This window comes from Mauremys mutica, chromosome 1 (assembly GCF_020497125.1).
Source record: "Mauremys mutica isolate MM-2020 ecotype Southern chromosome 1, ASM2049712v1, whole genome shotgun sequence".
Taxonomy (NCBI): Eukaryota; Metazoa; Chordata; order Testudines; family Geoemydidae; genus Mauremys; species Mauremys mutica.
In genome coordinates this window covers 91,351,045-91,491,072 of record NC_059072.1, presented here as the reverse complement: position 1 = coordinate 91,491,072, position 140,028 = coordinate 91,351,045, and the positions used below count along the sequence as shown (strand labels likewise).

General features: G+C 47.8%; 6 protein-coding genes across 15 annotated transcripts; 4 read left to right on the top strand and 2 right to left on the bottom strand.

Moving 5' to 3' along the window:
- Positions 1 to 9,531: 9,531 nt before the first annotated feature.
- Positions 9,532 to 24,468, top strand: WBP2NL (WBP2 N-terminal like). 3 transcript variants are annotated; one of them, XR_006572980.1, is made up of 9 exons: positions 9,532 to 9,643; positions 14,521 to 14,629; positions 16,321 to 16,456; positions 18,459 to 18,551; positions 19,469 to 19,675; positions 20,255 to 20,392; positions 21,198 to 21,274; positions 22,325 to 23,619; positions 24,071 to 24,468. XR_006572980.1 is itself a non-coding variant. In XM_044983734.1 (8 exons), the coding sequence occupies exons 1-8, from the start codon at positions 9,585 to 9,587 to the stop codon at positions 22,370 to 22,372; spliced, it is 867 nt and encodes a 288-aa protein (XP_044839669.1). In that variant the 5' UTR covers positions 9,532 to 9,584; the 3' UTR covers positions 22,373 to 24,468. The 3 variants fall into 3 exon arrangements, 2 of the variants coding, with proteins under 2 accessions (XP_044839669.1, XP_044839681.1); XM_044983734.1 differs by having other exon boundaries at positions 22,325 to 24,468; XM_044983746.1 differs by lacking the exon at positions 9,532 to 9,643 and adding an exon at positions 9,958 to 10,125 and having other exon boundaries at positions 22,325 to 24,468.
- Positions 24,469 to 28,566: 4,098 nt separating this feature from the next.
- Positions 28,567 to 48,675, bottom strand: NAGA (alpha-N-acetylgalactosaminidase). Its single transcript, XM_044991668.1, has 9 exons — positions 48,520 to 48,675; positions 40,728 to 40,899; positions 36,040 to 36,214; positions 35,589 to 35,766; positions 34,552 to 34,646; positions 33,419 to 33,580; positions 32,753 to 32,950; positions 32,006 to 32,149; positions 28,567 to 31,143 (listed from the first exon to the last, which is right to left on the bottom strand). Exons 2-9 carry the CDS (start codon positions 40,874 to 40,876, stop codon positions 30,961 to 30,963), a joined length of 1,284 nt encoding a protein of 427 aa, XP_044847603.1. The 5' UTR covers positions 40,877 to 40,899; positions 48,520 to 48,675; the 3' UTR covers positions 28,567 to 30,960.
- Positions 48,676 to 55,212: 6,537 nt separating this feature from the next.
- PHETA2 (PH domain containing endocytic trafficking adaptor 2) lies at positions 55,213 to 71,249 on the top strand. Of its 6 annotated transcripts, none has more exons than XM_044983684.1 (4): positions 58,539 to 58,594; positions 62,502 to 62,621; positions 64,074 to 64,226; positions 64,981 to 71,249. In XM_044983684.1, the coding sequence occupies exon 4, from the start codon at positions 64,985 to 64,987 to the stop codon at positions 65,795 to 65,797; it is 813 nt and encodes a 270-aa protein (XP_044839619.1). In that variant the 5' UTR covers positions 58,539 to 58,594; positions 62,502 to 62,621; positions 64,074 to 64,226; positions 64,981 to 64,984; the 3' UTR covers positions 65,798 to 71,249. The 6 variants fall into 6 exon arrangements, with proteins under 6 accessions (XP_044839642.1, XP_044839633.1, XP_044839619.1 ...); XM_044983671.1 differs by having other exon boundaries at positions 58,567 to 58,680; XM_044983675.1 differs by having other exon boundaries at positions 58,567 to 58,680; positions 64,074 to 64,231.
- A 2,428-nt stretch (positions 71,250 to 73,677) lies between these two features.
- On the top strand, positions 73,678 to 78,705 carry SMDT1 (single-pass membrane protein with aspartate rich tail 1). Its single transcript, XM_044983721.1, has 3 exons — positions 73,678 to 73,905; positions 76,974 to 77,113; positions 78,407 to 78,705. Exons 1-2 carry the CDS (start codon positions 73,750 to 73,752, stop codon positions 77,109 to 77,111), a joined length of 294 nt encoding a protein of 97 aa, XP_044839656.1. The 5' UTR covers positions 73,678 to 73,749; the 3' UTR covers positions 77,112 to 77,113; positions 78,407 to 78,705.
- Positions 78,706 to 81,874: 3,169 nt separating this feature from the next.
- Positions 81,875 to 88,780, bottom strand: NDUFA6 (NADH:ubiquinone oxidoreductase subunit A6). The gene is made up of 3 exons (XM_044987402.1): positions 88,592 to 88,780; positions 85,656 to 85,771; positions 81,875 to 82,073 (listed from the first exon to the last, which is right to left on the bottom strand). Exons 1-3 carry the CDS (start codon positions 88,731 to 88,733, stop codon positions 81,942 to 81,944), a joined length of 390 nt encoding a protein of 129 aa, XP_044843337.1. The 5' UTR covers positions 88,734 to 88,780; the 3' UTR covers positions 81,875 to 81,941.
- A 579-nt stretch (positions 88,781 to 89,359) lies between these two features.
- LOC123349368 (cytochrome P450 2D15-like) lies at positions 89,360 to 118,332 on the top strand. 3 transcript variants are annotated; one of them, XM_044987378.1, is made up of 11 exons: positions 89,360 to 89,952; positions 90,334 to 90,461; positions 99,025 to 99,735; positions 101,040 to 101,211; positions 102,536 to 102,688; positions 103,004 to 103,164; positions 105,002 to 105,175; positions 109,787 to 109,928; positions 113,399 to 113,586; positions 114,058 to 114,199; positions 116,547 to 118,332. In XM_044987378.1, the coding sequence occupies exons 3-11, from the start codon at positions 99,523 to 99,525 to the stop codon at positions 116,723 to 116,725; spliced, it is 1,524 nt and encodes a 507-aa protein (XP_044843313.1). In that variant the 5' UTR covers positions 89,360 to 89,952; positions 90,334 to 90,461; positions 99,025 to 99,522; the 3' UTR covers positions 116,726 to 118,332. The 3 variants fall into 3 exon arrangements, with proteins under 3 accessions (XP_044843313.1, XP_044843321.1, XP_044843329.1); XM_044987386.1 differs by having other exon boundaries at positions 89,360 to 90,034; XM_044987394.1 differs by having other exon boundaries at positions 89,360 to 90,034; positions 90,297 to 90,461.
- The last annotated feature ends 21,696 nt before the right edge of the window (positions 118,333 to 140,028 follow it).

Sequence of the window (140,028 nt, the reverse complement as noted above, 5' to 3'; positions counted from 1 at the left end):
TTGCCCCCCTGGCCAGGGCCACCCATTTTTGACATAGTGTTTGATACCAGTCCTTGAGCAAGTGAGAACTGTGGATACCTTGTGAGGTTCCTTGCAGATTTTCTACACTGGGAACCTTTCCACTGGCTTACCCTGGGGCCCAGAGCCTCTACTGTGCTTTTAGATCCTTTGGGATGAAATGTGGGCATTATAGAGATGTAAAGTTCATATCTTATTTAATTGCTTTATGAAGAAATGCTTTTTAATCCCCTGGATTTCTTGCACTAGGGATCCCTTTCCCCTTCCCAGTCACAGCTATATCATTCTCCAGCTGTCAAACAAATGTGGTCAGTCTCTGCACAACTTCCAGATGTGAATCGTGACTGCTTTATCAGTTTCCTCCTCTGATCTTCCAGGAGATGGCCTGGTATTTGATTAAGGGACTTGTCTCTCTCTCAGCACTGAGTCTGAGCCCTAGATTAGGAGTAGATGTAGTCACTGAATGGTTATATCAGTTTTCTTAACACTAAGGCCTCTACTTCGTATTTTATCTGTGGAGAACAGCATTACATAAGAACGGCCCTACGTCAGACGAACGGTCCATCTAGCCCAGTATCCTGTCTTCCGACAGCGGCCACTGCCAGGTGCCCCAGAGGGAATGAACAGTGACCCATCCCCTGTTGCTCATTCCCAGCTTCTGGCAAACAGGCTAGGGACACCATTCCTGCCCATCCTGGCTAATAGCCATTGATGGACCTATCCTCCAATAATTTATCTAGTTCTTTTTTGAATCCTGTTATGGTCTTGGACATAACAACATCCTCTGGCAAGGAGTTCCACTGGCTGACTGTGCGTTATGTGAAGAAATACTTCCTTTTATTTGTTTTAAACCTGCTGCCTATTAATTTCATTTGGTGACCCCTAGTTCTTGTGTTATGAGAAGTAGTAAACAACACTTCCTTATCTACTTTCTCTACACCAGTCATGATTTTATAGACCTCAATCATATCTCCCCTTAGCCATCTCTTTTCCAAGCTGAAAAGTCCCAGTCTTATTAATCTCTCCTCGTACGGAAGCCGTTCCATACCCCTAATCATTTTTGTTGCCCTTTTCTGAACCTTTTCCAATTTCAATATATCTTTTTTGAGATGAGGTGACCACATCTGCACACAGTATTCAAGATGTGGGCATATCATGGATTTATATAGAGGCAACATGATATTTTCTGTCCTATTATCTATCCCTTTCTTAATTATTCCCAGCATTCTGTTCGCTTTTTTGACTGCTGCTGCACATTGAGTGGATGTTTTCAGAGAACTATTCACAATAACTCCAAGATCTCTTTCCTGAGCGGTAACAGCTAATTTAGACCCCATCATTTTATATCAATTCTTGGGATTATGCTTTCCAATGTGCATTACTTTGCATTTATCAACATTAAATTTCATCTGCCATTTTGTTGCCCAGTCACCCAGTTTTGAGAGAGCCTTTTGTAGCTCTTTGCAGTCTGCCTGGGTCTTAACTATCTTTAGTAATTTTGTATCATCTGCAAATTTTGCCACCTCACTGTTTACCCCTTTTTCCAGATCATTTATGAATATGTTGAATAGGACTGATCCCTGCACAGACCCCTGGGGGACACCACTATTTACCTCTCTCCATTCTGAAAATTGACCAATTTACTCCTACCCTTTGTTTCCTATCTTTTAACCAGTTACCAATCCATGAGAGAACCTTCCCTCTTATCCTGTGGCAGTTTATTCTGCGTGAGAGCCATTGATGAAGGACCTTGTCAAAGGCTTTCTGAAAATCTAATTACACTATATCCACTAGATCCCCTTGGTCCACATGTTTGTTGACCTCCTCAAAGAATTCTAGTAGCTTCATGAGGCACGATTTCCCTTTTCTAAAACCATGTTGACTCTTCCTCAACAAATTATGTTCATCTATATGTCTGACAATATTGTTCTTTATTATAGTTTCAACCAGTTTGCCTGGTACTGAAGTCAGGCTTACAGGCATGTAATTGCCAGGATCACCTCTGGAGCCCTTTTTTAAAATTGGTGTCATATTAGCTATCCTCCAATCATCTGGTACAGAAGCTGATTTAAATGATAGGTTACAGACTACAATTAGTAGTTCTGCAATTTCACACTGGAATTCCTTCAGAACTCTTGGGTGAATGCCATCTGGTCCTGGTGACTGATTGCTGTTTAATTTATCAATTTGTTCTAAAACCTCCTCTAATGATACCTCAATCTGGGACAGTTCCTCAGATCTGTCACCTAAAAAGAATGGCTCAGGTTTGGGAATCTCCCTCACATCCTCAGCCGTGAAGACCAATGCAAAGAATTCATTTTGTTTCTCTGCAATGGCCTTATCGTCCTTAAGTGCTTCTTTAGCACCTCGATCGTCCAGTGGCCCCACTGGTTGTTTAGCAGGCTTCCTACTTCTGATGTACTTTAAAAAAATTGCTATTACTTTTTGATTCTTTGGCTAACTCTTCCTGCTTTGGAGCGGAGTCTCTAACACTGAAGCCCAAGCATTCCTCTTTCTAGCTCAGCTGTTTAGAATGCAGCGAGACTGACAAAGATGGCAGAGAGCTGCTGGAATCACTCCAACCTGATGACAAGTGCAATGAGTTTGGTGATTTTTGATCCTAAGAGGATGCAGGTCCCATGATTAGTGGTCATCCCTTAGTAGCAGAAGAGCAGTAGGTCACATCTGAGATCCGTTTGCAGTGCTGAGTCATCCAGCATGGCAACCAGCAGAAAGAGCTGCAGGTCAGGACGGAGGTGTTCTGGAAGAGCTGCAGCAGCAGGGTGTGTTGCCGTTGAGGTATGCTGGCAGAACAGCGTGAAGCCCAGGACTGGAAGAGCAGGGAGTGCTCTAGAAGTGACATGCATTAGCAGAGCTGCGCCAGAAAAGCCTGCGCTGGGTCTGTGGTGTTAGCTAGTGCTGTCACTGCAGGCCAAAGGGCTCTTCAGCATCGCTCTTGTCTGTCCATACAGATCAGCCATTCTCAACATAAAGGCCCCATCAGCCCTGCTCTGTCCATCCATCCATATCAACTCCTCCCAGCTCCATTGCATGGAGAGGGCCTTCATTGCCACTCCCATCCTTCCACCTGGGCCAGGCATTCTCAGCCCTAGTGTAGGGCAAAGGCCTCTTCAGTGCTGCCTCCATCCATATCAGCTGTTCCCAGCCCTAATGGAGGGTGAAAACATCTTCTGCAGTGCTTCTCTCCATCCAGCCATTCACAGACTAATCCAGGGCAAAAGCCTCCGCAGAACTATTCCCGTCTGTCCATCAAACTCAGCTGTTTTAAACCCCACTGAAAGGCAAACGCATCTTCAATGTCACTTCTGTCCATCAATCCCTCTCAGCTGTCCTCAACCCGCCAAACATATCAGCTGTCCCCAGCCTTGCTGCAGAGTGAAGGTCTCTTCAGTGTTGCAGCTGCCCATAAGTCTTCATCTCAGCTGCTCTCAGCCAGCTGCTGGGGGAAGGCTGCCCCAGCCCATACAGCAGGACAAAGATTCCATCAGTGCTTCCCCTCGCCATCAGGCTGAAGGATGGAGCCTAAGCCCTGCCATGCTGGGGAAACTACGGCTATGTCTACACTGAGATAAAATGCCTGCCGCACGGCTGTGGCTGGTCTGGGTCAGCTGCCTTGAGCTCAGGCTGCAGGGCTATAAAATTGCAGTGTAGGTGCTTGGGCTGGAGCCTGGGCTCTGAGACCTCATGGGGGGGGGGTGTCTCAGAGGCCAAGCTCCAGCCTGAGCCCAAATGAGCAATTCAACAACCCTGTAGCCCAAGCCCCGTCAGCCTGAGTTTGCTGCCCAGAACTCTGAGACTTGCTGACGCAGGTTTTTTTTATCGCAGTGTAGATGTACCTAAAACACTCAAGCTGGCTTCCCCACTAACCACACCTGTTCATGCTGAACATACCAGGGTATTATCAACTCCAGTGACATCAGAGTGTCTTTGTGCAGTGGTAAGGTCATTTCTGTGACTTTGGGGCCTGAAGAATGGTCACTGCAGAGTGTGGATACCTCCCTGGCTAACTGAGGAATGGCCAGTTCCAGGCCACAAGCACAAAAGTGACCGATTTCCCTTTGTCTGTCACTTGGATTATAAGTATTAGGGCCGTGCTCTGTGATCTGTGTCAACGGGGCTCGTGTATGTGGAAGGATGGTAGTAGATATGGTCTTCTGAGGAGGAACTTGGGCCTGGTCATCCAAGCAGGGATTTCAGTTCTCTTGTGCCACTCATGGACCCCCTGTGTAAGATGATCTTCCTTAATAGACATTATTTTACTGGCACCCACACAATATGCTAAGCATTTTCCTAACATATAGGGATTGATTGTCCAACCTTTTCTCAAGCAAGTGAACACTTGCTCATGCAAGCAGCCCTAGTGACTTCAAAGTCTCTCTGGCTCTTCCAGTTAAGAGGTGTTCATCAAGACGAATATTGGTTGCACAACCTAGCTCATATGGGAAAGGATGGTCCAGTGATTAGGACACTGGCTTAGGATGTGGAAGATCTGCTTTCAATCCCCTGCTCTGCCCAGACATCCTGTGTGACCTTGGGCAAGTCATTCATCTCTCCGTGCCTCGGTTTCCTATCTGCATAATGGGGATAATAATGCATCCCTACCTCACAAGAGGATAACTGCATTACAGATTGTGAAGTACTTTGAGATCTACTAATGAAAAGTGCTATATAAGAAATAGGTATTCTTATTATTACTGTAATGGGAAAAAAGTGTCATGTTAGCAAGTTAACTAACATGATGTTAAACATGGTTTTACCCTTGGTGTGGACAAGGACAGCTGCATTAAAAAATGTGTTAACTCATCATGGTTAATCCTATGGGGAACTAACCCTGACCAGCTCCTGTTTTTAAACATACCTGTCCTTGTTCACACTAAGGACAAAGCGGTATGTAACACAGTGAGGTCCTATTCCATGCCTATGACACCTACGTGCTATGGTTGGTTGGTAAATAAGTAAGTAAATAAATAAGTTAATTAATTAATAGCAGCAACATTGTGTTAGTCAACACATTCTCTAACGGGATGCTTTCATTCCCAGTACAGACAAGGCCTAAGAAGACATCTGGAAAGAGGTAAATATATAAGTGAAGTGCTCAAGGACTGAACTGGCCGTGTCTTGGTAAGAGAGAGTGTTAATGACACAGTGTGTTGGGTTTTTTTGTAAAATGTAAAGATTTTCCCCCAAGGACACTTAACGTTGTCCACCAGTAAATACAACTGGGAAAATTTTGAACCTCACTGGAAACATCAGATGCTGATGCAGATCAGATGCTGCAGTAAGCTCTTCCCTGGAGAAAACACATTATTTAATAAAATACTAGTAATTAAATACAATAACTATACTTTGTAAGTATGTAGTGCTTTTTATCCTGAGATCTCAACGCACTTTACAAAAGTGGGTAACAATTACTCCCATTTTACAGATATAAACTGAGGCAAAGAGATTACACAACTTGCCTAAAAAAAGCCAGCAAATCAGAGACACAGCTGTGAATAGAATCCACACCTCCTGAGTACCACAGCTATGGTGCCTCCCCCATCACCATGTGCTTTTAAAAACCAAGGGTGGGGAACATCCTGTACCTTGAATGAACCACTTGTTGTGGTTTGAACAAACAATAAGGAACCTAGGGTCACTTCTTAACAGCTTATTTCTTCCTCAAAAGCATGGGCCAAACTCTGAGCATGCTCCTCTGATGTTGGCTGTCATGCCCACCCTCTCTCTCCTTTCCAGCCCACATATCATTTATGCAGCACCTTCCCATTCAGCTTCCCATGTACCCCTGAGCTTAAGAAAGATATAGAGCTGCTGATTTCAGAACAAATGCCAGTGCAGTGCAGCGGATCGGTTGGTGATGCCCAACAACAAAACAGGTGACTCCACTATTAAAGCTGGATGTTCCCATCCAATATATTTCAACTAATAGTGGGTGACAAAGCACCCTGGGTTTTCCTTTCTCCCCACTGCCAACCTGAAAATCATTTGGTGCATCCCAAAATCTGATGTACCTTAGTACAGAACTCTACAAAGAAGAACGAAAAAAAAGCCCCTTAGCAATCAGGGGACATCTACTCCCCTTCGATGTTACTTATGAATCTGTATGGCAGCTCCAGGGCACCAAGACTTACAGGGCAGAGAGAGAAAAGAAATAAATTGTGACTCCTGCCTTGGTTCTGGAAATACTGTGCCACCATCAGCCATTCAAGACTCACCCACCGGTTTTCAGAAATCTAGACCCCACTTCTTTCTTTTGGAAGCAAGTGCCGTGGAAGACAGTTCATTTTACTTGAGAGACGGTAGAGCAAGAAATGGAAGCATGAACAAGCAAATGAAACCGGGTTCCTGGCACTCCCGTACACTGACAGTATCATGATGGAGTCTTCTTGTATCAGTCCGGTGCTGGCCGAGAAAGAACGAAATCACACAAACTTGTGGTGTAAATGTCGCTAGACTTAACTTTCTATCTGTGTTGTATGATTAAACAAAATGTCACCATTTGAACAAGTGCCTGTCTTGTTTCTTCTTTGTTTTGTTTTTTTACACTTCATTTTTTTACCCTCCCCTGTACAGTCATAGTTGCCCCAATCCCATGCAATATCCATCTGGCACTATCCTTGTGTAGCACAATCCTGCAACTACAGGTAGGGGCCTGTCCAGGTAACAGGAATAATAAAAATAAGATCTGAAAAAGAGCTGTTAGGTCACATCTTGCTTGCTGCCTCCTAATCCCCCATCCAGTGCTGACTGATTCCTTACATTTCGTATATTATCCTGGACTTTGTCCAATCTGATTTTAATCACTCCAGTGATGAGACTTCCCCCTCTTCTCTTGGGAGAACACTTCACTGCCTAATAGACCAGGCAAAGTTCCTTGATATTTGGCTGGGATATTCCTTTGCTTCCTTTAAATTACAGCACTCAGAGACAGAGAAGACCTATTAGATAATCTTCTCATGCAGGAGAGTTTCCAACTAGGGGATGTGTCATATATTAAAGTGGTAACCCCTATTATTCCTACATATACTCCCCTAAAACATCCTGAACTATTCTTGCTGCTTGGTGTTTACACCCTTCAGAGTCTCCCAGTTGTCATTTAGCAACACTAAATATTTCTCTTTCTCTTTCTTCACAAGTCAACATGCCAGCCTCTTTAATGATCTGGGTTACTCTTCTCTCAACTCCCATCAGTGTTTGGATGCTTTTCTGAAATCTGGTGATGTCATGAAGACCAGAGCTTGACGTAGGAAGGCTAGATGGAATCAGCCCTTCCAGAAGATCCCCTCCAAGCTTCTTCTCAATTCAAGGTCTGGCCTAAACCTGCACAAGCCAGGGTCCTCACAGGCAGGGAACTGGTGGAGATGAATTGGATCTGCTCACAGAACTGGAATTCTGGGTGGCAGAGGGGGATTGAGTTTAACTTCTACCTACATACGGCTGGAAATCTGGAACTGTCTTGAAAGCAAGGCTCACAGGTGTGTGGGGCAGAGCCAATAGATTGAGGACTGCCTTCTGAATTTTAGGACAGTCGGAGAATTCTTTTCCCACGCCATTATAAGCAGCCCTTGTGTCACTGGCCTGGAAGGAGTGACGTGAGGTCTATGCAGAGCCCGACTGAGCAGGAGGACTGTACTGAATAGCTGTACCGAATGGAGGGGATGATATGATGTGATTGGCTACAATGGCATGTAGCCAATCTGTGACTGGCAAATATCCTCTACAGCCAGAGATGGGCCACTAGACGGGGAGGCCTCTGAGTTACTACATAGAATTCTTTTCCATGTGTCTGGCTGGATGGCAGGTCTCACCCACATTCTCAGTGTCTGATCACTAGATCTAACATCCTTTGGCTGATTTGGTTCTCCCTGTACCACATGGGACCATGCCAGCTGTTCAGGCAGTGTTTGAGAGTGGGGAACCCAATAGCCACTGTGTCTGAGACCTGCCGGCTTTTATGGTTTGTGTCCCTACCTCTCTGTTAGTCTGAAGTCAGATTCTCTCTGAGGTGATTATCCCCACTGAATAGTATTCAAGACCCACTTACGGTACTTGAAACTAAAAATAGATTTTATTGGCAAATTATTGGAACCAAGAGAAGAAACCATAAAAGGATAAGTAAAATCTGCACTCACCTGCATAGACACTACAAGAAAGCTGGCCCAAACCTTAGGTTACAGAATATTGGGTTAGATACATGAAAAACTGTACATGGTAGAAGAGCCTTTGGTCAAACAGCAAAGCTGTCTCTTTCAGTCTGTCAAATGTCCCCAGGAAGGTCTATGGGGACTGGAACTCCTTTACCCCTTTGTAAGGAATACATCACTTTGATTCTCCCAAAAGGCACCTGCTGCCCTTCTGAATCAAGCTGGTGGTCTGCACATTACATTGCCTTACAAAACCATATTAGCAAGGTGAAACCATTTGGAATCTGGTTCAGTGGCTTCATCCTTCTACCCTCAACCTGCATTATGCTATTTTTCTTCTCAGGGTACGTCTTCACTACCCCCCGTATCGGCGGGTAGCAATCGATTTCTCGGGGATCGATATATCGCGTCTCATCTAGATGTGATATATCGATCCCCGAACGCACTCCTGTCGACTCCGTAACTCCACCAACCCGAACGGCGGTAGCGGAGTCGACATGGGGAGCCGCGGACATCGATCCCGCGCCGTGAGGACAGTAGGTAAATCGATATAAGATACTTCGACTTCAGCTACGTTATTCACGTAGCTGAAGTTGCGTATCTTATATCGATTTCCCCCCGTAGTGTAGACCTGCCCTCAGCTGTCCTTTCCCATCAGGTTAATATTCTCCTACCTCTTTGAGTTGGCCTTTTATTAACAGGTTATCAAACCGGCCCTTCTAGACCAATGAGAAACAAGCAAACAAAAATGTGGATTTCACCAACCTCAAGAGCAGACAGCTCTTTGATTAAGAAGTTTACAAGAGACAGAAATTAGCCATTCAGATACAGCTTTGCCACAGTGCTATAAAACTGGAAAAGACTCATCCTTCCACACCTGTCTGTCCATCACCCATCCCTCCCCTCCTTCTGTCTGTCCATCCATCCCTCCACACCTGTCTGTCCATCCATCCCTCCGCCCCTCTGTCTGCCCATCCTTTCACTCCTCTGTCCCTCCACTCCTCTCTGTGCACTCCACCCACCCGTCCCTCTGCCCCTACCTGTCTGTCCATCCACTCTTCCCTCTGTCCTTCTGTCTGTCCATCCACCCGCTGATCTCTCCGTCCTTCTGTCTGCCAACCCAACCACCCATCCCTGCGCCCCTCTCTCCATCCGCTCATCCCCCCAACCCTCTGCCTGCCCAGCCAGCATGGGACCGCCCCATCCGCCCAGCCCCCTTCCGGCTGGCGCGCGAGCTGCCCAGCCACGTGACTACCTCCGCCCCGGCTCTACCCCGAGTCCCCGGGGGCGGGGCCGTGCGCGATGAGGTCACGGGGGCGGGGCTGTGCGCGATGAGGTCACTGGGGCGGGGCCGCGGCATAAGGCGGGGGGAGGGGACGCTCGCTGCCATTGGCCGGGAAGATGGCGCTGAACAGGAACCACTCGCAGGGCGGCGGGGTCATCGCCCCCCCCGGGGAGAGGTACCGGGGCGCGTGCCCGGGCAGGGTGGGACCCGCGCGTGCCGCGGCCCCTCCCCCACGAGACTGAGGCGGCTCCGGCCCGGCCCGAGCCGAACCAGAGCCCCAGCCCGGCCGCCCCCTCCGAGCCCCGGCCCGGTCACTGGCCCCAGCCCTGCCCCGTGCCGGGAGGGTCCGCTGGCCCCGGCTCGGCCGCCCCGGGCTGGGCTTTTCCCGGCCCGCCCCCGGCGCGGGAGTGGAGGCGCTTCGGCGGCTCCGGCCCCGGGGTCCCGGAGCGGAGGGACGGGGAAGGAACGAGGGCTGCCCTGCCGCACGGGTCTCGCCCTTGGGCCGGCTGCGGCAGCCCTGCCCGGGACACCTGCTGCTGCGGATTAATCCGTATCCAATTTCACTTCTTAAAACCCGCTCCCGGGAGCTTCAGGTTTGACCCAGGCTGCCGGAGGTCACTGGCTTCCCGGTCAGTGCAAAGTTGGTGGGAAAAGCAGGTGTGTCCGGCAGTGAGCGGAGGGGAGACTGAGGCGGGTGTGTAGCACTGTCAGGCTCTTTGCGGGAGCTGCCCAGAGGCCGCTGGGAGATGAGCCGTGGTTAGATCATTGCCCGGATAAACCCAGCTTCCCTTAGCCCGCTCTCTTTAAGGAGCGTTTCTTCTCCACATACTGTTTCCTTGACTTCTGCATCAGTTTTTTCCTGTGCTCTCTGACCAGCTCCCAAGTTGGCAGCCGGGCAGTTTGTTCTGAAAGCTGTTAATGGGCGTGACAACCCCAGAGGAAATGTATAGGCGTGAATCTAGTCACATGAGCTGCAGCTTGTCAGCAGATTAGTGACTGAGCTCCATCACAAGGCATTACGTGCACTTTCATTAGCAGTGTTTGTCATACTCGGTCATTAGCAACAGCTGCATGGGTTTGAGTGTGTGCTGAGGTCTGAATTAAATATGCTCAGGTTGCATATAGGGGAGTAGTCACTTTCTGAATAGACCTGCAGTAAATTACTTCAATAAACATACCCTTAAATATTAAACATACCTCTAGTTTGAGACCCAATTCTCCCTGTCCCCAAAGCTGCACTGCCTTTAAAAAACTGAGGTATGTAGAGAAGGCACTGACTTTCTAGCTCCTATTTTGCTTTTTCCAAATGAAATGTAATTCTGAGTCTCTGACTGCTTGTGACCATTAAAGATTCCATAGTCTTTTTATGGGACTACACCCTAAACAACGCACCACCAAAATCAGATCAAACTCTGGCCCTCCTCTCTTCATTAGTGCACCTCTTAAGGAGACTACCGGAATACTGCTATTCTGGTATCCCTAAAGATACATCTAGACCACTTCTCATCTCCTGGTAAATAGTGAGCTGGAGAGGAGTGATGGGGACAAGCCCTGTGTTTTCCTGGTCTGATTCTGTATTATGGTTTGGCACAATTATTCACAACTGGTGAACCATCAAAATAAAGCAGCACCTTTACAGACATTAATCTTTTGCATTAAGCTGCACCCATGGATGTCTTATTAGATTGTTTATTCAACCTGTTGTTCATGCTTGGTTTTTCCCAAGCTACTGAACATTTTTTCCTCTTTCCTTCTTTCTGTTTATCTAGTATAGATGTCATTGTCAGTAAGTCCTTTCAGACCTAGAACAACCATTGCAACTGCCCCATTTCCCTCCTGAATAATCTGCAATCTGAAAAGATTGAAGGACTTCAGCCTATGGGCTCATTCCCAAACTCTGGAGTGGCCATGGTGGTGCTTCCTGTGCTATCCAAAATGGTCTTGGAGCTTGAGGCTGTGGCTTGATACTAATAGCACCCTGACGGATGGTCAATGTCCGGTCTGCTGGCATAATCTAAAGGCACAGAGTCATGCTAATTCAAGCCCTTTATTGATTTTTTTTTTAATTAAAGAGGGGGTTTTACCAAACTTGAAACAAATAGAATGATTTTGTGCCATTTAAAAACAATGGATTCATGGGGTTTATTTGGTTCCCTGGCTGCTCTGAAACAGCTGCACTGGGTTAGTGCATGAAAAAGGAAGTAAACATGGCTAAAAATCACAAAACTGGTCAGCCTAGTTTCACTGTTCGAGCTTGGTGTGTATTTCTTGCATGTCAAACAGCATCACTGGTGAAAAGTCAACAGCCTCTGGGCAAAATTGTTGTATGTGAGCAGTCGGCTTTCAAATATGATTGTGTGTTGGCCTATCCCTGTTGGGGAGATGTGATTGACTTTGGTGGTGGTACTGATTAGGGTACAAGTTCAGTCCTTGCAGTATGGGTGACAAAACAGTCACTAGAGCAGAGACAGAACTAACAAAATGTTCTCTCTGAAGAGGGGGTGGGTCTGAGCAGAGCAAACTCCTCACCTCCTTGTAGCAGGAAGTAACTTCACTTATGAAATCCAAACCAGGTGTCTTGGGATGGTACTGCTGCTAGTGCTTGCCTCATGACTTGCAGATCAGGTCCATCTGCTTAAATTGTGTGAAGGTAGCTCTGAGATCCTGGAGACACACAGGACATTGAACGGAGAAGTGTGGGAAAGAAAACTGCCTTCTAGATTACTAAATTGTCCTTTAAGCTGGGTGAATAACAGAAATAAATTAATAAGTAATATTATGAAGCTCAAAACTTTAAATCTTGTCAAGTAATATTTGGCAAATGGTATATGACCAGCTGTAGTTTTCCTTGTAAGCTGCTAGGCCATCTTGCTGGACAATTCCCAACAGCAGCGGAATTTCAGCCTAAAAACCAAAAAACTCCAACATGAATTAAATCAGATCCTGGCCCCTTTCCAGATCCTTCCCCATACCTGCTACTTCTTGGCCTCTTAACTAAGAGCCAGGTGACCTGCCAGAATCACTTGAGCTCTGACCTCAAACCCATTACCAGGGATAAAGCTTTGTCACAAGTGAGATGAAGCCAGTTTGACTTAAGAGCCGAGCCCTCCCTGTGACAGTCCTGTACTTATAAGTAAAATTGTTCAGTAGGTTTAATGTAATTACCACTGCACTGGTATACTAAACGTATTAAGTACTGTTTTACCTACATATGTATAAAGTATGATTAAAACAAGCTCTTTAAAAAGGCACATTTTAAATTGGGTACATGACAGTTATTTTTACACAATGTAAAAGTGACCTATGAAATGTACTGCCATAGAATATTGCTGAGGCAAAGAGTTTGGTGGGATTCAGAACTGGATTAGACATGAGCAATTGCTCTAGTTAAGAAGAAATGTCTTCCCATAGCATCTGAGAATTGGAGAGAACCTATTAGGCCTGTGGCTCTGGAGTCACATGCGGCTCTTCAGAGGTTAATATGTGGCTCCTTACTTGGGCACTGATTCCGGGGCTGGAGCTATAGATGCTAACTTTCCAATGTACTGGAGGGTGCTCACTGCTCAACCCCCTCTCCGCCCCTGCCCCTCCCATGAGCCTTGCATGCCCTCACTCCCCTCCCCCCATAGCATCCTGCACATGTGAAACAGCTGATTGCAGTGGGAGTAGGTGCTGATTGGTGGGGGCTGCTGGCAGGCAGGAGGCACTGGGGAGCTGATGTATTACTGTGGCTCTTTGGCGATGTACATTGGAAAATTCTGGCTCCTTTGCAGGCTCAGGTTGGCCACCCCTGTATTAAGTCATTCAGTCTGTCCCTCCCAGCCTTGCAGGAGTGTCACTAGAGTATTGCATTTTCAGTAATACTCTAAATTTCCCTCCATCCTTGACAGCTACACCTTTCAGATCCTTGTGGATTGTTATCCTGTGTCTCCCTTAAATAGTTCCACTAAATGTTATCTAGCTTTCAGTTGTTTACTTCAGAAGCAAGTCCCTTTAATTCTTCTTTCAGTAATTTTGCTGTTTTCTAATTTGCCCATATTTCTGTAGCAGGGTCCCTAAAACTGAATGGAGCCTTTGAAATATGGTCTCATCAAGGCCCTATGTAGCCACCTCATCTATGATGCCTCTGTATGCTGCTCAGAATTGCAGTGCACTTGTTTTTTTTGTTTTGTCTTTTTATTCCTGGCATAATACACTGCAAACTCGTCACTCCCTAAGTCTGTCAGTATTTCCGCTTCTCTTTGTCTGTTTTGGAGCACTTCCCCACATTTTCTCAAATTGACTTTATCTTCTACTCATATTTGTTATCCCTAAGTCCCTATATTATTTCCTGTCATTGCTAGTGTTCACGGGGTAGTGTCTGTAGCAAACTTCACTAACATGTTGGCTCCCTCTCCTAGATCATTGAATAAGTTTAAACCCTACCACCAGGAACAGTGCTTCCCCAATTCTCCTATCCCTGGAAGCATTGCTCTTTATCGCTAATCTTTGCTGATAGTCCTCGGTCATTTCCAGAAAATGTGACCGCATCTGTAGTTAGCCTAGCTATGAAGAAGCGTCGTCGTTAGTACAGTTGACACAACTGTGGTTGCATTACTGGGGTTATGCTTTCCTGCGTAGCATCAACATACAGATACTGGACTAGTCAGACAGGGACTTGCTCTGAGGCAATGCGCTTATTCCCGAAAGAAATACTGCAGTTAGTTGTGCTTATTCTGTGCTGTGACCTTTTGTATCGACTGGCTTTCAATGAGAAACGAACGGTTTCCCCAACAACTGTCTCAAATGGCTTTGGAAATGCAGGGAGAAACAAACCCTCCTGAGGCTAGAGGCTTCCCTGGGCAGAATAGGATTGGGTGTTGTACTTATTGAGAGAGTAGCATAAACGGTGCATGCATACGCAGAGAGAGACGGTGGGATCCATATCTGAACTGAGCCTCTTAGGGAAATGACCTGGCCCTTGGCATGCCAACTAACGTATGTTGATGGCACAAGCTTTAGGACTGTTTGATACTATGTATCCCTGATGTCTGTCTCTTCCTCCTCCTGCAGTATTCTTAAGCATTGTAAAGATGTGGAGCTTTCCTTCAGCGATGTGTCTGACAAGGCTGAAATCTTCAAAGGCACCAAGAAGGGAATGGTATACCTCACCCCCTACAGGGTAAGTCTTGAGCCAGCAGCATTTTCCCACAGGCTTCTAGACCTGGAGGCTTGTAAATGATTGGGTAAATCTCCTAGTTATGAGGAGGCTAGAAATTCAAGATGGGAGAGAGTGGTGGAAATAGATCATGCTTGCCCTTTTCTCCACAGCCCCCTTTCCCAGCCAGGGCCAGATTGTTCTGTTCTCTACAGCATGTTTTCATGTGTCTTTTACATTGTTCTGTTTTCAATGTCAGTCAGTGGAGCTTCCACTATTTCCTTTGAAAGTCTTCAAAATTGTGTGTGTGTGTGTGTGTGTGTGAGAGAGAGAGAGAGAGAGAGAACACACCCCTCCATACGCACATCCAAAGTCTGTCTGTCCTGAACACCAGCCACTGTTTAACTTGGCTTCTCAATTCTCATGCCTGCTGCTGTATGTAGCCTTTTAAACTGGAACAGGAGTTGACTTATACTGTACTCTAGGTCCATGTAAATGGGCTTAGGCTTTGACCTGTTAAGGCTTATCATACAGGCACAGTGGCCTAACCTGATTGAAACAACCCCCTTCTTAGTAAACATTTGAAAGCTAAAAGCTGGGGGTAAAAAACCCTCTCCTGCTGTTCCAGAGATTATTGAAGGGGGCTATGATGCTTCTGCAAGTGTTTTGATGAGCGAACGTACAAAGGACTTGGGGAAACTGTTCAGTGTAGTCCCAAAAACTGGACTAGGAAAGCCCTGGAGAACCTCCTAAAGGGGTCAGTTCTGTACTGGCTTGAGGGATGGACAGTAAATCTTTCCTGTCTTCAGTCCTGTGGCTTATGATGTGGCTCATGCAAAATTTTGTATGCCTACAAGTATTCCTCATCCCTTTGGACTGTATCCAGTCTTCAGGTGCCAGCAGCACTCTAGAATTCTTCACTTAGCCAGTGCTTCTCTAGAGACAGTCACCAAACGAACTAAGCTGGTCTGAATTCACAGCTTTTGGTTTGTAAGTCTGTAGATGGCTGCTCATTCAGTTTGAGTGTCTTGTTTTGACTTAGCTTTAACTAGATATGCTGCACTGAATCTGCCAAAGCACTGGACGCACCAATGAGTTAGATCCAGGAAGGGTGTAATAGCTGTGAAAGATGCAATGCGGCAGCTTTTCTGTACGCTGCAGTGAGTTACAAGTAGCCTGTGACATTATCTCTTTTTAATGAGAGGGGGAATGTTAGGCCAGGGCACTGCTCTTCTATCCCCTGCCTCTGGTTTTCCTTATTTAAGAATGATGATAGTAACTGCTAAGTTACTATTCAAACAGGCTGCTAGATTTGGGCAGAAAGACCACACATCTTCTGGTCCACTTCGGTGCAGTAGAGCTTCAAGCTGCAGTGCCGCAGACTGTGTCACAAAAATAGTGCAGTAGTTTGAGGTTTTAAAGGGAGAAAATACTTCTTAATTTACATGGTTTCAACTGCACGCTACTGTGGAAGTTGCACATTTCAGGTGTGGGAGCCCTAAATATGTGGTTGTCGAAGTTCTTTTGGATCTCTCAGGATGAAAACTGCTATGTAGCTGTAGAAAAGGAACTTGCACGTTCCAGAGCTGTAGTTTCTCTTTACCAGCTTTTTAAAGCAGTCTCTGCTTTGAACACTCTTGAAATTGCCTGTTTCGCTCTAGGTATAAAGACTGATTGTAAATTAACAACTTTAAAATGTCCTCTCTATCTTGCAGATGATCTTTGTGTCTAAAGGCAAGGACCCCCTGATGTCCTTCATGATGCCATTCTACTTGGTGAAAGGGTGCTCCGTCGAGCAGCCTGTCTTCGCTGCCAATTACATCAAAGGCGTGATCCAGGCTGAGGCAGGAGGTGTGTGTTAATGTGTTTCCGCTCCAAGCAGACTTAACTGAGCTTCCCAAGTACTTTTTCCCTTCTGCTGAATTTCTAGCCCAGGACTTGTCCACATGAGAAATTGTGTGGCATAGCAATGGTGAAATATGCCAGTCAATTTCCCCACATGCCAGCATGTCCTAAGTTTAGTGGAAAGCCCCCCAAAAGACTCATAATGAGTATTTTTGTCCAATATAAACTTGTAACCATGATCCAAATGTTATAAGAAAATTACTTAATCTTTGAATTTCTACATGTGTTAGTTGCTTCCTAGGCTCAGCTTGAGAAAGAGTTAGAGAGGGTAGGCGAGTGATGGGTTCACCAGCTTCAACTGCTGATCTTGTACGTCGTGAATAGAAACCAACAAAGTGAGAGCGCTTCTCTGGAGATCAGCAGACCTTTCTTCACTGAAATGCATGTGCATCTCTGTATATCACTGGTTCAGACCTGACCCCAAGCTAGTAGTGGCTGAAAATTGTGACCATCTGACACTTGTGTTGCCCTGTTTGAAATGACTTGCTGGTCTTGTTCTAGTTCCTAGTAGTCCATCTCAGAAACAACAGTCACAGTTGGCACTAATTGTTGGCACTTACAGAACACAAAATCAGGACAAAAAAGGGCCCCTGAGACAACTCCCCTCAGTCATAGTACTAGTTCCTCTGGGGCCGAGGCACCTGGGTAGGAGAAATGTGCATCAGGAAATCTTGCATCTCTGCTGGCTGCTTCTGTATTTGTTCTAGTGAGGACTAGCTCTCCAAGGCTGTGAATCCAGCACCTTTCCCCGGCAATAAAATCACTCTTCGTGGAGATTCTGCTATAGTAATGGTGTCTCATGTCTGGGTCACTCAGGCTCTTGAATAGCTAGAGCTTTCTGCATAATCTACTCTGCACATACACTGCAGTGGTCTCAGATACCTTTTTTACTATATCAGTTTGTTTTTATACTTCTTGAAATCTTTTCCTTCTACCCCAGCCTTTCTTGCTGGCTTGGGGTGTTGCTTCATGGTGGGAAGTATAGCGGTAGGTTGCTGATTCATTGGGTAACTTGCCCAAGCTAAACTACTACTGATAAGACAATAGGAAAGAATAAAATTTGAGTAATGCAGTGTTTAAGTGTGTTGTTGAACTGCCACACCCCTTTCAATTTATATGTCTGATAGTTATTTTTTTTTTTTTATTCCTCCTCTAACAATGTGCAGAAAAACCCCAAACTTCTCATACAGTCTCTCTGGACAACTTTTCTTGGAATAAATTAATCAGACAACAGATTTTGGAACCTGGGCTTTTTGTTTTAAAACTCAAACTTTAATCTCCCATCTGGCAACTTGCTTTAAAAATTCCCAATTTGCTTTATCCACTTGTCCTCCAATAAGGAAACCCACCCATTTGTACAGTTTGGGTGACTTATCTTGGGGATTTTAGCATGTGCTAATGAATTTCTAAAAACTCCTGTTAGGCCTAAAACTTGGTAATCTTTATCTAAGCTGCTGTGCTTCAAAGAGGGTGAAGAGTCTGCTGATGGAATATTTGATTCCAATCCTGGCTTGAGTTTCAGACCCTGATTCAAAGTCCATGTAGTTTGGTGGAAAGGGTGTCCTTTCTACATCGTATTTGCAATTGGATTCTCTCTGAGCCTGCCAGCAGAAAATATAGATCTACAGCAACTTCTGCACGTCCATATTTTAGACTCTCCTTTTAAAAAAATAAGGAAATTCCCGGACAAACACCCTCTCCTGGTCTCACTGAGATTTATCTTGTATACAAGTCAGCTGAGTGACCAGTGTGAAGGAAGCTGGTGGTGCCTTCCTGCTGGCAGGTCTGCAATAATTGTCCAAACCCTGTTTGGTCTCTTGTTTAAGTTGGGAGCTTGTAGGAAATAAATCAACTAATAATCCGTATCCAATTTCAGACCCGTTTCTTGGTGTTAATCTTTCAGAGTATATTTAATGGTTTCATTTGTAATTCCCACTTTCTCCTTCAGGGGGCTGGGAAGGGCAGGCTTCCTTTAAAATGACCTTCAACAGTGGAGGAGCCATTGAGTTTGGACAATTGATGTTCAGGGTTGCCACTAATGGTAAGTGACCTTCAGAGGCTTGAATATTCTTTAGCTAGAAGAGTTGGCTGGAAAATTAACTTTTGCTGCAGTAAACAACTTGGGGTGAGCAGGGGGAATAACCCTTCTAAACTTCTCAATCAAAAAAAATTGACTTTTCCATGAGAACTTTTGTCTTCATTCTACACCCTATTGTTGGTCTTAATGCTCTGGTTTTGGAAAACTGAAAAAATGTAATATTCCCAATTCTTGGAATGAGCCCCCTAGTCCCTTTTAAAAAAAATCTTTTCCCCTCTGTCTTCCAACTGGAAAAAGTAGGAAAACATGAGATTAGAGTGGTGTGTGGGGGAACTACTCTCACACTTAGCTTACCCAACTCTGTTTTCCCAAAGGGGAGAAAGCGTATTAAAAATGGAGTGGAGGGAGGAAAACTTCCCATTTTTGGCTTCCAAAAATAGATAAATGATTTTTTTTGTTTAGATTTTGGTTGGAAACTTCTTGTATAGATTTTCCTGATCAGAAAAACCTCTTAAATGTGTGTGGGATTTTCCATTATTATTATTTTTTATGAAACCACATTCTTCGGTGGAGACTTTTTTTGGCAAGCTTTAGTGGCTAGTATCTATGTAAATATTGCAGAGCAGGGTTAATCTGAGTCATCTCCATAAGCTCTTCCCAGCTCAGGGTCCAACCCTGCTCCCCAGCGTCCAGACTGGCACAGTTAACTACCCCAGCAGTGTGTGAACCTGGGAGAAGAAGAGATTATTGCTAGATGGGTTTTGGGCAGAGCCATTGCTCCAGGACCCAGTGGCTCATAGCTCTGTTGCAATGGCAGATCAGACTAAATTAATGTGACCATTCTTTCCTTTTCTTTGCTGCTCCATTTTAATTGCATGGCAGTGTGCTGAGTCAGACCTGCTGAACTTAATTCTTTTTAGCTTCCAGAGGGGCTCCTGCCCAGAATACTGGCTATGGCTATATGCCTGCCTTTGTGGGGTACACCCCTGCTCCAGGAGGTTATTCACCGGCACCAGGGGGCTATGCCCCTCAGCCAGCTAATGGACCTTCCCCTTACGTGCCCCCCCCAATGAATGGATATGGACCAGCTCCACAACCCATGGGATACCCTTACGCACCACCTCCAGGTAAAGCCTTCTGACGGCCTTCAACCTCTTGTAACATACCAGTGTTGTGTGAGAGGCAGAGCGCACGTGCTGTGTGTGCTGGGAGCTGTAAAGGACTGTGTTGGAGTAAAGAACACAAGACTCCAACATAGCTGGGGGATGGCTTGTATAGCAGCAGCCCATTCTCTCTGAGCAGCATTGTTAGCCTTATAAGGGCCCTGACTCCTCCGGGTCACGGAAGCATTTCCTTGCAAGGACTGGGGTGTCCTGCTAAAATCCAGCTTGAGTATTGTTGCGTCTCCCTAGAGATCCAGTGGGACAGGAAATAAAGGATACGACATCCTAAGCTGGGTAGCACCTTCTGGCAGAGAATGGCCGGCAAATATGGGGAGTGATTGTTGTCAGCAAAGCCCTCTGTGGTCAAAGGCGCTACAGCCATATAAAATCCTGCTGTGGAGCGGCTGCTGTTTATGTTCGGGTGACTTGCCTTGACCTGTGTATATCCGCTCTGGACAGAAGCAACAGGCCTGTAAACTAAGCCTGCCATATGTCCCACGGGAATGGCTTAAAGCACCTTTTTAATGTGTCTCCTTTCTACAGGCATGTACCCACCTCCTCCTGACATGAACCCCCTGTATATGGCTCCTCCTCCCCCCTACCCCGGCCCTCCTACCGCAGGACCTTCAGCCCCTACAGCTCCCACAGCCCCTACAGCCTGCATGGAGCCTGGAATGCCAGGTAAGGGAGCAGGAGGGACTCTCGAGGTGCAGGTCCAAGGGATTGTAGATGTGAATGATGGAATTTCTCTTGTTCCAGGCTCTTTGAGCCACCCATTTCTAGGCAGTTTGTGGTGGGTGGGGGAAGTTCTGTCCAGCATGAGCAAGTCCCTTGCTCTCATGAGCAGGCCCAAAGTACAATTGAGAGCTGACTCTGATGTTGCAAACTGGTCCTCTTGGCACCTTTTGTCTCTAGAGTCTGCTTAAGAAAGCTGTGTTAAAAGGTATGGCACACAGAAGCCACCTGCTATAGCAGGAAGGAGACCCTACTGAAAGTATTACCTGGGGATCCTTTTGGAACAGAAGGTCTGCGTTGATGACCACAGGTACAGGCCAAACTGCTGCCGGATACTATCAGTTGGAATTGGCGATGTAAAGTTCCAGATCATTTTATAGTCTAGCATTATGCCTGGCTAATAGCCACAGTTCCACTGTCCACAACTATGCCATGGTTATCTTTAGGCTAAAATCAAGTGTGACCTAGCTCATGTGAGGGGCGACTTGTCTTGCTCCCAGAGAGCTGTAAAGCCCAGGATATCTATTAACAAGGAAGCATTGTCCGGTGGTTTAAGCAGAGCTGGGGGATGTGGGTTCTGTTCCCTGCTCTGCTACAGACTTATTTTGTGACCTTAGGAAAGCCAGTTAACTTGTCTGGGAATCTGTTTTCCCCATCTTAAAAATAGATATTCTCTGTTAGGTGGGGGCTGGGAAGCTGAATTCATTACTTGTAAAGTTAAGAAGGTTGTGTTTTTTTCCGTACCCTGTAGGTGGCAGTAAAGCAGCAGAAGCAGCTTCGAGTGCCTATTACAACCCAGCCAATCCCCACAATGTCTATATGCCTATGGTAAGCAAGGTTGAGTTGTCTGTTGGGCTGGAGGGCAAAGGGGTAAGCGGAGCTAATGCGCTTGCTGTTCAGCTGCTACAGCTGAATCCTGGGCAGCTTGTCATCTTACTGCAGCAGCTGCTCAGGTCAGAGCGCATAGCCCATGCCGTGCCACATCGCACCAAGTCTAGTATCTTGCTTCTGGGTGTACCTGAGCAGGCTCTTTGCCCATCTAGTCTAGCTTCGGGCAGTGCTTGATCCTCAAGAGGAGAGTGGACCCACCCACATGCACCAGATCAGTTGAACTTAGATGGGTCTAGGTGTCTCATTTCTTCCTGACCCCCACAGGCAATTGGCTCCCCAAAGCAGGAGATTTACGATCACTGCTTTGCTATTTAGAAATGATCTATCCACTCTCTCCTACAAAGAAGGCTCATCAGAATACTCATACTTAATCACTGTTCCTGGAATCAGTCTTAGTATTTTTCTGATCAAGAAGGCAGGGAACTCTCAGACCTGCACGAAAGTTGTTCCTGTACAGAAACAATACATTTATCAGCTTCTGCAAGAATGGGGGTAGCCAGATTTAGGAACTAAAAAGGAAGGGGTTAATGCAGGTTTAGACTGTTCTGGGCCGGGGGAGACTGACAAGATCTGTCCTAACAAACTGCCACAGGAACCACAGAGTCACTGGGAGGTTGAGAGGAAGATGAGGATTAAAACAATGTCCAATCACAGTGCTCCTCTTAATGAAGTACACACATCCTGATGGGCTTTTAAAGGGACTCTTTTGGTGTTCATCTTTTTTGTGTGGTGCCTCATTTGAAGCATTATGGGAACTGGCAAAGGTTCTGGGATGGAACTGAAACTGGGAAGAAACTCCCCAGGGTAGCTATAGCCTAACATATAGGCCCCACCCCTGTCACGTTAGTATCTCTCAAGCTGTAGCCGATGGCAAAGGTTGGGTGCGTAAGCTAAGCCTGGGAATGCCCGGAGAGGTGAACAGCTACACACAACACTGCTGACTGTAGATAGAATCAGTCACCAAGTCTGTTTTTTCTCACTTTGCAGGACCAGCCGCCTCCTTATGCACCTCCTGCTGAGAAAAAGAACAACTAACAGAAGGAACCCACCCACCAACTGCTCCCCAAAGACACTTCTGTCCTCACCACCACCCCCTCAGTTCAGTGTATCTCTAGGCTTCATGTGTGTCTATAATATACATAGCGTTGGGTGGCGTAACACCCGCCCTCTTTAAACATTGAGTGTGACAATACAAGTGGAACAGCAGAAACGGCAGCAGCGTTTTCCCGCCTGATTGCTTTCCATCCCAGGGCCAGAGCGCTGTTCCTCCGAGGCTTTTGCCTTGAGTTTGAGGGGAGGGCTGAAATCTTAGACCAGCAGAGAAAGCGCATCGCTAACGTAGGAATAAAACATTACGGCTTCTTGATTTGAGTGAGGGAAAATGGTTTGAGACAGTGGTTTTAAATTTCCTCTGGGGCAACCATAAGTAAGAAGGAAAGAGGCAATGGGCTGCTGGGTTTCCCCATGTTGGTATAAAGGAGGAGCATGTTACATTTTTCATGGGTGCTGTTCCCTTTGTAAGGGAATCGAGTGAAGTGCTGGAGGCTTGTGTCACCTCAGCTTCATTGGAACTGGGCCACATTGTAACCTGGGAAACGGCTCCTGAGACACACTCAACCTAGTTAAGCATTTTGCAGTGTGGGCTTCAGTGTGGAGAGGCCAAGTACAATGCTGACTAAGCAGTAGCAGCAAGGGAGTATGAACTGGCTTTGGCTAAATCACTGGCCCTGCAGGAAAGAGGAGCAAACACAGGTGCAGTTTTACACACCTGCCTTGGACACAGCAAAGCCCCCCGTATGCACCTGTCTCCTTTCCCAGGAAACCTGCCTCTCTCAAAACAGGAGATGGCTGGAAGAGGCGAGATGCCCTACTTGCTGGGGTGTGCAGACACCCAGGGTTCTTCCTCCTCTCCCCTCTATTGTGAGAAGCTTCTCTTTTGTATTGTAAATGTAGTTTTGAGGAGAGGGGGATGTGTTACCAGATCTCTTCAATGCAGTGAAAGCCAGACTCTGTGTCCACCTGATGCAGGTGGCCAATGAAAGACTTGGGAGGAACCCGTGCGTCTAACCTGGAAATGGGCAGTGGCTTTCTGAAAGCAGCATGCCTGTGTAGATGGGCAGTAGAAAAGCAAATTGGGATTGGGTGGAGGGGAGTGGAATCTGGCTACAGAGCTCTGAGCAAATGGGAGTGGGAATTAATCCAAATCTTCCTTTAATTCTCCTAGAAACTGGCCCCTCTGTGCAGCAGTGCTGTGTGCAGCAGCAGCCACGCTGCGGGTGCGGGTGAGTGAGAAGTATTAGGGTTTTCTACTGACAGCACGTTTCACCAAGGAGAGAATAACCCTTGGCAACAGCCTTACCATAGGGATGGGATCAGAAGCTATTGCTCTGAGCAACCTCATACCCTGTGCTAGCTTCCCTAGAAAGCACTAGGTGGGGGCAGAGAGGAGTCCGTCTCCCCTCCATGGGCAACTAAAGCCGTGCTGGTGTGAATGTGCTGGCATCTGAACAGTAGTGGGGGTGAGGAAGAGAATCTCAGGGGGTGGGTTGGTTTGTTCAATGGAGGTGGGGTAACTGGATGGCTCTTTACAGCTTGCATGGTATCCCCCTGGGGTGTGGCGGTGCCCACTTACCAGTACTAACCAATATGTTTTTGTAATGTAGCTGTTACTGCTAACCCTAGGCTGTTACTGAGAGTAGAGCAACTCAGCCGGGACCTTCTCTTCTCCCTTAGGAGCTGATGCCCCGCAAACTTGTTTCCCAAAGAGAATCACACGTGTCTAGTGGAGCATCTCTGATTCCCAGTGTAGGGCCTGCTCAGCCCCTCCCCACCCCCTGTTCTCACTCAGGGGTAGGGACTGTTTCTCTTTCTCTCTCCCCCCCTCCCCCTTTGCTCCCTATGTGCTAGGCTATTGTACAAGCAAGGCTCACACAAGGTGTGTGTATTCCTGTAGCTGCCTGACATTCTTCCGCATAGCAGCCATCTGCAAGGGAGGAACTTCCTTTTCTAAGAAACCTTTTTAATCTGAGTCAAAGATTCTCTAATAACTTTCTGGAATTAAAAATGTTCTGCCATCAATGTTTGTAATATCTTTTGTGTTGCACTTTAATACAGAAGCATTGGAATCTTCAGGCCTGTGTGTCAGTTCAGTGGTGTGCGTGTAGCCACCAGCGTGCCATGCAATGGGCAAGAAAAATGGAATGGATAGGGTACGAATTGCAAAAAAACATAATTGGTTGTGGGATTGTTTTTGTGGCTTTGTGATCAGTGCATGGTCCCTCCCCTGGAGCACTGCTTAGCTGGGCTGTAGAACTAGGGTGGGGAAAATGACCTTTAGTTAAAAATCCCACTCCACTTGCACCTCTGGCTGTGGTTATAGCCTATCCCTTAGGTTGGGAGGGGAGGGGGGCTGCCTTTTGCCATTGCTGCCTTAGCTGCTGCAACTAATGTCCTAGCTAACTCAGAGTGGCACACTAACCCTTTCCTGTGGCATGCCCAGTACCACCAACAGGCTGTGGGAGTTCTCTGCTAATGCAGTATTCCTGCAGCTCTTCTATAAACAGCTGTTTTCAAGGGCTCGTTTGCCCTGGTCCCACAACTAGCACTGATCCTTTTGGAAGGTCCTCAGTTCTTCCCCTGCTGCCCAGTTGTGATGGTGGTCAGCTGTTCCAGCTTCTGGGTGTAGGTTAAATCCCTGGGACCAAAATACCTTTCTTCCACATTCACCTATAATAATAATTGGAGATATACCTATCTCCTAGAACTGGAAAGGACCTTGAAAGGTCATTGAGTCCAGCCCCCTGCCTTCACTAGCAGGACCAAGTACTGATTTTACCCCAGATCCCTCAGTGGCCCCCTCAAGGATTGAACTCACAACCCTGGGTTTAGCAGGCCAATGCTCAAACCACTGAGCTATCCCTCCCTCCTTGTACAGTTTGTCTCGTGCATCTGACACTTGCTACGCTGAAAGAGCGGCACCAAATGTGGGATAGCTTCAAGGGGGGTAGGTAGCTGGAGAAAAAGCTAAAAGCCGAGTGCTGCTGTTGGTTTAAAAAAAAAAAACAACTGAGTGTTGCCAGCGGAGCGAAATATCGGTCGGGACACGGGCCAAACACCTAAATACCAGGACGGTCCCAATTTTATCGGGACATCTGGTCACCCTCCATGTTTGCAGTGGAGGGCTTGACACTAGTAGCTTGGTTTGCACTGCTACAAAGACCATGCGAGGAGAGGAGGAAAAGTAAGAAGCTCTTGGCAAAAGTGTGACTGCAGCCAGCTGTTGCCTGCACCCAGGCTGGCTGGCTCAGTAGCATAGACTGAGCCTTCTGTCTAATGGGAAGGAGAAAAGCTTACGCCCTTCTTTGAGCTTGCAGCAGGAGCTGTTAGCATGGACAGGGCCACTCACTGCTGTCCTCCAGCCAGCTGGTCCAACTCCCAGTTTCTATCTAGTGAAGAGTGAAAGGAAGCTGGTGCCAACTTTTGACTCCTTAAAACTCCAGTGAGTGATGTGTGGTGGGGAAGACCATTGCTCTAGGAATGTTTTCTGGCCAGTAACAAAGTCAACAAAAGAATTGCACTGTTTATATGGGTCCTACACAGAGCCTGTGTTCTTTCCCCTCTAGCCAGCCCTCCCCCCAGACAGTGTGAGGACAGAAAGTGGGTCCGTACCTCATAACAACTTGACTTGCTAGATTTTCTTTATGGCACAAGGATAAAAGGAAGATCTAACAATGACTCTTATGCAGGAGGAGAAAATCTTAAATTTCTTGTTTTTACTGTAGACAAAGTTACAGATTTGAGAGAGGACTTTGCATTACAAAAAAAAAAAAAAAAAAAAAGATTGTGGCAGTGAAGCCTGAATTCTAAAACTAGGCCCCGCTCTGCATCAGCTCACCCTCTATAATGTACACAATTCCATTTCCTAGCATGGGTTTTATAGCACTGGCCCTCCAGCCTGAGATGGTACATTACAGGTATGACTGATGACTAGGGTGACCAGATAGCAACTGTGGAAAAAAAAATAGGTGCCTAGATATGAAAAAGTCCCCCAAAATTGGCCTGTCCCTTTAAAAATGGGACATTTGGTCACCCTAGTGATAACCCCTGTGCTAGCTGGTAACATATTTTATGCTGCTTAGTGGGCCAGCAGTTCCAGTAAAACTTAGAGCTGTGACTCACTTTTCTAGTTAAAATAAAATCGAGCTAGAAACTACTGTCCTGCCTACAGTGCTCAAGTGCAGTTCCTCTTTTATTTATTTTCAGTGGAAAGCAATGTTTAGAGTTCTCTTCACCAGCACCTGGCTGGTTCTGCAAAGCCTGTGCCACTCCCTACTGTCATTGCTGGTTGGGGGCAACTATGCAGGGAACATAGAATGTCTGTCCTACAGCAGGTGTCTAGCCCTTTTCCTTGCAGAGGCAGGCTTGAAAACACAAACAGCTGGAAATCAATGTTATCAGCTTGCTGGAGTGGAAAGGAACAAGCAGCTGGCTTCTATTTCTGCCCTAGGAGGGTTGGGAGGACCTAGTAGAGATTCTTCCAAACTCCTCAGGCCAGTCGTGCAGCTTGTAGTGTACTAATAAACCAGTATTGATTACATTGTGGGGGAAGGATCACCTAACAAAAGACTTGCAGTTCTGTCCAAAATGGTCAAGGCCAGCTCTGCTAGCAGCCAGTCAGTACCCAGCTTTTTTTAAAGCATAGGCCTCTCCCATTGTATAAACAGTACATTCTACTGCAGTGAGACATTGTCAGAGCCCTAGTTAGGCTGCTGTATGGGAAGGGGGAGAGCAGTGGGCAGCCATTTGCTGGTGTCATTTGGTGCATGCAGAAGCATTCCACACATTCCTCCAATCCATATCCTGCAGCCTGTCCCATTCATCCAGCCTAGTGGGCCCCTAGTGTTCTGAAATATTCTTCCCACTGAGTAAGGAGCTAAGCCCATGCTACTGGAGGAAGTCTGCATCACTTCACATGTGCAGAATTCTTGTCCCCCACAGCTTTCTTTGCTTCCCTGCAGAAAAATGACTTCTGATGGGGAAGCCACAAGAGTGGTCACACATCCCTCCCTGGCAACGCAGGCAGGTTGGCTCAGGAGCCCAGAGCAGCTGGTAGAGACATAAATCTCTGCCAGGAGGGGAGGGGAGCTGGGCAATCATATGTATGTGAGAGAGAGACACTCTGTTCCTCTCACTCGCTATTGCGGCACACTTGGTGTGGAGGGCCAGGGCTTCAGGATGTTTCTGAGGAGGTAGGCAGGGGGCAGGCTCTGTCCCTTCAGGCAGAGCAGAATGTAGCAGCCTGCATGCTTAGTGAATTTTCCCAGGAGTATAAAACAGCTGTAAAAGTTTTAAGGCTCCTTTACATTGCCAGAGTGGTGTAAAGGACAGTATGGCCTTAAAAATGCTTATAGTGCTTTACTGATTAGAATTGGTCCAAATTTTTGGACTGAAAAAATGTGCTCCATGCAGTAACCAATACAAATTGAGTTTGATTCCCCAGCCCTCACTTGCTGTTCAGTTGCCTATGATGTAACACTGAGCATATGGCTGCATACAGTGGTGAGCTCCAGCCAGTTCGCACCGGTTCACAAGAACCGGTTGTTAAATTTAGAAGCCTTTTTAGAACTGGTTGTTCCAGGACAACCGGTTCTAAAAAGCTTTTAAATTTAACAAAGGCTCGGGCAGCTGTCCACCCGGCCCCAGCTCACCTCCCCCTCTCCCATGAATGCTCTGCCCTCCTTCTCCTCACCTTCCCGCGAATCAAATATTCACGGGAAGCCTGAAAAAAGCAACAGGCAGGTAAGCCGGGCATGGGGGGGTGAGGGGGGGGTGGCTCCCCCTGGCCCCAGCTCGGTCCCAGCCAAGCCCCCCCGGCTCGGGCTGGTCCCGGTTGCGCGGCTCGGACCCGGCCCAGCTCGGGACCCGCGGCTCCAGCCCTGGTGCCGGCCCAGCCCAGCGGAGCGGCCCCAGTCCCGGCCCCAGGCAGTGTGGTAAGGGGGCAGGGAGCAGGTGTTCGGTGGGTTGTGGAGGGGTGGATAGGGGTCAGGGCGGTCAGAGGGCAGGGAACAGGGGGATTGAATGGGGGCAAGGATCCCGGGGGGCAATCAGGAAGGAGCAGGGGTTGGATGAGGTGGTGGGGGCACTCAGGGATAGAGAGAAGGGGTGGTTGGATGGGGCAGGGGGCCATCAAGAATGAGAGGAGTTGGATGGGGCTGCAAAGGGCAGTCAGGGGTCCCGGGGGGAGGTGTCAAAAAACATGGGAGGTTGGATGGGGCACAACCCCCTGGGGGGGGCATGACCCCCTCGTGAGGTGAGGAGGGAAACCGGTTGTTAATATTTTGGCAACTCATCACTGGCTGCATATATTGGTTGACTAATAACTAGAAATAAAGGATCAAACCTAGCTACATTACTATTAGGCAAGGGGGTCTGGGGATTTCCCCAATGCTATTCACTCGCCTTCTCCACCCATTGTATTGTTTAAATAAATTACCTAAATAATTGAAACCAGCTTGATTACATTATTTTGACAAAATAAAATATGCTGAATTTTGCAAAATTTTGATATTAGGCACAGAATTTTTAATTTTTTGGTGCAGAATTCTCCCAGAATAGCCCATACCCTCCTTTCCCCAGCCCTTGAGCTGTCAGTTTGGGCCCAGCTGGGATGAAGAAGATAGGCTGTTTTCCTTCCAGTTACAACCTTCCTCTTCTGTCCATACAAATACATTATTCAAACATTAATTGTCTAGCACAACTTACACTGTAACACATAGCAACAGGGTTCCCTTTCAGACAATGGAGTGCAACCAGCTGTGGCTCTGGGGCCCACAACGCAAGTGACAGGCTCCTACTGCAGTCCCCTGGCAGTGTATTAATGGCTAAAAGGCTGGTCATGGAAACGTACAAATTCATACACAGCTGCCTTTCCCTGAGAAATCCTGGAATGTTGGCCAGCTAGAGAAGGAAGGGAGCCTGTCCCCATCCAGCAGGAACAACCAGCTCAGTTGCTGGGTAGGCTAGTGCTAATACGAGGCAATTCTCAGCTGGACAAGACTGTGGGTGCACAAGTGTTTCCGAGCCCCAGTCAGGCAATGAAACAGACACTGTACACTGCTGCTTTCTCTGCTGCGTACATTTAGCAGTGATGTTTTTTTAAAGATGATAACAAGGCATAAATCAGTGGAGAATACTGTAAATCTCCACCCTGTTCTGTGAACTAACTGAAGAGGCAGGCTGGATGGAGCAGAAGCCAGGGAGCCCTGTTTAATTTCTGCTCTGCCACTGATTTATTATACAGCCTCCCTGTGCCTCAGTATCCAGCACCAGGGCAATACTAAGGCTCACCCAAACTGGGATTTTGTGATGATCAAGCTCCTATTTGTAGGGCACTTGGAAGATGTTAAGTGTTAAATATAACTAATAATCTTCAGGTATGGGAGGAGTATTGTCCCCAGTTTACAGACGGGGAAACTAAAGCTTGATCTACACCAATGGTACTCAACTGATTTACCCTTGTGGGCCACATATGCAGCTCTCTCTGTGTTACATGGGCTGCATCCACACAACATACATACCACCTGTATGGCTGTGAGGATGTCACATGGGCCACAGCTGAGTGCTGATTGGGCCTTGGGTTGAGAACCATTGGTCTACACTTAAAAATTAGATCAACCTAGCTCCATCGCTCAGGGCTATGACAAATTATATACCCTGAGCACTGCAGTTAGGTTAGTCTAGCCCCTGCTTTTGGCATGGCAGAAGAATTCATCCATCGACCTAGCCACCCGCCTCTTGGAGAGGTGAGATTAACACCACCAATGGAAAAGCCCCATCCATCAGTGCAGGAAGGGTCTACATGAGGGTGCTGCAGCCCCACTGGTGTGCCACTGTAGCAGAGGTAGTGCAGACATCGCCTTTAGCAACTGCTGGGGTATGTGCAGAGACAGCATTGAAATTCATGAGTTTCTAAAGTCCCAGAGCCCTGCTCTGGCTACCGCACAATGCTGCCTCCTACAGGTGCTAATGGTTTTACAACTGGAAGGGGGTGAGTTCTACTGCCTGAAGTTGTCATTCTAAGCGAAGGAAATGGTAGGAAAGTTCCCCCCCAATGGAACATGTGATTGCCAGTATAGCACCTCCAGGGAGACTCGCTTCTCGTGACAGGTACGTCAGGGGTCAGCTTTAAGGCCCTACTGCAAATCTAGGGGAAATGACCTCTTCACCGAGCTGCGATACTGCCTTCAGCCCCTGCTACTCTAGCGCGGGATCAAAGCCAAGTGTTCAAGTAGCGAGAGTTATCAAATGCTCACAGTGACCGTGTTCTGCACTTGCCTGGCACCATCCAGGGAAGGGTCTCAAAGCACTTTACAATCAGTAATGAATTAACCCTCCTCTCATGCCTGGGAGGGAGGTGGTAATTCTCTCTGGTTGACAGAGAGGAAAACCAAGGCACAAAGAGGTTGTGTGTAGATCATTAGTTTGCGACTGAACAAGCAAAACGTCTGTTCCATGTAGTGATGGAAACACTCAGGGGAGTCGCTCCTGGCCAGAGAGCAACATGTACCCATCGGGGCTGGATAAAATCACAGCTGGCCCCCCATCCTCTTCCTTTTTGATTGGCTTCACAGTGCAAATGGGTGGAAGCCCTTCCCCTGGGGGCGCTGTCTGACAAAGTCCAAGGGTTGATCCAGGTACATTGTGGGATAGAGGTACCACATGACTACGCCCGAGGGGTTAACGATGACAGTGAAGTTCTCTCCAGCCTTCAGGCCGCTGATGATCCCGCCGCTGTACACATCCTGTGCCTGGAAGAGACGTGGTTGTTACTAGCATTTGCATGGTGCCTCTCATCTCAAAGTATGTAAAAAAACACTTTACTTCCAAGGCAGATGAGAGATCCCAGGAAGTGTAGCCTGCTCTGGCAGGCTGAGTAAGCAGCTGTGCAGCGGGGCACAGTAACACTACACAGCAAGGGCAGACTACTGTATCCAGCCCCAAGGGATTTTGATCCGAGGCTGCAGGAGTGGGAACGACTCCATTGAAAATACTCAGAGTCAGAATGATCCCAGGAAACCCAAGGCCCATGATAACGCTCCCCCTATCACCTCCTAGAAATCTCATCCACACACTGACCAGGCCTAACCCACTTTGGTCCGAGAGAGCCACGGGGACTGCAGCCTAACTGCAAGCCCACCATCAAAGTCCCAGAGCCAGGCTAGTCAGTGATTTGGTACGGTCGCTTGCCACCCCATCTCCCCCCCAGCACCATCCTGGAGTAAGAATAGGGGCAGGAGCTTTGTAGCCGTTTCCCCACCCCCACAACGTGTAGGGCCCAGTTGCCCGCATTCAGGACTGCAGCATTGAAAGTCCAGCCTAATCCCTGGCGTGACTATACCAGGGGAGGGATGAGTCCCAGCACCAGTGGGTGGATGTAACTGGGTCTGTGGGCTTGGCTTGTGGTCTCCAACAGTATTAGGTGTTGTGTGAGGCTGAGAGTGGGGAGACAGGACAAACAAACACTACATTCTGAGGAAGAGAGCAGGAGGGGGACTGCAAACCGCAAAGCATCGTGCGTGAACATGGGGGCTGGGCTCCCCACTCTGCGGAGATAAGGGGCCTGCGTGGCAGGGGCGTTGGGCTGGGACCTGCTGTGCCTTCCCTGCTCACCTCGTACACGGCACTGGCGGAGAAGTTGAGCTTGCTGAGGGAGGTGGTGTAGCGGTACGGCATGTCCGTCCGGCGGCTGAGGAAGACCAGGGCACTGGCTGAGTGGGAAAGCGGGCGCAGGAACACCTCAATACGAGACTTCTCCTAGGGAAGCACAGGGGCAGCAGAAAGAGGGAGTTTAGGTGCATCTCCAGCTTCTCTGCACCTCTCCCTGCAGCTGCCACCCACTCCCCCAAACGCTCATCAGCTCTTGGGATGGCTCATGAACCTGCCCTGGCAGGGGCCTGGAAGCAGCACGGATCACGTCTCTCTGTTGGGCCTGAGGTGCCCAGCCACACGCTGACACATCAGGCATCAGCAGGAGGGAGTGAACTGGGGTTGTTTGATGGCTGCCCTCCTACCCACCAGTGGCCCCAGAGTCCCAAGATGAACCCTTTCCAAAGCAAGAGACAAGAAAGGGCATGGGAGGACAAACCAAGCAGCCGAGTCTGGTGGGGAGGGAATGGAGGAGGGGAATACTAGAGCTGTTTAACAAGCGTGTCTTAGTTCAACCCTTCCCCTGGCGAGGCCTCCCCAATATTATGCTAACCCCATAAATCCCCAGCTAACCACAGCCATTCCCTGGCTTGGCTCACCTTCTCCCCTGACGCCCAGCCAGTCCCTCTCAATGGCTTTCCCCCCGCACCCCATCTACTCCCCTCTCCCTGGCCCTTATGCAGTTGGGTTCCCACACGTGCCCTTCTGTACCCTAAGGACTCTGCGTCCCTGGATTCCCAAGGGGTCCTGGTTGATTTTGATCATCAGCCGGTTCTGCAGGATCTCCCTGGAGCTGCGGGAGAGGGTGCGGAGGTCTGTGGACATGAAGAGTGGGGCGGCCAGCACCGTCCATAAGGCCATCTGGGATCGGGACTGGTCATCGCTGAGGCCAAAGTTTCCAATGATCAGCTGTGGCACAGGAGGGGGAGTAGGCAGACAGTAGGGTGGGGCGGAGGGGGAGAGAGTGGAAGAGCAGAAGGCGGGGGGTACACATTAGCAAGACAACTGCTGCTCTCAGTGGCAGGACCCAGCTCATGGAGAGCACTGGCATCCTGGCAAGCCCTTTCCCTCCCCCGCTGGTGGAGCATGCCCAGCTAACACCATGTCCAGCCCCATCTGTGCTCAGTGATGTTAAATATGTATTAATTAAAATACTAACACGTTTAAACCCCCACCTTGCCCCTAGTCTAGACAGGGCTTTTCAGGGTGGATGAGGGATGTGGCGTGAGGGTTAGGCAGCTCTGGCAGCCTACAGACCTGTATGGTGTGCCACGGGCTAATGAATTCCTGCCAGCCATGATCTCCAATTCTCCACCCTGCTTCTAGACAGGAAATCCCTGGAGACCCTCCTCTCCACCATCCACAGCCCAAAGTTACCATGTCCGGGTCATTCCAGTGGCCAGGGCCATTCACCGGCTGCAGCACATCCTGATTTGCTGAAAACCAGTCCACGATGGAGAGGATGCTGTTCCAGGAGTCCTGAATGTCACCATAGTTACGCCAGAGGTTACAGATGTTCGCCAGGAGGGTGTAGTTCACCTGGAAGAGAACAAGGTGTACAGGGGGAGGAGCTCAGGTGAATGGGAGAGAGGGGATGTGCCCACAGAGCTGTGGGATGCACCTTTGTCATGGGCAGGGGAAAAATACCCCCCCACACACGCTCATACTGTACTTATCATCGCTAGTTCAGAGGCCACTGGTGAGACTCACTGGGAACGCTGGGCTCAGTTCAGAGAGCCTTAGTGGCCAAAAGGTGTTGATGGATTTGAGGGAATTCAGAGAAGTGCAACACCAAGCAACTAAGGGGCAAGGTGCCTCATTTGTGGGGAAAGCTGAACAGCCTGGCTAACCAGCTAGAGGCAACCGGGATGGGGGAGGACACAATGAACACCCACGAGTGCACTTGAAGGGTGTAAGCAATGGGGGGGGGAGAGAGGAGGGGGATTATTCAGGGTGATCCAAAGGCCTAGAGTGCAGGTGGGGGTGGAATGAGAGTGCGCCAAGGGAAAACTCATGCTCCACTGCGGAGGAGCCTCCCAGGGGAATTGGTGGAAGGCCAATCATTGGAGACATTTAAAACTGGACAATGCTCTGAAGAATACATGGGTGGGGAATGATCCTGGGTTGGCTGGGATAGGGATGGACAAGAAGTGTCCTACAGGCCTCTTTTCCACATTTAACTTCAGTGATTCTCCTGCAGACATTGCCACTTTTCAGGAGTGTCCTTTTACATTAACAACCCGGTCCAAAGATTGGTACCACTGCCCTTCTTCCTGCACCCCAGCCTGGCATCCTTCCACATGGATCCACAGCCTGTCTGACAGCTCACAGTCCCTTTGGGAGATCAGTGCCCACAAGCCAATCATAGCAACTGGGGTGGAGGAGGGGTAGGAAAAGAAGGCATTAGGAATTCATACAACGCTGAATAAAAGCTCCCTTCCAGGACAGTCAGTGCAGGACGATTAGAGGAAAATCAAAGGAACCCCAGGATCTGCCAGGGCGAGCCTTACCTTGGGTGGAAGCCCTCCTCGATAGGCTGGCCAGCTACAGGAATAGGCAATAGGGCGGCCTGTTGCATTCAAGGCCATTGCCATTTTAGGGTAGCCTTTGAGAGACAAGAAATCCAATTGGTCAAGGAAATGGCTGGCATTGACCAGGGGGAAAACAGCAGCACTTTCTGGAACGATCACTCAGATGAACCTAGTTACATGGATTTTTAATGGGCTATTTTAAGAGACACACAAGGAGAAAGAAAGGGGCTCAGGGATGGTGGGGGGGAGAGGAGAGGTGAATAACAGAAGCTGCCTTCCTTAAGAAATCAAATATTTGAGGGCTTCTCCACCCGTACTCAGATCGTGAGGCTGAAACCTATCCCCCCACACCATCAAAACTGCCAAACCACCAGGTCCCCCACCAAAACACAGACCCATCAGACAAGCCCCTCTCCGGCCACCAATGGGATTTCTGTAGAAAAACAGCTCTGCCTTATGGCCAGTAAGGACAATCTCCCCCGCGCTCCCCACGACAACATCCTATGCACGCGTAAGGGTCTTCTCTGAAGGTTCTGTAGCCCCACTGTAAAGCAGGTATTTTGGACACCTTCTAAAATCTCAGCTAAGGATCTAGCTTGGAGGTGAAGATCCAGAACGGGAGGCACAAGGAAATGAACCTAACAGGACGTGGGTTTGTGCCCGTTAGCAGAGAGGTTCTCAACCTTTTACCAAGCCACAGTCCCACATTCAGCCATTTCTGCGCACCCCTCTTGAAACGTGCCACCAACGTCCTCAGAGACTGCCCCAGTTCCCCGGTGGGTCATGGGAAGCACCATGAGCATCAATGCAATGAGTTATGGAGATGGGGAGTAGGAATCAAGATGGCAGCCCTGTTCCCCTGATACGTGCAACAGCCCCCATCTGGGGTGGCCCACATGCTGCGAGAGCCTCTGCTTTAGCATAAAGAAAAAATGTCTTCTCAGTTTCTCTGACACCGAGGACAGTAACAGTGGCGTGGCTGCAAGTCCACACAGCCTAGGAGACACAGTCTTTACCCTGGGCCTGCTCATCTTCTGATGAGTAGCAGCCATCCAGCTTCAGCATGTCCACGCCCCACTCCGCGAAGGTCAGGGCATCCTGTTCGACCCGGTCCAGCGTGGTGCCTGGGTAGCCACCGCATGTGTAATTGCCCATGTCTCCATAGATGCCCAACTTCAGTCCCCGGAAGTGCGCCTGTGCAAAGGAGAGGGGTGTGAGAGAGCCTGAAAGCCCCTGGCTGCCACTCGGGGCAGGTGTGCATTTGTGCGGGGAGCATGTCAGAGTGGACAGTGCTTTAGCTTCTCTCACTGTGCTAGAGCGTCACCTTCCACATCTCTCAGGTCACGGACCCCATGCCTCAAGGCCACAAGATGTGATGTGACTGAAATAACGAGAACCCACCCTGCTGCCCATCCCCTGCCCCTTCCCTCTCTGGATCCTGCCTTTACACCAAAAGAATCAGCTCACGTAATCCGCCAAGGCTTTGATCCCACTGGGAAAACGCTCGGGATCTGGGATCAGTTTCCCCGTTGCGTCCCGCTTCTTCGCCAGCCAGCAATCGTCTATATTCACATACACGTAGCCCAGCTCCTTCCAGCCATCGTCCGCTAGACGATCTATCATGTCAACGAAAAGCTTCTCGCTACCTCGGGGATGGGGAGAGAGAGAACAGGCTCAGAGCAGGCAGAGGTAACAAAACAAACCCACTATTAACAACAACACTTAGCACCTGCTCCTCTTTATCCCCAAAGGCTGCTACAAAAACCATGGAGTCATTCAACCTTTAACCAAGATGGAAAAGACATTTTAGGTTCCATCTTCCCCTGTCACTGCCAATGCAGGGGTCTGGTCTCCACAGCAGAGTCTTGAAGGCTTTGTCCAGTCCAGTTTTAAAGGACTCCAGCAATGTCCACTTCTCCTGGGAGTCTATTCCCTTGTCCACCAGATCTCATCTATAGGAAACGTTCCCCATTATTCCTCCTTTTAGCTCGCAGAGTCTGAACAATTCTAAGGCACTTATCTGCCTCCCGTGACTAGTATCTGAGCCCCTCACAATGTGCAATGCATTTATTCCCACCACACCCCTATGAGCTAGGAAAGTGCTGTTATCCCCATTTTGAAGATGGGAAAACGGAGGCTCAGGTCACATAGGGAGTCCATGGGGAGCAGCAAAATGAACCTGGGGCTCCCAAGTCCCAGACTAGTGCTGTGACCACTGAACCATCCTCCCTCTCTTTACTCGCCTTGCTGTCTACATCCTTCATGCGTTTGTCAATAGAAGCTAGATCCCTCCCTCAGTCCTCGTGGCCTGTGCGGACACACATGTTTTGTCCATTCGCTCTCTCCTTTCAAGTCATGCCCTCCAACCCCATCAGCAGGTTTGTTCTTTAAATTCTCTCCAGTTTCTCAATCTCTCTCCGTTACTGAGGTCCCAGAACAGAACACAGGATTTGTCGGTGGGGACCTCATGAGGCCTGTGAGGAGAGGGGCTAGCCCCCTCCCTCATCAGCCATGTGACCCCCACCTGGAGTTTGTCAGCTCCTGGGCTCCAGACTGAGCCTTGGGGGGCCCTACCAAAAGGGCTACGACTCATATTGCTGCCAAAGTCCCCTCACCCCATTCCCGGCTTGCTTGGAGCTAGGGGAGGGGACAGAAGGAGTTAGTAACCCCTACTGGGGACAACAGGGACTTGGGAGGCTTCTGCATGAGGTGATCTGGGTCTGGAGAGAGACAGTGAGTGTGGATCAGGTAGTCGCCATTGAACTCCCACTGCTCTGAAACTCTAGCTGCATGGATCGGGCAGCACTGGAGGGACTGGCATACAGAGAGAGATCAATCCAACCCCACATGTGCTGCCAAGAGGCAGCTGAGACCAGGAGGATTCCAGGCCAGGGAACAGCGAGCCTGGCCAGAGTCTAGAGAGCACCCTGTCCCGTCCAGGGGTGAAGAAAAAACGTGAAGGTGACTTTTATTGAAGTCAGCCAATGCCACAGCACTGCAACACTCCATCTCAGGACACACAACCTCGGCCTAGCATCTTCCTTGGGAAGAAGGGGTTGGAGGAGTTCGAGAGTGTGCGGAGGTGGGGAAATGGCTTATTTATCCATGTTTATCAATTAGTTAACCATAACCCATTCCTTCCCCAGATCCTAGCTTCCTGTTCCTAATAAAGTCCCCCTTTGTTATGCAGTTATTTCTGGTGTGCCATTCCTTTGCTGGGATTCATTTACTCTATTGTCCCCTGTGTACTGGGCTTTCCACCTCTTGCCAGCTAGTAGTATGGTCACTGATTGCTCAAGGGCTGGCTCCCCTTTGGACCTGGCACAGTAAGGAGGCACCTGAGTGGAGACACCAGGAAGGAAAAAGCCAGGCAACGCAAAGAGAATGGACAAGCTCCAAATAATGGTGATTGATGGGAGAAGAAAGGGGGGGGAGGCTTTGTCCACCCCTCCGGGGGAGTGGCTACAGTTATGATCTGTATTACAGTAGCATCCAGAGACCCCAAGCAGGACCAGGGCCGCACAGTGCTGGGAGATGGTGCCCATGCAGAAGAGCTTGGCATCTGAGACGAGCTGCTGTGAGGGGGTGTCACAGAATGACCACAGGGAGGGAAGGAGGTTGTGCAAGAGTCACAGTGACAGGAACATATGATTATATAGACTAGCTAAGTGAAAAAAAATACATGGTCGGGGCTCATTTATATTATATGTAAATCAGCAATCCCTGCGGGGCACCCGAGCTGTGATGTCTCTGCATACTCAACTCCAAAGCACGAGTCCTTTTGCAAACATGCCACACTGCAAGATCATCATCCTCCACCTTCCCTGACTGTCAGCAGGATCAAAGAGTGAGGCGGGGAGCCAGGGAAATGGCTGCTTGATCATTTTACAGGGCCGAGAGGGACAGGCTAACAATGTTTCAGACCTCAGGCTGGTGCTACAGAATGCCCTTTGGCCTTTGCTTTAAGCACAGTACTTCTTGGTGGCCTCAGCACAGAAAGGAGCAGCATCCTGATTCACCACAGTGTAGGGCCCCCGGTGTGTTTCTGCTGCTGGAGAGAAAGGAAGCATTGTCCCTCCCTTTCAAAAAAAAGTGTCTTGTTTCTATGGTAGGTGTTGAAAGGTCTGCTGGGATTCCATACACTGGACAGGAGATTCCCAAATTAGGTTTGACATTTCCATGAATAAGAACAGCAAACACAGAGACACCAGCTGGAGTACAATTAGGAGGGATGTCAACCCTGTGGCTTCGGGTCACACATGGAACATCCCATCCCTCCTGTAAGGAGAAGGCCTTTGTCTGCAGCCATATTGTAGGGCCTAAACCCTAAGGCTTTCGTCTGCAGACAGATTAAAAGAGCAGCCAAGCAGCAGCCATTAGCTGAGAAGCAGGAAGTCACATCCTCACATTCCATCCAAATTATATTAAAACAATGTAATATCAGGCTGTTAAGAAGGCGGTCCTGTCCTAATGGCACCCGCTATCACCAGATAAAGAAACAGAGCTTAAGATGATTTTTAAAAAAAAGCAAAAAAAACTTAGTTTGATAGCGTCCTGTCTGTCAAGAAATCACTTATCAATAGTTGTGGTTGTGAAATACTAATTTCTTTATTGTTTTGTCATTATGGTCCCCACTTCTCTATTGTTTATCTGTATGGTCTCTGTGTGGTTCTTTAATTGTTTCTGTCTGTTACATAATTAATTTTGCTAAGTGTAAATTAAGGTGGTGGGATAGGATTGGTTAAAGAATTTTGTTACACTATGTTACGATTGGTTAGTAAAATTTTAGTATAATGATTGGTTAAGATATAGCTAAAAGAACTCAAATTTCACTATATAAACTGGGGTCCAAAAGGAAGTTCTTTGGGAATCAACTCCAGGACACAGCCCCAAAGATCAGAGCTCCCAGACCTCAACACTCAGCCAATGACACCATGCAGAAACTGGAGTTCCCCAGATGGACCTGATCCTTACTGGCCATCAAGAAAAGTTCATCTGTCTTACTGGGAGTGGTGAGCCCTGTATGTGTAATGTGTGCATTCTGTTTTTGGTGATTGTTAATAAACAGAGGTTGTGTAGTATATTACTGTAAAAGGCTCTTTCACTGGTAAGAGGTCCTGCAGAAGTAGTATACACCCAGAGCCCTACGTACTGGGAAAGGGTGTGGGTACTTAAACTGACCAGGTTAGTTACACCCTGAGCCCTATGAATTGGGTAAGGGTAGGTGCTTTTTGCCTGGAGCCCTACAAATTGGGAAAAGGTGGGGTGCCCTAATGTGTGCAGGTAACACTCCCCCCAGCTGGGGCCAGGAAGAAGTGTCCCTCCAGGATGTCATATTGCACAATTAGGTGTGTGATGACAATTTTAAGTCTTCCTCTGAAGCATGAGATGTTGGTGCTGCTAGTGGTGGGAGACAGACGAGATGGACCAGTGTACCAACCCAGTGCGGCAATTTCCATGTTCCTTCAATGGCTTTCACAATGTTTTAAAATTACTCTTCATGGCACGGAGATGTGATGGTGCAGGGGTTAGCGATCTTTGCCTCACATCTGACCTGAGTCATGACTGAAATGAGTCTGATTCTCTCACCTCAGATCATCCTGAGCAGGACGCTATGGCACAACCTAGCTCCTGCTTCTCTGCAGCCTCCTCCGCCACTCCCACAAATGTCTCTGCTCCAACCCTCTACCTACCACCCATATCTTTTATTTCCCCCAGCTGCCAAAGAGCTGGTGGGGGACTCATGTCCAGGGACTGAGAGTGAGTGAGGGGTGGGGAAGAGATAGGGCATGGGAGGGATGGACTCTGATGGAGGTGTCTCTGAATGGGGGGAGGCGATGAAGTGGAGGGGGATGCTGGTGCTGCTCGGGGTGTCTCTGAGTGAGGTGGAAAGGGGCACTGGCTCAGCCCAAGGCTCAGAGTTCCCCCTCTGCCTTCGCTCTCCAAAGCACTGAAGCCAAAAGCTCTTCAAACAGAGCACTACAAAAAGGTGATGCTTTAGCCCTTGACAAGCAGAGGGGAAGCATGGGAACTCCTCATGGTGCCCTCAGCTGCAGGGCAAGGCAAAAGTAGGGGCAGTTTGCCTTTTCTCTCCTCACACCTTGTCATCTCCACACAGAACTTCCAGATGCAGCCCCTGGCGTTGCCTCACTCACCTGATGCAGTTGTCAGGGTCTGTCTTGCAGTCAGTGTTGCAGCGAAATCTCTCCCACGCCAGCCAGCCCATCGGGGGCACCCGCATGAGCCCATTCTCCAGAGCCAGGGCACAGGCCACTAGGGCCAGGCCAGAGACAGCCAACTTCATTGCTCTGGAGTGAGGGGTAAATACTGACAAGAGAGAGACAAAAACCTTTCAGTGGAAAGAGCCCTCTCCTGCCTCGGAAATCAATGGGGTCCACTCAGGGGATCCTCCCTCTGCAGTGTGTCATCCAGCAGGTCACAGGGCTCCACCCACCCATCCACCACAGACTGTCCGTGGGGAGGAACATGATGAGATATGGCATGTCCAGCCCACTCCCCCAACCCAGCTTTATGCAAATCATGGCCCTTTGTTATCAGCTTCAGGCCACCCCAGCCGACCTGTCTATGTAGGGTTCTACAGTGGCTCTAGTTGTTAATCACCCCTCTCTGCCTTTGTTTACCTCGGAGGGGAGGTTGTATCATCCACTCATTACTGCGTTAGGGTTCCTTCCATAGCCCCACTTCCTCTTCCCTCTAGTCCAGCTGCCTGAGAGCGTTGTCATTGTTCCTCCACAAACCCCATCTCCAGTACAGCAATCCGTGAGTAACCCAGAGCCCTGACTGTAATTATGCATGTTACTACACCACCTGCACCCCAGCATCCCACCCATATGGCCTCATAATATTCTACCTGTACCCCATTATGCCATCATACTGTCCTGCACCCCCAAAACTCCAGAGTAAGATACTTGCATCCTGCCCTACACATCCTTCAAAGCACAATGGTGTCAGGTCCTCCTCTCAATGACTCATTCCCGTTTGCACAGCAATCCTCCTGCATTCACTCCATTACACCCCATGCACTCCAGTCTGCCATAGCAAAATGGCTCAGTCCAACGCCCCGCCTGTCCCCCCAAGCACCTCAGTGGTGACAGCTGCACCCCAAAGCACCGCTGTATCCCTACCCAGTGTACTTCAGTGCCATTATCCACTAGCAATAGCCCAGTGCACTCAGATGTCCTGAACATACACTCGCCGCCAGCCCCGTAGTTCAGCGACACCCCCTCCCAATATCCTCTCTGAGCTGGACCATTGGCTTTGGCTGAGGTGAACTCATTGTTTCTGCTGTCCTGAGGGGGATGCCGTGTTCTCTGGCTCAAGGCTGTAAAGCCTTTCTGCTCCTAGGCCACAAGTGTGATGGGAACAAACACGTCATCAAAATCTCAACCACAGGGTAGTACAGACATGGGGCAGGGGAGGGAGTGTGTCTACACAGCACACTAAGCCCAGGCTCTGACACAAGTTTGAGCCCAAGCCCTACTTCTGTCCACATACAAGCCAGTCTGACTTGAGTAGCAAGCACTCAGCACCTGGGTCCTAGGGCCCTGCCAGAGGGATGGATCAGAGCTGGGTCCTGCTGCGACTCAGGTCCAAGCCCTGTTATTTTGCAGTGTGGACGCAGCTCAAGCTGCAGACCTGAGTCAGAAGGTCAGCGTAATGCAGTATGGACACGCTTAGCATGGCTGTGAGCCCCGGGTCCAGCAACTGTAAGCCCAGGTTTATAATGCAGCGTGGGCTCAAGCATTTAACTACACCCATTTACTTGGCAGCCTCAGTCCTTCCTGGTTTGGCTTGACTTTTTCTAGTCTTTGATCCTCACTTCTGCCTTAGGAGACCTTCAATAATAGGTTGAGTGGAAGAAATATATTTGCTTTGGCTTGCACTGTGTCTATAGTCAGATCCTGCTGCTTATCTGCACAACATCTTCCAACTGTGTCCTTCCCTCTCCATTCCCACTGCCAAGGTATTAGTCCTGCTCTAGTAATCTCTGTTTTGGCCATAGCACCTTCCTCTTTAGCCATCCCCTGCTTCCTCCCTCTGGCCCATTTAACACTTCGCTGCCAGGATAGTCTTCCTTCCCTTCTGCTGACCCCAAGTCCCTCCCTCTTCTTGAACCTGCACTGATTTCTCCTCATGTTCCACATACAGCTCAAATGTCTCCCTGCTCCCCAAGCTCTCTAGAATCTGACTCCACTTCTGCTCTCATTTCTTGTTCCTACGCACCCTGCCCTGCACTACGCTCTAGCCATTTTTCCCTCCTGACTGTTCCCTTTGGGGGTGCTGGCACTCAAAGCTAAACAGAGGGTTTTGGGAGGCCTGGGGCAAAATGTGAAACTGAGGCCCTCCCTAAAAAAGACCACCACTGAAGGGCAGTCCAGGGGGTAGGGACGGGTTGGAGGGGAGTCCACACCACACTCACCCTACAGCAGTGGTTCAGCTCCTGCCCCATGGGGTTAGGCCCAGCTCCCCGCTCTGGGCATTGTGACCGGGCACATTGGATCACCGGGCCACTCAGGTTTGGCCCTCATTTTGGAGGGGCCACCAGGCCAAATTCCATGAGTGGCACTGCAACCCCCCGGGCCAGCTCTCAATGCCACTCAGCTCTCAAACGGGCGTTCGGGGCAAACTGCCCCTCTCTGGGTGGCCCTGTCAAAACTAGGCCTTTTCCTAAATATTTCCCAGGACTGCTCCCACTGGTTGAGCTACAGTGGCAGTAGCGCTGATGGGAGCACTAGTACAGACAGGCTGCCAGCCTTCGAACCCTGTTCTGAGCACACCTACACAACACAGTGCTTCACTCACGGAAAGAGGTTCTAAAGGGCTTGCATCAGACGTTTAAATGTGGTTGTGGTTAGAAAAAGTGCATTGTTGTCAACTCGTGCAATTTCATTGCAACTCTTGGAATAGCTGGTGCTTTCATTCAAGCCCCAGCTCCTGGAGTCATGTGATGATGTGAGATGCTCAGCATTAAAAAAAAAACAAAAAAAACCTATGGTTTCTAACCTTCATGGTTGTGGAGAAAAGCTTGAGAACATGACCCCCTAAATGCTATATCCCACAAAGACAGAACGAACCTCAAAAGGTATTACTTTTAAAAAAACCAAGCCAATTGCATGATTCTGGGGGCCTACCTCATGATTTTGAATGCTTGGGACTGACAATGTTTAACATACATGACTGTGTAAAAATGGTACTGTCTGCCTCATCTGCTCCCTGTGGATCTTCTACTCGTCTGTTTAAGTTAACAACAAAAACAAACTGTGGGTGCTATTTGCCCGAAGTCCGAAGTGGGGATACAATGTAAAGCAAAGCAGCAGCTCTGGCTCTGCTGGGGAATACCTCTAGCATAGAGGGCCTCCCTGGCCAGCCCAGAGCTGGCTCTGCATCTCCCCACCTTTGGTGCAGGAGAGCAGCAGGGGCTTTCCTACACCCTAGATATTTATCAGTTGCCACAAAGCCCACAAGCACCGTGAGATGCAGAGCACAAGGTAAGACAGTCCCAAGGGCTGCTTAACCTGCACAAGGGGCCGAACCAGCCCCCAGCAGCTCCAGAATAGGGCAGGGTCCAGCTGCTCCCCCTTGCACTGGATTCTCCACCAGGCCAGGGATGACTCGGGGCCTGTGTGTGCAATTCAAGAAGACCACCATGAGTACAACTAGGGGAACACCCATCCCATCAGGGGCCGTTCGGTAAGGGACTGGAAAAACAGAGTGGCCAGGCAGTCATACTAGAGGTTCGCACACTTCCTTGCTCACCTAGCCAAGCTGTGTGTGTAATCCACATGCAAACGAAGGCCCAGCTTGGTAGGAGCTGACTGAAATGGAGGGCAAGGGGCCTGGCTGGAGTGGGGGGCTGAGTGGCCTCACTAGGGGAGGGAACGGCTGGAGTGAGGATGGGGCCTGGCTGAGTGTACAACTCAGCCTGCATAAGGAACGAGGTGTGCGACTGACCCGGTCTGTTCTAGGTGCAGGCGGCAGCTTGCAGAGGGCACCAGAGCTTCCTCTGCCTGCAGTACCAAACGGGTGTTCTGTGGGCCTGATGTCAGTGGAAATGAGGCTTTTCTGGTTTTCACCCAGCTCACTAGGGTTCTACCCATCAATACCTAGAACATTCCCTGAAATTTTGGAATTGGTCTGGCACAGTTCTCAAAAGTGACAAAGTGGAGTGAGTGTAGGGCCTTGTGGTGTTTGCCCAGCTAGAAAGAGGAACTTGGTCTAAATAGTACAGAAAGGAGAAGCCGGGGCTGAAGTCTGGGCAGCTGCCTCTAGGCTTCCCCTTTCTGTTTAACAAGATATAGATCTTGTCTGGAGATTAGAAATCAAATCTTGAAGTGGTCACAAGTTCACAGAGAGACACACACAGACGGCAGGGAGATTACAGCTGTACGGACCATCTGTTTGCTTTTTTGTAACTTTAGCTGCAGACACCAGGGCAACAGACATGTTATAAATACCTAGATAACTAAGATAGAATCAAGCATGGCAGGTCTCATTACTTCCTGAGGAGATGGGTCCATATTATGAAAACCTCATTCACTTTAGCTCGAGTCAGCACTGGTGAGGCCTCAGCTGGAATACCATGTCCAGCTCTGGGTGCCACACTTTAGGAAAGATGTGGACAAACTGAAGAGAGTCAAGAGAAGAGCAACAAAAAATGATAAAGGGTTTAGAAAACCTGACCTATGAGCAAAGGTTAAAAAAACTAGGCATGTTTAGTCTTGAGAAAAGAAGACTGAGCAGGCACCTGATAACAGTCTTCAAATAAGTTAAGGGCTGTTAGAAAAAGGACAGTGATCAAATGTTCTCCCCAGCCACTGAAGGGAGGACAAGAAGTAACAGGATTAATCTGCATCAAGAGAGATTTAGATTAGATATTAAAAAAATCTTAAGGATAGTTAACTGCAAGGGAGGTTGTGGAATCCCCTTCATTGGAGGTTTTTAAGAATAGGTTGGACAAACACCCATCAGCAGGGATGATCTAGGTGTACTTGGTCCTGCCTCAGTGCAGGGGGCTGGACTAGACGACTTCTCCAGCCCTACATTTCTACGATTCCATTACAGTTTCCGCCCAGGAGGGCCCACATGGAGTAAAATAGCAGGGGAAGGGATGCTCCTTGTCAGGACCAAGTTGTACTGCCAGACCTGTGTAGAGAAATCTAGGGCAAAAATAACAAGCAGTGGCGGTGCAACGTAGGTCAGGAGTCAGGTGCAGCTGCAATCTGTGTGCAGTAAATTGGCATTAATGAAGGGTGAACAGTAGCTAATCTGAATCCAGTCATATAGAGCAATGTGGGGAAAAATTGGGCCCTTGTATATGGGCCAGATTGTAACCATATCACCAAAGTGACTGGGCTGGTCCCAGCAGAGAAATACCTACCTTTTGACCTGCCACAATCAGAGCACCCACCTGCAGCTTACCCACCACCGGGCAAGTACGTTCAGGTCACAAACTCCTCCCAAAACATGAAGGAGAAAATGATTTATACCATATTGAGATGCTGGGCTTATACTGAATGCTAAAGAAAAATGGTGCATAGACAGCTGCATTTGTCCAGACAATAAAAAGTAAAGAGAAGCAAAACTCCTCTGCGGTCTGTGGCTGGAGCACAGGACCAGCTGGAGACATGTCTCTAACTTCTGCCACTGACATGCTGTGTGATCTTGGGCAAGTCTGTCTGGCCCAGATCCTCTGGCATCACTTTCCCCCATCTCCAAACTGGGACAGTAACAATGTTGTCAACGTTTCTCTAGTGCTTTGAGGCCTTCAAAGGGAAGACAGTACAGAAGTGCAAAGTGTTATTTTTTATTGATAACGGGGACGTGTTAAAGAAAGGACTGGGACGTGGCCTGCTCTAAAAGCTCAGGATCATCTTCTTGCTTTGATCTGTGCGCAAAACTCCAACGGATATCACAATATGATCATGGAGATGCTGAATGTGCCCCCTAAGTTCTTTAATACAACTGAATGTTCATAACACACTGCTCCTTCCTAGGGGCCCCAGTCCAACACCAGGGAAATCAACAGGAGTCTTTCGCTTGACTTTAACGGGCATTGGATTTTGCAATCTCCCCTAAGATAAAATTGGGAAAGATTCCCAGAGATCTGAGAAGGTTGAGGCCCCCACCTTGGGGAAACAGTAGTAATCTAAACATACTTACAATGAGGGGATAAGCAGCTCAGAGACCTGGGAAAGGGGGACATGGAATCTTTAACTTTTAGTTTACTTGTCCCAAACTAGACCCAGGTCAGTAGCAATTACAAGTTGTTACCATCTGATGGCTTTCCCTGAACTGTGTGGCACATTGGAGGGTCTCAGGCCAGCTCCTAGTGGGACAGATTGCTCACACTGCAAAAAATCACCTACACAGCTTGCGGTCTCAGCAGAGGTCAAGAATTAACCAGGTCTAGAGTCGAGTGAACTATTCATTATGAACAACATAGCTAATGAATCTGATCCTGGTTTCAGGAATTATCCATGATTTTGACTCATCTTTGTTATTCATAATTTTGCAAATGAACATACGCTAGCCTATGGGGTGATTGTGAATTATTCATTTCAGTTATTCATTATTCAGGGTGTGTTACTGGTTCCCCAAGTCACATGGGATCGTTTATGCTCCCCAACTCAAAAGACCAAAACTTTAATAACAAAATTCCTGCTCCACCACCAGGGGTGGCTCCAGGCCCCAGCACGCCAAGCGCATGCTTGGGGTGGCAAGCTGCGGGGGGCGCTCTGCCTGCGCTGCGAGGGCGGCAGGCAGGCTGCCCTCGGTGGCTTGCCTGCGGAGGGTCCGCTGGTCCCACGGCTTCGGCGGACCTCCTGAAGCCGCGGGACGAGCGTAGCCTCCGCAGGCAAGCCACCGAAGGCAGCCTGCTTGCCGTGCTTGAGGCGGCAAAGTGCCTAGAGCCGCCCCTGTCCACCACAGACTTCCTATGTGACCTTGGGCAAGTCACTTGGTCTCTCTGTGCATCCATTCCCTATCCATACAATGGGGATGCTAGCACTTCCCTATCTCACACACATTAAAGATGGTGAGAGATTCAGATATTACGGTGACAGGGGCCATATAAAGAGGGTGAACACTCTTGACACCAACTGTGATCCCCTTTGTCTGCATCTGAATTCGAGCGTTTACATTAGGAGCAGCCGCTCCCCAACACTGTGCAAACAAAAACCGATTCCAAAAATGTTAAACAAAGAGCCAGGCAGGGGACGGGCTGAGAGGAAAAAGCAATCCAGGGCTGGGACAAATGTTTGTGAATCATTTTCCCAATCACTCAGTACTAGATCATGAAAACTAGGTTATTTTTCATCTTTAGGACTGGCCTTGCCTTGAAGTACATTAATGCAGGAAGCTGGTTCAATATGTCCTGTACCTACTCTGCAGATACACTGGTCTCCTGTGCTAGTCAACTGGCACTCTTCACCAGGGGAACAAAAGAAAATCTGAATGGCAGGATGGTATTATTGCACCTTATCAACAGAAAAGGAGCAGTCCCTGGATAGGAGCTGACCATAAACCAACTCCGGTCTCAGACGGGGTGGAACACTGCACGGTCCGTGCTAATGGAGCAGTCTGCATCTAGGACCCCAATTCAAACTCAAGAAGCACATGGCTGAGCTCTGCGTAGGCAGAGATGGAAAGACGGAGCTGCCGAACTAGCACCCCGAAGTCTGCAGCGCCACATCCTGCAGGATCCCAAGGCACTTTCAAGGTTTTACAGCCAGAGCCCCCTGCCCCCCTTAGCCCACTGCCAAGCAGCCGCCCTTGGAGCGAAGGAACAAGCAGCATCAGCCCTCCCCGCCCCAGCGGCTGGCGGGATCTGTCCGGTTCTTTAGCCTCCTCCACTCCGCGGAGACCCCCTTGTAGCCGGCAGAGCCCCAGCGCGGCAACCCCCGAGCCCCGCCGGGCCGGCTCACTTACCCGGGCGGAGAGGGACGGGCCAGGCGCCGGGAGCTGCCGCAACACAACTGAGCGTCTCGCCGGGCCAGGAGAGGGCGCGCAGCCACGTGATCCCCGGCCGCCGCTCACCTGACCGGCCTGTCCCGCGGGAGCAGCCGCGGCCGCTCCCGGTGTGGGTGGGGAGCAGAGACGCCCGCTTCCCGGCACCCAGTAGGAGGACTGGGAGGCAGGACAACGCCCTCCCCATAACCCTCCCCTTCCCGATTCCGCACTGTGGGGCCTCAGGGGCTGTACGATCGTCATAGCCTGGCTGCCTGGGGCGGGTGACAGGACAGCAAAGGGGAAAAATCGGGAAGGGGTGGGGGGTAATAGGCGCCTATGTAAGAAAAAAAAAACAAAAATCGGGACTGTCCCTATAAAATCGGGACATCTGGTCACCTTAGGTGGAGTGCGATTGCTGAGCCTGTGATCAATGCTAGGGAAGAAGGGTGTTTTGTCAGCCTGGGCACACACAGTATTTACTTCTCTAGAGATGACTGTGGTTCCTAAAGGCACTATTATTATAGCTGTAATATGGTAGAACTTAGAGACCAGGGTTCCACTGCATTAGGCCCTATACTCACCCTGTGTCTACACACACACAATCGTCCAGTAGTTACAGTACTAGCTTAGGACCTGAGAGACCCCACATTCAATTCTTTCCTCTGCTAGACTTCCTGTATGACCTTGGACAAGGCCCAGATCCTCAAAGATATTTTGGTAACAACAATGGCAGATAGATGCCTAAATACCTTTGAAGATCTGGGCATTGGCCTTGTCTACACTGCCACTTACAGCGCTAAAACTTTCTTCGCTCAGGGGTGTGAAAAAATACACCCCTCAGCGATGCAAGTTTCAGTGCTGTAAAGTGGCAGTGTAGATAGCGCTACAGCACTGGGAGCTATTCCCCTCACAAAGGTGGTTTTATTACAGTACTGGGAGAGCTCTGCCACAGCTGTGTAGACATACCCTAAGTCTCTCTGTGCCTCCAGGGGCACTGGAACAATTTTTATACTGGGGCCCAGAGCCATTGAACCAAACTGTAAACCCTGTATATGATAGAAACCACTTCAAGCCAAGGAGTGCGGCAGCACCCCTAGTTCCAGCACCTATGTGTGCCTCTGTTCTCCACCTGTAAAATGGCTCTTCCCTACCTCCTGGGAATGCTGAGATGATAGATACTGTCCCGTTGTCTGGAGTGGCTTGCGACCACACGTGTCAACCTCAGAGCAGACTGCAAAGAAGCAGAGCAGAGACCCCAGACTGGTGGTATATGCCCAAGAGGACTAATTTGCCACTCAGGCAATCTGGAGTTGGTGATAGTTTGGTCTCCACCAAAGATCACAAAATATTCAGGTTTTTCCCAGTCCCAAGAGACCAGTCACTTACCCTGGGTCAATTTGTACCTTTGATCTCACACAAAAGATGCTTGCGGCCAATCCTATAATAAACTATCTAAGGATTTATTAACAAAGGAAAGAAATGAGAGTTATTACAAGTTTAAAGCAGGCAGACGTATACACAAATGAGTTATAGTCTATGGTTCCAAAAGGTGACCGAGTTACAGTAGTCCGTCAGCTGGGAATGTCTTTTAGGGCTAACCCAGGTTGACCATGGGGATCTCTGCTTCTGTTTCGTAACTCTGGCCCTGTGAGAGTCCAAACGGCATAAGAGATGAGAAATGTTCTTGTCAGCTATTTATACTTCCTTCTTCCAGGTTTCAAGCTGATGGGACAAGTTCTTTTGCATCTAGCCTCTTCATAGGTGCAAGGGGCAAATTAACAAAGTCTTTGTATTGTGATGTCACACGATGGCCTATTTAGTTTTGGCAGGCCTTCTTGGTGGGCAGGAGAGGATCCCTCCTGACTGGATTCATAGTTTCAAAGCAAACATTTTTACAGTTACAAAGCAAAAACTTATATATTACCTTATAGTATGTGATAAAGATATTATAGGTGAGCTTAATGCATTCAGCAACTTACAAGCATTTCATAAAGTCTAAACACCAAAAACATTGTTATAGGTCCAATACCCATTTTAACCCACAGGTGAACAAGATTGGTTTCCAGCAATGAATTTGTCAGAACTCGACTAAAGCCTTGGCAAGAGCTGGCAGCTGGTCTGCCAGCATCACAGATATGTTAAAGCATGGGCAGGCAAACTTTTTGGCCTGAGGGCCACATCAGGTTTCCAAAATTGTGCCTCCCCAAACAGCCAGGCATGGCCCAGCTCCTGCCCCCTACCAACTCCCCCTGCTTCTTGCCCCCTGACGGCCCCTCTGGAACTCCTGCCCCATCCACCCTTCCCTGTTCCCTGAGTGCCCCTGGCCCCCTGCCCCTGACTGCCCCCTGCAACCCCATCCGACCCCCCTTCTCCTTCCTGACTGCTTCCAAGGACCCCTACCCCCATTCAATCCCCGTTCCCCCCTCTGACCACCCCGACCCCTATCCACACCCCCACCCCTGACCAACCCCCCAAACTCCCCTGCCCTCTATCCAACCCCCCTACTTCCTGACCCCTTACCGCGCTGCCTGGAGCACCGGTGGCTGGTGGCACTACAGCCGTGCCACCCAGAGCATCAGGACAGGCAGCTGTGCCGCCCGGCTGGACCAGCCACCATGCCACCGCGCAGCACAGAGCACCGGGTCAGGGCACGGCTCTGCAGGTGTGCTGCCGGCAAGAGCTCGCAGCCCCACTGCCCAGTGAGCTGAGGCTGAGGGGGAACAGCAGGGGAGGGGCTGGGGGCTAGTCTCCAGGGCCAGGAGCTCAGGGGCCGGGCAGGAGGGTCCCCTTGGCTGGATGTGGCCTGTGGGCCGTAGTTTGCCCACCTCTGCATTAAAGACTGTGAGATGCTCAGATATCACAATAATGGCAGCCTACTAAGTACCTCAGATAGATATAATAGTGACAGCCACAGCCCCAAAGATCTTACAATCGAAGTGTAAGTCTATAGGCAATAAGTGGATAAAACAAAGGGGGAGCAGAAAGAAATGATGGGACTACATCGGTCCTCATGAAAGACAGTGGTCACAAGAACCAACTGTCTGCCTACTGTTACAGGTGCTTGTTAGGGGATGCGTGCTGCTAAGTGCAGGGATATGAAATATGTTGTACAATCCCCATTTCCCAGCTCTGTCCTGTGTTCCAAGAAATATTAAAGAAATCCACATTTATTTCGGGCTTTGCCTCATCATCCATTGGCACAATACAACAATGTCAGTCTATGATATTTTATGGCACTTATCACAACTATATCTAAGAACCAAACAACAATTAATGTCTGCATGTAAAAAAGTTACCAAGGTGAAGAAACAAATGCTGCCATGTAATTATGGTGTTCCACAGAAGAAATACAATGATGTGGCACCTCCCAGTGTAAACAAATGGGATGATTGGCTACCCTGGCAAAGTTTGTTTGTTGGCAGTCTCAGCAGAGAAGCTAAGGATCAAGAGCTATAAAGACGTAACCCCCACCTAAAGCTGTCACCTCCTTTTTATGACAAATGGACAGACTGACAGGGGATGTCTGTGAGATGCATGGACAGCCAGTGTCTTTACCATCCCTCTTCTGCAGATAAAAAGAGGACTGCAGTCTCCAGCTCTGTCAGACAAGCACATGTCATCAGCTCTGGAATTATTTTGGAAAAAAAAACAAACCTCAACCTCCCCCACCACAGATATTTTTAATTAATGTCACTGTGCAGTTAAAAAAAAACACACTGTTTTTTTCTCCGTGCCTCAGTCCCCCACCCCCCGTAAAATGGAAACAACCATACTCACTTTCCCAACTCACAAGAGGGGTGTGAGGATTAATTCCCTGATGTTTGCAAACTGCTTTGAGATCCTAATATGGAAGGATCTAGAGAAGTGCAAAATATTACTATTTATTAATAAATTACCCAGATACTGCAGAGATGATGGGAGCCACAGCAGTACCTGAGCCAATAATATGACCTGCACATTACATAATTGAATTCAGAAAGGGCAGAAGCAGACACTGAGTCTCACATAACAATGTGCTGTGCTTGTGGTATATCTGCTGTAACTGGGTTCTGATTGTTTTGGTGACAGGGAAGAGGGGACTCAAGTCCTGTGCAGGGAACCGGGAACCCCAATCTGTAGACTTGTATAGTTAGGGTCCTTGGGTTACATGACAGAGACCAGCTACATGAACAGTGTGGTAACTGGGGTGACCACCTGTCTTGAAATTCACTGGGTCTGATTTTCAGGGGTCTGTCTCACATCCTGAGAGTCTCCATCTTCTAGGACAATTAAACATGGTTTGGGAACCTTCTCTGTCCATGGCCTCACAACTATTGACAAGTGTGAACCACAAATTGTCCGGAGAAGATGATTAAGGAGTGACTTGATTACAGTCTATAAGTGTCTACATTGGGAACAAATATTTGGTAACAGGCTCAATCTAGCAGAGAAAGGTATAACACGACCCAGTGGCTGGAAGTTGAAGCTAGACACATTCAGACTGGAAATGAGGTACAAGTTTTTAACAATGAGAGTAATTGACCAGTGGAACAATTAACCAAGGGTTGTGGTGGATTCTCCATTACTGGCAATTTTAAAATCAAGATTGCATGTTTTTCTAAAAAAATGTGCTTTAGGAATTATTTCAGGGAAGTTGTATGGCCTGTGTTATATAGGATCATCAGATTAGTAGATGATCACAATGGTCCCTTCTGGCCTTGGAATCCATGAATAAGTTTCTAAAAGTTCAGATGCTTAATTAGACTGGAACTCTCACAAGATCAGATCCTCTCTGGAGATTTCTGGCACTTCTCTAGTTTCATCCATACCAGAAATACTGTGAGAATAGCTATTCATGGGAACATCCAGTGCTCCTGCTTCCAAAAGCAGGATGCTCAAGAGGTAAACACTTTTTTTTTTACAGTTAAGAGTTTATTTTGACTTGGATGATGAGCAATGCCTCTGGTGAGTTCTTACTTGGCCTAAGAGATGGGGCGAACCAGTTTGTCACGACACAGAAGTTAGACCATTGCTTTGCAGACTGCAATTCTGCTCTCTTCCATCTCAGCACTAGGCGTCAGGGGAGGGCAAAGGTGGTGTTAAGCCTTATTCTGGTGAAAGGTAGAGCAGTTCTGGGGGCCCTTATGGGTAAGGCTAAGATTTTGTCATGGATATTTTTAGTAAAAGTCCTGGGCAATAAAGAAAAATTCACAGAAGTCTGTGACCCGTCCATGAGTTTTACTAAAAATATCCATAACAAAATGGGGAGCTCAGCTGCAGGGTCCCCACATTGTCTGCAGCGTCTGGGCAGCTGTAGGGACCCACTCCGAGCTCTGGGGTTCCCCACCACCTATAAGGGTTTGGAGCTCTGGGGTCCCCCCACCGCCCATGGCAGATTGGTGCTCCAGGGTCCCCCTGACACTCATGGTGTTCAGGAGCCCCACAGCTCCCAGCCGGGGCTGAAGTCATGGAGGTCGCTGGAATTTACGGATTCCATGACATCTTCGACCTCAGTGAAAAATTTGTAGCCTTAGTTCTGGGCCATTGCAGCAGCCAAACATAGTTGGAGTGCTGGGCTTTCCCTTCTTGGCACACCCACTATGCTGGCCCTTTGTATAGCTCTGTGCCAAGTGGAGAGCCCCCTCTGTGCCAGGGGTATCCTTCAGAGCCAGCGCCACCGGCTATATGGCCCTCGGGTGTCCAGACGGCAAGTGTGAAAAATCAGGACACGGGATGGGGGGTAAGAGACACCTATATAAGAAAAAGCCCCAAATAGCAGGACTGTCCCTATAGAATCAGCAGCAAAGAATCCTGTGGCACCTTATAGACTAACAGACGTTTTGCAGCATGAGCTTTCGTGGGTGAATGCCCACTTCGTCGGATGCAAGAGGGCGAAGTGGGCATTCACCCACGAAAGCTCATGCTGCAAAACGTCTGTTAGTCTATAAGGTGCCACAGGATTCTTTGCTGCTTTTACAGAACCAGACTAACGCGGCTACCCCTCTGATACTTGACACCTATAGAATCAGGACATCTGGTCACCCTGTATGGCCCCTTTATGGCAGTGGAGCAACATAAAAGAGCCATCATGCAGTGGAGAATTGGCCTTGTCTAATATCCTTAAAGACAGCAGGATCCGGCAGCTCTACAGTTAACCAGCAGGGTGCGTGGTTTTATGCAGCCTGGGCGCATTCGAAAGCTAGGCGAGAAAAGCAGGAAAATGCCCTTTAACGCCATTGAAATACACGGGAGTGGAAGGTGGGGAAAGGACAGTTGCTTTGTGGCCCCACCCCACTGGGTGGATCCACTCTAGGGACTGTCCCACCTACATAGGGACAGACACATGCAAGTGCCTGTGGAGTCACGACCAGTAACTTTTCCCCTCTCTGCGGCTGAACTGGGTGCAAGTTTGGCTCATGAATGCAGGACCACACCATCCGCACAGCAGGAGCCCGGTGTCAAAGCACAGCCTAAGCTAGAGCTAGCGGGGAAGGGGAGGCTTGAAGGGCATGAAGTCAGATCAGAAGCGGTGTAGCGCTTGGGTCCAGCTCTTACGTGGCTCCCCGGCCTTGGGGGTGGGGGGACTGAGCCCAGCCGCCCCTCTATGTAAACTCAAAGCCTAGTGGAAAACGCGGATCCGCTCGGAATCCTGGCGGCCGGCTCCGCCCGGGACTGTGCGAATGAATCCCGCCGAGTCCCAGCTGTTCCACTGGCTGCGCGGCCCTCCGGGTTTTGTACCGTGGCGGCACCGAGCAGCTGCCCCAACTTGTAGCGAGCCGAGCGGAGCCGGCAGGGCGGCCGGGGCAGGGGCCGGGCTTTGCCGGCGGCGGTGAGTAACACACTTGGGGCGGCCCGCGGCCCTGGAGCCACTGGCGCTAGGGGAGAGGGACAGCGAGCCGGCCAGAGCGCCCATGCAGCTGCGATCCCGCCTCCCAAGGCCGCTGGGCGAGCGCAGAGGCGTCCCAGCAGCCAGGCGTCCCGGGGCGTGAGCGCGCCAGCCTGGGGCTAGTGGCCTGTGTGAAATGCCTCCGGTCGGGTCCCAAAGGAGGTGGGGGGGTTCCAGGAAAGGCCAGTGGGCAGGAGCACAGCGCCCCCCTTTGCTAGAACCAGGGGGACCCTCCTCCCCCAACAGCTTGGGCTGTTACAGCCCCTCCTGCTTCGATCAGGCTTAGCCACTGGCTGGGGGATTGGCGTCGCAGCAGGCCCGGGTTGGGGAGCCTGTACCCCCCATGCTGGTGGTCTCGGCAAAGAGCTCCAGGGCTGAATGTCCTGGAATCTCCCAAACCTGAGGCCCTAGTACAGTAGGCTCCCAGGGTGAAATCCCAGGTCCGTTGAAGTCAATGACAAATTTCCTGTTGACTTCAGTGGAGCCACCAGGATTTCATAACATACTGTATGGCCGGGGACTTGGTGCTGCCTGATGTCTTGGTTAGAAAAGGAGAGTGATGGGATTTAACACGGCACAAGTGGATTAAAAACTGGCTCACTGATAGGTCTCAAAATGTAACTGTCAATGGGAAATCATCATCAAGTGGGTGTGTTTCTAGTGGGGACCCACAGGGATCAGTTCTTGGCTCTACACCAGGAGTTCTCAAACATTTTCTTTCTGAGCTTCCCCCTCCCCCCAACAAGCTATAAAAAGTCCACGGTCTACCTGTGCCCCCACAACTGTTTGTCTGCGTATAAAAGCCCAGGACAGCATTAGGGTGTAGCCAGCAGGGCAATTGCTTAGGGCCGCATGCCACAGGGCGCCCTGTGAAGCTAAGTTGCTTGGGCTTTGGCTTCAGCCCTGGATGGCGGGGCTCGGGCTCAGGGTTGGGCTTTCTGCCCTGGGCCTCATAGAGTCTAATGCCAGTTCTTCTTGGCTGACCCCCTGAAACCTGCTCGTGATCCTCTGGGGTACACTGGGCCCCTGGTTGAGAACTGCTGCCCTACACTATTTAACATCTTTATCAATGACCTGGAACAAAACATAAGCTCATCACTGATAAAGTTTGCAGATGACACAAAAATTGTGGAAGTAGCAAATAATGAAAGGGGGGGGATAGCTCAGTGGTTGGAGCATTGGCTTGCTAAACCCAGAGTTGTGAGTTCAATCTTTGAGGGGGCTGTTTAGGGATATGGGGCAAAAATCTGTTGGGTGATTTAATTGGGGATTGGTCCCTCTTTAAGCAGGGGGTTGGACTAGATGATCTCCTGAGGTCCTTCCTAACCCTGATATTCTATGATTCCAAGAGAACAGGGTAGAAGCAAATAACAAAGAGAACTAGATCACTTGGTAAACTGCATGCAAGCAAACAATATGAATTTGATTACAGCTAAAAGCTACATATACAAGTAGGAACAAAGGGTTTAGACCATATGTACAGGAAACAGTGACTCTGAAAAAGAGTTGAGGATGGTGATGGATAATCAGCTGAACATGAGTTCCCTGCATGCCACTGTAGCCAAAAGAGCTAATGTGAGCCTGGGATACATAAAGAAGCAAATCTCAAGAGTGGTTATTTTACCTTTTGTATTCGGCACTGGTGTAATCACTGCTAGAATGCTGCATCCAGTTCTGGAGTCCACAATTCAAGAAGGATGTTGATAAATCAGAGAGGGTTCAGAGAAGAACCACAAGAATGAGCAAAGGATTAGAAAACAGGCCTTAAAGAGCTCAATCTATTTAGTTTGAAAAAGAGAAGATTAAGGGGAGACGTAAGAACAAAAGAATGGCCATACTGGGTAAGACCAATAGTCCATCTAGCCCCACATCCAACAGCGATTGGTGCCAGATGCTTCAGAGAGACTGAACAGAACAGGGTAATTATCAAATGATCCATCCCCCGTTCTCCAGTCTCACCTTCTGGCAGTCAGAAGCTTAGGGATACCCAGAGCATGAGGTTTTGACCCTAACCATTTTAGCTAATAGCTATTAATAGACCTATCCTCCATGAACTTATCTAATTTTTTTTTGAACCCAGTTATACTTTTGGTCTTCACAACATCCTCTGGCGATGAGTTCCACAGGTTGACTGTGCATTATGTGAAGACGTACTTCCTTTTGTTTCTTTTAAACTTGCTGCCTATTAATTTCATCAGGTGAACCCTGGTTCGGTTCTTGTGTTACATGAAGGGGTAAATCAGTGAAGACTGATGCAAAGAATTCATTTAGCTCAGCGGCTCTCAAACTTTTTTACTGGTGACCCTTTCATATAGCAAGACTCTGAGTGCGACCCCCCCCCTTATAAATTAAAAACACTTTTTAATATATTTAACACCATTATAAATGCTGGAGGCAAAGCAGGGTTTGGGGTGGAGGCTGACAGTTCGCGACCCCCCCCATGTAATAACCTCACAACCCCCTGAGGGGTCCTGACCCCCGGTTTGAGAACCCCTGATTTAGCTTCTCCTTTAGCATGGTGATCATCCTGTGGCCCCACTGATTGTTTGACAGGCTTCCTGATTCTGATCTACTTACAAAAAAATTGGTGTTAGTTTTTGTGTCTTTTGCTAGTTGCTCTTCAAATTCTTTTTGAATTACAGACTTGATTACAGTGTAAAAGTATCTACATGGGGAACAAATATTTAATAAGGAGCTCTTCAATCTAGCAGAAAAAAGTATAACATGATGCAATGGCTGGAAGTTGAAGCTAGACACATTCAGACTGGAAATGAGGTGTACATTTTTAATAGTGAGAGTAATATCATTGGAATAATTTACCAAGGTGGAATCTCCATCAGTGATGATTTAGAAAAACATCCAATTGTGATTTTAAAAAGATCTGCTCTAAGAATTATTTTGGGAAGTTCTTTGGCCTGTGTTATACAGGAGTCAGATCACAATTGTCCCTTGTGGCCTTAGAATCTATGAACCCCTCCACTGAAAATCCAGTGCTTTTCGCTAGCACTAAATTAACTTTAAAATTCTAATGAGCTAAAACTGTGTTTACACCAGACAGCTTTCTCCCCCATTAAGGTGCTTAACCCCACAGGGGTGGCTGAAGTAACAGTTTTGTGACATTACAGTTGTCGTCATAGCTACAGATTGCATAGCGGCACAAACTGTGATGCAGAGCGGTAGCAGGAAAAGGTCTCATTCTGGCTCTAATTCTTCAGCAGCAGCAGGGGAAATTAGAAATGAACAGCTTTTAGGAGAAAGGATGGTCTCTGGCTCAAGTTAGTTTGCGAAAATCTCCCCTTGAAAAGCTGCTAGAAAAGAGGCAGGAAAAGTGGGAAATGTATACAGCAGAGGAATGTAGAGTGACCTCCGAGTGCAGTGGGGGTACTTGAGGGAAGGGGGCATTCGGGGCACTGGCAGTGTATGTGATGGTTCGTGTGTTTGGAAATGCGGGGCTGAACACACCGGTTTGTTGTAGGGTGGCTATGGGGCATTGGACACTGTGCAGGTTTGTTAGTGAAAGAACGCTCATGAGTGCTGGGGCTTTGCACACTGAAGGAGTACAGGAATTCCTTGTGGTTCTGTGTTATTGTAGGAATGTTTGTGAGCATGGCGGCTGCATGCCATGATCTGTTGTTTCAGCGGTATGAGGGCTGGGGTAGTAGGCGGTTGTTTGTGTCACGGCGTCTGGAGTGGCAGGGCAGACTGTCAAAACAGGGTAGACAGCCCAAACTGGGGGTAGGTTCTATAATTAGATTGCACCAAGCCAGTGACAAATGTGAACCCCTGGATCACTGTAACAGTCTGACCATGGAGTCACAGACTATAACAATGTTTAAAAGGGGACTGGATAAATTTATGGTGGCTAAGTCCATAAATGGCTATTAGCCAGGATGGGTAAGAATGGTGTCCCTAGCCTCTGTTCGTCAGAGGATGGAGATGGATGGCAGGAGAGAGATCCCTTGATCATTGCCTGTTAGGTTCACTCCCTCAGGGGCACCTGGCATTGGCCACTGTCGGTAGACAGATACTGGGCTAGATGGACCTTTGGTCTGACCCGGTACGGCCTTTCTTATGTTCTTATGTTCTCCAGTTTATCTTGTCATCCAGGGAAGCTGGACTTAGGCTATGGCTACATTTGCACTTCAAAGCGCTGCTGTGGCAGCGCTGCCGCGGCAGCGCTTTGAAGCGCTAAGTGTAGTCAAAGCACCAGCGCTGGGAGAGAGCTCTCCCAGCGCTGTCCGTACTCCACCTCCCTGTGGGGAATAACGTACAGCGCTGGGAGCCGCGCTCCCAGCGCTGGGGCTTTGACCACACTGGCGCTTTGCAGCGCCGCAATTTGCAGCGCTGGAGAGGGTGTGTTTTCACACCCTGCTGCAGCGCTGCAAATTTGCAAGTGTAGCCATGGCCTAAGTGATAAATGGTCGCTTACACCAGGGGTTCTCAACCTTTTTCTTTCTGAACCCTGCCCCCCCGCCCCGAAACGTGCTAGATAAACTCCAGTGCCAACCTGTGCCACAAAAACTGTTTTTCTGCATATAAAAGTGAGGGCCTACATTAGGGGGTAGCAAGCAGGGCAAATGCTCATAGCCCCACACCGAAGCTGCCCAGGCTTTGCCTTTGGCCCCGGGTGGCAGGGCTTGGGGCAGCATGGCTTCTGCTTTCTTCCTGGGCCCCAGAGAGTCTAATGCCGGCTCTGCTTGGCAGACCCCCGGAAATGTGCTCGGGGCCTTCCAGGGGGCCTTGGACCCCTGGTTGAGAACAGCTGAGTTACACTAAAAATCACAAAATATTCAGGTTGCTCCCAGTCCCAAGAGACCAGTCACTTACCCCAGATCAGTGGGTACCCTAGACAAAGACAATGCCTGTAGCCAGTCCTGTAATAAACTATCTAGAGGTTTATAAACCAGTAAAAATAAACGAGAGAGTCATTTACAGGTTAAAGCAGGCAAACAGGCACATAAATGAATTGCAATCTAAATCCTAAGAGGGACAGAGTTGTAGAGATCTGTCAGTTCAAAATGTCTTTTAGGGGGGCAGATCCACCCAGGGGTAAACCCTGGGATCTCTGACTTCAGTTTAGTGTCTCTGGCCTTGTGAGAGTTCAAATAGAAAAGAGATGGAACATTTTCCTATGACTTTATTTTATTTCCTTCATTCAGCCTCCAAGACCGTAAGACAAGCTTTCTTGCACGGAGCATTTCCAGGGTGCAATAGGGCCATTCACCAGTCCTTTGTATTGTGATGATCCTTGATGGCCCATCTGATTTTTGATGGTTCTTCTGGACCAGTGGGAGGGACGGGGGACAGGACACTCTTCCTATCTGAGTTCACAAGTTTAGAGCAAACATTTTCAAGGTTATAAAGCAAAACCTACACATTTCCTTACAGCCTGGAATAGAGACATTACAGATAAGATTAATGCATACAGAAATTTACATACATTCTTTAGAGTCTAAACACTAAATACATTCTTAGTAGACTAATACCTATTTTGAGCAACACTAAAGACTTGTCTACGGTTACAGCACTGCACTGGTGCAGCTGTGCCACTGTTGCATTTGTTGAAGACACTATCTGTGCTGATGGGAGAGCTTCTTCTGCTGGCGTAGGTACTCCCCATCCCAGAGAGGTGGTAGCTATGGCAATGGAAGAAGCCCTCCCATCAACATAGCGCTGTCTACACTGGGGATTAGGTCGGTATAACTACGTCACTCAGGGGTGTGAATTTTCCACACTCCTGAGCAACATAGTTATACAGACAGAAGTTTGTAGTGTAGACCAGACCTAACACATACATGAGCTGGTCTGATCTCCAGCTATGAGCTTGTCAGTTCTTAGCTAAGGGCTGCAGCCTTGGCAAGAGCTGGCACCTGGCCTCCTAGCGTCACAGTTTGTTACTGTAGGATCATTTGGAATGACTAGGCTGAAGGCTGTGTAGTTGTAATTGTATCGGTCCAGGGTATTAGAGAGACAAAGTGGGTGAGTGTAATGTCTTTTATTGGACCAACTTCTGTTGGTGGGAGAGACAAGCTTTTCTGTTCAAGCTCAAAAGCATGTCTCTCTCACCAACAGATAGGGTGACCAGATGTCCCGAATTTATAGGGACAGTCCCGATTTTGGGGTCTTTTTCTTATATTGGCTCCTGTTATCCCCCACCCCCTGTCCTGCTTTTTCACACTTGCTGTCTGGTCACCCTACCAACAGAAGGTCCAATAAAAGACATGACCTTGCCCATTTTGTCTCTCCAATAGGTTGAAGGCAGTCGTTTGTGGGGCTGTGTATGAACAGTGGGACTGCGTGCGCTAGCTTGTTTATTGTAGAGTCCTCAGAAGTGAGCACTAGTTTGCTGTTGGTCACTTTGTGGGCGGTGCTGCAAGAACTGGTAGCTGGGTTGCATGTGTTGATTGGTTGTCATTAAGATTGTAGGTTCTGTATTTCTATTTTGGGTACTTCTGTGGCCCCCATTACGGTAGTACGGGAGCACTTTGCAGTCTTTTAATGTGTGGTTTTTAGACATTAGGTTTGATGCATGAATTGTTTTACTATATGGTGGATGAATTTTGACCAATTTTTAGAGATCGCAGTCCAGTCATGGCATCTTTAGCATACTCTGAAACATTGTCCCTTTTAAAACTTGTCAATATCTTTGCTCTATGCTGGAGCTCTGAGCACATGTGTCTGCAGCCTGCTTCAAACAAAGCTCTGATTTTTCTGTATAGAATCTTTAAAACTTGTGGGCTTTGTGTGGGTGGTCACCAGCCTGTAGCCAGAGAGTCTAGTTCTGAGGCCCTTGAAGTCAAAGTGATGTGTGCACCATCATTGATTATTTTCATTGTTAATCTTGTTTTAAGAGCAGAGGATCTGATTCTTTGTTGTTCACTGGCTTCAAATCAGTGTAACTCAACTAACATAAATACACAGGCACAAAACCAGTAGTCCAGATCCTCAGCTGGTATAAACTGGCATAGCTCCATTGACTTTAATGGAGTTATGATAGTTTATACCAGCTGAAAATCTGGCCTAATGTATTTACTTTGCTGTACATTGATCTTCTCTTTTGTGCATGGAAATCCTCCCCCTCCCCCCTTTTTTTTAGATTTTCACTTCTCTGGGAAAAGAGTATTGAAACAGCAAAACTTCCCTTTCTGTGAGTCTTCACATTTGCATTTGGAATCATGGGCTTAGAGAATTGGCTGCTCCTACCAGCCACGCAGAGGTAACCACATCCTTTATGCGAACAAGATGATTGTTCTTTTTGTGTATGTAACAGCAAAAAGGTGCCAGGCCGTTTGCAGACAAATAAAAACAAAATCCCTGCACAATATGGGATTTTTCCTGTATGGCTCAGCCTTCTGTATAAATGCTTCTCTGCTGTTGGGACTGGGGACCCTTGAAGAGTTAAGGGTGTTGATTTGTGAATGGTCAGAGGTTGAGGAAAATGCAGAGCGATTCTGGTGCCTGTATTGTGAGCAAGAGTGGGGATATACTCTAAAGAGGTCCCTTGTACAAAATCCAAGAGCAGGAGTAAACGCTGAATTCAGTGAAGGGGTATCCCCAGGGTTTATTTCCAGAGTTCTCAGATATACAGTAGTTGACATGGAGGGTTTCAGGACATTGCGGGAGGGTAGTGGAGACTTACTGTGTATTAATGTATTCCAGTGGCACCCATGATTTATGTGCTGTCCGTACACCCATGAAAAACCAGGGCCTGTTTCTCCTCTCACTTACACTGGTCAATGGAATCACTTCCAACTGAAGTGAGAGGAGAATTGGGCCCTGTGTTCCTGCCTGAAGAGCACAGCCTAGGGAGGAACACTTTGGAATATTTGGGGATGGGGGGATTTTATAGTCTAATTGACAGGGCAGGAATGTAGGAGGAGGGGACAGGGCCGCCCAGAGGGCCCGGTGGCAGTCCGGGTCTTCGGCGGCATTGCAGCGGGGGGCCCTTCAGTGCTGCTGAAGACACGGAGCGACTGAAGGGCCCCCCACTGCCGAAATGCTGCCGAAGACCTTGGCCGTTGCAGGGTGAGTACAAGCGCCGCAGCTCCCCTGCTTTGCCCCAGGCCCCCTGAATCCTCAGGGTGGCCCTGGGAGGGGAATCCTGAATGCTGATTGGGTGGAGGTGAAATTCTTGGTTTATAATCCAGTTCATCCTGTTTTGTGCATTTCTTTGTCCTAAGTTTTAGCTGGAGAACGTGTGCCAGCAGGCTGGAAAAGTAAAAGGACCGCACTCATAACATTGTTATGTATGATCCACTGTATACCGTGTGTTGGATTGCACAGTACAGGGTTGCAGATGGTAAACGGAAATGCTTCTGTAAACAAAAAAAGCTGTTCAGGATCCAGAATCAACCACAGAATCTATTTCCAGCCTTGAGAATTGAGTTGTATATATGTTTAAAAGGAAAACGGTTTAAAATCCATTCTTCCATCAGCTACTGGCAGTACTGGACCACACAAGGCTGGGTTGGGGTCAGTTCAGTGTTTCCATCTAGACTGGAACTCCCTTTTCACCCAGTGGCTGAGTGTCTGAGCTCGGCAGGTCCTGACAGTGTGGTTCAGGTAATCTTGTACTCAGCCCTGCCATTAGTGTGAACTCTGCTCAGGTTCATTCTGTTGACTTTATGATGGGGAATATATATCTGAGTGATGTGACCTTGTGTTTCAGTTCCCTGGTGCCCTGGTCTCTGTGACCCTCTCTTTGGTACCTTCCCTCTGACTGGACGTGGTGAGCAGAAGGATGGAGCACTGTGGACCCTTGTCAAAGACCGAGCCTGTTCAGGGAAGAGGCCAGTGAGCTGCAATCTGACCATCGTAGCTGGTAAGGTATGGTATCTCCTTGCCCCCATCCCTGATCCTGTCCACATTCTGGGCAAGCTAGGCTACTGCCTTGAAGGAAGAGGATTGGGCTGAGGGCTGCTGCTGGTCTTGTAGCTGACAAGTGGGAGGGCAGGGGAAGCATTTGCTGCAGAGGGGAGGTAACAGACATTGCTCAGTTTGAAAGATGCCTTCTGTTTATCCTGTCCCATAATACTAGAGTAAGAGAGCATTCGGAGGCGTTAAGAGACAACTGATGTAAAAGGAATAAAGGGGAAATACCTCTTAAGTGACACACAATTAATCTGTGGAATTCACTGCTGCAGGATATTCAACTAAATAGTGAAATTCACAAAAATTTAAATAAGTACTCATTTGTTTGAATAAAACAGAATAAAAGGCCACAGATCTTCAGCTGGTGTAAACTGGCACAGCTCCCCTGACTTCAGAGGAGCTGTGCTTCTTTTATGCTGGTTGATGATCTGGCCCAACATCTGCACTGACACTTAGTATTAAACATTGTACAATAGACATCATGATGATTATTTGCTGGAATCAGGATGAAGTTTCTCCCAAGGTCTAGTACTGCTTTGTAAGGTGCAGAGTGGGGCGGTTACACTTTCCTCTTCAATATTAAGCAGTGGCTGCTACTTGAGAAGATTGGACACTGCACTAACTGGCTTAATAGTCTGTTCCAGAGCAGAGTTGTTCCTTGCACTGAACTGGCTCTCTTGCCACCTCTGTCTTTGCCCTGCCAGGACGATGAAGCTGAACGAGCGAAGTGTGGCACATTATGCCACATGTGACTCTCCGACAGACCATGCCGGCTTCCTCCACAAGCGTGTCGAGCGGCACCACCATCACCACCACCACCACCACCACACCACTTCCTACCACCGTCGCTGGTTCATCCTCAAGGGCAACCTGCTGTTCTATTTTGAAGATCGTGAGAGCCGGGACCCTTTGGGGCTTGTTGTGCTGGAGGGCTGCACTGTGGAACTGTGCGAGGCTGCCGAGGAGTTTGCCTTTGCCATCCACTTTGATGATGCTGGCGCCAAGGCCTACGTGCTGGTGGCCGACTGCCAGGCCACCATGGAGGGATGGGTGAAGGCGCTTTCACGAGCCAGCTTTGACTACATGCGTTTGGTGGTGAGAGAGCTGGAGAAGCAGCTGGAGGATGCCCGTAAGAGCTTGGTTGCCTGCCACAAATCTCCAAGGAAGTCATCATCTGGCAGAAAAAGGCATTTGTCCAATCCTGCTATGGCACTCGTCCAGGAACAGCCTCCCATCTTGGAGAATGGTTACTCCACATGGGGCAGTGGTTACATCCCTGCAGGGGCCTCCTGCTCTGACCACGATGGGGGGTTTTCCAAACCCCCGCCCCTGCCTCCTCGCCGGCGCTTGGCAGCTGGCAGTGGATGCGGAGCACTCGCCACTGGCCTGTCTTTGACTGGGCAGGAAAGCCCCGTGTCTCCGGAGACAGCCTGTTTCTCCAAGCTACACAACTGGTATGGTCAGGAGATTGCGGAGATAAGGAGGGAGTGGCTGGAGAGCCAGAGGAGTGGGGAACTGTGAACTGGGGAAGGCAAGGCATGGAGTGACACCAAGCCCATTTTGACACTATCGTTGCTGTGCTTGGTGACCTCTCTCCCATCCAGGAAAATAGCCAAATAAGCGACAATGTTTTCTCTCCTTCCTTTCTAGAATCATTGCATGCTGCGTGGGTGGGTGAGTGTGGGATCTAGCAGAGACATTGTCCCAAGACCTCATTTTCACCTCTGGGGCCTCAGACAGTGTATGTTCCCCTGAGGAATATTGCAGCATGGCTGTAAAATGTCAGGAACTCTATATTTTGAATCTGGGATGCAGATTGTAGAGTGGGTGGGATGGGGTGTGTGTGACCAGACTTGCATACACAAAAAGGTCATCGCTCTGCTTCCGTTCAGGTGGCTGTTTTTACTGCCTACCAATCTGGAGTAATGGATGGAGTGGTGTGTTTTACTGTTAAGCCTTTGAGTAATCCGTTACGATGTATCGTCAGCAACTGAATGTTTGCTTAGGTTAGAGGTAAGGAGCATCTATTGCCTGTTAGCTTTTAGAAAATGGCTTGTTATGTCACCCTCACGTTCCTTCGAACCCCAGAGTAATCAGTGGTGAATTAACATTGAACAGAGTGGCTGAACTGGGCCCTTTGCTTTGAAGAGTACCTGAAGGTTTACCTCTCGCACTACTCATTGGCCTGGACTCAAGCAGATTTGGGGCCCCATTGTTTTGGCTGGTCCATGGGTCCCTGGTGGTGCTTTACCCCAGTCTCAGTCTATCTGATTTGAATGGGCTCAGATTTATGGATATAGGACTCCCAGCCTTCAAAACTAGGATCAGATTCTTATACAGTATATCCAGTAATGCATTATAGTATGGGTTGGCTAAAGAGAAGAAACATAAAAGGCCACCAAAGGATTCTGGATCATATGGTTGTATCAAGCATGAGGGTAGGTGTGACTCAATAACCAGTAATTATTTACACAAGTCTGTGGTACCAACTGCCCCTCCCCCAAGAAATTCTTGACAGGTTGGGGGTGCAGGGATCTGTGGGTCAATGCCCATCTCATTGCATATGATAGAATTAGCATATCTACAAGTGTATTTTAGGTGTCGTAGTATTTATGGAGGATAAGGGGATACAGTGAGGGGTAAGGGCATGGTGATACTTGGGTGCGCACCACCTATCACTTTCATAGGCACAAAAAAAACCCCAAGCCAAACCCTGCTAAACCCATCAGTCAGACTTGCAGAGACCCCACAAACTCATATTTTCCCCTCTCTGAATGTGAGCTTGGAAGCAAAACTCCCAGAGAGGCAGCAAATTCTGGACTGAACCAAAGGTCAGGAGACCAGAACTCCCAAATTCTAATCTCGCTCTAGCACTGATCTGCTGTGTGGCCTTGGCCAAGTCAATTAACCTCAGTCTCCCTTTCTGTAAAATGGGGATAATAATACTTCTCTACCTCCCAAAGGCTTCTGTTGTTAACCTCAGTACAGTGTGTTGTTGTGCAAAGTGTTGCATGTGGTACATGGTCACAGTTCTTGGGGTATGGCTGAGGACACTAATTGTCCAGAGCCACGTTTTGGCTGGGTCTTTCTGATGATATTGTAGCTCAGATGCTCCTTCCAAAAGTGGGGCCTCATCACTGGAACACACTCATACAACGTGGAAGGGGAGGAGAAAATCAGTGGAGGAGGGACAAAGATAATCATGCACTCTGTAGGGATGGGGCAGAGAGGGAGGGGCATGAAGAGAGGCATTTGGGATTAAGAGAGATTCACCAGTGTGTCACTCCGGTTTTATGTCACTGCTGATCTCAGTGGAGTTTCACCAGCTCAGAAGTGGACTAACTCAGTGGTGAATCAAGTCCATAGCTTCAATAAGTGAAAATGAGTTGAGAGAGAGGCTGCTAGGCCACAAATTGCTGTTAAAAAGGCAGTTGGGCTTCGGAGGGATGAAGATACATATACAAGGAGAGCAAATTGTCCAGGGACTGTGTAAAAAGCTGGTGGCTGATATAATGCAGAGATAGTATTTAGAATTTTCCTACTCTTTAATTCTATCCTCTTAATAAGAACTTTGTTTCAGAGCAGAACACATTGCGCAGACCCCTGCTGCCAGCCAAAGAATTTTTAAACAATGTTTTAAATTACATGTACCATTAATGAACCATACTGTGAGAGCAATGAGCGTCTCCGGCTTGTGGCTCCTGTTCCACTTCTTGGCTGGTTGAAGCATTCAGCCTTGTTCTTCACAATGTGCAGGAGAAATTTCCAAAGGCACAAAGGGAGTCACGCCCCCAACTTCCAATGCTTCAGGTGCCTAACCGCCCTTTGTGCCTTTGAAAATCCCAAATGGCGCGACTTTGAACTGTGAACAACATAATCTGTGTCTCTCTTATTCACTGCTGCATTTCGGTTTCTTTATAGCATTCTTTGGCTGAAATCCCCACCCCTTTCTCTGTATCGTATCTACTGCAGTCATGAGTTAAAGGGGACACTGCCAACTAGTGCAGACTCCAATTTCTGTTTTGTCCTGGGGTTTTTTGGTTGGGGTTGGGGATGCAGAAAGTGTATATAAAAGTTAATATGGAGAGAAATATTTTTGAGACTTTTTAAAGTAAATCAAAACAGCTGTATTTGGAAGGTTAAGCCTTCCCTGTCACTGTTGGAAACCCAAAGACACCAGCACTTTGCTGGTGCCTGAGAACAAAGAAGTAAAAATGACTGAAAGAAAAAATAAGTAATCAAGCCAGTTTTGCTGTTGGAGCTGAAATTGGAATAGTATAATTGATTTAAGTCTGTTTGATTTTTAAGATTCTTCTCATTTTAATTAGACTAAGAAGTGTTAGTAATACTGCTAAAAGCTTTATTTTAATATTTTTATTTTGCCTATCCCGTTACATAGTTTTCACGCTATCTGGCTTCACAGCTAATGTGTGCGCTAAATAGTTATCTTGGAGTGTGACTCACAGTGTTATATTCAAGCATCCAGTGTTTTTCTAATTATTTTTTTGGTCTTTATATCCCTAAATCCTGTGAACCAGGGGCAGGATACCAGTGTCTGTGTTTGGGATAATTTTGCTTATTAATGATCAGAAACTAAAACATTGAGTGATATTTGTGCCTGCCCTACAAATGTTTTTGTGACTTCATTTGGTTATGGTGCAGCATGACTTTAGATGCACTGATTTAGGGTGTTTCTCATCCCTTTCCCACCTCAGTTCCATAATAGGTATTGGCATCTGGTGTCTTAAAAAAAAATCACATTTGGTGCAAAGATCTGCTCATGTGTAGTTAATTTTCTCTGCTGGTTGAGCAAAGGCAAGTGCTCCTTTAGCCAGGGGCTCAACTAGCTAGTGTGTGTGCACACCACTGCCCTCTATTGGATAGAACGTCAAACCTCCTTATCAGTCCTGCTGGCTGTGCCCTTGGACTGCTCCCTAGGCAGGTCAGGATTTCTGGTTCCTGATATTGCAGTTGAGTTGGACCATGCTGCCTTTGTACCTTCAGACACAGATCATTACAGGGCAAGGGAGACACGTCACTGCCTGCCAGCACAGTCTCCCCTGCAAGGAACTGAGACCTAGCTTTTAGCCAAACTTTTTGTCTCCCCGTCATTCAGGTTGGGGCTGCTTATTCTTTTATCTCCTCCCCTCCTTCACTATTCTTAAACAGTGAAAATCTCTGCCCAGAACAGAATTTCTAGCAGAAGAGGATTGAATATTTTAAAGTTTGATGGCTGTCCCTCTGAAGGTATTCAAGATGCTGTCTTTTGCAATAAATCGTTGGTACAATATGAAAAGCTCTTTCTGTCATATACGGGAGGAAAATGCTTGATAACATTTCAGTAATGGAGGGAGGCTGGTGGTTCTTCATGAGCTCTGCCAAAGATTGGGTCTGATCCTGCCAAAGTGATAATTGAAGTTGTACTCTTCTGAGGAAGGGTTTTCATCTCCAGACCTGTTTGCTTTATAGCTTTATTTACCTACACTTTGTTGTAAAAATAAAACAACAAAAAAACCCCCACCAAAAAACCCACTATGATGTTTACCACTTGGTTCAAATTGAGACAGGGCTGATAGTAACCAAAATATGTCATCTGGTGGACCGATGTGAATTTAGGGTTGCAGACTATTTCCCAATGGCATACTTGTTCCCAGCCAATTGCAGTGGTTTTTTGTGATGTTTTAGTCGAGAGGCCTAAGGTTCAAATAGCCATGGAGACTGACCTGCCTGCTCACCCATACAGGTGGCATCTCCAGATCAGTAACAGGAGGTGATGGTTGGAAGCTTGCACCTATGGTGTATTTGGTCTGTGGATTAAGTGGAGATGAGTCTCCAGTGCTGCTAATCTAGCATCTTTCGCCAGCACCAAATTCCCTCGTAAAGTTTGTACAATTTAACAAAGAACACTAAAAACAACTTGCAGTATGTTTCTCTCTAGTTATCTTGAAGTGTTTAAGTACTTTAAGTAGATATTATATTTTTTTAAAGAAGGCAGTTTTGCATGGCCTTTATTTTACATAAAAACACCATATTATTGTGCATTTAATTGTTAACATTTGTATTTTAAGATAGTAATGCTAAATAAACAGTTTTTGAATTTGTAATGTGGGTTGATATTGATTGGCTCAGAGAGTTTTAAATGACCCCCAACATCAAGGTTACCACAGCCTAACAGCTCTTGCCACTCACAACTTTTTTTGCAGATATTCAGCTTCTGTTTTCCTTTGCTTAATTACATGCTCCATTCCAAACATTGGTGCATCTTTTGTATGGAGTTGTGTAAAATGATGTGTTTTGCTTTGTATAGTAACCAGGCTGTGGGGGGAAATAACTTAAATGAGCTGAGGGATGGAATCGCAGAGGGCACTCAATGTCTTGGAAGTGTGGGCTCTGTATACTATATGCCAGCACTACTTCATCTACCACTGATGTGGAATGTAGCAGCTATTTAACACTACATAGCAGTGTTCAGATCCAAACAGATCAAGACACCAGATAAAGAATCTGACATAAAAGAAACCACATGGGAATTTTAGGTCAAAAGAATGCAATGACACATATTAGCCCCATTGCCCTGTACAGATCCTCAATACCCTCTACTCTAACAAAAATGCTTTCCCGGTATAACTACCAAGCAATAAGGGCCTTGCTTTTATCTGAAAGATGGCAGCATGGTATTGGGACACTAACACAGTACTGACTCAGAAAAGCGTGCCCTGTGATGCTTCAGCACTTCCTGCTGTTTGCAGGTTTTCATTTAAAGGTCTTCCATCCAACTCTGACCCCGTTTAGCCTATGTAATCTGATGAGAGTGCCACAGCCAATGAGGAACAGTCTGGTTAGGCTTTTTCTGTTCATTAAAGGATCTAATCTAGGGGTTCTCACAACAAATTTTTTGATGGCCGCTCTGGACAATTTTTCCTAACATACTTAATTAACTTTAGGAAACACAAATGAATATGCACATATACATGTCCACATCATTGTAATTTATTTATGTAGGATTTTTTTTTTTTTGCAGACTCAATAATAAAAATAATGTACAGTTGTCTTTATTCTTTACTGGACCTAAATGGAATAGAAATACAAATAAGGTGCTTTGCATGTTCTTGTCTTTTTTATTGTTTCTTTTGCTTTTTTGGTTGCTTTTTTTTTTTAAAGACTTGCTAGCTACTAAGTCTGCTGTGAAAAGTGATATTAGCAAACACACAAGTATCACTTTTCACAGCAGATTTACTCAGCCCTGTCAATCCTGGGGACAAATTGAGCCCTGGATGGGGAGATGGGTACGGAGGCAGCGGGAGCCAGGGGCAATGGGGCACTAGGAGAGGCAGCGGGGGCCAGAGGTGATGGGAGAGGTAGTGAGCTCAAGGAATGGAGCCCAAAGCCCCCTAGTTGGAGCCTGCCGCCTGCCACCCCAGGACTGTAGCCCAACCCAACCGCAACTCCGGGAAAGTGGGAAACTCACTGGTTGCCTGCTCCGCCAGCTTTTGTGTCCCCAGAGAGGGGCTACTGCTTTGCCCCGCCCCTCCCCTCCTCTCCAGCCACCCAAGAGGCTGTACCTGCAGGAAAAGCCCCTCGTGGCTGCATATGAGAAACGCTGAAAGTCCATTCTGCTGTGTCAGAGGCTGCCTCTTCAGGACTGTGGCTAGGGGGATGGGACAGTGATTCCACTGAGAGTGTGGGGTCCTTGCAGAGCCTGCTGTGACTCAAGGACCCCTTAATACCAACTGGGTTACAGGAATATCCAGACACTGGTATGTTCATTCTGGTTCACCAAAGAATGTTGTGTGAAGTTTTAAATTAAAGCTGGGGTCACGCTGGTCATTAATATCATTGCAAATATATGTTTAGGTACTCAAAATATGTTTGTAGATTCTATATCACAGCAGAGATGGAGAAACAGGCTTTCTGTCAGATAAGAAAAAAGAACAATGAGTACTTGTGGCACCTCAGAGACTAACCAATTTATTTGGGCATAAGCTTTCGTAGGCTAAAACCCACTTCATCAGATGCATGCAGTGGAAAATACAGCAGGAAGATATATATACAGAGAAAATGGGGGTTGCCATACCAACTCTAATGAGACTAATCAATTAAGGTGGGCTATTATCAGCAGGAGAAAAAAAACTGTTTCGTGATAATCAGGATGGCCCATTTCAAACAGTTGACAAGAAGGTGTGAGTAACAGTATGGGAAAAATTAGCATGGGGAAATAGTTTTTAGTTTGTGTAATGACCCAGCCACTCCTAGTCTTTATTCAAACCTAATTTGATGGTGTCCAGTTTGCAAATTAATTCCAGTTCTGCAGTTTCTCGTTGGAGTCTGTTTTTGAAGGTTTTTTTGTTGAAGAATTGCTTTTAGGTCCGTAATTGAGTGTCCAGGGAGGTTGAAGTGTTCTCCGACTGATTTTTGAATGTTATAATTCTTGATGTCTGATTTGTGTCCATTTATTCTTTTGCGTAGAGACTGTCTGGTTTGGCCAATGTACATGGCAGAGGGGCATTGCTGGCACATGATGGATCATTACACACACTAAAAACTATTTCCCCATGCTAATTTTTCCCCTTCTGTTACTCACAAACACAATGGATGTCCATTTACATATGAAATCAACAGATAAATGTGAAGTCAGCAGCAGTACCCAGGAAAATTAAGCCATGGGTGATTATCCAGTCTGAGCAGAGTGTGCACTTTGGGGATATAAGTAGAAGGCAAAGAAGACAAACCCTTTATCTTGCACCTAGGAAATAAATAGGCAGTGCATTTACATTCATGAAAGTTGGACCTCAGGCAACCTTGGCTCAAATCCTGCAGTGGACTTTGGGCATGAAAGAAACTTCTTTAGAGAGCAGGTTAACCTGTCAGTTTAGTCTCTAGAAAGCATATTACATCTATTATGCTATATGGTTTATATGTAACTATCACATGACTTCTGAATGATTGATATTCTTAGTCCTGTTTTTCCCCTACTTACATCTGAGCGCTGTGATGTTAAGCAAGGTGCTGCGCTGGAGTTCAATGCTGTGCCCGGTTCCCCTGGGGAGCGCAGGGCTGGTATCTGAGGGGTCAGTGGGTAAGGAGCAGGACGGGCAGGGCTGTGCCAAGGGGACTGGGTGCACCTGCTGTGACACTGCAGGGCACAGCGATGCCCGGCCCGGCCCCGGGGACGGCACTTGTGGCGAACGAGCTGGGGCGGTCAGGGAGCGGCCACCCGCTGGCGGGAGGGAGGGAGGGGGGGGGCGGTGACTCACAGGCCCGGGCACCCTCAGCCCCGTCACGCCCAGAGCCGGGTTCACGTAGCACAAATCGGCAGGCTCCGCATGCGCACTGGAGCCAGCCGCTTTACCCCGACACCCCCACCCCTCCCCGGTCATCGCGAGATTTGAGGAGGCGGAGCCCCGGGCACAGCTCGGGCGCGTCGCTATAGCAGCGCGGGCCGGGGCCGGGGCAGGGCGGCCGAAGGCAGGAAGATGGCGGGTCTGGCGGGACGCCTCTTGGCGGCAGTGGCCGGTTCCCGGGGCCGGGTGGGGCCCGGCGGGCTCCGGAGCGGCCCCGCGGTGACCGTTGTGCCTTTGCGGAGCGAGACCGTCACTCGCAGCGGCGCCATTTTACCCAAACCGCCCAAAGTGAGTGAGGGGCGAGGGGCGCCTTCTGGCTGGGGGAACAGCCAATCATAGATCGCGGGCAGCCGCCGGTTGGTGTTAATGACAGCAGCGTTGGCCAATCAGGGCACAAGCCACGTCTTTGTCGGGCGGGATTAAAGTTGAGAGTCCAGCCCAATGGGAACGGCTCTGCGGGGGCGCTTGGAATGTGGAAGCGCCCCCTGGAGGCGGCACTGCTGCGAGGCGGTGGCCTGTGTCGCCTGGGGGTGGGGCGGACACAGGCCCGGCGCTGCCCGCTCACAGGATGGGTGGGACAGGGAGGAGGGAGTGGAACAGCCACAGCACTGGGCCGGAAGCTAGGGTGACCAGACAGCAGGTGTGATAAATGGGGACGGGGTGGGGGGTAATAGGAGCCTATATAAGAAAAAGACCCAAAAATCAGGACTGTCCCTGTAAAATCGGACATCTGGTCACTCTGCTGGAAGCGAGGGACGCTGGGTCCAAGTGAGAGGGGTGGTACGGCAGCAGGACGCTGGGGGTCGAAATCCCTGCCCCGGCCTGTGACAGGTGCCTCATTTGGGGTCACAGCGCTCTTGGCTTCAGCGAAAGACTTTACTGAGGCATAGACGGGCCTGGAAGATGCAGCACATCGGCAGCTCTACGGGAGCCGGGTGAGGGGAGGGGCTGAGGGTTAGTTAACATGTGGATTGTTAAAACCAGTGTGTGAAACAGCAACCTTTTTAAGAGGGCTGTGTGGGATGGGGGAAGCCAGTGTGTCCGACTGCCCGGTGACAGTCATGTTATAATAGATTAGAATTAAGTCCTTTCAGCTCAGACTGTGGTCTTGTCAACTCTCATAAACTGAACAGGATGGGTGGGGCCTGGGATCAGTCCTTGCCTGGGACAAGTCATAATATGGTAATGCTGGAAATAGTATTGGTGATCACAGAGGTGGCCATCTTTCCCGAGTTATTGCAGAACCAACTGTCCAGCATGGTATGGGGGACATTGTATTACCTGAGGTGCAATTTTTCAGGTATGCTATAAAATAAAAACCCTGATTACTCATGGTTATTAAGAAATCCAATGACACTTTTTGCAAGAATAAGGCAGAAGTTCTTCTTCACTTTCCTTCTTTGACGCAAACAGAACTGCCTTTTTCCAGGTGCATTACAGTGGTGGCTGAGTGTTCCCTGTGTATTTAATCCATAGGATTAAATCCATTAGGATACTGCAGGATGAAGGATGCTATAGAACAATAAAGTTGCTTCATAACAAAGAGCTCAGTGGATGAACATACAGTAACTTCTCACTTAACGTTGTAGTTATGTTCTTGAAAAATGCAACTTTAAGTGAAACAATGTTAAATGAACCCAATATTCCCATAAGATTTAATGTAAATGCGAGGGGTTAGGTTCCAAGGACATTTTTTTGGGCGCAAACAAAAGGCATTATATACTGTACAGTACCATACTGTACTGTGGTGGGGAAGTGCCCCTGGGGCTCAGGGCTGGAAGTGCAGAGTCTGGGAGGGAGTTAGGGTGCAGGAGGGTGCTCAGGGTGGGGTGTGGGGTCTGGGAGGTAGTTAGGGTGCGGGAGGGCGCTCAGGGTGGGGTGTGGGGTCTGGGAGGGAGTTAGGGTGCGGGAGGGCGCTCAGGGTGGGGTGTGGGGTCTGGGAGGGAGTTAGGGTGCGGGAGGGCGCTCAGGGTGGGGTGTGGGGTCTGGGAGGGAGTTAAGGTGCAAGAGGGTGCTCAGGGTGGGGTGTGGGGTCTGGGAGGTAGTTAGGGTGCGGGAGGGCGCTCAGGGTGGGGTGTGGGGTCTGGGAGGGAGTTAGGGTGCGGGAGGGCACTCAGGGTGGAGTCTGGGAGGGAGTTAGGGTGCAGGAGGGCACTCAGGGTGGGGGTGCGGGAGGAGGCTCAGGGCTGGGGCAGGCAGGCGGTGCAGAGCACTTACCTGGGGCAGCTCCTGTTTTGTGCAGGGGGTGTGCAGGTGGCTCTGCGCAGCGTGGCACCGCCCCCATGGCCGTGATTCTGGGAGCCACGATTCTGGGAGCTCCGCCCCCCCCCAACAGCAGGGCCACCCGGAACGCAGGGGCTTTGGGGGCTGTAGGGTCCTGGGCTAAGGAGGCCCCGGGGCCCTGGCCTGCAGCTTTAAAGCCCCTTTCGGAATGCGGCCCTGCAAGCACGGGCTGGAGGACTCAGGAGGAGCAGGGACAGCCGTGCAGCCAGCGGCCAGAGAGAAGCGGCGCTTTCGTCTTCAAAGCCGGTCGGAGAGAAGCAGAGAGGAGGTGGAGAAGAGGAACTTGTGCAGTGCTCCCTTGTGACGTTATAAGGGAGCATTGCACAACTTTAAACGAGTATGTTCCCTAATGGAGCAATGACATAACTTTGAAACAACGTTAAGCGGGAGGACGTTAAGTGAGGAGTTACCGTACATGATTTCACCATTCTGTTTAATAATATTCAATGTTCTGCCTAACTTTTAAATTACTATTGATTGGGTTTAATACCACCATTTCCTTAGGAGACTGTTCTACCTAATAAAGTCCCTTCTGTTCAACAAAATATATCTTGTTGGAGGACGTTGTTACAATATGGTTTAGTCTTGCAGTGGAAATGGGTTTGGAGGCATGTTATATACATGTTTCCAAAGGGTACTACAGCTTTGCAAAGTCCAATAGCACAATTTGGGAATATGGGTAAAATACAGAATGATGTCATGTATGGTACAAGACTGTGCTGTAAGTGTTTGGGAACAGGATTGCTGTAGCTGGATATTTACATTGTAGAGGAAATGTAGATGTTTTAGTCCTATTACTCCTAATTATATCCCTTTATCACCCAGAAGAATTCTTCTGGTTCCTTACACACTTAATTTTTTTTCATTCTAATCTTTAATCAGTTTTGTTTCTTTTCTCTGAATTCCCTCTAGGTTATTAATATCTTTCAGAATGCTCAAAACAAACACAATATTCTAGATGTGGTCTCAGAACTTTAAAGTTCCCTCCTTGCTCTGTTAGATTAATGCACATCAGTTGATCCAAAATGGAACTTGCTGATAGAGATTAATTTGTTTTGACTGAACATGTATAGATGCCCTTTGGCCTCCTACGAGTATTTACCGTTGTGATCCCTTTCCTCTACATCGGGACTCAGATCAGTAAGAATTTTGCAGCCTTGCTTGAGGAACATGATATCTTTGTCCCAGAGGATGATGATGATGATGATTAAAGGTATGACATCAGTGTCACTAACAGTTCAATTACTTGTATTACCTGTTTGGCATGGGAGAGGGAGGGGATTATGTAACTGGGTGATGTAGACGCCTACTGCTTTGGAAAACTGCTGTACATTCAGTACTGGTGCTTGATCCCATAAAAACCTGCTGATGTACTAACTCTGTCTATGATCTTATATATATATGCTGGATCCGGATCAGACCATATCAGTATTTGAATGAGACCTAGTCTAAATAATACAGAAATACTGTAGATGACTCTTGCTTTTAAGCTAGTACGAAATTGGTAATGTGTTCAAAGTCTTGTCATTTGGGTCAGATATAAAACAAACTGGCTATTTGTAGTGACTACAGAATTTGATGGTTCATATTACTATTTGTATTACCATAGTACAGTGGTGCCCAAACTCTTCCTCTCGTGCTCCCCCTTACCTGTAATGGAATGTGTCCGTGCCCCTCTGGTTGGGAGCAGGGTTGGGGTCCAGACCCGTGGCTGGGAATGGTGCTGGGTGGTGCTCCCTCCCCAGGTTGGCCCAGGCCCCGCTGCACCCTCTGATGTTCCTCCCTGCCCCCCAGTTTGGGGACCATTGCCCCATTGCAAGTGTGGCAGGGGTAGCTTAGGGGTCCTAAGCTAATTCCAACTTTATTACATTCTGCCTACTTAAAAAATCCCCTATTAATTCAGAGGATACTTGTATTCCATACCAAAGCTTGCATTCTCATGTGGTGACTGGTCCTTATGTATGCAGTCTTAAGAGTACTCTGATCCTTCAGGGTGAAGATTTATATAAATTATGATGGCTTATAATAATGAAGATTAAACTTTGATTGCTCCCAGTCTTGTATTATTTCAGCTCTCTCTTTATCTACTCTACATCAAATATTACTTAATGAGGACAAGGCAAGTGGCATAAGATGAAATGGGGCAATATATTTTATGTGGAGTGCATGTGTTTCCTTTAGAGGTTCAGCAGCACAAACAGTCTATATTTTTTCCATATCAGTTTAGTGAATACATGTCCTTTGTTAATCCTCTTTTCCACGGTCCCCTGGCCAGGTTTCCTCTGAAAAGTTTGCATTTACTGTCAAATTGGTGCATTCCCTGTCTTCAGCCACACAATCAGCTTAAATTGTGTGTAGTTATCAGCACAGGAAGCTTGTTTCACATGACTCTGCTTATGGGCTTTGCCCTTGTTAATTATGGACCGGAACCAGTATTGTCTAGCTGAAGAATCACATGGGGCTGTTCCATGGTGCTGGCTTAACATTTCTTTTTACCTCTTTTCAGGATTGTAATGGAACAGAAAGGAGAAAGCCATAGACAAAGAATTGGGTCTGACATCACTGTCTCCTCATGCCCCCTCCCTCATTTTAAAGAGGAAAGGAGGCGCAGTTGGACCTCCCTCTGTACCAATGAATGTTCTCTTCATGTCTATATGGCAGTTGGGAAGGGGTGTATATACAGTAGGGCCAGCAACCCTTGCCTGCTGTACCTTTCACACCCTAGGCCATTTGAGTTTCTGTAATAATGAGCCTGGGCCGTATAAATGATTAGATTATGAATAAAGAATGGCAGACTGAACCATGTAAGGGTTTGTTGTTTGTTTTCATGCTTATCAGATAAGTTCCTGTTAATTAGCATTGATGCTTCAGACGTTATATGTTATTTCTTTTTGGCTGAGGTTCTGTCACTTCTTTTGCTCTACTGGAAGTATATAAAAGGACCATAGTAGGCTGGAATCTATTGCATTACTTTAAAACCTGTCAGTTGACTATAGAAAAATAATTCATGTTGGACTATGCAAGGCCACTGCAGGTGGACTCACCTGCTTTGAAAGGCAATCACTGCAAAATGACACTGGACCTAGGGTTACTATAATGCTCCCATGCAACCTGCTACAGCATTAAGTACTATTAACTTCACCTCACACTAAGGATAAAATTCAACTTTAAGATTGCAGAGTTAAAATTAATAAGTCAGCTAATGCAGAGGATGAAACTCTAAATACCAAATGTCAACTACACGCTGTATGTTTTGTGGCATTTCATAAACAAGGAAATAGTCAGCTAGACACTTTACCAGAAATTACTCCATATCTGCACTGGGGTTGAGTGAACATACCTATCAGAAACCTAATGTGTCTTATGTTCCTGGACTTTTTGTTTTTAAAAGGTACTTACTGTTGCAGTTAAATTGACCCATGTAGACTCTGAAGGTTTTACCTTTGCTGCTTGTGTGTGGTTGGAGTATTTCCTGCCAGGTTTGGCTAACAGGACAATAGCTTATTTATATTTCAAATATCCCAGAATGTATTGGGTGTCACAGTTATGTGATAAGGTGGTTGCAGGAAAGCATCTCTTCTGTTTAATGAGTTTTATTCTTTTTCTCAGTAAGTCATCCCTTGATGCTAGAAATCTCCCCTTGTATATCATCCTTTTTTTCTCTTTTAATTCCTGAAAAGGTTCCGCTGAGGCCTCATTTATCTGGAAATCTTAAATTTCCTTGTTCCCTTTTAATCCTGATATAGGCACAAAGACAACATTAATCTCATTTGCCTTCTAGCTGTGGACAAGTACCCATATTCATTCTTTCAGATCTGGCAAGGGTCTGATACCCTGAACAGGAACATTTTAATAAGCCTGCAGGCCTCATCATGTTAATTGTTTACTTGTTCTGCAGAGCTGGATCTAATAATCTATTGCTTTCTGACTTCTAGGTCAGTATTTCAGTGTGCTTGATTTTGTGCTGTACTCAGACATCTGGAAGTCTACAGGTGAACCAAAGTGCAGCTACTTAGGTCCTAGCAGACACAAACATACCAGTCCAACAGCTGCAATGGCTTATTATTTTCTACTTGGTGGAAGTGATGTCTTTGGAATATGACCTATAAAGGGTTTTTACTACTCCAGAGAGCGCTTTCTCTTCCTGTGATATACCAAAGTTAGCTAAGACAGTTCAGGAATTACTAGCTGATTTACATATAAAGGTGCTGGTAGTAGAATGTATTTAGAAGAAGAGACTTGGCCTCTGCTATGCACTTCCCTAGGTGCTCCTCCACAGCCCAAGTTTGACCTCTTGGTAACAATGCTGACCACTCATCTCTCTTCAGGCACTTGCCTATTGGGGTGGGAAAGTAGCAGCAGCATTGGTTGGTTATAAGATTCTCTTTTTAAAGGGGAGCAGATTTGTATGCTAAATGTTTATAATTTTAATATTTAAATTTCCCCAGAAGCACCAGTCCCTCTGCCTGGGAGGCTGAGCAGAGAATGTTAAAGGGAGAAGGCAGCTGTTAGTTCAGAGAAGGGATAAGTGATGTGAAGAAAGTGGGAGTAGAGAAAGTTGCATAACCCAGATTCTGCTACTCCCCAATGCAAGAGTGCTTGTGTGGCCAGGTAAGGTGCAGGTGCTTTCCTGAAGGCTATCCAGCTTTTGTGTAGTGACCCCAATTCACATATCCAGGGCTATAAGCTATGCATGAAATGGGGAGCCACAACTCTACAAGGGCAGGGGAAAAGTAATCACCGATGGCAGAAGACCCCTTCTGTCACATACATAAGGTGGCACTATCTTTAATATCTCAAGAATATATCCACTGAAAACAGTAATTGTAAAGCTATTTTAATTCTAGTATTACAAAGAGCACTGGCCAATTTCAAGTTTTAGCTGAAGGTAAGTTTGTTTAGGGTATTTTTAAAACAATTTACATACTACTGAAAAATCTTTCCTTGATACCTGGCCAACAATGGGGCTCATTTCACTTTTCCCCAACAAAAACAGACTCTGGCTGTACCACAGAGAGAGCTAGTTATGCTTTGCCACAGACAGCTCTCAGTCATGAGCTATCTGTCCCATGCTAGAATCTTCAGTGGTCCTTAAAGTCTCAGACCAGTATTCAAAAAGGTTCCTCTTGCCCTGATCTTAGTTGGAATGTAGACAGGACTACAGACAAAGCAGGTGAGAAGGGTTAGCCCACACAATGCGTGGGAGAATAGTAACACATGAAGATATTTAGAAAAGATGCTGTTTTGCTACCATAGGATTTGGCTTCAGAGTGGTGAATAAATATTAATTTAATTCTGTGCCACCACAGCATTCATTCACTCATGGCTGCAGATAGACTAGCTCTGGCCCTGAAGTGTTTGAGAAATTCCTGCAAAAGTAATAGATAGTTGGTAGCTGCTGACAGAGCTCTCAAAAAGTTTGATACACCAGCTTTAATAGGTTGTAGTCAATTGCATAAGTGTACAGTAAGGGTTGCTGGGTAAAAAGTAAGCAGCCCCAGGCGGAGAGTTTGGGTTTGTTTTTTTAAGTTGGACTTGACTCAAGTAGCATATCCAGAATTACCAGCTAGGTTAAGTTAGCACATTTTTAGTTATGCTCAGACATACTAACTGATCAACAGCTGCCTCCAATACAGTAGCCCTCAGCCCCACTGTAGAATTTCAGAACTGGCCAGTTCCATGAAATTTTCCAACTCCTTCTGAGCTGGCTTGTACTTAGTGTCCTATGCCCACATCAAGGACAGCCTTCACTAAAGGTTGAATCTAACTAAGTTTCCCAATCTACTTTAGCTCATTGTATACTTGATGGTTACTTTCTCATGCTAAAAGATGTTCCAGAGCAAGCACAATACTTTAAAAAGGAGACAGGAACAGAAGATAGGATCCTTGCTGCGCACAACCCATTGTATCAGTACAATAGCATACACAGTATTGAGATGGATACTTCCTTCATGAAGAATTTCAAGAGCTGCTCTCCAGTATACAGAGCTTTTATTTGCAGTAAGACAGCGAAATACATAATTCGTTTCAGTCAGTTTGTCTCAAGGGTCATGGCCCACATAGAACTTGGACAGAAAGTCCTTGGGTCGCGGGGTTTCTGTCTCATGGAAAAATCTCATGACGTGTGTCCGCTGCTTCCATACAAGAGTAGTTTCCTGTAGTTCCATTTTCCCCTGCATTTATACAAAAAGAGCCAGGGTTCATAGATCAATTCCCAGTTAGGAGATCTTAAGTAGCTTAAGCAGATGAGAACAGAATGCATAGTTAGTTTATTTCTACCTCTGCATTCAGAAGTTTTTTTTAATGAAACTCCACTGGTTGGTTCAGTTATTCAGTCCTTTTAAAGTCTACTAACCTCACCCTTACAGCCTTTTAAGTCTGTCCCACTAAAAAGTATACTCAGCATTACCGTCCCCAGTTTCACATCACTGATTTCCTCTGCACCACCCCCAAACACACAGAGCAAGTGACCCAGATCTCTGGTTCTCTCCTCTCGACCTGCACTCCTAGCTACCCACCTGCTTTTCCAACATCCACTCCTCTAGAGCCTGGCAGCAGGTGTCAAGCTGCACAGGAGAGAAAGGCCAAGCCTCTTCTCCATAGAGATATCATGGCTTGCCCCATTTCCTCTGCCAGAAACCCATCCCTGGCCTAGCACCCCCTTCCAGACATGGAACAAGGCTCCAGGCACCTTTATTTTAGAATCCCTGTTCAATACCCAGATTCACCAGTGAGATTACTTAGCTTTGTGTGTAAATACTCTGTTGACACTATGAAAAGAAAACATTTGTATAAACGTATGAAACTTAAATCTGGGTCTAAAATGTCAATCAAATCCCAAAACCAGAAGGACCATTGTGATCATTAATCCGACCTCCTTTAAATGTGTTATTACATGGTGTTACTACAGGGCAGAGGTAAGGTTGTTTGGGTGCCCAAACTGCATTTCCCTACCGTAACACGACTGGTGCTCTTTTAAGTGCAACTTTAATTCTGAATTTATAATGCTTGGTTTGGGAATAACTGAGGAATCCATCTAATTTTTTTGCCCTTAAAGTTACTGATACACACTCTTGACAAACACTGTTTGTCTGTCTTGGTACTTACATAGCACTAGAGGTGAACATGCAGCTCACAGTTTGAAGGAATCTCTTGGTAAAGCAATGCTACTGCAGAGTTCAGTTAGGGTACATCTTCACTACCGGCCGGATCGGCGGGTAGCAATCGATTTCTCGGGGATCAATATATCACGTCTCATCTAGACGCGATATATCGATCCCCGAACGCGCTCCTGTCGACTCTGGAACTCCACCAATGCGAACGGCGGTAGCGGAGTCGACATGGGGAGCCGCGGACGTCAATCCCGCGCCGTGCGGACGGTAAGTAATTCGATCTAAGGTACTTCGACTTCAGCTACGCTATTCACGTAGCTGAAGTTGCGTATCTTAGATCGATTCCCCCCCCAGTGTAGACCTGCCCTGAGTCTTGCTTTGGCCACTTGTTCTGAAATGCTAAGGTGGTGTTTGTGCGTTTTGGTAATTTTATTCTCCCTTGGACTGACAGGTCTACAGCCCAAAATACATATCTGGCAAGCTTATCTAGGAAGTCTTGACGCAGCTATGCCACCCACTTAAAAATCCAAAACCATCCTTTACAGTAGAAGTATTTCTGTAATGTCTAACGCCTCCGACTGATTTTGGGGAGGGGGGGGGCACAATAAGATGGAAGTCTGGGAAATGGAAAGATTACTGTTGAAGAATTAGCCATTTGTGACCCCATCACCTTTTATAAACACATACACAGGAATCCTTAAACACAATTGTTTCATCCGATGGCCGATTCCTGTTTGCAAATGCAGAACAAGAGAAGTCTGACTGACTAAACTCCTCCTCTTTGGTGTTATGAGTATGGCTGTCAAAACAATTAATCACACTGTTAAACAATACTAGAATACCATTTATTTAAATATTTGTTGATATTTTCTACATTTTCAAATATATTGATTTCAATTACAACACAGAATACAAAGTGTGCAGTGTTCACTTTATATTTATTTTTATTACAAATATTTGCACTGTAAAAAACAAAAGAAATAATTTTAAATTCACCTACTACAAGTAGTGTAGTGCCATCTCTTCATCATGAAAGCGCAACTTACAAATGTAGAATTATGTACAATAAAAACCTGCATTCAAAAATAAAACAGTGTAAAACTTTAGAGCCTGCAAGTCCTTGTTCAACCAATTGCTCAGACAAACAAGTTTGTTTACATTTGTAGAAGATAATGCTTCCCATTTCTTGTTTACAGTGTCACCTGAAAGTGAGAACAGGCATTTGGATGGCACTGTTGTAGCCAGCACCGCAAGATATTTACATGCCAGATGCATTATAGATTCATATGTCCCTTCATGTTTCAACCACTATTCCAGAGGACATGCTGATGACAGGTTCTGCTCAATAACGATCCAAAGCCGTGCAGACCGACACATGTTCATTTTCATCATCTGAATCAGGTGCCACCAGCAGAAGGTTGATTTTCTTTTTTAGTGGTTTGGGTTCTGTAGTTTCCACATCAGAGTGTTGCTCTTTTAAGACATCTGAAAGCATGCTCCACGCCTCATCGCTCTCAGATTTTCGAAGGCACTTCAGATTCTTAAATTTTGGGTCAAGTGCTGTAGCTATCTTTAGAAATTTCACATTGGTATCTTTGCATTTTGTCAAATTTGCAGTGAAAGTGTTCTTAAAAACGAACAACACGTGCTGGGTCATCATCCAAGACTATAACATTGCTATAACATTAAATATATGGCAGAATGTGGGTAAAACAGAGCAGGAAACATACAATTCTCCCCCAAGGAGTTCAGTCACTAATTTAATTAACGCATTTTTTTTAAAATGAGCGTCATCAGCATGGAAGCATGTCCTCTGGAACAATGGCTAAAGCATGAAGAAGCATATGAATCTTTAGCACATCTGGCATGTAAATATCTTGCAATGTCAGCTACAACAGTGCCATTTGAATGCATGTTCTCACTTTCAGGTGACATTGTAATTAATAAGTGGGCAGCATTATGTCCTGTAAATGTAAAAAGAAACTTGTTTCTCTTGGTGATTGGTTGAACAAGAAGTAGGACTGAGTGGAGTGTAGAATCTAAAGTTTTACATTGTTTTGTTTGAGTGCAGTTATGTAACAAAAAACCCTTCATTTTTAAGTTTCACTTTCATGATAAAGTGATTGCATCACAGTACTTGTATGAGCTGAATTGAAAAATACTATTTTATCATTTTTACAGTGCAAATATTTGTAATAAATATAAAGTGAGCACTGTACACTTTGTATTCTGTGTTGTAATTGACATCAATATATTTGAAGCAAAGAAAAACATCCACAAATATTTAATAAATTTCAATGGGTATTCTATTATTTAACAGTGTGATTAATTGCAATTAAATTTTTTAACCGTGATTCTTTTTTTTTTTTTTGAGTTAATTGCGAGAGTTAATTGCGATTAATCAACAGCCCTAATTATGAGTCTATTATAAAGACCAACTTGCTTTATAAGGACAAGGTCTTTTCTCTTCTAGTATCTATGACTGAAATACATATCCTAACTATATTAACCTGATCTTAATGGGCTCCAATATCTCAGCTTGTTCTATAGAACTTTGATAAGCAAAGAGTCACCCTCTCCCGCTACTATTTATACATGCTAATCACACCACTTTGTGGATTTGAGAAAGTATGTTTGTTTTACCTTTATAACCAGCATGTCAATCACTCTGGGGTCTGTGACATGGGCATTCTTCATGAACATCTCCCGCACCTTATCACGCCCCTGTTTCACTGAGATGTCCAACTGGTATAGATGTACTAGGCAAAGAGCAGAGAATATTCACAGGAGTCATCACCAATGCGCTAAAGTTTTCCACCATAGAATGTCTCAATTTTGTATGTATGGAACACTGCAAATTAAGATGTGTTCTTTTATTTCTAAGCTAGAAATTATTCCTCTGCTAGAAGCTATTAAAATTGTAATCAGAAATTGCTCAGCCTAGTTTTGTAGACTTAGGCAATTATAACACACATCCTTACTTTACAGAGTTTATTTTACAAGCTTCACCCACTACTTGGCTAAGAGATCAAAGTTAGAAGAGAAGACATATGCAGTATTTTTTTTCTCCTCTCTAGGCCCCTTCCAGCCATTGGGACAGGGTGCACCTTGAAAACTGTGCTAGTCAGTACTGAATATATATACACACACATATACACCCACACACAATCAAGATGACTTGCAGCATCACAAAATAAGTGGCAGAAGATCCAGTTACATATAGTCTCAATCATTCTTGTCCCCAGCTGATGGGATAGATCATATCATACCAGAGAGGGTAGGGGTACAGACAGTAAGGCTTATAATTTTCCACTGAATATCCAGTATTGTTCACTGAAGGAGACATGATACCAGACAAGATGTCCCTATCGGTTTATACAGTAGAGAAATTATTAAAATTGGAGAAGATGGGGATTAATATGAGAACTGAAAAGTGGATAACAAACTGGTTAAAGGGAAGACTACAGCAGGTCATACTGAAAGGTGACCTGTCAGACTAGAGGGAAGTTACTAGTGGAGTTCATCAGGGACTGGTCTTGGGACCAATCTTATTTAACATTTTTATTAATGACCTTGTCACAAAAAGGGAGAGTACGCTAATAAAGTTTGCAGATGATACAAAATTGTGAGTACTGCCAATATGGAGGAGGACCGGAATATCAAAGAAGAAGATCTGGATGACTTTTAAAATTGGAGTAATATAGAAATGGGATGAAATTTAATAGTGCAAAGCCATGTGTTTAGGGACTAACAACAAGTTTTGGGGATTTAACAGCTGGAAATGACAGAGGAGGAGAATGACTTGGGTGTACTGTTCGCTCACAGGATGACAATGAGCCACCAATGTCATACCATCATCAAAAGAGCCCATGCAGTCCTAGGATGCATCAGGTGAGGTATTTCCAGTAGAGACAGGGAAGTGTTAGTACCATTATACAAAGCACGGGGTGAGACCTCATCTGGAATACTGTGTGCAATTCTAATCTCCCACGTTTAACAAAAATGAATTCAAACTGGACCAGGTGCAGAGAAGGGGTAATAGGACGATCAGAGGAATAGAAAACCTTTCTTATGAGAGGAGACTCAAAGAGTTTGTCTTGTTTAGCCTAACTAAAAGAAGGCTGATGGGAGATATAACTGCTCTCTATAAATAGATCAGAGGGATAAATACCAAGGAGGGAGAAGAGTTATTTAAGCGCCAATGTGGACACAAGAACAAATTGATATATACTGGCCATTAGCAAGTTTTGGCTTGAAATTAGGCGAAGGTTTCTAGACATCAGAGCAGTGACATTTTGGAACAGGCTTCCAATGGGAGTGGGGGCAAAAACACCTAACTAGTTTCAAGACTGAGCTCAATAAGTTTATGGAGGGGATGGTATGATGAGACTGCTTACAATAGCACATATTTGCTGCTAGCAGTCACAGATCAGCTATCGCCAACAGCCAGTGATGGGACACTAGATGGGGAGGGCTCAGAGTTAGTACAGAAAATTCTTCCCCAGCTGTCTAGCTGGTGGGTCTTGCCCACATGGTCAGGGTCAACCTGATTGTCATATTTGGGTTTGGGAAGGAATTCTCCCCCAGGTCAGATGTCAGATACCCTGGGGTTTTCTGCCTCTCTCTGCAGCCTGGGCAGAGATCACTTGCATGTTTGAACTAGTAGAAATGGTGAATTCTCTGTAACTTGAAGTCTTTAAATCAGGATTTGAGAACTTCAGTAACTCAGCCACAGGTTAGGGGTCTATTACAGCAGTGGATGAGAGAGGTTCTGTGGCCTGCAACATGCAGGTCATACTGGAGTCTGATCATGAGGGTCCCTCTTGACTTTAAAGTCTACCAGCTATTCACATTAAGTCAAAAAAGTCCAAGGTCCTAATACCGGATTAGACGGGACAGGAGTAGCTGTTTAAAAAAAGGTGTATACTTTGTAACCTGTGCCAATAGTACATGCACCTTGTTGGATACGCTCCCTGCTGCTGAATAGGGAAGGCAGCCCACACAACAGAAGTATTTAGTGTCCAGAGCCATCAGGATTCAGTGGAAGAGGAAGCGTATAAGAATAAATAACCTCTTTAATGCCACCACCACCCCCATTTGAATTTTAAAGTCCTTCATAAAAAAGAGGGACCATCACTGTCCCAGTTTTACACATGGGGAAAGACAGGCAGAGTGACATGGCCAAGGTCACACAGCAGGCCAGTGGCAGAGCCACCAACAGAGCCCAGGTGGCCTTGAGTGGGCTCCAGCCCAGCATCCAAGACACTGCAAGGCTCAGTGGCAACCAGATACCAGCGCAGAGCCGCGGGGGTCCTGCCCAGCGCGGGGTTTCCAAGCGCGGGAGGGGAGAGAAGGGCAGAGCCCCCACTCCCCGCACCGGAGCCCCAAGGTCAGCCCCGCCCCGCCGCTTGGCAGGAGAGCGGAGAAGCCCGCGGCGGCCCCGAGGCGCTATCGCCGGGAAGGAGACCGGGGCCTCCCCCGCACGCTCAGCCCCGCGCCCCGGCGGAAGCCCAGGACCCCGCACGGTCCCGCCACAAAGCCGCTGCCGGCTCCGACCTTGCGCAGGGCGCCGCCCTCACCGGCATTGGGCACCTCCCGGTACCAGGCGCGGTACAGCTCCCGCACCCGCCGCTTCGCCTCGCCCAGGTCCCGGCTGAAGATCGGCTTCACCGCCGCGCCCGCCGCCTTCGCCACCTTCCCGCCCCCGGCCGCCGCCGCCATCTTGCAGGAGCGGCGACCACGCCCCTTGCTCCGGGCAGTGGGCGGGGCTTATAAAGCCTCGGCGTCTGATTGGTTTTTAAAGCTACCGTTCTCCGCTCCCGGAAGCGCCCACCCACGCCGGCAAACGATTGGGTGAAGTCCGAGGTCCTGATCCCTGATTGGACGTAAGTGGCGGATAATCGTCCTAAGGCTGTTGGTTGCCTGGGTTACCCTAGCGGCAGGCAGGCTGTGAAGAGCAGCAAAGAATCCTGTGGGTGAAAGCATGAGCTTTCGTGGGTGAATACCCACTTCTTCTTGCATCCGAAGAAGTGGGTATTCACCCACGAAAGCTCATGCTGCAAAACGTCTGTTAGTCTATAAGGTGCCACAGGATTCTTTGCTGCTTTTACAGAACCAGACTAACACGGCTACCCCTCTGAGGCTGTGAAGAGAGGCCGGTGGGGGGGTTGTGTCACGCTTCCGTGGCTGGGGCGGGGGGTGAAGGGCCGGGGGGTCCCCCGAGCTCCAGCTCTGCCCCCACCCCGCCCTAGCAGCGGGCTCCAGCTCTGCTCCCCCCCCCGCCCTAGCAGCGGGCTCCAGGGGAGGGGCCCGGGCTCCAGCTCTGCCCCCCCCCGCCCTAGCAGCAGGCTCCAGGGGAGGGGCCCGGGCTCCAGCTGGAGTTGGGCTCTCAGCGCTGTGGGGAACCAGCAGCCCTGTGGCGCGGCTGTGCTGGGCTGAGCTGCCGCCAGGCTCCTAGCGCTGGGGGCTAAAGGTGGGTGGAGGCGCTGCGGCTCAAAGCGATGCTGCAGAGCTCCATTTAAAGTGGGAAACCACAGTGCTGCCCTCTGTCTGACTCCCCTCTTAGGTGTCGTCATCACCCCCTCCAGACCAGCAGCCTGCCCCCCTATCTCCATGCCCTCTCAGGAGCCTCAGCCCTGGAGGGAATCCCCCTGCTTGCCCCACCCAGCTCCCTGCCATACCCCTCCTGGCTGGCAACCTTCACCCGGGAAGGTAGCACTCGAGAGGTGCAGGAACACTCCAGTATGGCGCTCCTTCCCTTCTGATGGGTGCAACAAAGTAGGGACACCAGGCCCCCTCATTGGGTGCCTTTAAATAGAGCGATCCAGCAGCTGCCACCTCCCCTCCCAGCCAAACCCAAGACAGCAGCCCCTCCACCACCAGTGCTGCCTTGTCTGAGGAAGGGCCTGGACCTTCAGTCCCCTCCTAAGCTGCAGTGCTGGTATGCTCTCTTGTTGCCTCAGCTCGTTTTACTATAAACCGACTCAGTACTGTGTTTGAAGGGCAGGGTGTATTTACCCCAGGTAAATTAACAAGCTGCAAGGTACTGATTCTTTAACATTGCTGGCAGGGATTTTCCTGTTGGGTGGGGATGTGGATATCCCAGCCTGTTACCTCCTATGTGGATAGTGGGTCCCCAGCTGTGGGGCCAGGCCACCCTATCTAGCTGTCTCAGCCCTGGCCAAGAGGGGAAGTGCTGGCCACTAGGTCTCCACTCAGAGCTGGCCTAGGGGGATCTGGGCTTATAACCCTTCATTGTGCCCCTATCCCTGTCTCCCCCTATAGTCAGTGCCTCAGGCACCCCTTTTTTTTTTTTGCCAAGGGATGAGGTAATAGCCCTTTACTGTGGCACAGGCCGAAGGGCTCTGGCAGAAGAATAGTGACCCCCACCCTTTTACTGCCCATGAGTAAGTCAACCTGGACCGGTGCCGGCAGGAATCCAACAAAAAAGTGAGTTCCAGCACTTCTTTTTTTAGAAGTTGAGCACAGGGTGACAGGTCCATCCTGTTTCCTGGCCAGTCCCTGGTGCAGAGAAGAGTTGCTATGGTTTCAGCAGCTGGCAGGTGAGGGCCCAGACCATGGCATGGTATACAGAGCAGGATCTGGGTGCTGTCCACGGTGCACTCCCACTCATGAGGTGCGCAGCTGCTAATTATAAGATCACTGCATGCAGCAGGACATACACATAAACTTTTCGGGGGGGAGGGGGGTTGTTATCTCTTGACCAGCAACCAGCAAGAGAGTTGGAAAATTGCCCAGGCCTGTCAAAATCTACCAGGTGGCAATCCTATTTCCCATATACCTTCTTAAAAGTGGCTGGGCCATGGCCTCGCTGGCCTAAATACTGCACCTCTGACACTGAACATGAGCATATTCCTTTTTAATGGGGCTGAGCCATCCTCTGTCACCACTCACAAGGTCTCATGTTGCTAAAGCTAAGAAGGAGCTTTTAAATTTCCCCGGGGGCAGCAGGCAGGGCTGGGAGATGCACTGGGGGAGATGTGTGTGGGGGGGGGAGGGCGCAGGTGGGGCCAGAGGAGAGACCCAGCCCTGAACATTGGTGGAGCTGGTCCCTGAATATTCCTGGAGCATGGGCACCACGGGCCCATATTATTTGCCGCCTCTCCTCTCCTCCTCTTGCCTGGGCTACCATAACTCTCTTTATACTGCTATGTTCCCCAGGAGCATGCACGGCAGTGCCTGAGGGGCAGAGCTTTCCTGGCCCAGTAGTGCTCCAGCCTCTTCCCTGCCTCGGCCTTAGCGTGGGGTTTGTAAACCCCAGCATAGGTCCAATCTGGTAGATGTGCTCAGAGGTTGCCATTAGGTTGATGGCACCAGCTCTTTGGCTCCACTATGTGTAACACACAGTGCTGTTGAGTAACTTATCAGTGTACTGTATGGATAAGACTGGGGCCTGGATGAGGGACATCTGTTTGAGACTCAGCCCAGAGAAGACTTAGATGAAGTTGGTAGGTTGGAGAAGCAACTGGAAGATATGCTAGACATGAATTCAGCCCACTTGAATGTGGGTCCACACCAGAAATTTGCAATTCAAGTTTCCAGTTCCCAATAATAGATGAGGTGGTGTCAATTCCAGGAGAGGCAAAGCTGCATTTGTAATGAGCCAGCCACTCCCAGTCCCTATTCAAGCCCAAATTAATGGTGTTAAATTTGCAAATGAATTTTAGTTCTGCGGTTTCTCGTTGAAGTCTGTTTCTGAAGTTTTTTTTATTCAAGAATAGTGACTTTTAAATCTGTTATATAATGTCCAGGGAGATTGAAGTGTTCTCCTACGGGCTTTTGTATGTTCCCATTCCTGATGTCCGATTTGTGTCCATTTCTTCTTTTACATAGGGACTGTCTGGTTTGGCCAATGTACATGGCAGAGGGGCATTGCTGGCACATGATGGCATAAAATCTTGTAGGCACCCAAAGATGCAGCTAGTCATCTAGTGGGGCTTGCAAAGCACCTAACCTTCTAGGCACTTTTGAAAATCCCACTAGGTGTCTAAATAGCTTTGAAAATCTGTCCTTATGTCTGTGTGTGCCTCAGTGCCCCATCTGTACAATGGGGATAACAGCACAGCTCTGCCTCACTGAGGGGCTGTGAGAAGAACTAGGTTAGACATTGAGAGGGGCCACATAAGTAGCACAGGTAGAGTGGGAACCTCTCTATACACTGCTATCCCTTCCCTGGGGTTTGCCCCCTTCTTTTCACCTATGTCCCCAAACCTCCCACATTTCTGAATGTCACCTTAGCTCTGAGGACTTGGCTGTATTTCTTCAGAGTCCTCTGTGTTCCCTCCAAAACCATTCTCCCTCTCCCCCTCCCCCAACAGAGGGATTCCTGTTTTACAAGCTTGACCACCAGATCCTTAATTTAATCACCAGCCATTTTTATTTTGATCATCCTGCCTTTAAACAAAATACTCACTCCCTATCCCAGGGGCACCTCTCCTCCGCACTAATGCTGTGCTGTAGTTAAGAGCTCCACCTGGGAGCACACCTTCTGTACAAGACTTCAGGGTGGGGGGGGAGTCCCCCTGCTCCCACTCAATGGCACCCCTGCCCTTCCTTTCTGATATAGACCTCACACTTAATACTTAGGCCCCGTCTACACTGGCAAGTTTGTGTGCAGTAAAGCAGCTTTGAGCACTGTAACTCCTAAAGTGTACACACTTCCAAGCCACTTAGTGCGCAGAAACAGCACTCTAAAAATAACCTTGACGAGAGGTGTACAGCTTTCTGCGCCGGGGCTACAGCGCTGCAGTGCCAGTGTAGACACCGTGGTGATTACAGTGCTGCAATTGGCCTCCAGGAGGTGTCCCACGATGGTCATCGGTTTGAACTCTACTGCCCTGCCCTCAGGTGACCAACCATCAGCCCCACCCCATACATTCCTTTGCAAATTTGAAAGTCCCCTTCCTGTTTGCTCAGTGATGCGTGCAGTGGTCTCAACGCATCTTTCGAGGTGGCCATGCCTGCTCCATGCAATCCCCCGCTTGGAGCAATGCTGAGCTGCTGGACCTCATCGAGAGGAGGCAGTGCAGTCCCAGCTGTGCTCCAGCTGTAGGAATTATGATACCTACAGACAGATTTCTAGATGCATGATAGAAAAGGGCCATGACCAGGACACATTGCAGTGCAGGGTCAAAGTGAAGGAGCTGCAGAACACTTACCACAAGGCGCGTGAGGCAAACCACCACTCTGGTGCTGCACCCACAAGCTGCCAATTCTACAAAGAGCTGGACCCAGGCTAGCTGCATAGGGGCCAGGGCGGAAGCTGCAGGCTTGGAGAAGATCCTCCCTTGATTCCCTGCTCCCCCTTAGCAGTGAGATATCTTCCATAATGATCATCTCCTATGGAAAGTGTGGGGACAGGAATGATTATCAGGCCCACCCTATAGTGCTGGCTCTCCCCAACTGCCCAAAAGCCATGTGTCCAGTGTACAGCAGGATCCAGGAAGAGTCATTCACCCTGCCCCTGTGGCTACTCACCATTTTGGGGGTCTTGTGGCTCATGTGTGCTTGCCTGGGGTCAGCCAGTTAGTGACAGGTGTGTGAGTACTGGCTGTGTTTTAAAGCACTCAAACAGTGTTGTCTTGTGTTGCAAACAATACTGCCTCGGTAAAATGTTGCATTTAAACTTCAAAGATGACCTTGGGAGCACAGCCTCCCTCTTTGTTATTGGTGGCAGAATGGTTGAGAAGAATTAGGAAGCGTCCAAGAAGAACTAAGGAGGACTTTATGCATGAGATTATGATGCACTCCACCACTGAGAAACAGGAATTGAAGGAGTGGCAGGACAGCGAGAAGAGGGAACGAAAGGAGAACGCGGCACACCAGAAAGAAGCCACGGAGTGGCTCTTAACAGTTATGGAGCGCCAAGCAGACATGCTCCAGGTGATGCTAGCTCTTGAAACCGAGCAGCTCCACGCCCGCCCTCCCCTGCAGCCGCTGCTGAACACTTTCCCATGCACCCCTCCCACACCACCAGCACACTCTTATCAACCTCCTGGCTCCACTCTTTACCCGCAGCATTCAACTCCTCCCTCCTCACAGTCCAGCACTGTGGCCTCCCACTGCATTCAACACCCATCCCTCTGCAGTTTGGTCCTGCTGAAGTACAGCACCTGCTGCATCATACTCCAAAGGAGAAGGTTGGGTATGATCCCTGGACATACACAAATCTGTAGCTGTCTCGGGACCCTTCCTCCTCTGGAGACCTTCCCTTATCCCCCTCCCTGCTGATGAATTTTTTCGTTTGACTCTCTCCTCTGATTGATGTCCTTTAATAAAATAATTGTGTTTGTTTGAAAGCAATCTTTATTCTATTACGTGAAAGCAAAAAGAGCACTGCAAAGCAACATACAATTATGTTAAGGCCCCTTCTTGCATCATATGCACCAATCACCTCCTAGCATTACAAGCACTGCAATCCCAAGCATAGCAACAGATATTAGTAGCTTTCAGCTTCAAATTTCTGCCTCAAGGCATCCCTGATCCTTATGGCCCCGCACTGTGCCCCTCTAATATCCCTGGTCTCCGGCTGTTCAAACACAGCCTCCAGACACTGATCCTCTGCGGTCCAGCCCTGAGTGAAGCTTTCACCCTTCTCTTCACAAATATTATGGAGCGTACAGCATGCGACTATAAGCATTGGAATATTGTCATCAGCCATGTCGAGCTTCCCATACAGGCATCGCCAGTGGGCTTTTAAATGGCCAAATGCACACTCCACAGTCATTCTCTACTTGCTCAGCCTGTTGTTGAACTGCTCCTTGCTGCTGTCAAGTTGCCCCACGTATGGCTTCATAAGTCATGGCATTAAGGGGTAGGCGGGATCTCTCAGGATCACAATGGGCATTTTGACTTCCCCTATGATGATCTGGTCCGGGAAGAAAGTCCCTGCTTGCAGCTTCTTGAACAGGCCAGTATTCTGAAAGATGCGTGCATCATGCACCTTTCCTGACCAGTCTGCGTTAATGTCTGTGAAACACCCACAGTGATCCACAAGCACCTGGAGAACCATTGAGAAATACTCCTTGCAATTAATTTACTTGGTAGCTAGGTGGTCTGGTGCCAGAGTTGGCATGTGCTTGCCATCTATTGCCCCTCCACAGTTAGGGAAGCCCATTTGTGCAAAGCCATCTTGTCATAAACCTACAGCTAAGGGTAACATAAAATCCCTCCTTTACCTGTAAGGGGTTAAAAAGATCAAATAACCTGGTTGGCACCTGGTGAAAAGGACCAATAAGGGAAGAAGATCCTTTCAAATCTGTGGGGGGAGGTTTTGTTTGTGCTCTCTTTGTGTGCTGTCTCGGAACAGAGAGAGGGACCAGGCAGGAAAAAAAACACCTCTCCTAAAACCCTACCTGAAATAAGCATCTACGATAAAAAAAATTGTAAGTAAAGCAAGGAAATGCATTAGATTATCTTTTGTTTTAGCTTGTGAATTTTCCCTATGCTAAGAGGGAGGTTTATTCCTGTTTTTTGTAACTTTAAAGTTTTGCCTAGAGGGGAATCCTCTGTGTTTTAAATCTTATTACCCTGTAAAATTGCCTTCCATTCTGATTTTACAGAGGTGCTTCTTTTACTTTTTTCTTTATAATAAAGTTCTGCTTTTAAGAACCTGATTGGTTTTTAGTGTCCTAAAAACCCAAGAGTCTGGTCTGTGCTCACCTTATTAACCTATTTGTTTGGTATATTATTCTCAAGCCTCCCCAGGAAAGGGCGTGAAGGGCCTTGGGGGGATATTTTGGGGAAACAGGAACTCCAAGTGGTCCTTTTCCTGAATCTTTGTCTAACTCACTTGGTGGTGGCAGCGATACCGTCCAAGGACAAGGAGGAATTTGTGCCTTGGGGAAGTTTTTAACCCAAGCTGATGGAAGACCTCCCCCTAAGTTTATTTCTATGTGGGTCCCCACATCTGTACTCCAGAGTTCAGAGTTGGGAGGGAACCCTGACACATCCACAATGTCACGCACGTTGCCCAGAGTCACGGTCTTTCAGAGCAGAATGCGATTAATGGCCCGGCACACTTCCATCAACACGACTCCAGCCATCGACTTTCCCACTCCTAACTGGTTAGCAATCGATTAATAGGAGTCTGAAGTAGCCAGCTTCCACAATGCAATCACCACGCGCTTCTCCAGCGACAGGGAAGCTCTCATTCTTGTGTTGCGCTGCAGGGCTGGTGCGAGCTCATCACAGAGTCCCAAGAATGTGGCTTTTCTCATGCAAAAATTCTACATCCCAGACGTGCATCACAATGTGATCCCACCACTCAGTGCTTGTTTCCCGAGCCCAAAAGTGGTGTTCCACTGTGGTCAGCACCTCTGTGAATGCCATAAGCAATCTCGTGTCGTAGCGAGTTTGCGTGGCGAGATCAATGTCACACTCCTCTTGACTTTGCAGTTTAAGGAATAACTGCACTGGCACATGTGACATGTTGGTCAGTGCAAGCACCATTCTGGTCAACAGCTCGGGATCCATTCCTGCAGCCAGAAAGAGGCAGGGCAGGGCGTGCAGTACACAAACCATTGAAAGATGGCACCAAATACAGACAGAAGCACAGGGATTGCTGGGATGTGAAGCGATGCATCACAGAGCATTGGGATAGAACCCAGGATGCCCCGCCACCCCTTCTGCCCTCCCACAAGTCTTCGCAGCAAAAGAGGAAGAAATGCTCTGTGGGATAGCTGCCAAGAGTGCACCGCTCCAAATAGCGCTGCAAGTGCCGCAAGTGTGAACATGCTATTGTGCAGGCAGCTGACAGTGTGAACACTGATGAGACCGGAGTCCCTTTCTACTCCCTTAAGACTAGTCCTTCATTAGGGTGCTACTGACTAATGCTGAGTACTGAATACTTCCTGCCCTACGAATGGAACACATTGCTTCCAGTGAAGAAAGTTTACCAGCATATAGTAACATTTCTAACTAGGTGTAACAGGGTCAGCACCCACCTCTCATGAGTGCTCCCTTTTCTCTGACCAATATGCCTGCGATCCCAGTTTTTTCCCCCAGGGTGGCACCCACCTCTCATGAGTGCCCCCCCGCCCAACCTGATGGTTCTCTCAGAGGGTCTTCAGCGATTCAGCCCTCTGGCTGAGCCACATACACTGTCTCCTCTTCCAGGGTTTAAAGTCCAAGTTCTTAGCTCAGCCCTGGTATGGGGCTGTAGCCCTGGTATGGGGCTGTAGCTCTCAGGCTTCTCCCAGAGGCACTACCTTCTGCAACCACCCAGCCAGTCCATCTAGCCGAGTATCCTGTCGTCTGACAGTCGCCAATGCCAGATGTGCCATAGGGAATGAACAGAACAGGTACTCATCAAGTGATCCATCACCTGTCATCCATTCCCAGCTTCTGACAAAAATGGCAGATATGGCAGCTATGCTAAACATTCATATGTCCCTTCATGCTTTGACTTGTAGGCTCTAAAGCAGTGGTGGGCAACCTGCGGCCTATCAGGGTAAGCTGATTGTGGATTGCAAGACATTTTGCTGATGTTGACTGTCCGCAGACATGGCTCCCCGCAGCTCTCAATGACTGCGGTTTTCCGTTCCTGGCCAGTGGGAGCTGCAGGAAGCATGACACTATAACCAGAGCTAGCACAGAAGCCAAAACACAAAACTACTCTAGGTTATGGAGAAGGGTTTGCCTTTTGGGACCTTGCTTGCTCAGATTCTCTTGCAATATCACTGAATACAGGCTGAGGAGAATGTAATGGGCTGGACACACAGCAAAAAGCATTGCAGTCAGACTTTGGGTGCATAAGGCACTTCAAGGTGGAAAGGTTTATTTGTTTATTTTATTTTTTGTTGTTTAAAGGCTCAATTAGCATTCCAAGAACCACTGCTGTGCTCTACCCATATCAGGCAACTGTAGCTTTCAGCTCAGGTTTTGTTTTGTTAAGGTACCAGGGGAATCAGTGACCTAACAGTCCCATAAGAGTTCTTACTCCCTCCGAAAGCTTTCCCAGCAATTAACCAAGAACAGACAATTTCTCTTTTTTCTGGAACTTGGGCTCCTTCTGTCCAAGGACTCTTACCCGACCTTGGCAAACATCAGTCTTCTTCACGGTGACCCTGTATTCAGTCATTGTTCAGGCTTTGCCTAGATGGTTCCCACCAGGGTAATCTCCAAAATATGGGCCACAAGTACAAAACTCAGCCAAATTATACCCCTATGTCCCCAAATTACCTGAAGTTAATATGTAAATGTGGTACTGCCTTGCTTAGTCCACTCCTCCTGGTCTCCAGCAGATGACAGCAGAGAGCTGACTCTGTTACCTTCCTTCTTTCCTAGGCTTCAGGCCGCAGGACTTACCCTACTGCAGGGGTAGGCAACCTATGGCATGCGTGCCGAAGGCAGCATGCGAGCTGATTTTCAGTGGCACTCACACTGCCTGGGTCCTGGCCACTGGTCCGGGAGGGCTCTGCATTTTAATTTAATTGTAAATGAAGCTTCTTTAGTTTAGTTGTATATTATAGACTTATAGAAAGAGATGTTCTAAAAACGTTAAAATGTATGACTGGCATGCGAAATCTTAAATTAGAGTGAATAAATGAAGACTCAGCACACCACTTCTGAAAGGATGCCGACCCCTGCCCTACTGACTGACTTCTCTGAGGATTTACAAGTCAAATTGTTAATTAGTTAGCGTTAAAATCAATTATAAGTGAGCTTTTAAGAAATGCAGCACTTGGCTCATCTTTTCTTTGACTGAATGATCCTAATAACAGAGTAAGACAGACAGTTCTAGGTGGTTAAATCTCCTAGAAAACACATGCATAAACGATTTTGAAGAAATTAGATTGTAATTAAGTTAATTTATTAATGATTGATGCCTAATTGTTATAATTCCAGTCATGGATAACTCAGATCCTTCTTAAGTAGTGCCATTGTGATGGTTAGATTCCAAAGGGATGAGCAGCCATATATATTTAAAAAAAAATCCAACTAGATAATGATATCAGAGGTAACAAAACCAATCAAACCTCTTCCTTTTTAGCTAATTTGCCTGCTATAATTCTATTGCTGAAGTGGAGCGGTGGAGAGAGTGGGACAGTGTCAAGAGCTCTCACCAGTACATTTTTTGGCTCCAACTATCACAAGATTGGCTCCCAGCTGCGACAACTCCTACAGATTTTGTGTAAAATTATGGCTTGTGTAAAATGGGGACAGGCACACCTTCCTCACCACTCCTACGAGGTCTGGGGAGGAGCTGAAGAGAAACAATAACTACACAGCCCGGCACTTCGCTATTTATAAAGTCCTGTGCAGACTTATGGCACTTTGTTATTAGAAGAGAGGACGTGAATAGAATAGAATAGCTAGAGAAATAGATAAAAACAGAGGGAAAAGAAGAGAGGGATGGGGAGCATGAGAGAGGGAAAGTAGGAGAAAGAAACTGAAAGACAGACTGGGAGAAGGTGAAACAGGCAGAGGGAAAGTGTTGGAGGGGAAAGGGAAAAAATATTCGGGGACAGAGTGAGGTAGGAGAGACCCAATGGAACTGCTCTCTTGGCTTGGGTCCCAGCTCCCATCCTTCTGGAACAGCTTCACAACACTTGGCCTCTTTTTTGCTGTCTTTATCCTGCTTTTCGATCACATGAAGCGCAGAAAGAGATGGAAAAACTACCCCCCGGGTCCTGTCTCCTTCCCTTTCATTGGGAACCTGCTACAGTTAAATTTCCAGTGTCCTCGCCTTGCTTTAACTGAGGTAAGTGCCGGAGGGACAGATGCCTTTCAGTGACTGGCAGAGAGGGTTGGTGAATAGCACCCATGCCAGATCAGTTTCCGGTTCTTGAGTGGCAGCTGAAGTGCATTTTATTATTTACTGCATTGCAGGAAGATTTCAATCTATAAAAGGAGAAAAAGCTAAACAATAAGAGCAAAGCAAAAAAGCATTTTACATTTACTTCATGTGAGCTTGTGACATCCCTCTCTCACTGTAATCAGTGTAGGTGGTTGGTTAATTGTTGATCAGTCATACACTATGGAACCGTGTGTACATCGAGATTGTAAATCAGTTTGTTAATATAAAGAAAGCATTGACACTAGATTACACTACTCTAATGGTTGAGAAAGCAGCAATGTAAGTGCCTTATTCTTCATTTGGGCCCTTAAACTAGGACTTGGACACACCCTCCCAAGGTGTGTGTGTAAATTGGAGAATTACATCACTTTAGCAATGGTTCCCATACACAGCTGTACAGTAGAGCTGGTGGGAATGTTTTCATTGAACCAGTTTTTGGACAACAAATGCTGGTTTTGATGACTATTCCCCGGGGGTGGCCTTTCGAAGGGAAAATTTGTTCACTTTGGAAAATGTTTGTTTCAGAGTTCTTCATTTTTAATTATTTTTATATTATTTCGTAACACATCAGTAGCAGTACTATTCAGAGCACTATGACCACTGACATGTTATGGATAAAATGTAACTAGACAAATAAAAAAGCCCCATATAACAAAACAGCATTAGAACCCAAACTTCTAGATTTCAAAATGACATTTTGAAACAAAAACTTTCCAGAACAGAACTTTTTTTGGGAATTTCAATGTCTGGGAAATTTGTTTTCATTCTGATTCTAACCAGAAACAAATTTCAAAATGTCAAAGTTTCCCGCTGACTAGAAATTGAGTTTTGACCAGCACGAATAGACAGCCGAGTATTCGTGCAGTGAGACAGTACTTTGAAACCCAACAATGTTCTTTATGGCCAAATAGCTGTTGGGAAATTAAGGTGGCAGGGGAGAGGGACACCGATTGCCTTCTCGCCCAAATCCGCACGTCATGATATGAGACCGTGGTATTGAGCTAGATCCCTCCTGCCAGGTTTGGGCATATTCCCTCTTGGGTCTACAGTCTTGCAGGTATTAAGCACTCTGCAGTCAAAGCCCCTGTGCTCTCTGACTTCCACAGAGTATGCTGCAGTGTCTCTCATTTTAAGCTACAGCCTTTGTAGCTGTTTTTTCTCTTTAATCCTTTTTTTCTTTTTTTCCCCTTTTCTCTTTTACTTGACAGCTCAGTGAGAAGTTTGGAAAGATCTTCTCTCTCCAGGTTGGATGGAAAAATGTGGTCTTGCTGAATGGGTTTGAAGCTGTAAAGGCAGCATTGGTCCAGAGATCAGAAGACTTTGCTGATCGACCACCCTTTTCCTTATTTGACCATATGGGCTATAGAAAAAACTGTGAAGGCAAGTGTCCTTCAAAGTCCAGGGCAAATTTCCCATCTCCTCCATGCACATCAGTTCTTGGGGAGCACAAACAACATGGCTCTGCCTTCAGGGTACATTATGGGTCATGTACATTGTGAGTGTATATACATACACACACGCACAGTGTGCACATACAGACACCACTGCCCTTTGCAGGATGGACCGATTGCTAATCTGGTTGTTACAGGCAGGGCCGGCTCCAGACCCCAGCGCGCCAAGCACGCGCTTGCGGCGGCGTCCCGCGGGAGGGCGGCAGGCGGCTCCGGTGGACCTCCCGTAGGCGTGCCTGTGGAGGGTCTGCTGGTCCCGTGGCTCCGATGGACCTCCTGCAGATGTGCCTGCGGACGGTCCACTGGTCCCGCGGCTCCGGTGGAGCATCCGCAGGCATGCCTGCGGGAGGTCCACCGGAGCCACGGGACCAGCGGACCCTCCGCAGGCACGTCTGCAGGAGGTCCACCGGAGCCGCGGGACTGGCGACCGCCAGAGCACCCCCCGCGGCGTGCCGCCGTGCTTGGGGCAGCGCAAATCCTAGAGCCACCCCTGGTTACAGGTGAGTAGAAACTGTTTTACAGCCTGACACTGGGCTTCTCTCCAGCTGCCCCAGGCTGCTGGTGTCACAACATTGCCTTTCAGCAAAATGGATGCCACCAGCAAGAGACTCAAAGGCCAGCTGGCATTATAAACTTTCTTTGAAAACCCGTTTCACAGAGAGCCCCTAGAGTGACAAAAACCGGAAGTACCAGGTCTGGCCCATGGAGCAGTGTTAGGAACTGTTGCTCTAGCTCACACAGCTTCCCAAGGGACCCAAGCCCATTTCTCCCCACAAGTATCACCTTCATGAGCCATGTGTACAGTGGCACCAGGGCCGGCTCCAGACCCCAGCGCACCAAGCGCGTGCTTGGGGCAGCATTTTGCCAGGAGGGCGGCAGGCGGCTCCGGCGGACCTCCCGCAGGCATGACTGTGGAGGGTCCGCTGGTCCTGCGGTTTCTGTGGAGCATCCGCAGGCACGCCTGCGGGAGGTCCACCAAAGCCGCGGGACCAGCGGACCCTCCGCAGGCACATCTGCAAGAGGTCCCCCGGAGCCACGGGACCGGCGACTGCCAGAGCGCCCTGCACGGCGCGCCACCCTGCTTGGGGCGGCGGAATTCCTAGAGCCGCCCCGGAGTGGCACCATTAACAGGGGAAAATAAATTAACTAAAAAGAGTAAATACAACCAAACCAACCCTTTCCCATTTATTACAGCAAGGGGGATGGGGGAGGACAGGTGGCTATTTGACTAGTGTTTCTTTGAAATCCTGCAGGGATAATGATGGCAAGGTATGGCCATGGCTGGAGGGAGCTGAGGAGATTCGCACTCTCCACCTTGAGGAATTTTGGGCTGGGGAAGAAATCCCTGGATCAGAGTGTAACTAAGGAAGCTGGATTTCTATGCTCTGCGTTCAGTTCTAAAGATGGTATGTTTGGGAGATTGGAAACTCTCATATTTCTAGTCATAAAGCAGGGAGGGGGGCTCTCAAGAGTAGGGTACATGGAGCTCGAGGGAAGAGCAATTCTAGAGGAGGAGGAGGAGGAGGATGAGGAAGAGGAGAGGTTTGCATGTGGAAATGATCCAGCCATTGTGGAAGGGATTCAGCTAAATAGCAAGGTGCAGTGTATTTCCCACTTCCTGTGGTGTTAGAGGGTCTCATTGAATACATCCCCATGTAGTAGCAGGCTGCGATCCTGGTGTGCCTCCTAATCTCTTGGGTTGGTTCTTGTATCTTTTTCAGGCCATCCTTTCAATCCACGCTTCCTCATAAACAGTGCCGTCGGCAATGTGATGTGCTCAATCACTTTTGGCAACCGCTTTGAGTACAACAACGAGAAATTCCAGAGGATGCTACACCTGATAGAGGAGGCTTTCAATATAGGAGCTGGAATCCTGTCCCAGGTAGCCCACAAGAATCTGATTGTCAGTAAAACCGAAACCTCTTGGTTGCCTGGGTGGGTCCGAGGGGGATGAAGAGCTCACGCTCCATACAGTGTTTTAGACAAAGGTGCCATGGTGCGTTTGATGCAGGGATTATGAACCAGTTTGGATAATACAGAAATCTCCTGAAACCCATCAAATACTTTCTGGCTAGGGTTTGCGCATGGCTATTTCCCTTGAGTTCCTCTGCATTTTCTAGAGGCAGCTGGGTCAGGAAACGGGACTGCCGAAATGCCCGGAGATAGCCTGGTCTCTTAGGCTTTGTCTGCACGGGCAAGTGAAAGACAAAACTTTTGTCATTCAGAGGTGTTAACAAAACACCCCCGCAAAAGACAAAAGTTTTGTCGATGACAAGCACTAGTGTGAACAGCGCTTTGTCGGCAAGAGCACTCTCCTGCCGACAGCACTAACGCCACTGTTTGGGGATGGAAGTTTTTTGTCGGCAGGAGATCTCTTTTCCGCCAACAAAGAGTGGCTACACCGCGCACCTTTTAGCGCTCGACTGTAGCGGCACAGCCGTGTCACTCAAAGCTGCGTAGGGTAGACATAGCCTTAGTATTTCTTGGTCAACAAGAAATGTGTACAGGAAATTCTTCTAAGGAAGGATTGTTATTGGGAGATTTCCAGCCCAGTTTGGATGGACTGGGATGGTTTAGAGATGTTTCCTAATTTGTAAGTGTTTTTCTGAACAGAACATCTAAAACTTAAAAAACCAGCAATAACAACAAAGGCAACCCCAGACTTTAATGGTTTTCAATACAGTAAGAGAACTCTGCGAATATCTTTAGGAAAGGAAGGCATCCAGAACCTCCCACCTTCTCCCAGCTGGGAGCACAAGTGCTTTCGCTCTATGTGATTTTTGCAAGAAGCTGTCAGACTGCATCTTACTACTATCTTCTATATCACACACACATTCTTACAAACAGGGGCGGCTCCAGGCACCAGCACGCCAAGCATGTGCCTGGGGCAGCAAGCCATGGGGGGCGCTCTGCCGGTCGCCGCGAGGGTGGCAGGAAGGTTGCCTTCAGCAGCATGCCTGTGGAGGGTCTGCTGGTCCCGCGGCTTTGGCGGACCTCCTGCAGGCGTGCCGCTGAATCCGCGGGACCGGGGACCTCCTGCAGGCAAGCCGCCGAAGGCAGCCTGCCTGCTGTGCTTGGGTCAGCAAAATACCTAGAGCCGCCCCTGCTTACAAAAGAATCCTATTAGTACAACCAAGATCAGAGAATGGCGAGTGAGAGACTTTCCTCTCCTCCAGAAAACCAGGCCTTCAAGGGAATGCCGCCCTTACAGGCCCTTGGCCATCACACTCAATAGATACATCAGGAAAAAGAAGTATATGAGCCCAGCCCATAAGGGTCAGTGACATTTATCCTGAGTAAGGACTGCAGCATCAGGGCCAGTATTTGTAACATTTAAAATATCTCCAGAGCCCTGAAACAATAAGAAAAGTCTCAACAGTAATCTTTCCCCAGCCCCCAACCCTTTCACTGTTCTCGTGTTGCCACTGTCATGCCGATAGGAGGCTAGGTAACAGCTCAGTAACAGAATTGAGGAGGGTGTTTACTCCCAGAGGTGGTTAGTCAGATGGTTAACTTACATGCAGACAATGTTGGTCACAACACATTGTGTTGCATGGTGGAGGGAACAAGGTAGGGAGCCCAAAATGTTTACCCAGTGTGAAGTGGGGGATCTGGCCTGTTGGGAACATTCCATCCCAGTTCCATCTCTTCCCCTGCCGAATATCTGAGAACTGCCTTCCTGATCTAATGCTTTTCTTCTCCTGTCTCTTCCATCCTAGATTCTGGACTTGATGCCTTGGTTGTTGTATATTCCTGGGCCTCATCATAACATCTTCCAACCCTATATTGATAGCTTTGACATCCTAAGGGAGATTGTGAAGAAGCATAAGGAGACCCGGGATCCAGGCTTTACCAGAGACTTCATTGATGCTTTTCTGGAGGAGATAGAAAAGGTAGGAGGAGACAGACATGGATCCTTGTGGGGTCGTATTTTGCTGTTTGGATATGTGTGCTTGTGATGGAACAACCCGTCAGTTATGCTGAGACCTGGATCCTGCAGGTCCTTTCACCCGAGTGCATGCAGCAGAGAGCTGTTGCTCTCCAGTCCAAGTAGGGACAGCAAGTGGGCACACACATGCAGAAGCACTAGGTTAGTGGAATTAGATATCGAGATCCTCATACACCTGCCCCCTTACACTCAAGGACACATGGAAAAGAAAAGTTCAGGGTGTCTAAGGAGGCCTTGGTTTAAGTGTAACCTCAGCTCACAGATGCGGTGCTTGGTTATTTAACAATTCACCTTGTCTTCCCTGCCTCTTATCTCTGTTCCAGTAGCACTTCACTCCCAGCGGAGTGGTATATGGCATGTATGAGAAAATGCCAATCAAAATGCAGTTCCAGATAACTATTCCAACTATAGCCCCCGAGTGCTGTATGAATATACGAGTAGGCACCATCCTGGCCCCGCAGACTTTAGAGTATAGTTTGCTTTATTCTGTGCAATCCCTTTCCTATTATTTACTTGCCTATGTGTGGCAAAGCAGCCCTACCAATACTAGTGAAGTTTTAAACTCTCATCGGACCTTGGTGGGTTTTCCTGTCAGCATGCATCCCTTACCCAACTGCAGAGAGAGACATGGCGGGAAGGTGAAAGTGAAGTTGTGATGCCCAGTGATATGACCAAGTCCAACAGTGGCACTGTTGCTAAGTAAACACCAATGACACTATGAAAAGGCACAAAAATCCCACATCACTAATTATAGGACATGTACTGATATTGAGGAGTTGCCAGTAGCCTTCTCTTGGCCAGGTCTCATGGCTTATAAACTCATTCTTATTTTCTTTGACTTCTCTGTTGCTTTCTGAATGACATATTTGTCTGTAACCATGCCTCAGTGGGCCACAACTGAGAATGCCAAACTCAGGACAAACTGCTGAGAACCAGGGCAAACATAACCCAAAACTGGTGGTTATTCTCCCATGAGATATACCAAACCAGCAACAAAAGTAAACTCCTGTTTCACTACCCTGGCTAACAAGAAGTCATAAAAGCAGCTTCCTTGGGCATTCCAGTTCTTATGTCACCACCAAAATACTGGATTTAAAGGGGAGTGATTCTTTACAACCAGTCTCATTAATTAAAAGGTTCTTCTGATCCCAAAGGACCAGCCACACACGCAGGTTAATATATAACTCAGATTTTACCCAAAAATCACGCTGATGTCAGTCCTTTAGTATCTAAAATCTAAAGGGTTTATTTATAAAAAGAAAGAAAGGGAGAGTTAAAATTGGTTAAAGGAATCAAATACATACAATAATTGCAAAGTTATTGGTTCAGGCTTGTAGCAATGATGGAATAAACTGCTGGCTTAAGTCAAGTGTTTGGCTGCTTCCAAATTATTGGAAGGTCCTCAGTCCATTGGTTAGAATGCTCCCATTAGTATAGTCCAGAGGTTTGGGCAGGAAAGAGGCTGGAGGAGGATAGAGGCTGGAGCCAGATAGAAGTAAAATGTAGGCGTTTCCAGGCCTTTTATCTCTTCTGCCATGTGGAGGGAATTCCATTGCTCTTACTGTGGAGAATTACAGCAACAAGATGAAGTTTGGAGTCACATGGGCAAGTCACATGTCCATGTACTTCGTCTAGTCACAGCAGGAAATTTCATTAAGTGTAGATGGATGTCTGCCATGGTCCATTGTCAGTTAAATGTTCTTTCAACGGGCCACTCCATTTGAATAGTCCCTCCAAGATGTGCCTACCTTGTGGGCGGTACCCCAAGAGCACACATTTGAAATCCAGGTATAGCGCCAATACTTATAACTTCAAATACTAAAATGATACATGCATACAGATAGCATAATCATAACCAGCAAACCATAACTTTTTCATAGACACCTCACTTGACAACCTTTTTACAAGATTTGCTGCAAATATATAACAGTGGTTGCAACAATTATATATATGGTCATATTGTAATCAGATAACATCACACTGTCCTCCTTTGGTTTCTGTGGTACTGTTTTTTCTTGGTTCTCCTCCTATTGTTTTTTCCCCAACTATTCCTTCAGCATTCCCTGTGGTGGACTCTCCTCCGCTCTTCCACTGTCTGTGGAAGTCATAAAGCCTCTGTCCTTGCCCACTCCCTCTACACTGTAACTCTGAGGAACTTCATCTGCTTTCACAGTTGGAACTTTCATCTCGAGGCTGATAATCAGCAAACCTACCTCAGCTCTCCTGACCCATCTCTCGCTAAGGAGTCCTGTATTTCAGTCCTTCTGACATTTCTTCCTAGGTGACTTGTCCGCAACATAAGTTTAACATAGCTAAAAATGAGATTCTTACTTTTTCCCCAAATCCCTCTTCCTGCTCATCCAGGATCATAAAGCGAGGGGTATCTATGAACCCTTCCTCTCCTTCTCCTCATGCACACATCCAATTTAAAATCTTGCTGCTTCTTCCTCCACTCTACAGGTTCCTTCTTGTTTATCATATCACATTTAAATCTCTTGTCCTTGCCTTGAAAGTTCTACACAACCCACATTATATCTTGGACATAGTCTCTTAATGCATCACCCCCATAACCCGTGATCTTTCAATGATGGCTGTCTCAATGCCGTGCTCATATAATTCCAGGGCCGCCCAGAGGATTTCGGGGGCCCGGGGTCTTCGGCGGCGGGGGGGGGCCTTCCGTTCCGGGACCCGCCGCCGAAGTGCCCCGAAGACCCGCGGCGGGAGCCCCCCGCCGCCGAATTACCGCTGAAGCGGGACCCGCCGCTGAAGTGCAGCCCGGTCTTCGGCGGGGGGGGGTCCCCGCCGCGAGTCTTCGGGGCACTTCGGCGGCGGCTCCCGGAACGGAAGGGGCCCCCCGCCGCCGAAGACCGGGCTGCGCGTCGGCGGCGGGTCCCGCTTCCCCCCCGCCCCGGCCCCAGCCTCTTACCCCCGGCTCCCTCCTCACCCGGAGTCTCAGCGCCTCGCCGGAACAGCTGCAGCGTATGGCTGGCGGGGCCTGAGCTCCGTCCCGCTCAGAGCCGTGTGGTGAGGGGGCGGGGCTGGGAGCTCCATGCCAAGCGGAGGGAGCTGAGCTCAGCCCGGAGCTCCCAGCCCCGCCCCCTGACCACGCGGCTCTGAGCGGGGCGGGGCTCAGGGGCCCCGGCGGAGACTTGGCGCTTGATGCGCTGAGGCTCCAGGAGAGGGGCGGAGGCGGGAGCCTCCGCTGTTCTCTTGGGGGCCCCTGCGGGGCCCGGGGCAAATTGCCCCCTTTGCCCCCCCCTCTGGGCGGCCCCGTATAATTCCCCCACAGTTTTCTCTGTGTCTTCTTTCACGCCACCTCATACCACTGAAACACCCTCCAAATTCTGGTCCACTAAGCCATTGCCTTCTCTTCATCCAAATCCCTTCTAAAGATCCACTATTTTCTTCTTGCCCACAAGAAGTAAGTCCATGATTTTAAGCTATTAAAAATATCCTTATTATAATTTCCTTTGGACTTCCCATGGCATCCTGTCTATTCTGTATCTCTTGCTTAGATTGTAAAACCTTAAAAGGACTGGATCTGTCTTTATTTCATCTTGTCCAGTGCCAAGCACTTTGATAGCACTTACCTTCAAATAATACCTGGAAATTGAATTCACCTAGAACAACTGAGCCTTAAATAGGAATTGTTACTGCATCTAAAACCATGTATCTGGGATTCTTACTTCACTGAAATGGCCTCATAATACAGTCTTTTTAAACCTTATTTTGTGCTTCTGTGAAATCTAGCATTCTGAGCCTTGAAAGTAATGCAAAAATATTTCAAATTTCATTCCCGTACTTCATGAAGCCTTAATGACTCTACCTTTGATCAATGCATGAATTTCCAGTTTGTTTAGCTCTTCTCAGTCAAGGAACAGAGAGGTAGCCATGTTAGTCTGGTTCTGTAAAAGCAGCAAAGAATCCTGTGGCACCTTATAGACTAACAGACGTTTTGCAGCATGAGCTTTCGTGGGTGAATGCCCACTTCGTCAGATGCAAGAGTGGAAATTTAGTCAAGGAAGAATCTTGTAACTCATTCATATTTTGAATTCTAATCTCTACTATGAAGATTTTCAATATTGTGGGCCTGTTTCCCCACTGCTCTATACCTTCTATAAACATGAGCACCAGTTCAAAGGGAGTGTAAAATGCTACCACTCTGGTCAGGCATCATCCTCCACTCTGCACGGGTGTCAATGATTACACCAGGTGTGGGGCAACAGGGACTCAGACCCCTATGTCTGGAAAATGTGTTATACACCCAAATGTATGCTCCTAGGTAGTAGGGTGAATTAAAGAAAAAACAACAAACCCAAGTTTGAGGAAGAGGGGATAGCTCAGTGGTTTGAGCATTGGCCTGTTAAACCCAGGGTTGTGAGTTCAGTCCTTGAGGGGGTCACTTAGGGATCTTGGGCAAAAATCAGTACTTGGTCCTGCTAGTGAAGGCAGGGGGTAGGACTCAATGATCTTTCAAGGTCCCTTCCAGTTCTAGGAGATAGGTATATCTCCTATTAATTAAGTTATATGACAAGCCTATTTTTATTTCCTTCAGGCTAAAATGGACCCAGAGACCACTTTCAATGAGGACAACCTGATCTTTACAGTTTTTGACCTGTTTGGTGCTGCCACTGAAACAACCACTGTGACCCTGTGCTGGGCACTGCTGTACATGCTTCGCTATCCTGATGTCCAAAGTAAGTGATGCAGTTTGGGAGGGCTTATAGATGCTTTTGTCTTTCAGATGCGACCTCCTGGATTACAGCCAGTAGCATTTACTATTGGACTGAACTACAGTAATGAGGTGGGGATAATTCCACACAATTTCCATCAGGGAGCATGATGTGCTGAGGGGGAAAGCAAAAACCCATAGGGAGAGGGAAAACCCCTGTTAAAGATCTCAGTATGTGCATAGAAACCCACTGCTACTGTTAAGTGCACCTTGTGTCTCCAACAGCTCCTTGCTAAGTTTTCTCTCTCTGGCCACAAATGCTCTAGTCAAGTTTTTGGTAAATGACTAGTGATTTTGGGCAACTCAGCTTTTGGGTGTTCAACTTGAGATACCTTAAAAGGGCCTGATTTTCAGAAGGTGGCTACTCAGCACTTTCTGAAAATGAGGCCTCTTGTTAAAATGGACACCTACATATTATGTCACCCACAAGCACTAGTCACTCTGGAAAATCTTGGCCCCTTTCACTTCCACCCTCGATCAACATTTGCCTCTATTGCATAGCCAGACTTTGCTCACGAGTCCCAGTGCCCAGGGCTCTCTTATCAGATGACTTACAACAAGCCTGGACGTAACTTCAGGGATATATAATAAGAAGCCTTTTCTCAACTCTTTACACAATTTCTTCTTGAAGCAACTATTTCTCCAACACATAAATAGAGAGTCTGCACTCAGCTTAGTCCTAATACCACATAGGACTTAATTCAAGAGGTAAGTATAGTTCAGACACTAAGTGTCACAACCATATAAATAAGTTCAACTGCTGAAGGGAAGGAATCAAACCAAAAACTAGCACTTTCCAAGGGGGATTTTAAAAATGAACAAGGCAGTCAAAAAGGCACTATATCAGAAGTGAGGATACGGTAAGGTTGCTTAAGTAGCATCCTGGTTGTTCAAGCCAAAGAGGTATCTGTAAAAACTAAAATGGAAATCCAGCCCAAGTGATGCCAGTAGAAAGAAGGTAGAGAGGTATACTATAACATGGAAATTAGAAGAGGCAAGAGGAAATGTAAAGAACTTATATCCAAAGACATGAAAACAAAGACATTATTTCAGTATATCAGAAGCAGGATGTCTGGGAGAATTGGTTGGCTCACAGAACTACCAGGGAGGAATGGGAACAATCAAGGAGGATAAGGACATTAACAAGAAGCTAAATGGTTTCTTTGTATCAGTCCTCACTACAACAGAGAACCTTTGGGGAGATACCTCTGCTATACATTTTCAGGTAGTGATCACAAGGCATAGTCAGAGATAGAATTAACAAAAGAAAAGGTCCTGGAATAAATGGATACATTTAAGTGCCACCAAGACCAGCTGGCTTATCTCCAAGAGATTCCGAGGACTTTAAGCATGAAGTGACTGAGCTGCTAAGAAAATTGTGCTGTCTCTCAAATGATCAAATACCATACTTGGGGAGAAAATGTTGTAACAGTGGTTTAAAAAGCCTCTAGGGCTGTCTGGGGAAACGCAGACCAGTGAACCTTCCTTCAGTACAGACAAATTGGTTGAAACAATAAATAGAGGTAACCATGAAACACCTTGATTAACTGACATATCTGTACATCTGACATTTCCTGTTGTTGCACTTCTCATAGGTGCAACAACAGGAAAACAAAATGGATGGGGACCAGGTGGGAGAGTTTTGTTGAACATAAAGGAGACACAATGATGGAAGAGGGGCTAGTTGGGAGCTAGTACTGGCCCAAGGCAAATTTTTTGTCCCCTCCTGCACAGCACATTTTATCACATTTCTTAACAACAAAACCTTTACACAGTATCCTTGGTCTCCCTCGCATTTGTTCTTTCCCCTTTTCCATTTCCTTCACACCATCATCTCCTCACTGTAAACATTTTGCTCTGTGTTTTCAGTCTATTATCCCCTTAGCAGTATTCTTCAACGTTGTGTCCTAATTGTTACCTCTCTTTCCTTCTCTTCTCCATTCCATCTGCCTTCCTCTTCTTTCCTAAGTTGTGCTCCCTTCCTCCTTCCCCTAGGTTGTCAGTCTCACGTTCTCCTGCAGCCGGCACCAAACCCTTCACGTCGTCCTTTCTCACCCACAGGCATTTTACGCTCCCTCTTCTCCCCTCGGCCTCTCTCGCACGCACCCTCCGGCCTCTCACAAAGATCACTCTCTGGCTCAGCTGCCTTCCGTCTCCAACCCCTCCCACCCCACACCATCAATCAGACCAAACTGAGTCCCACACACCCCCTCAGATCCCACTCAGGCAGGCCGGCTCTTGCCCTAACGGCTCCATTCACACACATACCTCCCTGCAGGCTGCCCTACCTCACTTCGCTGACACCTGCCTGCGACCTAGGGAGTCCTGTCTATACAGTGGGTTAGTTCGGTATAACTTGTTGCTCAGGGGTGTGCGACGTTATTATACCCGATATAGGTCTGTAGTCTAGACCTGGCCTTGGTGTTACACAGCCTCCTGCCAAAACAAGACCCCGTCCCTCCACAGACACTCCTCCGCCACCCCTCTGCTGCGGAGAGCTCTCTCTGACCCCCTTTGTGCAGCCTCCTCTCTGCTCTCATGGTCCTCTCCCTCCTTCACTGCCCCCCACAGAAAGGTCAGCCTCCCTCCTCAAGCTAACTCACACCCACTCATTCCCTACTCTCTGCTCGCTTGTTCTCCTTCCGCCCACCCCCACCACCCTGGCTCTTTCTGCTGCTTCCTTCCCCAATCACGTCCCTTCCTCCCCTCCCCACCCCCCACCTCCTCCTGGGGCTTCTGAAATTCCGAGGCTTCCTACTGCGGATTATTCACACCTGTGAGCGATGTAGTTATGCTGACTTGATTTCCTAGTGTACAGGCCTAAGTAGTGCTGCAGTTTCTGTACTTCTGCCTTCCCCTGTAGGCTTGGCTGGCTGCAGCACAGTAGTTTGTAATATTTACACTGGTACAGCCCTGGGTACAGGGGGTCGGGGGAGGAGAGGCTAAAAATGGTTATGTGCAGGGGAGCGCTAAGAGGAGGTGGACAGCAGCAGGAGGTCACATCTTAAGGGAAAGATGACAAGCTTTTGCAGTTCTAACTCCATGACCAGAGGGAACAGTGGTGGGGAGGACAACATCCTGGAGGGAGGGTATCCCCCCGCACTCCCCACAGTGGTTGTCCCTGTGTCTCTTATGGAAATTGTGCCTCTGCAATCTCCTAGAATCCTTCATGTGTCAACAAAATAATAGCCAGGGTAAGTGTCTAATAGAGACATAACTCATGGAAACTTATTTACACTGAATATGTGTTACCTGTGTCTTGGATGGGAATACCAACTAGTGCCAAATATAAAGGGTTGATAGAGGGTCTCTTTAGAAGAGAAGTTAATGGGAATGTTTCAGCTGATTTCAGTGGTAACTGGATCAGACCCATAATAGTCTATTACATCTACTCTGTTATACTCCCTGCTACATAAAGTGTTTCTATATTTCCAGGAAGAGTCCATGAGGAAATTGATAAGGTAATTGGCAGGGACAGGTCACCCGAGATAGAGGACCAAGTGAACTTGCCTTACACCAATGCTGTGATCTATGAAACTCAGCGTTATTGTGATGTTGTTTTTGCTGGAGTGCCTCGCAGGACCTACCGGGACACCGAAGTTCAAGGCTTTTTCATCCCTAAGGTACAGCAATTGTGACCCCTGGAAAATTAATGCAGCCCAGATGCAGATTGCTCAGGGATATTGCTAGGACACGTAGTTACTTAGTCCCCGGCTGGTTATGTAGCGTGCTAGTCTAAAGGACTTGAACCTCGCCTAGAGATGTATTTCTACCAGTAGCTCCAACTGTATAGATTCAACTGAATCTCATTATGCAGAATTCATTTGCTTGAAAGTTTAGGGAGATCTGGAGTGGGAGGAAATTTTGTCCTGATAATATCATTGGAAATCTCATTTACATATACAAACTTTGATAGGCCTTTTCCAATGGAAAGTTGTGCCATTATCTGATTAATAGGGCAACAGAGAACTGCCTGGCTTTTCTTTCCCTATAGATGATAGTAAAAGGAAGCATAGGTAAAGTTGACAATGGTTTATATTCTCCTGCAATAACCTGTTTGTTTTTGTTTTGGGGACGTTAATGGGAATGTTTAGGGCACCACCATCGTCGCGGTTTTGTCCTCGGTGCTGAGGGATGAAACGGTTTGGGAGAAACCCCATGAGTTCTACCCGGAGCACTTCCTGGATGCAGATGGGCAGTTTGTGAAGCGAGAGGCCTTCCTGCCTTTCTCAGCAGGTAAATCCAAGGGCACAGCAATTGGGTGAGGCCGTCCCTGGGGAAAGGAATCACAGATGTCTTTATCTTTAAAATGAATAAAGGGCATCAGTTCTCATGCTGCAGGGCACAAGCCAAATATTAACTGCTCATTATGGGGCTTCTTGGACCTACGTCAAAATTCTCTGGTGCTGGTCACGGTCAGGGAGAGGATGCTGGACTAGATGGACCACAGGTCTGTTCCCGTAAGGCAATACGTGCATTCCTGTCTTTCAGGAGTTAGGTGTTTGCAGTTGTCAATGATATATGGCAGATATAGGGAAGTGGGGCAGATCCTTTGATTCAATTCATTGTTCATGGGGTCGGAGTCCTGCTCCCAGTGACATAGAATCATAAACATGCAGGGCTGGAATGGAACTCGAGAAGCCATCAAGTCCAGCCCCCTGCGCTGAGGCAGGACCAAGTACCCTGACAGGTGTTTGTGCAACTTGTTTTTAAACACTTCCAATGATGGGGACCTGGGGCGCCGGGGGTGGGGGACATGATCCCACTTTTTACCAGATGTAGGGGCAAGCAACGGGGGAGGGGGCGGAGAGGAGTGAGAGGGGGCGGGGCCTTAGGGGAATGGGTGGTGCGAGGGCAGGAGCTTGGGGAGAAGGGACGGCACGGGGTGGGGCTCCATGGGGAAAGGGCAGCGTGGGGGGCCAGGGTCTCAGGGAGAAGGGCTGTGCAGGGGCAGGGCCACAGTTCGGGCACTGGTGGTCCCCACACATTTAAGGCTCTTCTGCCGCTCCTGATAGGGACTCCTTGACCTTCCTTGGAATCCTGTTACAGAGCTTAACTACCCTAGAGCAAGAAAGGTTTTCCTAATATCTAACCTAAATCTCCCTTGCTGTAGATTAAGCCCATTACTGCTTGTCCTACCTTCTGTGGACATGGAGAACAATTGGTCACGGCCCTTTTTATAATAGACCTTAACAGATTTGAAGACTGTTATCATGTTGGCACTTGTCCTTCTTTTCTCAAGACTATACAAGCCCAGATTTTTCAACTTTTCCTCACAGGTCAGGTTTTCTAAACTTTTGATCATTTTTGTTGCTCTCCTCTGGACTCTTTCCAATTTGTCCACGTCTTTCCTAAATTGTGGTGTCCAGAACTAGACACAGTACTTCAGCTGAGGCCTCACCAGTGCTGAGTAGAGCGCAACAATTACCTCCTGTGTCTTACATACAACTCTCCTGTTAATACACCCCAGAATCATATTAGCCTCTTTTGCAGCTACATCACATTTACAACTCATACTCCATTTGTGAGCCACTGTAACCCATAGACCAGGGGTGGCCAAACTTACTGACCCTTCGAGCTACATACGACAATCTTCAGAAGTTTCAGCCCCACTTCTGCTGATGCCCTGAGCCCCAGCCGACACATCCTGCGGGGAGAAGCCCCAAGACCCCCCTTCTCACTGGGCAGAAGCCTCTTCCCCAGAACCCCACTGCAAGGAAGAGGTCCTGAGCTCCCCACTGCAGTCTGGCAGGTGGAGAATGTGGGGGAGGTATGGGGGTCTCAGCGAGCTGCACTTTAACTGTAAAAGGGCCACATGTGTCTCACGAGCCACAGTTTGGCCACCCTTGTCATAGATCTGTTTCAGCAATACTACCACCTAGACAGTTATTCCCCATTTTGTAGTTTTGCATTTGATTTTTCCTTCCTAAGTGAAGTACTTTGCACTTGTCTTTATTGAATATAACCTTGCTGAATTCAGCTCAATTCTCCAAATTGTCAAGATCATTTTGAATTTTAAACTTGCCCTTCAATGTGCTTGCAACCCTTCCCAGCTTGGTGTCGTCTGCAGATTTTACAAGCATACTCTCTACTCAATTATCCAAGTCATTAAGAAAAATATTGAATAGACTGGACCCAAGACTGACCGCTGCAGGACACCACTAGATATGCTCTCCCAGTATGACAGCAAACCATTGATAACTACTGTTTGAGTTTGGTCTTTCAACCAGTTGTGCACCTGCTTTATAGTAAATTCATCTAGACCACATTTCTCTAGTTTGCTTATAAGAAGGTCACGTGGAACTGTGTCAAAAGCCTTACTAAAATCAAGATACATCACATATATTGCTTCCTCCCTATCCACTAGGCCAATAATCCTATCAAAGAAGGAAATTAAGTTGGTTTGCCATGATTTGTTCTGGACAAATCCATGCTGCCCATTCCTTATAATGCTATTATCCTCCAGGTGCTTACAAATTTATGGTTTAACTAGTTGCTCTAGTATCTTTCCAGGTATCAAAGATACTTATCATTTTGTTTTTGGGGTCTCCCTCTTTCTCCTTCCTCACTCTCTCTTTTACAGGTCGTCGCATGTGTCTAGGGGAGCAGCTGGCCAGGAAGGAGCTCTTTCTCTTCTTCACAACCCTCCTGCAGCATTTCACTTTCCATATCCCTGAGGATCAGCCCAAGCCACAGGAAGACGGGCATTATGTCCTCATACATTCCCCAGACTTCTACGAGCTGTGTGCCATCCCCAGATAATGTGTCCCAGGCATGAGCTGCTAGATCTGCGTTGATCTGAGCTAAAGCTTCCACAGAAGAACAATATAGGAAGCACTTTTTTTTTAGATTGAAATAACTTTATCTAAGTGTTTTGAAGTTTGTAAAGAAATTATGGCAGAGACCCAACAACACGTGAACTTTGGATTCAAGATGCCAACCAGAACAATCGATGATTAAAATATTTGCTGTATTACTTAAGAAACAAGCCCAACACAACCAAAGATATAGTGATAACTGGGAAAATGGAACACACTGGAAACCATATTGGAAAAATCATGGAACCAACAATATGTTGGAAGCCTCAGTTCCGCCCCTTTTCTTTTCAGCTATATAGCTTCCCCCCATCCCTTTTCTCATACCTTTTTGTGTCTTCTTAGGTTATGAATGCTTCAGGGCAGGGAGCTCTCTTCTCACACATTTGCAAAGCACCTAGCTCATTTTGGTGCCACATAAATAAGAACACATTATAATAGTTTTAGAACTGATGCTAGCAATCAAATGAGATTTCAGGATTAGGTGTGGAGCTAAACCTGTCATGTCACTATGTGCTGATCATTTTAAGATGCAACAGCAAATCTTACAGCATTCCCACTGAAAATCCCATAGTCTATAAAATGGGAACCACTAAACAGAGCCATGCTGCCAATGTAACTCAACAGCCGTTATTTATAACATATCTGCCGGGGTTGTTGTAGTCCTGGGGCAAATATAATCCCTGTTTGTAAGGTTACTGATTTCTCAGAAGTTAAACCACAGTTCAATTTGGGCCTAGGTTTTTTGGGAACCTTTAGTGAGAATAAAACAGTTTGGTCTTGGGCCGTCCTGCAGAAATCATTGGGTCAAATTCAGCTGAGGTAAGCAGGGACAACGCCTCTGGTTTAAATGGCATTGCACCTGCATATGCCATGCCTGACTTTGGCCCTCTGCGTCTGTCCTTTACTTGGATTGAACAATGAACATCCAGCAACAAAAACCATCAATGTGAGGTTCACTACTGCAGCTCAGGAACAAAACACCACTAATCCCATGTATTGTTGAATAAAGCGTGTGGTAGCCTGACCAGGCATAAACTTACTACTATGAAACATGGGAACATGGCCAATACTTTGCTCTTTGGATTGCTGAATCTGATACGCAGACAGGTGAATCATCTAACTTCTTATCCTTTATACATATGTTTTTCCTGTCTAAATCTTAGTCATTTAATCCCTGTTTATTGTATTATTCTTTCTACTTGTGTGATGGTCTAATTGTAGTTTACTTAAAGCCAATACTTCCCTTGCACTTTCTTTTTTTTCTGTGACTCAAAACTATAAACTATCAATATATTAAAAAACTACACAGCACTCCCTATTGGCTCTGCATCATTCATAAAACACAGAGAAACCGGAACCAATATCCCCTTCCTCCTTCTCAGTTCCTCACTGCATTCTTGAGGGGGGCTCTTCTGTCCCCTCAAGAAGAGTAGCTAACGTTGGATACATGAATAGCAGCCTACAGCGTTGTCTGCCTAGGAAAGTTTTGTCAGCTATGCTGGTATAATGATACTGGTATGTAGAGTTGTGCAAATAACTGATTGTTTCAGTTCTGTGGCCAAACCAAAAAATAAAATAAAATATTTGTTTCAGGTTGACCTAAGCAAAAACAGAAAAAAAAATCATTTCAGGTCAAACAAAATATTTTATTTGATCTGAAACAAAATGTTTTGTTTCATTTGTGTGGTTTTTGTTTTTTTTACTATTTTTATTAATAAAATGGAAGTAAAATTCAAAGTGAAATGTTATTTTTTAATTGAAAAAATAAAAATATTTTGACTTTTTCTGAATATTTCCTCTTTTCTTTTTCAGTTGAAACAATTTGGCACATTTGACACAAATTTGCTAGATGTTGCAATTGAACCAATTATGGATTTTTTTGAAAAAAAAAACCCCATCATCTAAAAATTTAGCCCAGCTCTACTGCTATAGTTAAACCAGTATAGTTATACTGGTAAAAACCTCCATGTGGCTACCGTTTAACAGTGATGTTGTAGCTGGTTTTGACAGTGTCGGCTGTAATGTTGCAGATATGGAATATCTGTCAGGTAAGAGCAGTTTTTCAGAGGTTCATAGATTCCAGGGCTAGATGGGACCATTGTGACATCTAATCTTATCTCCTGTATAACATGGGCCAAAGAACTTCCCTGCTTGCTAACCTAGTGAGGAGGGCTTTAAACTAGGTTTGCCGGGGGATGGTGACCTAAGCCCAGAGGTAAGTGGAAGAAACACAAGGAGGAGGGTGCAACTGGGGAGGCTCCTGATTCATACTGAGAAAGTAGGACAATTGACTAGTTAACTTAGATGCCTGTACACCAATGCAAGAAGCTTGGGAAACAAGCAGGAAGAATTGGAAGTCCTGGCACAGTCAAGGAACTATAATGTGATTGGAATAACAGAGACTTGATGGGGTAAGTCACATGGCTGGAGCACTGTCATGGATGGGTATAAAGTGTTCAGGAAGGACAGGAGAGGAGAAAAGGTGGAGGAGTTGCACTGTATGTAAGAGAGTAGTATGATTGCTCAGAGCTCCAGTATGAAACTGGAGAAAAGCCTGTTGAGAGTCTTTGGGTTAAGTTTAGAGGCGAGAACAACAAGGGTGATGTCGTGGTGGGTGTCTGCTATAGACCACCAGACCAGGAGGAGGAAGTAGATGAGGCTTTCTTCAGACAACTTACAGAAGTTTCCAGATCACAGAACCTGGTTCTCATGGGGGAGTTCAATCACCCTGACATCTGTTGGGAGAGCAATATAGCAGTGCACAGAAAATCCAGAAAGTTTTTGGAGTGTGTTGGGGGCAACTTCCTGGTGCAAGTGCTGGAGGAACCAACTAGGGGCTGTGCTCCTCTTGATCTGCTGCTCACAAACAGGGAAGAACTGGTAGGAGTAGAAGTGGGTGGCAACCTGGGCACCAGTGAGATGGTCGAGTTCAGGATCCTGAGAAAAGGAAGAAAGGAGAGCAGCAGAATACGGACCCTGAACTTCAAAAACGCAGACTTAGGGGAAATGATGAACAGGATCCCCTGGGAGGCTAATATGAGGGGGGAAGCAGTCCAGGAGAGCTGGCTGTATTTTAAAGAAGCCTTATTGAGGAACAAACCATCCCGTTGTGCAGAAAGAATAGCAAATATGGCAAGCGACCAGTGTGGCTTAACAGATAAATCTTTGGTGAGCTTAAACTCAAAAAGGAAGGTTACAAGAAGAGGAAACTTGGACAGATGACTAGGGAGGAGTATAAGGATATTGCTAGAGCATGCAGGGGTATAATCAGGAAGGCCAAAGCACAATTGGAGTTGCAGCTAGCAAGAGCTGTGAAGGGAAACAGGAAGGGTTTCTACAGGTATGTTAGCAACAAGAAGAAGGTCAGGGAAAGTGTGGGACTTTTACTGAATGGGGGAGGCAACCTAGTAACAGATGATGTGGAAAAAGTTGAAGTACTCAATGCTTTTTTTGCCTCAGTCTTCACAGATAAGGTCCCAGACTGCTGGACAGCACAGTATGAGAAGGAGGTAAGCAGCCTTCAGTGGTGAAAGAACAGGCTAAGGACTATTTAGAAAGCTGGACATGCACAAATCCATGGGTCTGGATCTAATGCATTCGAGGGTGCTGAGGGAGTTGGCTGCTGTGATTACAGCGCCATTGGCCATTATTTTTGAAAACTCATGGTGATCAGGGGAGGTCCCGGATGACTGGAAAGAGGCAAATATAGTGCTCATCTTTAAAAAAGGGAAGAAGGAGAATCCGGGGAACTACAGACCAGTCAGCCTCACCTCAGTCCCTGAAAAAATCATGGAGCAGGTCTTCAAGGAATCCATTTTGAAGCACTTGGAGGAGAGGAAAATGATCAGGAACAGTCAACACCAAGGGCAAGTTCTTGCCAGCAAGTTAAACAAGTATGGATTGGATGAATGGACTATAACAGTGGTCTCCAACGTGGTGCCCGTGGGCGCCATGGCGCCCGCCGAGGCATTAATGTGCACCCACCTAGTGCCCAGGAGGGAGAGAAGCCACGGCCCCACGCCTGACGAGGACAGAGAACTCAGGCTGCGGGCACGGTGTTCTCTGTTCCCGGCAGGCACAGGGCCCACCTAGTGCCCTGCAGGGGAGAGAAGCCAGGGCCCCACACCTGCTGGGGACAGAGTACTCCGGGGCTGCAGGCGCCAGTGTTCTCTGTCCTCGCGGCTTCTCTCTGGATTCATATATTATGTAATATTAAATATGAGGTTTTTGTATTATTTAATGTACAAATACAAAATAAGCCTTGAAAAATTGTTGGCACCCGCCACACTCTTCTGAAAACATTAATGTGCTACTGGCCACAAAAAGGTTGGGGACCACTGGACTATAAGGTGAATAGAAAGCTGGCTAGATTGTCTCCATCCTTAGAGGTTTTTAAGGCCTATCACAATCATGCTTTGCTATTTGCACATCCATGGGACTGCTCTGCGGGGTGCCAGGAACAGCACTGACTCCGCGTACAGGAAGTAATGTTCATTTGGGGGCAGAGTTTGCCACCGTGACCCTTACTGAGTAACACATTACTCTGTGCGTATTCTCATTGCCATTAATGGTACTGCTGGCTGAGTACTGGGCTACTCCATGTGACTCTCACCTATTTAAAGAGCTTATGAAGGAGATGCTAGTCTGAGAAATGCACAAAGCCCGAGGGCTCTGGAGAGTCTGGGCAGGACACTGAGAAGGTCTTATTGTTATGCACAGCCGGTTGGAACTGAACACGGAATAAAGCAGAGCTCCGGCAAGCTCCCTACGCACTGAGTGATCACTGCACCCCACACAGGCTGCCTCCCTAGGGCATATTGCAACCCAGTTCTCCTGAATGTCACACCAGTGCCTGCACACCGCATGCGAGGAGTCATCTGCGAAGGGTGCCCTGGCACTTTCCCAACAGAATGGCTCCCAAGCCCTCTCTGTGATGCCACAGTAAGTTCTAGCCGAAGGAGGGGGGCCGTATATCTGTACCAGTTCATGCCCTTGACTGCTGTGCCACATAGACAAATTGCTCCATAACACATCTCACCACATCTGGCTGGCCAAAGATGAGAGCTAGAATTAACCAATATTTGAGAGAACAAACAATGACTGTTCTAGTATGGGTTGCAACATGCCTCCTCCCCATTTTCTCTGGCACCATTCCTAGACAGCCACCCAGAACGCTGAATTGCTTGCAGCAGTGGCTAGGATGCTGGCAAGAGCACAAACAGATGAACTTAATGGTCGTGTTTTGGCTTTGGAAAACCCCTCCTTCCATTGTTTCATGTACAGTTATAGGGCAGGGAAAGATCTGATCAGGAACACGGTGGGTGTGAGGAAAGGCATGTTTACATGAACGATGGGGGCAGGATGAGTGCGTGTGCCCAAGGGGGAAGGTGCAGTGGGAGAAGGACAGAGTGCCCCCCTCCCATAGATAACGTGGGGTGGGGAGAGCGCGGTGGCCCTGGGCTAGGCACAGGACAGGGGACGAGACATGTGGGGTGGTCACATATCCGCCCCTTTCAATTGTGCCCCCCTCCCCCACATGACCAGTAGGGCAGAAACATGCAGTAGTAATTCCAATATGGAAACCAGGTAAACTATGCCACAAAAATGGATGCATATAGACCAATTGCCTTTACTTCCTCTCGGGGTAAAATTATGGAGAGAAAGTGAATTAAAGACTGGTTTCCTATTTGGGAAACAATGGCATTATAGATGAGGTGCAGATTGGTATTAGGAGAGGAAGATGCAGCACTGATCATATTGCTAACTTAGGCTTTGTCTACACTGGACTTTCATTGGTAAAACTTTTGTCATTTAAGGGTGTGAAAAAATACACCACCTCCCCGAATGACAAAAGTTTTACAGATGAAAAGCACCAGTGTGAACAGCGCTTTGTCATTGGGAGAGCTTGCCTGTCGACAAAGCTACCGCCATTTGTTGGAGGTGGAAGGGTTTTTTTCAGTGGGAGAGCTCACACCTGCTGACAAAAAGTGGCTACACTGTGCACCTTTTAGTGGCACGGCTGTAGCATCCTGGCTGTTGCTGAAAGGTGCATAGTGTAGACATAGCCTTTGAAATTGAAATACCAAAAAGTATGTGGCACAATGGTTCATTAGAGCTGTCTTTCTAGATATTGAAAAGGCACAAGACATGCTATGGAAGGGAGGTAGGTGCACTGGGGATAAGGGGGAAATATATAGGTGGAACAGAGAATTTTTGAGTAAAAGGACATGCAGGTCAGAGCTGGGAAAGTTCTGTTGAATATATAATATAAATAATGGTACATCATTGGGAAGTGTTATCAGCCCAATCTTGCTTAATAGTATGATAAATGATCTCACATAACAAATAAGTACTGGGGTAGGTGCAGAAGCGGCGCCAGGGTTTTTTGCTCCCTAGGTGGGGGTCCTTCCGCGCTCCCAGTCGTTGGCAGCAATTCTGCGGCGGGGGGGTCCTTCCGCGCTCCCGGGCTTCGGGGCACGGCGGCGGCAGGTCCCGGAGCGAGTGAAGGACCCACTGCAGAATTGCCGCCGAAGACCCGGAGTGCGGAAGGACGCCCCACTGCCGAATTGCCGCCGAGGGCGGCAAAATGCCACCCCCCCAAATCCTGGTGCCCTAGGAGACTGCCTAGGTTGCCTAAATGGAAGCGCCGGCCCTGGGAAGGTGTCACTCTATTTGCAGGTGATTGTGCATTGTGGGAAAGGAACAGGAATACTGAGATGGCAGAAAAGAGAATCAACAAAGCCTTATGTGCGATATCTGACTGGGGAAATGCCTGGGGTTTCAAGTTTTTCATTGCTAAAACCAAAGGACTGATCTTTACAAAAAGGAAAGTATCAAAGGAATGTTAACTGTATCAGTCTGGAGAACAAATAGACATAGTTAAAAGGTTCAAATTCTTAGGGGTAATGTTCGATAGGAAAAATCCTATACATTATGGTAAAGAGAAATGTGCAGGAAAGATTAACCTGCCTAAAAGTCTTGCTGGTACTAATTGGGTGGTGGATTAGAAAACACGGCTGATAGTAAACAGAGCCTTAATCAGAGCAGTTATTAACTATGTTGCCAAGCTTTTGGGTCACATCAAAATCAGAACTTAAATTAGAATTACTACAAACTCAGGCACTACAAATTGAGTGTGGTGCATTTATTATAACATCTATATGCATTCTACAGATAATTTTTTAGTGAAATGCCAGTTACACTATGAATGAAACTACCGGACCTAACATTCCAGGCCAAAGTTAATGGAAACTGCAATGATGAAAGTACCAAATAAATTTGAGAATTGTTGCCAATTTGATAAGTAAACTATAGCACATGATCTTAGAACTCCACATGCCATTCAAGTTAAAGTGTGGATGCAGGAGCTGAAAGACAAGGAAAATCTGAACGAAGTCAGAACTTTTAGTCATAGGAAAATTAATTATGGATGGAAAGTTGCACGTCCAATGTGGATTTAGATTTATTTTAAAAAGTTAAGGGTAAAAAAAGAGACAATAGGTATTAAAAATGAAGGATATCAGTATATAGAAGAAAAGTAGAGTCAGTTTTGTCAAATATATACAGATGGGTCCAAAAAAGAAAAAATAGGAAAAGTAGGGACAGCATATTATATATCACAACTGGGAATTAGTTACATCTAAAAGAATATTTGACTATGTAGATGTCATGACAACCAAACTAGTAGCAATAATGCTAGCATGGAATTGGGATCTGGGATGTACTCCCCAGCAGCAGCGGTAATTTTTTCAGATTCAATCTCAGGCCTTCTGGCAATAAAAAAGAGTGTCTGGCTATGCAGAAGTGATTTAATTAATGAAATTATATTTCTATTAACAGAGTTAGCACAGATGGGCACAAATGTAGCATTAGCTTCGATCCCAGAGCATACTGGGACAACAGGGAATGAAATAGTGGACAAAGCAGCTAAAAATGCTGTAAGAAATGGAAGGCTGGACATAGAAATGCCCTTGAGTAGCAGAAATTCAAAAGTCCAGCACAGAAAAATGGAAAAGATGAATGGCAAAAATTTGGATTAATGAAAAGAGAGAAAGAAGAATTTTGGAATTGTGCCCTGGAATTGAGGACTACGACATACTTCAGGGTCTGGATAGTATACCTGGAAGGGTTTTTTTTTAGAGTATTAACCGGCCATAGTGGCTTAAATAAAAATCTTTTAAAAATAAATAGACACAAAGATGGCCTATGTAAGGTAGAAGAAACAATTGATCACATTTTATGGGCATGTAAGGGCTTTGCTAAAGAAAGGGAAAATATATTTGAGCAATTCAGACATTTTAAGGTAAAGAAAATTACATTATTTTATTTAGTAAAAACATTGGAAAAGTGGAGTATTATTAAAACTGGGCTGTTACATTACCTGAAAGACACAGGGCAGAGTGGGAGGATAGAAACCTCTAAGAAATGAGGGATTATAGTTGGTGGCTGCTATAAACTATTCAGTCAAGTCGGCTTCACCATAAAAAAAGAGAAGAAGGAGGAAAAGAAAGAAAGGGGGCTCCAGAGAGAGAGTTTGCAGTTGCTCTCTGGGCACAGAGATGTGGGTAGGAGGAAACCCAAGGGGAACTAAAAGCCCTGGGATCCTGTCCCTAGCGGAAGGGGTTTACCCAGAGGAGTTGTGGGGAAGAAAGTCTGTGGAAGGCAGAGCAGGAAGAAGCCCAGGGAAAGAGCAGCAAGGGCTGAGACTGCGTAGACCTTGGCTGCTGAGGACAGGGTCCCTGGGCTGGAACCTGGAGTAGAAGGTGGCCCGGTTTCCCCCAGCAGCCACTGGGAAAGTGGCTCTGGACGGACCAGAAGACGGACTGACGTGGCATACAGACAGTTTGTCCAGTGAGACTCTGACATCCCGAAGGGGAGGACTAAATAGTGGCCTGGCTGAAGGGCTGACTCACGAAGAAGGAGCACCCTGCGTTCCAGAGAGAGAGGACACTGTGTGAGCACTGATAGAAAGGGCCACCAAAACGGGTGAGAACTTATCCCCAACCACAAGGGGGCGCCCTAGCAGTGAGTGCACCCTGTTATAAATCGGTGGAGAAGTGGGCATGTCAATCATTCCTGATACAAGGGAAGTGTGAGGGACTTTACAAGACCTCCACTCAAGGGGAGGGTGATTGTCCCTAGGAGAAAAGTGAAGGGAAAGAGACAATGGAGCCACAGTGTGCAGAGGCCCTTTTTGCTGAAGACAAGTATAGTTCCCCAAGTTGGGCCCCAGAGCAGCCTCGCCCGTGATAAACAACTAAAAGGGATCCAGGCACTGTTTACGCAGGTCTTAGGGTATGTTTACGCTGCAATTAAAAACCCACGGCTGATGTGTGCTAGCTGACTTGGGCTAAGGAGCTGTTTCACTGCAGTGTAGAAGTTCGGGCTCAGGCTGGAGCTGAGTTCTGGGACCCCACAAGGGGGGAGGGTCCTAGAGCCCAGACTCCAGACCGAGCCACAACATCTACACCACAATTAAACAGCCCTTTAGCCAGGCCCGTTCCCAGACATTGTGGTGCCCTACGCAGCCAACACCACCGCGCGGGGGAGGGGGGCAGGAGCTGGACCCAGGCCTCCGCGGGGGGGAGGGGGCGCCCAAGGTCTGTGGGAGGCAGGGGGGAACCACCCCCAGCACGAGCCGGCAGAGCAGGCTGGGGCCAGTGGACTGGAGCAGTCTGGGGCCGGGTTACTCTGCTTCCTGCCACCTGGTGATTGCAGGGCGGGCCTGACCCCACACTCACGGGGCAGCAGGAAGTGGAGTGACCTGGCCCCAGCCCACTCCGCTCTGCTCCCCTGACTCCCAGCCTTGGGACTTGGCGGAGCCGGGAACTGCCCCCCAGCACTCACCAGCGGCGCGGCTGGGAGTCAGGGGAGTGGAGCGGGCTTGGCCCGGGTTGCTCCACTTCCCACCACCCGATCAGTGCAGGGCGTGCCTGACCCCTGCTGCAGTCTCCTGGTATGTAGCTCAGGAGAAGGAGTGAAGTGGGGCAGGGCTGGGGCGGAGCAGGGGCAGGGGCAGCTTTCCTGGCCAGCTCAGCCAATCGGGAGATCGGGCTGGCCGTTGGAGCAGCATGCAGCTATGTAAAGCACCAGGAAATCTGGGGCAATTTGTTGCCCCGGTTTTCCTGGTGCCCTACATAGCTGCGAAGTTTGCGTATGGGTAAGGATGACCCTGGCCAGGCCCTGCAAGCCCAAGTCATCTGGCACGGGCGAGCCATGGGCTTTTAATTGCAGTGTAGACATACCCATGGAGAACCAGCAGAGACAATGGAAAATGTAGTTGTGCAAAGTTGGCAGAACAGAAACAATGTTTGCTTAAGATCCTCCAGGCAGAAATTAGCAGAGGCCGCAGTATCGTAGAACAGAAAAGAGTTTCCATGGTTAGGAGATCAGAGGCCTGGCCAAGAAAGTGTTATGCCTGTGGGAGGAGGGAACATCTGCAAAACGAATGCCCCTGCCTATATTGTAATAAGAAGGCTTGTTCTGAAGGGAGGAAAGCAGGACAGCCCCACAGAGTCCCACCTGTTGGGCGAGCAGGAAAAGGGGTCCTGTTTTTCCAGTCAGGAACTAGGACATGTAAAGAGGTATTGTCCTCCCAAGAAGAGTAAAAGTAGGCAGGAAAAGGGAAAGGCTGAGGGAGAGAAACAGAAGGGAGTTCCCGTGCAAGGGAGTTAGTCTTGATTGATAAAGTACTAATTGCTGATGAAACCCCGCTGGTGGAGAAGCCAGGTAAGGTATAAAGCCAGGAAGTTTGCAGCAGAAAGGGGACTGCAGGGAGAGAGTCTGCAATCACTCTCGGGGCACAGAGAGGCAGGTAGGAGGAAACCCAGGGGGAAGCAAGAGCCGTGGGTTCCTGTCCCTAGCGGAAGGGGTTTACCCAGAGGAGTTGTGGGGAAGAAAGCCTGTGGAAGACAGAGCAGGAAGAAGCCCAGGGAAAGAGCAGCAGGGGCTGAGACTGTGTAGACCTTGGCTGCTGAGCACAGGGTCCCTGGGCTGGAACCTGGAGTAGAAGGTGGCCCGGTTTCCCCCACCAGCCACTGGGAAAGTGGCTCTGGAGCAGGACGTGGACCAGCAGACTGCCTGACACGGCACATGGACAGTTTGTCCAGTGGGACTCTGACACCCCAGAAGGGGAGGACTAAATGGTGACCTGGCTGGAGGGCCAAGTCATGGACAGGGAGAACACTGAGTCCCAGAGAGTTCACTGTGCGAGCAGCCCATGGAAAGGGCTCCCAGACCAGATGAGAACCAATCCCCAGATCCAGCCACAAGGAGCTGCCCTGGCAATGAGTGTACCCCATTACAACGCCCCAATCTTTCACCCTTTGGAAAACAGTACAGCTCCCCTGTTTTTGTAAAAATAGCGGGAGGGCAGATATGTAACTTCAACTTCTAACATATTCCAACTTCTTCAGAAGGCATCTACTATACATGCTGTGCTACTGAATAAGCTAACTATTTAGAGTTATTGAAGATACACTTAGAATAAAACAAACTTGGAAGACATAGTTCATATACACTAAAATGACTGAGAGGCATTGCTCAGGACAATCTAGTTAGTCTATTTGGGAGTCTTCCAGACTGCACAGCCGGAGATGAGCCTCTTTCATGCTCGGAGATCTCACCAGATGCATTGCTTTCTGTGGGCATGGGTCAGTTAGGCATCATTTGACTAAAAGCTTGAGAAATGTTATCTTGGGTCTGAAATGGTTGGTGACTCTTGTTCTGGGTGATTTTAGTGTAATCAGTCTCACTGAAAAGCAGATTTATTTTCTTCTTCGTGATAAGTGGCCTTGGATCTTTGACTTTATGTATTAAAAAGACCCAACAACTTTGGATGATTTGGAACCATTCACAGTTATCAAGCTGTGCAAGAGCTAATCTGTGTGACTATGGGACCTCATTGTTTTGTTACTCAAGTCCTCCCTGAGCTGCAACTGTTTATCAGGAACACTTGTATCTTGCTTCATATTATAAACTAGGACTCTGAGACGTGGGGACCATGTCTCTCTGTGTAGAACGCCCAACACAATGGGAATCTGAGCTTTGACTGGGGCCTTTTCAGGCTACCATAATTGAATGTAACTATTATTATTATTACAACACACTCGCTGTTTTGTACATGGCTGCTGTCATTGAGTCAGGTGTGGCAAGCGTTCTGTTTGGCTCAGCCTCCAATCGTATCTTGTTGTTTTTCAGTTGTGCTGTCATCTAATTTCATCATGTTGGGGTGATGTGCATTGCTACAAGTCTGGCAATGGAATACTGAGTAGCTACACTACCAACTATGTAACAGCTGATTAGATTTGTGAAATGAATTTTGCCAGACTCTTAGGGCAGGACCCAATAAAGATTTTCAGGTCTGGGGCCATTGCCATCTCATGCAATGCTGGCTGTGGCAGCCATTTTAAATTCAGAATCCATTTTTTGTCTACTGATGTTTTTCTGATGCTGATTGTTTATGGTATTAATCATCCCAGTGGGTTTTTATTTTTGTACATCTGTTCATTGTTTTAGGTATCCTAACCACTAAAGCAATGAGTTGTGATGACTTGAGATTATACAAAAATATTAAGAATTAACAATTATTCCTGGTGACACACTGTGAAGTATTAATTGCACAGAAAAATAACACAATAAGTTGACAAGTTTCCGTTCAGGAACAGAAAGTTATATTTCATCTGCATAACAGGATATTGCTGTGTCTCAAAAAGACTGAATGGGCAGCTTACTTAAATATGCAGCTGAAAATGAATTATAAAAAACGTCTTTCACAGTCTTCAATATATTGAAACAACACATTGTGCACCCTTTTCCAAGGAGAGCTGCACTTTGGTCTTGGAGATCTCCCTTGCAGGAGGTTTGCTGAACAAGAGGAGTTTAATTTGTTTGATGAGCTCTGTTAATGGCTTGGTTTTATTTTCAATCTCTACTACAAACATGGTGTAACAAGGGGTATGTCTACACTACAAGACTATTTCGAATCAACTTAAGTCGAATTTGTGGAATCGACCTTATGAAGTCGAATTTGTGTATCCACACTAAATACACTAATTCGACTGTGTGAGTCCACAGTAACGGGGCCAGCGTCGAATTTGGAAGCGGTGCACTGTGGGAAGCTATCCCACAGTTCCCGCACTCCCCGCTGCCCATTGGAATTCTGGGATTTCCCCCCAATGCATGCTGGGGGAAAAATGTGTCGAGGGTGGTTTTGGGTAACTGTCATCATTGAACCGTCAATCACGCCCTCCCTCCCTCCCCGAAAGCGCCTGCGGGCAATCTGTTCATGCACTTTTCTGCTCAGTGACAGCGCGGGCGCCACAGCACTGCGAGCACGGAGCCCGCTGCAGTTATGGCCGTTGTCAACTCCTCGCACCTTATCGTCCACCTCTTCCACAGTCAGCTGCTGAGAAATAGGGCTACTTTTCAATGGTGCTGCGAGCACTGGTGGACCATGGGGGACGTTTTACCAACATCAACGTCGGGTGGCCAGGCAAAGTTCATGACGCGCGTGTTTTCAGGAACTCTGGTCTGTTTAGACGCCTGTTTAGTTTCTTCCCGGACCACAAAATAACTCTTGGGGATGTGCAGATGCCTACAGTGATCTTCGGGGACCCAACCTACCCGCTAATGCCCTGGCTCGTGAAGCCCTATGCAGGCGCCTTGCACAGCGACAAGGAACTCTTCAAGTACCAGCGAGCAGCGTGACCTGTGACTGTTCAGTTTCTTTACAGAGAAGCTGAACCTGCCCCTGTTTCTTTACCAAGTTACTGTTGACTAGCATCTGCAGTTACATACCCCATCCACCCCGCTTCCCCCACTTCCAACACACGTTTAAAAATAAAATACATGTTCCACTGTAACTTTACAAAGGTTTCTTTATTGATGACTTTGCATTAAAGGGTTGAAACTGGGACGCGGACTGTGCTGGGTAGGGTGTGTGGTGATGTAAAGACCACCTCTAAACTCGAGGAATGACAGGCTCCTGCTCCCAGAGCGGTCTGCAGTGTTGGACTGGTTGTTTCAACGGAGCCTGCCATCCCTTCTTTTTGGGACTCTGTGTGCGGAGGCTATGTGGCCTTGTGGCGGGGGAGGACGGATACAGATTCCTCTGCTGCGTGGCTCTGTGGTCCAGGACAGGGACCGTTGCATGAGATCTGTAACCCCCCCTCCCCCGCTACAAAGTCACGTACCTCCCCACCCACACAGAACCTGCAAACCACCTCCCATACCGACCAGGGTGCCTACTGACTGCACTGTGTGTGTGACCTGCGTTCCATAAAAGAAAATGAGGATTTCCTGGATAGACGTCAGGATCAGCTTCAGTGGGCACAATGTTCTGAAGATTCAGAGCAGGCTACACAGCGGGGACAGAAGGCCAGTGAGGATAACTGGCGGCATGTGACATCCAGAAGAGGCAAGAGTACCAGAAACGTCCATGTACCAGAAACACAGATACAGGTGAGCAACCGTTTTCGTGTTCTCTCCGCAGGTACTAGTGCAGAGAGTGGAGTGGATGATACACCTAAGGGAACAGAGCAGAAGGAGACTCCACTGATTGGAAGGCATGAGATGCGCCATCCTAGCGATGGGGGTTCCACGACCACCACTCCCAGGAGGAGGAGGAGGGTGGTGGTGGTCGGGGACTCTCTCCTCAGGGGGACTGAGTCATCTATCTGCCGCCCTGACTGGGAAAACCGAGAGGTGTGCTGCTTGCCAGGGGCTAGGATTCACGATGTGACGGAGAGACTGCCGAGACTCATCAAGCCCTCGGATCGCTACCCCTTCCTGCTTCTCCACGTGGGCACCAATGTTACTGCCAAGAATGACCTTGAGCATATCACTGCAGACTACGTGGCTCTGGGAAGAAGGATAAAGGCGTTTGAGGCGCAAGTGGTGTTCTCGTCTATCCTCCCTGTGGCAGGAAAAGGCCAGGGTAGAGACCGTCGAATCGTGGAAATCAACGAATGGCTACGCAGATGGTGTCGGAGAGAAGGGTTTGGATTCTTTGACAATGGGATGGTCTTCCAAGAAGAAGGATTGCTACGCAGAGACGGGCTCCACCTCACGAAGAGAGGGAAGAGCATCTTTGCAAGCAGGCTGGCTAACCTAGTGAGGAGGGCTTTAAACTAGGTTCACCGGGGGAAGGAGACCAAAGCCCCGAGGTAAGTGGGGAAGTGGGATACCGGGAGGAAGCACAAGCAGGAGACTGCAAGAGGGGAGGACTCCTGTCTCAGACTGAGAAAGCGGGACAATCAGCGAGTTATCTTAAGTGCCTATACACAAATGCAAGAAGCCTGGGGAACAAGCAGGGAGAACTAGAAGTCCTGGCACAGTCAGGGAATTATGATGTAATTGGAATAACAGAGACTTGGTGGGATAACTCACATGATTGGAGTACTGTCATGGATGGATATAAACTGTTCAGGAAGGACAGGCAGGGCAGAAAAGGTGGGGGAGTTGCGTTGTATGTAAGAGAGCAGTATGACTGCTCAGAGCTCCGGTATGAAACTGCAGAAAAACCTGAGAGTCTCTGGATTAAATTTAGAAGTATGAACAACAAGGGTAATGTCATGTGGGAGTCTGCTACAGGCCTGGACAGACCACCAGATCAGGGGGTGGTCGAGGCTTTCTTCCAGCAACTAACAGAAGTTGCTAGATCACAGGCCCTGGTTCTCATGGGTGACTTTAATCACCCTGATATCTGCTGGGAGAGCAATACAGCAGTGCACAGACAATTCAGGAAGTTTCTGGAAAGTATAGGGGACAATTTCCTGGTGCAAGTGCTGGAGGAACCAACTAGGGGAAAAGCTCTTCTTGACCTGCTGCTCACGAACAGGGAAGAAATAGTAGAGGAAGCAATAGTGGATGGGAACCTGGGAGGCAGTGACCATGAGATGGTCGAGTTCAGGATCCTGACACAAGGAAAAAAGGAAAGCAGTAGAACAGAGACCCTGGACTTCAGAAAAGCAGTCTTTGACTCCCTCAGGGAACTGATGGGCAAGGTCCCCTGGGAGAATAACATGACGGGGAAAGGAGTCGAGGAAAGCTGGCTGTATTTTAAAGAAACCTTATTGAGGTTGCAGGAACAAATCATCCCGATGTGTAGGAAGAAAAGTAAATATGGCAGGCGACCAGCTTGGCTTAACAGTGAAATCCTTGCTTGTCTTAAACACAAAAAAACAGCTTACAAGAAGTGGAAGATTGGACAAATAACCAGGGAGGAGTATAAAAGTATTGCTCAGGCATGCAGGTGTGAAATTAGGAAGGCCAAATCACAGTTGGAGTTGCAGCTAGCCGGAGATGTTAGGAGTAACAAGAAGGGTTTCTTTAGGTATGTTAGCAACAGGAAGAAAGTCAAGGAAAGTGTGGGCCCCTTGCTGAATGAGGGAGGGAACCTAGTGACGGAGGATGTGGAGAAAGCTAGTGTACTCAATGCTTTTTTTGCCTCTGTCTTCACAGACAAGGTCAGCTCCCAGACAGCTGCACTCTGCAGCACGGTATGGGGAGGAGGTGACCAGCTCTCTGTGGAGAAAGAAGTAGTTCGGGACTATTTAGGAAAGCTGAACGAGCACAAGTCCATGGGGCCGGATGCGCTGCATCCGAGGGTGCTAAAGGAGTTGGCCGATGAGATTGCAGAGCCATTGGCCATTATCTTTGAAAAATCATGGCGATCGGGGGAGGTCCCGGACGACTGGAAAAAAGCTAATGTAGTCCCCATCTTTAAAAAAGGGAAGAAGGAAGATCCAGGGAGCTACAGGCCAGTCAGTCTCACCTCAGTCCCTGGAAAATCATGGAACAGGTCCTCAAGGAATCAATCCTGAACCACTTAAAGGAGGGGAAAGTGATCAGGAACAGTCAGCATGGATTCACCAAGGGCAAGTCATGCCTGACTAACCTAATTGCCTTCTATGATGAGATAACCGGCTCTGTGGATGAGGGGAAAGCAGTGGATGTGCTATTTCTGGACTTTAGCAAAGCTTTTGATACAGTCTCCCACAGTATTCTTGCCAGCAAGTTAAAGAAGTATGGGCTGGATGAATGGACGGTAAGGTGGATAGAAAACTGGCTAGATGGTCGGGCTCAACGGGTAGTGATCAATGGTTCCATGTCTAGCTGGCAGCCGGTATCAAGTGGAGTGCCCCAAGGGTCGGTGCTGGGGCCGGTTTTATTCAATATCTTCATTAATGATCTGGAGGATGGTGTGGACTGCACCCTTAGCAAGTTTGCAGATGACACTAAACTGGGAGAAGTGGTTGATACGCTGGAGGGTAGGGATAGGATACAGAGGGACCTAGACAAATTAGAGGATTGGGCCAAAAGAAATATGATGAGGTTCAACAAGGACAAGTGCAGAGTCCTGCACTTAGGACGGAAGAATCCCATGCACTGCTACAGACTAGAGACCGAATGGCTGGGCAACAGTTCTGCAGAAAAGGACCTAGGGGTTACGGTGGACGAAAAGCTGAATATGAGTCAACAGTGTGCCCTTGTTGTCAAGAAGGCTAATGGCATTTTGGGTTGTATAAGTAGGGGCATTTCCAGCAGATCGAGGGATGTGATCATTCCCCTCTACTCAGCACTGGTGAGGCCTCATTTGGAGTACTGTGTCCAGTTTTGGGCCCCACACTACAAGAAGGATGTGAATAAATTGGAGAGAGTCCAGCGGAGGGCAACAAAAATGATTAGGGGGCTGGAGCACATGACTTATGAGGAGAGGCTGAGGGAACTGGGATTGTTTAGTCTGCAGAAGAGAAGAATGAGGGGGGATTTGATAGCTGCTTTCAACTACCTGAAAGGGGGTTCCAAAGAGGATGGATCTAGACTGTTCTCAGTGGTAGAAGATGACAGAACAAGGAGTAATGGTCTCAAGTTGCAGAGGGGGAGGTTTAGGTTGGACATTAGGAAAAACTTTTTCACTAGTAGGGTGGTGAAGCACTGGAATGGGTTACCTAGGGAGGTAGTGGAATCTCCTTCCTTAGAGGTTTTTAAGGTCAGGCTTGACAAAGCCCTGGCTGGGATGATTTAGTTGGGTTTGGTCTTGCTTTGAGCAGGGGGTTGGACCGGATGACCTCCTGAGGTCCCTTCCAACCCTGAGATTCTATGATTCTATGACCTGCTGCTGATCCTGCCCCCGTCTCTGTACCCTGCTAAAGGTGACTGTCCTATGCAATACCCTACCCCCTTCCCCACCCACCCACCCCTTCAAACGCAGCGTTGTGTAAAAAAGCATGACGGAAACAGTAATTAACAGCAAAGTATTTTTAATAATTAACCAGACAGTCAGGGGATGAAACTGGGATTGGGGCTAGGGTGAGTCAGGAAGGGAAGGAATTCTCAAAAATTAGGGTATGAGAGCTTTTGGGTACTTGAGCACTCTGCTGGGGTGCAATGACAGTTTTCACGGCCCCTGACGCCACTCCTTCTGGTTACTTTGGGTGACGGGAGGTATGGGACTTTGTGGTGGGGGAGGGCGGTTGCAGATACACTGCCGGGGGGGCTCTGTCCTCCTGGCTGCGGTCCTGCAGAACATCCACAAGGCGCCGGAGCATGTCCGTTTGCTCCCTCATTAGTCCAAGCAGCGTTTGAGTCGCCTGCTTGTCTTCCTCACGCCACCTCTCCTCCCGTTCACTGTGTGAGCGCTGGTACAGAGAGAGGGTCTCCCTCCACTGGCTCTGCTGGTCCGCCTCGGCTCAGGAGCACCCCATAACTTCAGCGATCATCTCGTCCCGTGTCTTTTTCTTTCGCCGCCTAATCTTTGCCAGCCTCTGTGAGGGGGATGCTGTGGCAGGTCTGGAGACAGTCGAAGCTGTGTGATGGGGAAAAGGGAGTGAATTCCTTGCAAAGATACATTTTTGCGAACAATGAACACAGTCTAGTCTGTGTCTGTGAACAACACCATGCACAGCACCTATCTCGTCCGCACTCCTGCAGCAGGCAATCCTGAAAGCATAAACTCTGCCCCTGTTCTACCCCATCACAGTGTCCCCCGACCCTTGCACTTCTGGGTTGAGATCCCAGTGCCTGATGGTGCAAATTTCATTGTCGCGGGTGGTTCTGGGTAAATGTAGTCAGTCATTCCTTCCTCCGGGAAAGCAACGCCAGACAATCATTTCGAGCCCGTTTTCCCTGGATTGCCCTGGCATACGCCATAGCGTGGCAACCATGGAGCCTGTTTTGCCTTTTGTCACTGTCACCGAATGTGTACTAGATGCCGTGGACAGAGGCGATTCAGCAGCGCTACACAGCAGCATTCATTTGCTTTTGCATGACAGCAGAGATGGTTATCAGCCATATTGCACCATCAACCACGCCAATGTAAATTGGCAAGGTGATGACGGGTAGCTGTCCTATTGCACTACACCTTCTGCTGCTGTCATAGGTGCCCCTGGCCGAGATCGGCCGGGGGCGCAAAAGACAAAACTGGGAATGACTCCCCGAATCAATCCCTCCTTTATGGTATCTAAAAATAGAAACAGTCCCGCCTAGAATATGGGGCAACTGTACTAGGGTTGCAGTGTATCAGAGAACTACAGAGCACAGCTGCTCTGTGTCAGATCCCGCAGGAATGACGAGCTGCATGCCATTCACAGGGGGTGCCCCTGCAACAACCCTACCTGTTGCTTCCCTCCTCCTCCAGCCTTCCTGGGCTACTGTTGTAGTGTCCCCCCATTTGTATGCTGAAGTAATAAGGAATGCAGGAATAAGAAACAGTGACTTGTTAGGGAAATGAAATGAGGGTAAGGCAGCCTCCAGCTGCTATGATAGTCCAGGCAAGTACAGAATCTTTTCTTTACACATGAAGGGCGGGGGCTGATGGAGCTCAGCCCCCTGTTGCTATGATGAAGACGGTTAGCAGGCCGTCTACTTATGGGCTGATGACGAGGACAGGTAGCAGTCCTATTGCACTACACCATCTACCGCAAGGCTGATGATGAGGACAGGTTCCAGTCATTTTGCACCGTCAGTCACCCATGAGGCAGGGGAGGGGGGGCGAGGATGCTACCGTAGCGTGCCGCAGCATCGCGTCTACCAGCAGCATTCAGTACACATACGGTGACATTTACAAGAGTCAAGAGACGATTTCTTTCCCTTTTCCTTCTGGGGGCGGGGGGTGGCTGTACATTGACGAGCTATGCCCTTAACCACCGCGGACACTGTGTTTGACCCTAGAAGCATTTGGAGCTCAGCCAAGAATGCAAATGATTTTCGGACACAGCGGGAACTGTGAGATAGCTTGCATCCTCAGTCCCCCCCCCCATGAGCGTCCATTTGATTCTTTGGCTTTCCGTTACGCTTGTCACGCAGCAGCGTGCTGACTCTCTGCTACGCCGTCTGTCCGGAGATTTTTTTAAAATACTTTGGACCAGGTGTAACATTACGGTAATTTTCCTAATTAGATGCAGGAGTCACCGAGCGAGATCACCCTGAGGACGGTCACTGAAGGAGATAGAGAGCGCATGCTGCATGAAAGCCAGCACAAACCAGGACCCTATGCAGCCGTGCTCGGGGAGGCAATGCTCCCTGAGTACCTCATGAAAGCCTGGCGCGGAAAAGTGTGCTACCACGGAGCACCCAATAAGGCAGCTCTCCCCAGGAACCTCCTGCGGAGGCTTTTCGATTACTTCCAGGAGAGCTTCGTGGAGATCTCCCAGGAGGATTTCTGTTCTATCCCCATATATATAGAGACCTCCTTTACACATAGTTCAGATTCCTGTTCCATTAATAATAAAAGTTTACATGTTTAAAGCACTTACCGACTGCTCCTTCCCTGATTCAGGGTCCGGGTTAACGGCCGGGGAGGGTTGGTGGGGGATCTCCGTGAGGGTGATGAAGAGATCCTGGCTGTCGGGGAAACCAGCGTTGTAAGCGCTGTCGCCTGCCTCGTCCTCCACAAACCCTTCCTCATCTTCCCCATCCGCGAACATTGCCGAGGAACTGGCCGTTGACACTGTCCCATCGTCAGAGTCCACGGTCACTGGTGGGGCAGTGGTGGCAGGCTCCGTAGCGTCCGTTTGCCGCTTTGATTTTTTGGTAGCCTTGTCTGGGGTCCTTGATTTTCACGCGGCGCTGCGTTGCATCCCGCCTGTATCCTCTGTCTCTCATGGCTTTGGAGACCTTCCCGTAGGACTGTGCATTCCGTTTGTTGGAGCGCAGCTCCGAAAGCACAGACTCCTCGCCCCACACACCGATCAGATCCAAGACTTCCCGGACAGTCTATGCTGGGTCCCTCTTTCTATTCAGAGATTACATGAACTCCTCTGCTGGAGAGCTCTGCATTGCTGCTGGTGCTGCTGAGCTCGCCCCGATGTCCAACCACGAAATGAGATTCAAACTGTCCAGACAGGAAAAGGAATTCAAATTTTCCCGGGGCTTTTCCTGTGTGGCTGGTCAGAACATCCAAGCTCGGACTGCTGTCCAGAGCGTCAACAGAGTGGTGCACTGTGGGATAGCTCCCGGAGCTACTAAGTTCGATTTGCATCCACACCTAGCCTAATTCGACATAGCCATGTCGAATTTAGCGCTACTCCCCTCGTCGGGGAGGAGTACAGAATTCGAACTAAAGAGCCCTCTATGTCGAATTAAATGGCTTCCTGGTGTGGACGGGTGCACGGTTAATTCGAATTAATGCTGCTAAATTCGAATTAAAGTCCTAGACCTGGTCTACACTAGGACTTTAAATCAAATTTAGCAGCGTTAATTCGAACTAACCGCTCAACCGTCCACACCAGGAAGCCATTTAATTCGAACTAGAGGGCTCTTTAGTTCTAATTTGGTACTCCACCCCGACAGGTGGAGTAACGCTAAATTCGACATGGCTAGCTCGAATTAGGCTAGGTGTGGATGCAAATCGAACTTAGTAGCTCCGGGAGCTATCCCACAGTGCAGCACTCTGTTGACGCTCTGGACAGCAGTCCGAGCTTGGATTCTCTGACCAGCCACACAGGAAATGACCCGGGAAAATTTGAATTCCTTTTCCTGTCTGGTATAGAGGGGTAGCCGTGTTAGTCTGGTTCTGTAGAAGCAGCAAAGAATCCTGTGGCACCTTATAGACTAACAGATGTTTTTGCAGCATGAGCTTTCGTGGGTGAATACGAAAGAAGTGGGTATTCACCCACGAAAGCTCATGCTGCAAAAACATCTGTTAGTCTATAAGGTGCCACAGGATTCTTTGCTGCTTTTCCTGTCTGGGCACTTTGAATCTGACGTCCTGGCTGGACATTGGGGCGAGCTCCGCAGCACCTGCAACGATGCAGAGCTCTCCAGCAGAGGAGTCCAGCCAATCCAAGAATAGAAAGAGGTCCCCAGCATGGACAGACCGGGAAGTCCTGGATCTGATCGGTGTGTGGGGCGAGGAGTCTGTGCTGTCGGAGCTACGCTCCAACAAGCGGAATGCAAAGACCTTCGATAAGGTCTCCAAAGCAATGATAGAGAAAGGATACAGCCGGGATGCAATGCAGTGCCGCGTGAAAATCAAGGACCTGAGACAAGGCTACCAAAAAGTCAGAGCGGCAAACGAACGCTCCGGAGCCCAGCCCCAGACATGCCGCTTCTACGAGGCACTGCATGCCATTCTAGGTGGGTCTGCCACCACTGCCCCACCAGTGACCGTGGACTCAGTGGATGGCATAGTGAACCTGGACAGTTCCTCCTCGATGTTCGCCGATGGGGAAGATGAGGAAGGGTCTGTGGAGGACGGCGCAGGCGACAGCGAACACAATACCGCTTTCCCTGACAGCCAGGATCTCTTCATCACCCTCACAGAGATCCCCTACCAACCCTCCCCGGCCGTTAACCCGGACTCTGAATCAGGGGAAGGATCAGGCGGTAAGTGCTAGAAACATGTAAACATTTATTTTTTATAAAACAGGTATAAAAAAATAGAAATACTATATATAAAATTTTCAATGAAAAACTATATGAAAAGTAGGTCCACACATATAGGGATTGAACAATAATCCTCCAGGGACAATTCAACAAAGGTCTCATAGAGGTCCTCGAAAAGCCTCCGCAGGAGGTTCCTGGGGAGAGGTGCCTTGTTGGGTGCTCCGTGGAAGCACACTCTTCCGCTCCAGGACATCCTTATGTACATGGGAATCATCGCCTCCACAAGCATGGCCGCATATGGTCCTGGTCTCTGCAGGGCTTCCCTTAGCATCCGCTCTTTGTGACTCCGAGGGACCCGCCTCAGGGTGATCTCGTTCATGAAATGCTGCATCTAATTAGGGCAATTAGTGTATTGTTACT

Bases quoted from the DNA above. Each gene is read 5' to 3' on its own strand.
- WBP2NL (XM_044983734.1), top strand. From the start codon at position 9,585: ATGGCGCTGAACAGGAACCACTCGCAGGGCGGCGGGGTCATCGCCCCC. The intron at 20,393-21,197 runs GTAAGGGAGCAG...CGTACCCTGTAG, and splicing joins CATGGAGCCTGGAATGCCAG to GTGGCAGTAAAGCAGCAGAA. The intron at 21,275-22,324 runs GTAAGCAAGGTT...CTCACTTTGCAG, and splicing joins ACAATGTCTATATGCCTATG to GACCAGCCGCCTCCTTATGC.
- NAGA (XM_044991668.1), bottom strand. From the start codon at position 40,876: ATGAAGTTGGCTGTCTCTGGCCTGGCCCTAGTGGCCTGTGCCCTGGCT. The intron at 33,581-34,551 runs GTAAGGCTCGCC...GTTCTCTTCCAG, and splicing joins GAGGAGGGCTTCCACCCAAG to GTGAACTACACCCTCCTGGC. The intron at 32,150-32,752 runs GTACAGAAGGGC...GTGCTTCCCTAG, and splicing joins AGGGACGCAGAGTCCTTAGG to GAGAAGTCTCGTATTGAGGT.
- PHETA2 (XM_044983707.1), top strand. From the start codon at position 64,985: ATGAAGCTGAACGAGCGAAGTGTGGCACATTATGCCACATGTGACTCT.
- SMDT1 (XM_044983721.1), top strand. From the start codon at position 73,750: ATGGCGGGTCTGGCGGGACGCCTCTTGGCGGCAGTGGCCGGTTCCCGG. The intron at 73,906-76,973 runs GTGAGTGAGGGG...GAACATGTATAG, and splicing joins TTTTACCCAAACCGCCCAAA to ATGCCCTTTGGCCTCCTACG.
- NDUFA6 (XM_044987402.1), bottom strand. From the start codon at position 88,733: ATGGCGGCGGCGGCCGGGGGCGGGAAGGTGGCGAAGGCGGCGGGCGCG. The intron at 85,772-88,591 runs GTGAGGGCGGCG...CTCTTTGCCTAG, and splicing joins CCGGGAGGTGCCCAATGCCG to TACATCTATACCAGTTGGAC. The intron at 82,074-85,655 runs GTAAAACAAACA...GTATAAATGCAG, and splicing joins TTGACATGCTGGTTATAAAG to GGGAAAATGGAACTACAGGA.
- LOC123349368 (XM_044987378.1), top strand. From the start codon at position 99,523: ATGGAACTGCTCTCTTGGCTTGGGTCCCAGCTCCCATCCTTCTGGAAC. The intron at 105,176-109,786 runs GTAGGAGGAGAC...TATTTCCTTCAG, and splicing joins TTCTGGAGGAGATAGAAAAG to GCTAAAATGGACCCAGAGAC. The intron at 109,929-113,398 runs GTAAGTGATGCA...CTATATTTCCAG, and splicing joins TCGCTATCCTGATGTCCAAA to GAAGAGTCCATGAGGAAATT.